The sequence below is a fragment of the Pleuronectes platessa genome, chromosome 17 (genome assembly GCF_947347685.1).
Source record: "Pleuronectes platessa chromosome 17, fPlePla1.1, whole genome shotgun sequence".
Lineage (NCBI taxonomy): Eukaryota > Metazoa > Chordata > Actinopteri > Pleuronectiformes > Pleuronectidae > Pleuronectes > Pleuronectes platessa.
The window spans coordinates 22100820-22243363 of NC_070642.1; the positions used below are offsets into that span (position 1 = coordinate 22100820).

At 44.6% G+C, this 142544-nt stretch overlaps 8 protein-coding genes across 17 annotated transcripts in view; 4 read left to right on the top strand and 4 right to left on the bottom strand.

Moving 5' to 3' along the window:
• Window positions 1-3744: 3744 nt before the first annotated feature.
• pex3 (peroxisomal biogenesis factor 3) lies at window positions 3745-8807 on the bottom strand. Its single transcript, XM_053445114.1, has 12 exons — window positions 8588-8807; window positions 7601-7732; window positions 7405-7486; window positions 7088-7131; window positions 6843-6964; window positions 6600-6666; window positions 6449-6503; window positions 6162-6300; window positions 6021-6091; window positions 5817-5939; window positions 5594-5690; window positions 3745-4853 (listed from the first exon to the last, which is right to left on the bottom strand). Exons 1-12 carry the CDS (start codon window positions 8658-8660, stop codon window positions 4770-4772), a joined length of 1089 nt encoding a protein of 362 aa, XP_053301089.1. The 5' UTR covers window positions 8661-8807; the 3' UTR covers window positions 3745-4769.
• A 3114-nt stretch (window positions 8808-11921) lies between these two features.
• On the top strand, window positions 11922-14120 carry LOC128459868 (uncharacterized). Its single transcript, XM_053444793.1, has 7 exons — window positions 11922-12154; window positions 12215-12595; window positions 12764-12998; window positions 13370-13554; window positions 13658-13738; window positions 13871-13912; window positions 13967-14120. The coding sequence occupies exons 1-7, from the start codon at window positions 11922-11924 to the stop codon at window positions 14118-14120; spliced, it is 1311 nt and encodes a 436-aa protein (XP_053300768.1).
• A 4349-nt stretch (window positions 14121-18469) lies between these two features.
• Window positions 18470-20581, top strand: LOC128459869 (serine/arginine repetitive matrix protein 1-like). The gene is made up of 6 exons (XM_053444795.1): window positions 18470-18702; window positions 18763-19143; window positions 19312-19546; window positions 19723-19892; window positions 19996-20076; window positions 20209-20581. Exons 1-6 carry the CDS (start codon window positions 18470-18472, stop codon window positions 20579-20581), a joined length of 1473 nt encoding a protein of 490 aa, XP_053300770.1.
• A 2033-nt stretch (window positions 20582-22614) lies between these two features.
• On the top strand, window positions 22615-24626 carry adat2 (adenosine deaminase tRNA specific 2). Its single transcript, XM_053445115.1, has 6 exons — window positions 22615-22857; window positions 23366-23470; window positions 23594-23744; window positions 23819-23925; window positions 24007-24079; window positions 24331-24626. Exons 1-6 carry the CDS (start codon window positions 22771-22773, stop codon window positions 24357-24359), a joined length of 552 nt encoding a protein of 183 aa, XP_053301090.1. The 5' UTR covers window positions 22615-22770; the 3' UTR covers window positions 24360-24626.
• Window positions 24627-26302: 1676 nt separating this feature from the next.
• aig1 (androgen-induced 1 (H. sapiens)) lies at window positions 26303-35145 on the bottom strand. The gene is made up of 6 exons (XM_053445116.1): window positions 34883-35145; window positions 32539-32694; window positions 30222-30323; window positions 27181-27296; window positions 26920-27086; window positions 26303-26756 (listed from the first exon to the last, which is right to left on the bottom strand). Exons 1-6 carry the CDS (start codon window positions 35021-35023, stop codon window positions 26737-26739), a joined length of 702 nt encoding a protein of 233 aa, XP_053301091.1. The 5' UTR covers window positions 35024-35145; the 3' UTR covers window positions 26303-26736.
• An 8226-nt stretch (window positions 35146-43371) lies between these two features.
• hivep2a (HIVEP zinc finger 2a) lies at window positions 43372-115583 on the top strand. 10 transcript variants are annotated; one of them, XM_053444747.1, is made up of 18 exons: window positions 43372-43882; window positions 50624-50679; window positions 65966-66019; window positions 78912-78986; window positions 98933-98991; window positions 99084-100421; window positions 100681-102563; window positions 102819-103082; window positions 103322-103490; window positions 103586-103670; window positions 103812-105534; window positions 105625-105782; window positions 108576-108751; window positions 109233-109334; window positions 111051-111918; window positions 112072-112162; window positions 112884-112997; window positions 113183-115583. In XM_053444747.1, the coding sequence occupies exons 6-18, from the start codon at window positions 99437-99439 to the stop codon at window positions 113888-113890; spliced, it is 7326 nt and encodes a 2441-aa protein (XP_053300722.1). In that variant the 5' UTR covers window positions 43372-43882; window positions 50624-50679; window positions 65966-66019; window positions 78912-78986; window positions 98933-98991; window positions 99084-99436; the 3' UTR covers window positions 113891-115583. The 10 variants fall into 10 exon arrangements, with proteins under 10 accessions (XP_053300722.1, XP_053300723.1, XP_053300724.1 ...); XM_053444748.1 differs by having other exon boundaries at window positions 98936-98991; XM_053444749.1 differs by lacking the exons at window positions 43372-43882; window positions 50624-50679 and adding an exon at window positions 54660-54837.
• A 10436-nt stretch (window positions 115584-126019) lies between these two features.
• Window positions 126020-128661, bottom strand: LOC128460192 (transcription factor E2F6). The gene is made up of 8 exons (XM_053445265.1): window positions 128440-128661; window positions 128158-128342; window positions 127992-128026; window positions 127683-127869; window positions 127396-127551; window positions 127144-127258; window positions 126925-127054; window positions 126020-126592 (listed from the first exon to the last, which is right to left on the bottom strand). The coding sequence occupies exons 2-8, from the start codon at window positions 128325-128327 to the stop codon at window positions 126549-126551; spliced, it is 837 nt and encodes a 278-aa protein (XP_053301240.1). The 5' UTR covers window positions 128328-128342; window positions 128440-128661; the 3' UTR covers window positions 126020-126548.
• Window positions 128662-132211: 3550 nt separating this feature from the next.
• myt1la (myelin transcription factor 1-like, a) overlaps window positions 132212-142544 on the bottom strand; it is a 25763-nt gene continuing 15430 nt past the window's right edge. The window contains exons 6-17 of the mRNA XM_053444796.1: window positions 142380-142544; window positions 141036-141260; window positions 137041-137192; window positions 136768-136836; window positions 136588-136650; window positions 136397-136480; window positions 135077-135298; window positions 134720-134811; window positions 134434-134537; window positions 134208-134351; window positions 133410-133472; window positions 132212-132352 (exon numbers count right to left, since the gene is read on the bottom strand). The exon at window positions 142380-142544 is cut by the window's right edge and continues 122 nt beyond it. Coding sequence (XP_053300771.1) covers window positions 132212-132352; window positions 133410-133472; window positions 134208-134351; window positions 134434-134537; window positions 134720-134811; window positions 135077-135298; window positions 136397-136480; window positions 136588-136650; window positions 136768-136836; window positions 137041-137192; window positions 141036-141260; window positions 142380-142544 — 1524 coding nt within the window. The remainder of the gene's footprint in view (window positions 132353-133409; window positions 133473-134207; window positions 134352-134433; window positions 134538-134719; window positions 134812-135076; window positions 135299-136396; window positions 136481-136587; window positions 136651-136767; window positions 136837-137040; window positions 137193-141035; window positions 141261-142379) is intronic.

Below are 142544 nucleotides of genomic sequence, written 5' to 3' on the forward strand. Positions count from 1 at the left end.
TGACATCTACTGATTTATCATAACTTTATTATTAACTTTTTCATGTTTATTGGTTTTCTCAGTACTTCTTGACAGGTTTTTTTTGTCATTTTACTGCTGCAGACACAAATATACACAAATAGCAATATACAAATATACAAATATTTAAAAAAGAAGAGAAATTTAAACGTATATGAGGAAATATTTACTTTAAATATATTCTATTTAATGGTCATTATTAGCTTTAGGGTATTATCCCTCCATCCCTCCCCCTCTGGTCCAATCCGCTCGCTCAGGTGAGCCGATGACATCACCCCCCGATCAGCAGTGTGACCTCACTCTGTGTCATCATGAATTCCTAACGAGGGATCTCACGTCGTCCAATCAGTAGAGGCCTGGATAATCGGGTAACGAGGCCTGACCGCGACCAGCCAATCAGGTCGCAGCACACAGATTAGGGCCTGTAGTGGCTCAGGGGAAATCAATAATGTAGACACACACACGCACACACACACACACACACACACACGGATACCCTGTCTCTACTACTACTACCAAAGATGAAAGAGAAGGACACAAGTGAGAAATAATAGAAGATGATGTCAGTGTTTTTTTCCCATGATTCATTGCAAGCAGCTGTGAGTCACCAGCGATGTAAACTGGGTGTAATGGGTTATGTTTTCACTTGGGTTTGTTTGTCTGATATTAAAACCTATTGGACTGATCCCCAGGAAACCTGGTGGAGGGAAGGAACTCATGACATTTGGTTGCAGATCTAGATCAGGGGGATCTGGATCAGGGGGATCTGGATCAGGGGGATCTGGTTCAGGAGGATCTGGTTCAGGAGGATCTGGATCCAGGGGCTGGATGAGAACAATCAGACATGTTCAGAGAACTGATGTTTCCGAGTCTGTGTGATTTGGTAAATTAAAAAAACAGATCTGGTGAATTTTAACGTGGTATCATTCTGAGACTCGGTGGAGGACTCTGGATCGAAAGAGTCAAACTGGACGTATTCAGTTCCTTCCCGACAGTGGGATGAACTTGACCAGTCAGAATTTGATGGTTCCGTCTCCAGTTAAATCATCAACACGAGTCGATTTGTCAAAATCATGGCGCCTGTTTCTTTCTCATTGCTTCTGCTTGAAATGAGAAAACACAGTGAAAGAGAAGCCAGGACACGATTCAAAGCCAGATCTGGTCCCAACACAGAGAAATAAGGCAATAACTACTGTTATACAAGTAATAATAATAACTACTGTTATACAAGTAATAATAATGATCATAATAATTATAATAGCACCTTTCAAACCACAGGAGCAAACAGCCTCACAAGATACAAATGAAGAATTCAAGTCAAATCCTGGTGAAGATGTGCTGATGGTGTCAAACTGGAACCAGCAGCAGAGTTTTGACCTGAAACACGATTTCAAGAAGCTGATGTCACCGATGATTCTGGAAAGAAACTGAGGGAAAGTTCCGAGCGCTGAGTCGTGACATAGATCACGTACCATAACTATTCAAACACCTGATGCCAGCTCAGAGGTCACATGACCTGTGGCTCAGCAGGTTTCACCGAGAGGAATCGGAGCGGCTGATTGGACGTGACACCGACACCACACAGGAGCCGGTTCTTCACGGTTCTGTGTTGGATTCTAAACTTCACGTGAAGAGGAGGGAGGTGAAGACGCTCGGGGACAGAACCTGTCCTGTGATGTCTCCAGAGGCTCAGACGTGAGCAGCCTCACGCAGCCGGCTGGGGGGGGGGGGGGGGGGGGGGTTTCCTGCTCTGTGCCACAGATGATCAGTGGAGCAAGAACAAACAGCACAGAGGGATTCAAACTGTGACTCGCAGTCATATTCTGCAGGGAGAGCCGGACCTGTTTGTGCTGAACGTGACTCTGTGACTCACCGTGACTCAACAAACTGAGACTTGTCTTAGTGGCACAAAGCCTCCGTTCTGCCGCTCGCCATGACTCGGCATGTTTTCGTGAGGCTGCGTTCTATTTCAGGACGAGAACGGGCTTTGGTCAGCGAGCGGGTCACAAGGTCGTGAGGCTGCAGCTGAGGAAACTCAGACACATGTTTGTTACCCATCGGACTGACAATGAGTGAGTGTGTGTGTGTGTCTGTGAGTGTGTGTGCTCGTTAGACCTTGGTGATGATAGTTTTGACCTTTGACCTTGACCACACAAATCATATCAGTTCATCTGTGATTGACAGATTCACCTTCACTCGTCCTTATAAGGTAAAATATCTGATGCGGTCACATGAGAGGATGAAGTCATCTTCTGAGTCACTAGGAAGAAAGTGAATGTCATCATGTATCCAAGCGCACGCACACGCACACACACACACACACACACACGCACACGCACACGCACACACACACACACACACACGGTTTCATTTAAAATTGTAAATTTAAAATTCCTGAACTAATAAACGTGTCCTTGTGTTCTTGTGTTTCTTTCCTCTGAGCAGCTGCGTTGACCTTTGTGCGCTCGTGTGCAACTTCTCTTTTGTGTTTCTCTCTTCGTGCTGATTGTGTTGTGCGTCGTCTTTTTCCACTGTTTGCTCTTCTTGCAGCTTTTTGGTTCTGATAAGATGTTTTTTTCCAGCGACTTCGCCTTCGAGGCGGCGCTGAGGACGACTCGTCACCACAAACACGACTGAAGGTGAAATCTGACCAAGGTCTGAGGTGAAGTAACACAAACACACAGAATCAGCTAAATGAAGCCTCGTGTTCCCAAACTGGGGAAAAGGCTGGAAATCTAATTTTAAAGTTTTAAAATCTTGCAAAAAGGTTTCATGGGCTGATAAATGTCAAATTTGCGTTTGAGTTTTCCTTCTTCAGAACTGCAGCTTTTCTTTTCACAGTGTTTTTCCGAACACAGATTCAGATTTGTCCTTAAGATGAACCGAACCTTCATCCTCCTCAGAATCGAACCTTGAGTCAGTGACTCATGAGAATGAGCCGTTCCGGTGTTTCCCCTTTTTCAACCGGTGTAGTCAAATATTAAGTTTCACAGCAGACATATTTCGAAATGGTCGACTAAAGTTCAAAGGATTTGGAAACCTGTGAACTTTGAATTTTGTTTTTAATGTCACAGCCTTGCCTTAACTGCAGCCAGCCACCAGGGGGCGATACACTTTTTGGCTTCACTTTTCACATCATATATCTTAATTTACAGTTTGTGGATTCCTTTAAAGAAACGTGCAAAGACAAAAGGAAACACGCTCAGTGTTTACGAGATCACACTTAAATCAAGCTGATTTATTTTTCTCTTTAATCATTTTCTACAAACATACAGTTCCGCTGTCGTTCACGCGTCACTGACGACAGACATCGTTTTACATTCTCACCGGTTTGTTAACTAACCCAGGGACCAGGAAGTTGGGGGGGGGGGGGGGGGGGGGGAGTCCCACCAGGCAGCAACGCTCCAACAATCAGTTATTTTCTTTCAAACTACTTCCTGCTTCACGAGGATGAAGGTTTGTTTATCGGAGGATTTTCACAGACGGGAGTTTTGTTGTTGAACAGAACTGAGGGTGAACGAGTTCCTGATGTGAAGCTGAGTCAGTTAGTGACAAGAAGAGTCTGTGGGGGAACATTTCACTATAATAATGATATCAATAATAATAAAAATATTAATAATAATGATGCTCGCTCCTACCAAACAAGCTGTTACAGTTTTAGGGATAAAACCAGGAGCGGATAACAACACTGTTGAGAATAGAATCACAAAAACATTTTAATTTAAGTTAATTTGATTATTTTATTTTTTAAATATAATGAATTTCCTTCTATGAATTGACAGGATGAGTTTTCACAGTAGCAGAGGAAGAGTGACACCTGCTGGTCAAACTACAGAAACATGGGATTTTCTGAAATCATGTTATTGTATCTTTTCTTTATGCACATTATTTAATATTAATGTTCTTTTATTTTGTTTAACTTCGCAGCAGAAGAGGTGACTCATGTGCAACGATGCAAACAGAGCTGAGAGTCACTGAGGGTCGTGCACCTCGGGCTCTGTTCACATATTTTGTGTTTAATCATGTTAACTTTATGAAATATTAAATTTGAATTGAATCACTGGCACTTCAAAGTGATCAAGTTGTAAAATCTGCTGAACAAGGACGGAGCTGCTGCAGATTTCTTTAAACACCGTGACGAAAAAAATTCAAAGCAAAAAGTCCAGATTAAAAAGCCTGAATATCACCACATCCCTTTACCACCTTATGGAAATTAAAAATAGAAAAACGCAACACATTGTAAACCCTTCAGATCTGGACACACAGCGAGGGCGTCGACCGAACCGCCGGAGACGGGAAATCACAGCTGATAGAACAAAAAGGGGAAATCATCTCAAACCTGTGATTAACTAATTAAACCGAAGTTGATCCGTGACGACTTGTTTGGAAAACGTGGCGTTCGGCTCGTAATGGAAACGTCTCATCCTTCCCGCCTTTCAGGGTCGATTAGAACATGACACTACCTGGTTATTCAAGACTCTTAAATTCCCAAGATGCATTGCTTTATCCAGGGGTTGATCACCCGGGAAGGTTCCTCCTCCTCCACCAGTTCAATGATCCGTCACGGAATGGTTCCCAGAGCAGACGCTCCAACAGAGTCAGATGCTGGAGCGATGGCGAGGAGGAAACCGTCTCACAGAGAGGAGGGAGGGGCAACAAGTCCACGACTCATCTTCATCTTATATCTCTGATATTGACCACACTCTACTCCTCCTCCTCGTCCTCCTCCTCCTCATGATTGGTCCATGGTGTTATTTCTGCAGCTCCTCCTGAGTGCTGAAGGCGTCGTAGACGTTGGCGGCAAACTCCTTCACCTGGTCGTTGAGCAGCAGCTCCTGCAGGCGTCAGACAGGAAGTTAGAGACAGACAGGAAGTTAGAGTGAGACAGGAAGTTAGAGACAGATGTTTATTCTGCTTTATATCGTTTTCATTATTGTTTCGTCTGCCAATTATTCATGGTTTGATCTAAAACAAAGAAAAACTCGACGTGACGACAAAGCTTCTCCTTCGAATTCTTATTAATCCACGTCCAGTCCACGAACATGGAGGAGGCCGGGCTCATGAACTATACTTCATACAGCCACCAGGGGATAAGATAAGATAAGATGCATTTATTCGTCCCAAACACATGCACAGTCATGCAAAGGCACACTCATGCAGGTAGGGAAATTTAATCTCTGCTTTTGACCCATCTGGTGCAGGACACACAGAGCAGTGAGCAGCCGCTTACGGCGCTCGGGGAGCAGATGTTGGGGGAGTAAGGTGCCTTGCTCAGGGGCACTAGACAGGGTAGGGAGACTCTTGGATTTTTGGACAGATCAATCCAGGTTCGTCTTTTGTTGTTTCTCCGTGGAGTCGAACCAGAGACGAACCAGAGACCTTCTCTGCCCATAGTCCAAGTTTCTGCCACTAGACCACCGCCATGATGCAGATGTTTGGGCTTCACTTTTGGAGAAGTGACCACAGTCTATGGCTCAATCTGATCTAAACTACTCGTTGTAGCTCAACTTGAAACGAAGCATCAACAGATGAAAGTGTCTCGTTCTAAAGACAGAACGAGGACGTGGGACTCTACCTGGACAAAGTGACTGGGAGTTTCACTGCAGATGGTGTTGATCTGACCGTTGATGATGGGGATGATCTTCGCCAGCGGCAGACTGACTGCAGACAGACTGGACACACACACACATAGAGAGACATGTTGACATCAAACATCTTGAATAAAGGAATAATCTGTACGTGTATTAATATGAAACTGGGACAAACTGTCCAGTGGGTGTGTCCTTCAACCAGCTCACCTATCAGAAGCGGCGCTGGAGGAGCAGTCACCAGGAGGCGGGCGGAAGAACTCCGCCAGGTTGTCGAGGAGGCGAGAGAAACCCCGGTTGAGACAGGCGTTCAGGACGGTGGTGAAGTCCGGACTGTGGACACACAACACATCTCACTCACAAAGTTCACGAGGACAAATACGTTCAAGTTGAAATGAGGACGAGGGCGTTCACCTGTCCAACATGTCTCTGGTCTCGTTCAGCAGTCTGATGGTCATCAAGTCGGTCTCTGTCAGTCCACACGCCTGGAGGGACGAGAGCGTTAGCTACAGACACTGAGCAGCAGCTCTACAGACACTGTGACTCTGTTCTCACCTGGTCCGCGAGCGTGTCCTCGTCGTCAGACAGCATGTACCAGGACAGAGAGCGCTCGGACCCGGCCTCCACCTCCGCTCGAATCCAACTCAGCTGCTGCTCCAGCTCCAGCAGAGACATGCTGTGCTTCAGAGACAAGCTGGGGGGGGCACACACGTGGGTTACAAAGGAATAGGTCAGAGTGAAAGGACAAACGTTCTAACAACTGCTGCTGGTGAGGAGACATGAGAATCCTCTGTGGACACAAGGACAGTGAGAATACTTGTTAGGTCCAGAAACTCACTCACCCCCCCAGTGAGTTCTGCACCGCTTTCTTCACCAGCGTCATCAACTCTGCCAAACCTACCAGGGACAGGGACAGAGACAGAGACAGAGGAGGATTAATACCATGTTACTCTCTCATGTGATCTCATGTGATCTCATGTGATGGTTTGTTACCGTCTCCCAGCAGATGCTGGATACTGGACAGGTACTGCTGCTGAATGTCTGGAGGAGCGAGTGGTGTCTGGAAGAAAAGCACAGAACACAAACGTGAATAAGGTTCTGAGACTCATCATCAGAGATGGAACTCAGGGTCATCAGCAGTTTCTGAATAATCCTCAGCGGAGGTTTAGCGTGAGCAGCAGAGCTCTCAGCTCTGTGTGAGAGAGGAGATCATGAAACGCTCCTCAGGTTCCTCACCGTTCCGTTCTTCCCCACAGAGTTGTCCAGGTACAGATATCCACCGATGATGTTCAGCTGGACTCTCAGGAGAACCACCAGCATGCAGGTGCTGTACACGGCAACAACGGTGCGAGTGAAACCTGAAGAAAACAAAACGATGTCAGATCCTGAATCTCAAGACACAAACTAAAAAGGTTAAATCAGGAAATCCTTCCCTTAAAGTAAGTGATGGAATTATTGACAACTGAATATTAATGACTTACTGATGATCTTTAAATCTTCCCAGATCTCCAGTTTGTTGGCCGGTCTGTGACGTGATGAGGAAGAAAGAGGAAAACACACCATGAGAAACACAAACTCCTGAGAATCTCCAGTTTCCAGACTTCCTGCCTGAAACAGCTCATGTGAAATAATGTAAAACTTCCACGTGGATGTTTAGTTCCATTAAAATCATCTAAAAGTACATTCAGTGACATGAATGTAAAAATATTGATTATTGGAACAAATCTGTGTTGAATTGTGAACATGCAAATTAAAGACAGTTAGAAATCCTTGATTTGACAGTAAGAGCTCTTCTCACTTGGTCTTGAGTAGTGAAGTGAGACTTTCTGAGTTGAGTTGAATGACGATGGCTTCTTTCAGTGGAGGGAGCATGGACAGCACTGTGACACACACACACACACACACACACACAATAAATGACACACACAATAAAATCAAACGTTGTGATTTCTGAGATGTCATTGCTCTGGAGGACCCGTGTGTAACGTGTTTACCCGTCATGTTGCACGTCCTCTGGTTGCTCTCGAAGTGGAACTGCCTCCTGGCCTGAGCGATGTAGTCCATCGCCTCCTTCTCCTGGAGCGCCATGATCTTCTTCTGGGCATATTTACCCAAGAGGTAGACCCCTGGTGGTCGGAAACAAACAGGAAGTCACAATTATCACCTTGACGAGGTTCAGCATGTATTGATGAAGTGTTATTGTTGTTGTGTTGTTCTGTTGTGTTATAACACGTCTTTTAACACCTCAACCTTCACTCAGGAGCACAAATCTTTAAACTATTCATAAACAACAAAGTGACATTTGTAGAAGAGAACAAAACATGTGACCTAATGGGGAAAGACAGAATCAATGTTTTAGAATAGAATCTGTAAACTTCACATGTTTTAGTCTTATGATTAAATTCTTATGATCAGAGACTGAATCACTTTAATTCATCAGAAATCAATGAATCTTCGACGCTTCATTAACTATTCCACTTTTTATTGTTGACAGTTAAAAACGCATTAAAACAAATCAGGCTAACATGCTAACCCTTAGCATCCATGAGAGCTGAGCTCACGCGTGGAATCTTCAGAACCAAACCTCGTTCAGTTTTCTGGACATTTAAAGAAGCTGTTCTCAGATCAAAACCTCAAACAGAAGGTGAATCAACCGGTTTGTGGAATCGTTGAAATTCGTTTTTTAAAACCACATTACACTATGTTAGTTTTGTTGACATGTGACTTCTGTCGTGAGGTTTTAACACAGATTAGAACAAGTGGAATAAACACGATGTTGTGACAGAGAACTGAAGATCTGCAGCCGAATGGAGGAAAACACGAGACGAATTGATCACAACAGCATCTTCAGTTTATAAGTGATCTTAATTTGTATTTAAAGTGACCTCCGGTGTTTCTAGAGAGGAGAGAACTTTGTTTGGATATATAAGTGAACGGAGTCTGGCGCCCCGGGTGCTAGCACAGCAGCTAACAGCGGTTACCTCCAGCGACAGCTCCGGTGAAAAGGAATTTCTTTTTGTGACGTTTGATAAAATTCCAGGCTGAAGAAAACATCCTGGCAGAGACTCACGGACCGGAACTGCGGGAACTCTGCGTCCTTTTCCGAACTTCCTACGAACTATCTGACGGACATGTTCGCCGAGTTTCGCTAGTTAGCATCTGCTACATGCTAGCTGTCAAAAGAAACAGGATGACGCAGATTCCGGTTGGACATTTCAGAATAAAATTGGTACGTTGCCACTCATGATGGGTTTAACTGAAATGTTTGTCCCCAAATTCCTCATCAAACCATAAATAACCATTATATAAATATAAATAAGTGTTAGTGTTCAACAAGTAACAATTTACAAGCATTTTAAAATAAAGTACTTCAAATTCTTCTTTCTTTTCTGCAACTGAATCTAAATAAAGTCTGAATGTGAACATGGATTAACTGCAGTGAAAGAAGAAGTAACAGGAGTAAACAGCTGTTTAACATAGTGAGTTACTATCATACATATCAGTCAGTAAAATTAATATTAAAAAAATGTAGTTTTACAGAGGTATCTGTACAATTATCATTAAATCTTTAAACCTTTTTTCTAACTAAAATACCATCGATATTAATGTTGATTAATAATCAATGCTGCTAAAAACTTTAATCTGGATGATGTTTTCCTACACGTGGCATCTATTGCACTTTTGTCCGTCCTGGGAGGGGGATCCTGTTAAAAGGGTTTTTTGTAGTTTGTCCTTACTCTTGCTGAGGGTTAAGGACAGAGGATGTCACACCATGTTAAAGCCCTATGAGACGAATTATAATTTGTGAATATGGGCTATACAAATAAAATTTGATTGATTGACTGATGATTGATTATAAACTAGGGCTACGTTGTAGCACTGGCGGGCCCGAGCACCCGCACGTTGAAGCCTGTTGCGGTCGGTGGAGAGAGCGATCGATGACCAAGCCCACGTCTCCGCGTTGCAAGCGTTTTGAGCACTGCAGCAAGGATTAAGATTAAGATTAAGATGCATTTATTTGTCCCAAACACATGCACAGACATGCACAGGCACACTCATGCAATTGTAAGGAAATTTAAACTCTGCTTTTAACCCATCTGGTGCAGGATACACAGAGCAGTGAGCGACCATGTACAGCGCACGGGGAGCAGATTTTGGGGGAGTAAGGTGCCTTGCTCAGGGGCACTAGACATGGTAGGGAGAATCCTCTTGGATTTTTGGACAGATCAATCCAGGTTCGTCTTTTTGTTGTTTCTCTGTGGAGTCGAACCAGAGACCAACCAGAGACCTTTTCTGCCCATAGTCCAAGTTTCTGCCACTAGTCCATTGCCTTTCGCGATAAACGCTTCACTTCCTGTGTCCGTCACACAATTTCGATCCTTGCCAGCCTATTACTCATTACGGTCCACGCTATCAAATAGGGAACATTTTATGTAAAGCGAATGACGACTGCAAAACAAAGCTTACTTCCTGTTCCTGTGGCGCCATCACTATTATTACGCACAGAAATATAGATCTGTTCAAGTAGGCACTCTGATGTAGCGCTAGCTGTGTCAATTGAACAATGTTTCCACAACTTAATTTTCACACTGATCAGTAGGTGGCGTTATGACCTTTAACTAATATTAATATATGGAGCGGTTCAGATCAGGATTGTGATCATAGGTTGTTAGTTCAGAGCCGATTAGATAATGCAAAGTGGATTAACAAAGTACTTCCTGTTTCATGGCGAATCAGTAGGTGGCGCTATGACACTGAGGAAATATTGACACATAGAGCTGTTCAGGCTTGGACTCTGATCAGGTGACAGAGGTTTGATAGTAATAGGACAATGCACAGTGGAGTAATGAAAACATCGTGTCCTTTGGCGAAGGATGATCCTTCGCCGCACCTCAATGTTTACATGGTTTGAGGAAATGTCACAATTATGACCATCAACCAATGACTTGACTGAGCTCTTCTGAGCTGTATATTGTAAAGCAACCAGGAGCAGTTTATCAAAGTATAAAACATGTCACTTCCTGTAGCCACCAGGGGGCGCTGTGATTTAAAGTCCTAATTTCTGTGTAGATGTCATCAGGCCGGGACTCTTGTCTTACATGTCTAGTTTGGACTCGATTGGACCTTGTATGTCTGAGATTTTTTAAATCATTTTTTATCTCCATCTTATTGTGATGACACTCATCGGAATTTGAAGTTGTTCTGAATAAAGCCCTGTGATAAGTAATTCAAAGTACAAATGTGGAATAAGGCCAAAAGGACCACTAAAGCTAAAATGGCGGGCTTCCTGTCAATTTTTTCTTATTGCTCCTAGAGACTTTTTTTCATGTCACGATAGACGCTGTTGAGCCATTTTGCCACACCCATTTCAAATTACTCCAGAATACATACATTTTTACCACTTCCTAATTTTCTGCAAAGTTTGGTAAGAAGTTCAGCATGTTAAAGCCCTCAAAAAGCCAATTCACTTTAATAATAATAATAGTAATAATAATAATAATAATAATAATAATCCTTACAATTTCAATAGGGCCTCTCACCATTCAGTGCTCGGGCCCTAATAATATAATAATAACTTCAGAATCATTGTAATTAATACCCATTATGTGTGTGAAAACTGCAAACGATTCCTCATATGTTGGCTGATAATAACCAATTTGAAAACTACTTGTATACAGAAAAGATGTATATTATACACCATTTACTGTTTATTAAAGTTGAAAATATATATCACATTTCTTTGTCATAAGGGTTTGATAACATGATCTTGTATATCGTCACCCTCTTAAAATAATGGCCCAGGTCAATTTTTCAGGTTTTTAAGAAAACACAAAATAATTAACCAAATATTGAATATATGATATTTATTAATAATTTCACTCAAAAAGGTTATGACAATTGATGACATACTAGTAACAATGTCTGTCAATTATGTAACATAATAGGTATTTCTGTGTTTGACCTTGAGTTTCTGGATGATCTTTGATCACACCTTCAAAGGACTCATCAAAGGATGGGGTAAAGTCTTGATAGCTTATGACATCCTTGGATTGTCTGTGATCACAAGGACTCATCAGAGGATTGGGTATTATCTGGATCGCTTTTGACATCTTTGGATGGTCTTTGATCACACCTTCACAATACACACTCTATACCCTATATTTTAAAGGAAAGGATTTAGCAAAGGAATGCCTATAGTCTCAATTGGTAGTGTCTAACAGTTTAGACATGAATTTTACTGAATCAGGTGACTGGAGAAAACCCACTGGCCATATTGCTTTTACAATGCCTTCTTCAGTGATACCTCAGCATTCAATGTCTCGATCCAAATCTCCAATGAGATCTCGAAAGAGACCCAGATCTCCAAGCAGATCCACATCTCCATCGACATCCCAATCTCCAAAGAGGAGAGTCAAGCGTCAAAAGATGACACCAAAGTCTCCAATGAGATCCAGATCGCCAAGGAGATCCAAATCTCCAATGATATCCACATCTCCAATGAGATCCAGATCGCTAAAGAGGAGAGTCAAAACTCCAGAGAAAGCAAAGTCTCAGAGGATATCCAAATCTCCAATGAGAACCAGCTCTCAAATGAGCTCTCCAAGGAGATCCAAATCTCCAATGAGATCTCGAAAGAGACCCAGATCTCCAAGCAGATCCATATCTCCATCGATATCCCAATCTCCAAAGAGGAGAGTCAAGCGTCAAAAGATGACACCAAAGTCTCCAATGAGATCCAGATCGCCAAGGAGATCCAAATCTCCGATGAGAACCAGATCTCAAATGAGATCTCCAAGGAGATCCAAGTCTCCAATGATATCCAGATCTCCAAAGATGAGAGCAAAGTCTCCACTGAGATCCAGATCGCCAAGAAGATCCAAATCTCCAATGAGATCTCGAAAGAGACCCAGATCTCCAAGCAGATCCAAATCTCCATCGATATCCCAATCTCCAAAGAGGAGAGTCAAGCGTCAAAAGATGACACCAAAGTCTCCAATGAGATCCAGATCGCCAAGGAGATCCAAATCTCCAATGATATCCACATCTCCAATGAGATCCAGATCGCTAAAGAGGAGAGTCAAAACTCCAGGGAGAGCAAAGTCTCAGAGGATATCCAAATCTCCAATGAGAACCAGCTCTCAAATGAGCTCTCCAAGGAGATCCAAATCTCCAATGAGATCTCGAAAGAGACCCAGATCTCCAAGCAGATCCATATCTCCATCGATATCCCAATCTCCAAAGAGGAGAGTCAAGCGTCAAAAGATGACACCAAAGTCTCCAATGAGATCCAGATCGCCAAGGAGATCCAAATCTCCGATGAGAACCAGATCTCAAATGAGATCTCCAAGGAGATCCAAGTCTCCAATGATATCCAGATCTCCAAAGATGAGAGCAAAGTCTCCACTGAGATCCAGATCGCCAAGAAGATCCAAATCTCCAATGAGATCTCGAAAGAGACCCAGATCTCCAAGCAGATCCATATCTCCATCGATATCCCAATCTCCAAAGAGGAGAGTCAAGCGTCAAAAGATGACACCAAAGTCTCCAATGAGATCCATATCGCCAAGAAGATCCAAATCTCCAATGAGAACCAGCTCTCAAATGAGCTCTCCAAGGAGATCCAAATCTCCAATGAGATCTCGTAAGAGACCCAGATCTCCAAGCAGATCCAAATCTCCATCGATATCCAGATCTCCAAAGAGGGGAGTCCAGCGTCCAAAGATGACACCAAAGTCTCCAATGAGATCCAGATCGCCAAGTAGATCCAAATCTCCAATGAGAACCAGATCTCAAATGAGATCTCCAAGGAGATCCAAGTCTCCAATGATATCCAGATCTCCAAAGATGAGAGCAAAGTCTCCACTGAGATCCAGATCGCCAAGAAGATCCAAATCGCCAAGGAGATCCAAATCTCCAATGAGATCTCGAAAGAGACCCAGTTCTCCAAGCAGATCCAAATCTCCATCGATATCCAGATCTCCAAAGAGGAGAGTCAAAACTCCAATGAGATCCAGATCGCCAAGGAGATCCAAATCTCCAATGTTATCCAGATCTCCAAAGATGAGAGCAAAGTCTCCAAGGAGATCCAGATCGCTAAAGAGGAGAGTCAAAACTCCAAAGACGAGAGCAAAGTCTCAGAGGATATCCAAATCTCCAATGAGAACCAGATCTCAAATGAGATCTCCAAGGAGATCCAAATCTCCAATGAGATCTCGTAAGAGACCCAGATCTCCAAGCAGATCCAAATCTCCATCGATATCCAGATCTCCAAAGAGGGGAGTCCAGCGTCCAAAGATGACAGCAAAGTCTCGGATGAGATCCAGATCGCCAAGGAGATCCAAATCTCCAATGATATCTAGATCTCCTAAGAGGAGAGTCAAAACTCCAAAGACGAGAGCTAAGTCTCCAATGAGATCACATTCTTCTAGGAGATCCAAATCTCCAATGAGATCTCGAAAGAGACCCAGATCTCCAAAGATGAGAGCAAAGTCTCCAAAGATGAGAGCTGATTGAAGCACTTCCCACTGAGGTTTTACAGCAGCAGGAGAGTCAGAATGAGGAAGACTAAAGAGAACAAACACATGAGCAGACGCAGCTCTAGCACGCGCTCTCAATATGTTATAGTTTTTGTTCTATTTTATAACTTGGATTTATTATCATCCTGACATTTGCTTTAAACTTGGAAGAAGAGTGGAAATAGGTTCATGGGGCTTGAAGACGGCGCTCTGGGACTTTAAAAAAACTCCACTTTGTTTATCTTTTATCTTTTAAAGCAGACTTTATCATTGACTGATCATAAAAAATAAATAAATTGTCTTCGTGAAATAATGATTGTCTACTGTCCTTGTTGAAGAGAAACCTTAAAAAATGTCAATGATCAGGAGGAGAATATATAAAGGTTCTTTTATTCAATTAGGTTTAGTCCAAAGGTTGTAACCTCCGAGATTGTGACTAATAAATGAAGCAAAAAATGCAAAATACATGACAATTGCAATGCGTAAATGCTATTAATTATATCAATCAATCGAAAATTAGTCCATTGATCCAATCAGAGCGGGCAGGTAACATTAGACCACGCCTCCTGCAGCGACAGCACTCAGTGGTGAGAAAGTAATAAGCAAATGTGTTTTTTTTAGTTAAGTCGATTTATTGTCGATTTATTTGTACTTTTGCTTTTGCAAAATGTTATAGTTCTTCCCCCAAAAGTGTTGGCAGCAATTACATTTCAACTTAACTCTGTGACTAGATAATAATATATGTTAACTGCTGCAGCCAAAGTTTAACTGTAATATTTTGTCTTTACATTAAATCCACGTCTTGAGCTCCTGTTGCAGGTTCCAGTGTTTCTCTAGAACTCGACTCCTCATCCTTTGACTGACAGGGACACTACAAACACAGAGACACCGAGAGGGAAGAGACAGATTGAAAGAGAGTGATGGTCCTGTGTGTCGGAAGTGTGAGATTCAACTGTCAGCATGTATGCTGTATGAAATTAATGGTCAAGATGGAATAGAAGGTGTTTCCTTCTCAATTCAATCACCGCAAATCACTGAATCATCACATATTGATCCATCTGTGGGATGCGAGTGCGAAACCCAAAGAAAAAAGGAAATTTGTATTATTAACGGTTAGTCACATTAATATCAACTGAAACATTTAAATTCATTATCGAAATTAAATTTTTATTGACACATAGAGCTGTTCAGGCTTGGACTCTGATCAGGTGACAGAGGTTTGATAGTAATAGGATAATGCACAGTGGAGTTATGAAAACATCGTGTCCTTTGGCGAAGGATGATCCTTCGCCGCATCTCAATGTTTACATGGTTTGAGGAAATGTCACAATTATGACCATCAACCAATGACTTGACTGAGCTCTTCTGAGCTGTATATTGTAAAGCAACCAGGAGCAGTTTATCAAAGTATAAAACATGTCACTTCCTGTAGCCACCAGGGGGCGCTGTGATTTAAAGTCCTAATTTCTGTGTAGATGTCATCAGGCCGGGACTCTTGTCTTACATGTCTAGTTTGGACTCGATTGGACCTTGTACAGTGCCTTGCATAAGTATTCACCCCCCTTGGACTTTTTCCCATTATGTACTGTTACTAACTGGAATTCAAATAGACTTAAATAAACTTTTTCCCGTTTGATCAACAAAATATGCATAGTACTTTGGAGGTGCAAAATAAATTTTATTGTGACACAAACAATAATGAGAACAAAAAAGTTGACATCTGTTGGGTGCATACGTATTCACCCCCCTGTGTCAATACTTGGTAGAACCCCCTTTCGCTGCAATTACAGCTGCAAGTCTTTTGGGGTATGTCTCTACCAGCTTTGCACATCTAGAGATGGAAAGGTTTGTCCATTCTTCTTGGCAAAAAAGATGAAGCTCAGTCAGATTGGATGGAGACCGTCTGTGAACCGCAATCTTCAAGTCTTGCCATAGATTCTCTATTGGATTGAGGTCTGGGCTTTGACGGGCCATTTTAAGACATTAACATTCTTTAATCCAAACCATTCCTTTGTAGCTCTGGCTGTATGTTTAGGGTCATTGTCCTGCTGGAAGATGAACCTCCGCCCCAGTCTCAAGTCTTTTGCAGACTGCATCAGATTTTCTTCAAGGATTTCCCTGTATTTGGCTCCATCCATCTTTCCCTCTATTCTGAGCAGTTTCCCTGTAACTGCTGAAGAGAAGCATCCCCACAGCATGATGCTACCACCACCATGTTTCACTGTTGGGATGGTGTGCTCAGGGTGATGGGCAGTGTTGGGTTTTCGCCACACATAGCGTTTTGCATTGAGGCCAAAAAGTTCAATTTTGGTCTCATCTGACCAGAGCACCTTCTTCCACATGTTTGCTGTGTCTCCCACATGGCTTCTGGCAAACTCCAAATGGGATTTTTTATGGATCCCTTTCAACAATGGCTTTCTTCTTGCCACTCTTCCATAAAGGCCAGATTTGTGGAGTAGACGACTAATAGTTGTCCTGTGGACAGATTCTCCCACCTCAGCTGTGGATCTCTGCAACTCCTCCAGAGTAACCATGGGCCTCCTGGTTGCTTCTCTGATTAATTTTCTCCTTGTCCGACTCTTCAGTTTGGGTGGACGGCCTCCTCTTGGTAGGTTTGCGGTTGTGCCATATTCTTTCCATTTTCTTATGATGGATTTTATGGTGCTCAGAGAGATGTTCAGAGCTCTGGATATTTTTTTATAACCTAACCCTGCTTCATATTTCTCCACAACTTTATCCCTGACCTGTTTGGTGAGCTCCTTGGTCTTCATGATGCTGTTTGTTCAGTAATGATCTCCAACAAACTCTGAGTCCGTCACAGAACAGGTATATTTATACTGAGATTAAATTGCAGACAGGTGGACCCTATTTACTAATTATGTGACTTGCAAATGTGACTTGTGAATGCAATTGGTCGCACCAGATCTTTCTTAGGGGTTTCACAGTAAAGGGGGTGAATACATATGCACTCAACACTTTTCAGATTTTTATTTGTAAATAATTGTGAAATCCATGTAATATTTCCCCCCACTTCCAAATGATGCACTATTTTGTGTTGGTCCATTACATAAACTCACGATGAAATAAATTTTAATCTGTGGTTATACCATGACAAAATGTAGAAAAGTCCAAAGGGGGTGAATACTTATGTAAGGCACTGTATGTCTGAGATTTTTTAAATCATTTTTTATCTCCATCTTATTGTGATGACACTCATCGGAATTTGAAGTTGTTCTGAATAAAGCCCTGTGATAAGTAATTCAAAGTACAAATGTGGAATAAGGCCAAAAGGACCACTAAAGCTAAAATGGCGGGCTTCCTGTCAATTTTTTCTTATTGCTCCTAGAGACTTTTTTTCATGTCACGATAGACGCTGTTGAGCCATTTTGCCACACCCATTTCAAATTACTCCAGAATACATACATTTTTACCACTTCCTAATTTTCTGCAAAGTTTGGTAAGAAGTTCAGCATGTTAAAGCCCTCAAAAAGCCAATTCACTTTAATAATAATAATAGTAATAATAATAATAATAATAATAATAATCCTTACAATTTCAATAGGGCCTCTCACCATTCAGTGCTCGGGCCCTAATAATATAATAATAACTTCAGAATCATTGTAATTAATACCCATTATGTGTGTGTAAACTGCAAACGATTCCTCATATGTTGGCTGATAACAACCAATTTGAAAACTACTTGTATACAGAAAAGATGTATATTATACACCATTTACTGTTTATTAAAGTTGAAAATATATATCACATTTCTTTGTCATAAGGGTTTGATAACATGATCTTGTATATCGTCACCCTCTTAAAATAATGGCCCAGGTCAATTTTTCAGGTTTTTAAGAAAACACAAAATAATTAACCAAATATTGAATATATGATATTTATTAATAATTTCACTCAAAAAGGTTATGACAATTGATGACATACTAGTAACAATGTCTGTCAATTATGTAACATAATAGGTATTTCTGTGTTTGACCTTGAGTATCTGGATGATCTTTGATCACACCTTCAAAGGACTCATCAAAGGATGGGGTAAAGTCTTGATAGCTTATGACATCCTTGGATTGTCTGTGATCACAAGGACTCATCAGAGGATTGGGTATTATCTGGATCGCTTTTGACATCTTTGGATGGTCTTTGATCACACCTTCACAATACACACTCTATACCCTATATTTTAAAGGAAAGGATTTAGCAAAGGAATGCCTATAGTCTCAATTGGTAGTGTCTAACAGTTTAGACATGAATTTTACTGAATCAGTTGACTGGAGAAAACCCACTGGCCATATTGCTTTTACAATGCCTTCTTCAGTGATACCTCAGCATTCAATGTCTCGATCCAAATCTCCAATGAGATCTCGAAAGAGACCCAGATCTCCAAGCAGATCCACATCTCCATCGACATCCCAATCTCCAAAGAGGAGAGTCAAGCGTCAAAAGATGACACCAAAGTCTCCAATGAGATCCAGATCGCCAAGGAGATCCAAATCTCCAATGATATCCACATCTCCAATGAGATCCAGGTCGCTAAAGAGGAGAGTCAAAACTCCAGAGAAAGCAAAGTCTCAGAGGATATCCAAATCTCCAATGAGAACCAGCTCTCAAATGAGCTCTCCAAGGAGATCCAAATCTCCAATGAGATCTCGAAAGAGACCCAGATCTCCAAGCAGATCCATATCTCCATCGATATCCCAATCTCCAAAGAGGAGAGTCAAGCGTCAAAAGATGACACCAAAGTCTCCAATGAGATCCAGATCGCCAAGGAGATCCAAATCTCCGATGAGAACCAGATCTCAAATGAGATCTCCAAGGAGATCCAAGTCTCCAATGATATCCAGATCTCCAAAGATGAGAGCAAAGTCTCCACTGAGATCCAGATCGCCAAGAAGATCCAAATCTCCAATGAGATCTCGAAAGAGACCCAGATCTCCAAGCAGATCCAAATCTCCATCGATATCCCAATCTCCAAAGAGGAGAGTCAAGCGTCAAAAGATGACACCAAAGTCTCCAATGAGATCCAGATCGCCAAGGAGATCCAAATCTCCAATGATATCCACATCTCCAATGAGATCCAGATCGCTAAAGAGGAGAGTCAAAACTCCAGAGAGAGCAAAGTCTCAGAGGATATCCAAATCTCCAATGAGAACCAGCTCTCAAATGAGCTCTCCAAGGAGATCCAAATCTCCAATGAGATCTCGAAAGAGACCCAGATCTCCAAGCAGATCCATATCTCCATCGATATCCCAATCTCCAAAGAGGAGAGTCAAGCGTCAAAAGATGACACCAAAGTCTCCAATGAGATCCAGATCGCCAAGGAGATCCAAATCTCCAATGAGAACCAGATCTCAAATGAGATCTCCAAGGAGATCCAAGTCTCCAATGATATCCAGATCTCCAAAGATGAGAGCAAAGTCTCCACTGAGATCCAGATCGCCAAGAAGATCCAAATCTCCAATGAGATCTCATAAGAGACCCAGATCTCCAAGCAGATCCATATCTCCATCGATATCCCAATCTCCAAAGAGGAGAGTCAAGCGTCAAAAGATGACACCAAAGTCTCCAATGAGATCCAGATCGCCAAGGAGATCCAAATCTCCAATGAGAACCAGATCTCAAATGAGATCTCCAAGGAGATCCAAGTCTCCAATGATATCCAGATCTCCAAAGATGAGAGCAAAGTCTCCACTGAGATCCAGATCGCCAAGAAGATCCAAATCTCCAATGAGATCTCGAAAGAGACCCATTTCTCCAAGCAGATCCAAATCTCCATCGATATCCCAATCTCCAAAGAGAAGAGTCAAGACTCCAATGAGATCCAGATCGCCAAGGAGATCCAAATCTCCAATGTTATCCAGATCTCCAAAGATGAGAGCAAAGTCTCCAAGGAGATCCAGATCGCTAAAGAGGAGAGTCAAAACTCCAAAGACGAGAGCAAAGTCTCAGAGGATATCCAAATCTCCAATGAGAACCAGCTCTCAAATGAGCTCTCCAAGGAGATCCAAATCTCCAATGAGATCTCGTAAGAGACCCAGATCTCCAAGCAGATCCAAATCTCCATCGATATCCAGATCTCCAAAGAGGGGAGTCCAGCGTCCAAAGATGACACCAAAGTCTCCAATGAGATCCAGATCGCCAAGTAGATCCAAATCTCCAATGAGAACCAGATCTCAAATGAGATCTCCAAGGAGATCCAAGTCTCCAATGATATCCAGATCTCCAAAGATGAGAGCAAAGTCTCCACTGAGATCCAGATCGCCAAGAAGATCCAAATCTCCAATGATATCTAGATCTCCTAAGAGGAGAGTCAAAACTCCAAAGACGAGAGCTAAGTCTCCAATGAGATCACATTCTTCTAGGAGATCCAAATCTCCAATGAGATCTCGAAAGAGACCCAGATCTCCAAAGATGAGAGCAAAGTCTCCAAAGATGAGAGCTGATTGAAGCACTTCCCACTGAGGTTTTACAGCAGCAGGAGAGTCAGAATGAGGAAGACTAAAGAGAACAAACACATGAGCAGACGCAGCTCTAGCACGCGCTCTCAATATGTTATAGTTTTTGTTCTATTTTATAACTTGGATTTATTATCATCCTGACATTTGCTTTAAACTTGGAAGAAGAGTGGAAATAGGTTCATGGGGCTTGAAGACGGCGCTCTGGGACTTTAAAAAAACTCCACTTTGTTTATCTTTTATCTTTTAAAGCAGACTTTATCATTGACTGATCATAATAAATAAATAAATTGTCTTCGTGAAATAATGATTGTCTACTGTCCTTGTTGCAGAGAAACCTTAAAAAATGTCAATGATCAGGAGGAGAATATATAAAGGTTCTTTTATTCAATTAGGTTTAGTCCAAAGGTTGTAACCTCCGAGATTGTGACTAATAAATGAAGCAAAAAATGCAAAATACATGACAATTGCAATGCGTAAATGCTATTAATTATATCAATCAATCGAAAATTAGTCCATTGATCCAATCAGAGCGGGCAGGTAACATTAGACCACGCCTCCTGCAGCGACAGCACTCAGTGGTGAGAAAGTAATAAGCAAATGTGTTTTTTTTAGTTAAGTCGATTTATTGTCGATTTATTTGTACTTTTGCTTTTGCAAAATGTTCAAGTTCTTCCCCCAAAAGTGTTGGCAGCAATTACATTTCAACTTAACTCTGTGACTAGATAATAATATATGTTAACTGCTGCAGCCAAAGTTTAACTGTAATATTTTGTCTTTACATTAAATCCACGTCTTGAGCTCCTGTTGCAGGTTCCAGTGTTTCTCTAGAACTCGACTCCTCATCCTTTGACTGACAGGGACACTACAAACACAGAGACACCGAGAGGGAAGAGACAGATTGAAAGAGAGTGATGGTCCTGTGTGTCGGAAGTGTGAGATTCAACTGTCAGCATGTATGCTGTATGAAATTAATGGTCAAGATGGAATAGAAGGTGTTTCCTTCTCAATTCAATCACCGCAAATCACTGAATCATATCACATATTGATCCACCTGTGGGGTGCGAGTGCGAAACCCAAAGAAAAAAGGAAATTTGTATTATTAACGGTTAGTCACATTAATATCAACTGAAACATTTAAATTCATTATCGAAATTAAATTTTTATTTTATTCTTAAAATCGCCTATGCTTTGCTTTTTAAATCAAGATTCATGAATGAATGAAGAACTGAGAACCCCATCTTACAATGTTAAAGTAAGAGAATAAAAAATCCTGCATTTGTATCTTCCTGACTCAGAAATCCCTCCACCAGGTTTCATATTAATCTGTTGTGTAGTTTTTGTGTAATCTTGTAAACAAACTAATAACACGAACCAGCAGGGGGATCAGATAGAACCTCTGTTCAAACCATCACACGTGCATTTGTCGAGTTTCCACAAACAACTTGATGTTAAATCTACTCACACGGCAACGGAAGTCCTAAACATCTAAATTTTAGAACATCTGGGACCACGCAAATATATATATTTAATTTAAACCAGTTCAGTGTTAAGACAAACTGGTAATAATTCCTGAAACACAGCCAACGTAATGACATTGGTAATTAATGATGCTCTCTCCTCTAGTCTTGATCCGATATCACTGTTTATTTATTCATATATATTCATTCCCCACAGGTCTACTGGTAATCTGTGTTTCAAACCATCAACAGAAGTCACGTGACGTCTGAGAGTCTTCACGATGGTGACGGAGATCTCGGAGGTCGGAGGTCGGAATACGTCAATTTTCACCACTTTTTAATTTACTGCAAACTTTTAAAACTTTTTGTACACGTTGAAAAACGCTCAGAATCATCCTTACAATTTCAACAGGGCCTCCCACCGGAGGTGCTCGGGCCCTAATAAACGTGTGAACTTGAAGTGTCACTGAGTTGTGCTTTTATTTTATAGGAATTATTCTCTCACTTCCTGTTGTCATCTAATATCGAGGATCGACTGCTCATGTCTGAAGACGGAAGTGGTACATCCAATATTATCTTCCCCCTCCTGCGCGGTCACTGTGCTGCTCGTGAGCTACAACGTGTTTTCATTTTACTCAAGTAAAGAATATTAGTTGTAGTAACAGTTGCAGTATTAGTTCTAGTATTAGAAGTATTAGTACATGTAGTAGTATCTGTTGCCATGGGAACGCAGACAGGAAGTGAAGCTGAGGCTTTTTATCCGAGTGATGAAGAAATTGAGAAGTGGATGATCAACGCGTTCAAGATGGTGCGTACTAATAATGATTAATTGATCAATAATCAATTAATATTCAGACGTTTTCAATATCAGACATCAACGAAAAGTACACTTTCAATTACAGTTATTATTCTCGAAGGTTTTTTCTTTTATCTGAGTGAGAACAAGATATTTAAAACAACATGTTTATGAACAAAGTGTTGATCAGTGTTAATGTGTTTGACTCGAGGAGCCTCAACGACAGCCAATCAGAAACCTGGACTCTGCTTTTAGAAGAAGTTTGTAAACACTTAAATATATCATAACAATAGTAATAATGATAACTTTGATAATACAGAACTTTTCACAATCTAAATTACAAAGTGCTTTTCAAGGGCAGCAGAATAAAACAGCCACAGGTCCGGAGCTGAGTTCTGTTCAGAGTCATCACATGATCTCTGAGTCAGGGAGGTGAAGCAGCTGTAACAATATTCATGATGAAATTAAAATACTCCAGAGAAGGTAAAGACCTGACGGCTCCATGTTTGTGTTGCTTCAGGCCAGAGACGCTCTGGAGAACGGAGAAGTTCCTGTGGGATGTCTCCTGGTCCACGAGGACCAGGTGGTCGGGAGAGGACGCAACGAGGTCAACCAGAGCAAGAACGTAGGGACAATGTAGAGCGGGTTCTTTTTACTGTACAAGAGTTTGTTTATGTTGTAGCTAACATGTGATTATGTGTGTGTGTCTGTGTCTGTGTGTGTGTGTGTGGGGGGGGGGGGTTCCCAGGCGACGCGTCACGCAGAGATGGTCGCTCTGGACCAGCTCCTGGACTGGTGTCGCCAGAGCAGCCTGGACGTGAAGAGCGTGTGCGAGCGGACGGCGTTGTACGTCACCGTGGAGCCGTGCATCATGTGTGCGTCGGCCCTGCGCCTGCTCAGTATCCTCCCTGTGTGTGTCTGTGTGTGAGAGAGTGAGTGTGTGTGTGTGTGTTGTTCCTTCACCGTGTGTTAGATATCCCTGTGGTCGTGTACGGCTGCAGCAACGAGAGGTTCGGAGGCTGCGGCTCGGTTCTGGACGTCTCCTCCGCAAACTTACCTCAAACTGGGACCACGTTCAAGGTGTGTGTCTGTGTGTGTGTGTGTGTGTGTGTGTCTGTGTGTAGTGTGTTGTGTAAGTAACTGTGTATCTTGTGTGTTCAGTGTGTCTCAGGTCACAGAGCAGAAGAAGCTGTTGAAATGTTGAAGACTTTCTACAAACAGGAAAATCCAAACGGTGATTAGAACTTCTTCTTCTTCTTCTTCTTCTTCTTCTTCTTCTTCTTTTACTTCTCTCTTTTGTATTATCTGTTCAGAAATACTTAATTTCTCTTCCCTCCGTTATTTAGCTATTCTTTCTTTACCATTTTCTGTCGTTCTTTTTTTACTTTTCCTACATCAGCTTTACTTTATTCACCTTTTCTATAATTGCTCTGTTTGAATTTTCTTCTATTTCTTTAACAGTCTTTTACTTTCTGTCTGTTTCAGCTCCAAAACCTAAACCCAGGAAGGACTGAGGTGCTTTTCAGACACAGGAGTTGTAGATTTTCTTGTATTTTACTTTTTATAAATCTTTGTAATTTAATTAAATTGTTTTATAAATAATGATGTTTGTTTTGCTGCCTGTCAGTCAATCTGCCTGCAGGGGGCGCTGTAGGTCAACTAACCACACGTTGTCCAAGTCAGAAATAAAACTCATAAATCTGAATGTGTAAAATATCAGAAACTAAAACTGTGTCGAACACGGGATTAAAACAAAAATATAAAAATGATCAAATTAAAAATCTATGTGTGTGTTTGTATTTTTCACACACGGTCTAATGGTTGACGTTTCTCTTTCGCTTCTTTTCTTTCAATTTACTTTATTACATTTTCCTTCCTGTATCCTATCCTCCTTCATCCATTCCTCCCTTTTCTTTTCCTCTCTCGTTTCCTCCCTCCCTTCCTTCCTATAATGCCTCCTCATGATTGTGTCCCTCCCTCTTTTCTTCACCTCCTCGTCTCTCCTCCATCGTTTCTTCATGCTTTGTTCTTTCAGTTTCACACCATGTCTTTTTTCCTTCCCTCCTTCCTTCCCTTCTTTTACAATTTCAAAAAATTGATCAATTTCCCATCAGTCGCTTCTTCTTCAGAACATTTCACATTAAATTGTTTAGAGATGTTTTGTTCTTTTTTTATTTGATGTGATTATTAATCTGGAACACGTGTTAGCGTCCGGCTCCTTGTTAGCATGTAGATCTATGTTAATAGATTCAGAGCCGAAGATTCCTGAACGTTTGAATGTGTCACCTCAGAGCCGACGTGTTAATGAAGAGACCACACACACACACACACACACACACACACAGACACACACGCTCTCTCTCACACAGAAACACACTCACACACAGAGACACACACACAGACACACACTTACACACAGAGACACCCACGCTCTATCTCACACAGACACACAGGGGTGCAGAGTCAGTTGCTGAGTGCTAATGAACAGGCTGTGTTGTGTCAGACTCTTGTTTCAAAACTGACAGCGAGAGGAGCCGAAGACTCACACACACACACGCAGACAGACACACACAAACACACACACACAATCCAACACTTTGTAAAAAGCTGTGTAATATCATCCGATTTCATCTTCTGTAAACGAGAGAGAACAACTGGGCCAGAATTATTTTTTTACTTTCATTTATAAAAAAAAATCTACTGGTATCCAAAAAAGAAAAAGACATCTGGTGAAAACGTTCAGCTTCACGTCTCAGATCATTACTGAAGGAGAAATGTAGAAAACCAGTAGATTCTGGTTTCACTGGTCTATTGTGTCAAAACTCGCCTCATGAAGTAGCTGGATTAATTTGTAGATATTTGTTATTGTTTGTCAGGAGATAAAGATCTTTAGTGTTTACAACGCTGTCTGTGGGGACCACCTCCAAGGTCACTGGTCAACAGACCAACAACTTGAATCATCTCTGATGACCAGCAGGGGGCGACTCCCCTGGTGGTTTCTCTAGAAGTCTGACAAATGATTCTTCTTTATTGTCACTTCTGGTTACATAAAACCAAGATGGCGACGGACTAGAAAGTCAAACAGCAGCTCACGTCCCTTCTCTAGAGACATGAGCTTTAATTGAACACCGCGGGACCAATTAGAGCCAATTAGTCTGTAAGTGGACTCGTTACAAGGTGATGTCGAACATCCAGGAGAGGTTTACTGTGATGACCTTTGATGACGCTTCAAGATAAACATCCAGAGCAGCTTCCACCTGCTGCTCGTGTGTCTGTCTGTGTGTGTGTGTGTGTGTGTGTTTTCGGTCTAATCTCTGCTGATTGGTCAAAGTCCAACAACACTCGCTCACAAGCTGAATCATTTCTACTTTGTCAGACTTTGCTTTGATGTATTTAAACCCGACTCACTCGGGGGTTCGAACCCGACTCACACGACAGACTTCACTCAGAATCAGCAGATTTTGAACCAAACTTTATTAACTCACATGAAATGACTGAGGATGAATAATGAAGTTCGACACATTCTGGATGTTCAGTGGCTTCATTGTAGCTTATGATGGGATTTATTCACATTGTTTAATAGTTCGTACCAGAAGATGACGTGTGTGTGTGTGTGTGTGTGTGTGTGTGTGTGTGTAGTACATGAGTCATGGAGATGTTCAGTCCTTCACAAAACAATAATCAAATGCAAAACCAAACCAGAAAAGATGGAGCTTCATCGCTTTTTACATTTAACAAATTTGTTTCTGTCTTTTCTTTTTATGGTTGTTGACATGGATACAGTTCAAAGATGTAATGGTCACTTCCACCTCCTGAGAGGTCGCTTGTTTTCTTTCTTGGTCTGTCCTGGACGGGTGGAGCACGACTCGTCCTCTCCGGTCCGCGAGAGGATCACTCACCTTTGACCTTTACTGAGAGGAGGACGGAGGAGAGAGAGGAGAGTGAACACGTGGAGCAGCTTTCTGATTCATGAATCTTATTTCTACAGCAGAGTGAAAGTCGGTGTGTAGTTCATTCATAGTTCTGTGTTGTGTGTAGTACTTGTGTGTTTCTGATGCAGTGTGTGTTGTGTACCTGTGTGTGACTGGTCCCAGATGTAGCTGTTGAGGATTTCTCCGAGGACGTAGAAGATACAAATCACCGAGGTCATGACGCTGAAGAAGACGACTCGGGCGAGCGGAGCGATGCGTTCCAGCACCGGGTAAACCCACACCCCCGTCACCTGGTGCACCCAGCAGGTCCTGGACGGGCGGAGTACAATCAGGATGAATTAACTATCCCTGGTATTTAATCACTGATGGTTTAACAGGTTTTTAAAGGGGAAGCATTTGGTACCAGAGGATGTATCCGATGCCGAAGCAGCAAACTGCGGCCAAGCCCCAAAGCCTCCTGGGATACCGATGCTTGGTGGTCCGCATCTCGATGATGATGAAGGGAAGAACGGTCGTGTGCTGAGAGGGAGACGGAGGGACAGAGAGAAGAGAAAGAAAATATAGATCCTCAAAATCTAAATAAATACGTCAATCTCAGCATCACCTTCACGTGATACTGTCTTTGTCCACTGGGGGGCACTCACACTCAAAGACAGACGTGATTGTCTCTGCAGAGTCGAGACCTCTTACCTCATTTGCACTGCGGAGGAGCACAGCTGTGTGTGTGTGTGTGTGTGTGTGTGTGTGTGTGTGTGTGTGTGTGTTGAAGTGAGAAAACAAGGACTGGGATGTTGCAGGTGTGAAGTGGTTCAGTTTGATGCTGTGAGACTCAGTTTGACTCGGAGCTGCTTGTTAAACACAAGTTTCAATCTTTACAAAAGATGATTTTAAACTATTTCATCGCATTTCTTCAAGTGGCAGTTTTGTCATTTCAACTTTATGAAGTTCATTTTGTGAATCCTGCTCATTTAATTAACTAAAGCACCGGATGTATTTGGGGGAGGATACCAGTGTGATTGACAGCTAGTACCGTCCAATGGGTGCAGGCGCCAGGTGTAGGTGGGCGTGCACTGCCCGCTAGCTCTCAGGCAGGCTCCGCCCCTCCAAATATGGTTCTCAAATCTTTGGTCTAAACTTTGTGTCAGAAGAATCACATTTTGAAAAATGGATTCCGCATGAAATCCTGTGAATGTTAAAGAAAACAGCCTCAAACCGTGTTCACCACAGGAAGTGACCAGAGCGTCACGACTTTACTTTGACCCGTCAAGTTCCAAGAGGCCGAGCTCCGAGGGAGCAGACTAACATCAGGAGGAAATCGCTCTCTCTCTCTCTCCCGGGGTCTTAAATTATAGGTTTACCTCCCATCACACACACACATACACACACAGACACACACGCACACACACACACAAACACACAGTTGTACCCAGGGTGCCTCAGTGGAATTCCAGTCTCGTGTTTAAGTTTAGTCTCTTTTGAGAGGAGTCGCCTCTCGTAAATAATACTCCTTCTATTCTCTGTGTCCCTCTCTCTCTATTATTATATCTAGGTCTCTCTTTCTCTGTCTCTCTCTCTCTCAGTGGTTTTTGTGGTCTCGCTCGAGAACACATCGTTCTGCCTCTGTGGAAACCCCCCCCCCCCACCTCCACAAACAGCAGTGGTTGGATCCTCTGGTCTGGGGCTAAAAACAGGACAAACCATTTCACACAGAGAGGCACAGCAGGGGGCCGGCGGGGGTCACATGGCCGAGGGCAGGGTCACGGGGTCGAACAACCTCCACGGTCACGACTGATGGGATGAAGATGCACTGGGACTGACCTGAGAGCAGTGGGTTCTGATCCAAAAGTCAAATTAAAGACAACGAGCTGGAGAAAGTGAGTTAAAACTTATCGGCTACTTCAGTGCGTGATGTTGAGGGGCTCTTAAGCAAGGCAGCACTTGTCTCACAGCCGGTTTCAAACCCAGAACGCAAGACTTATCAGTGAAAGCTAAATATATAAAACCTGGAGAATGTGCAGCAGCTATCATCCAATCAAATCAAAGGATCCCCTCCATCACTCAGAGTGACAGCACGAGAGGTCAAACTGTCTGGACCCTGGTTTCTGGAACTCTCTCTGGATTTCCATCTCAAACCCTCGAGATCAGATCACATTTATCATTAAGTCTGAATCTTCTGCTGCCGATCGAGCTAAGATGTTAAACTTCATCTGAAACTCAAGAAACTGAAGCTGCAGCCGTTTGGTGGAAACCGAGAATCAGTCGAGCAGCAACAAGTCTGCAGTTAATCTTCCTCTTGTTCTGTCGATGATGACTCCGCTGGCGAAGCTGCTGAACTCGTTATTAAAATCATCGTCTTCTTCTCGACATCACTCGACCCCTCCCTCCTCCGAGGGGAATGGCTTCATGGTTGCCGTGGAGGCCGGGGTAAATAAACAACAGTGATACCAGGGAACAACGCACAATATTTACAAGCGTTGGACGCACACACAGAAACAAAATATGTAACACATTCACAAGCTTCCGCACGTTTCTGTCTCTCTCCCACACACACACACACACGCAAATTATGTTACACTTGCACAAACTTCCTCAGAATTTCAGTCTCTCACACACACACAGACACACAGACACACACACAGACACACACAGATTAAAAACACGGCCGTTGGTGATGTTCTGGTTGTTTTGGTCCTTGGCGACGGTGCCTTAGCAACCACTCAGCTATTACATCAGCTCCTGGAGAAGAGACATCGAACAGACACACACACACACACACGCCGCCTTTGTGTCTTTTTTTCATCTGAGAGTTGTGTTATGGGAACACACAACCGTCGTCACCTCGTGCTGCTCCCGCTCTGAGGACAGCGCTCTGGCAGAGGGAAGCTTCAGGACATGATTTTGCATATTGCAGACGCAGCTCTGGAACGATGTCAGATTGTCGTGCAGCTTGATTTGAAAACACAACACACACACACACACGCGCACACACACGCACACACACACACGCACGGGGCTGTTATCAGCTAAATATGAGATTAAACCTGCTTCCTCCAGACGGCCAATCAAAGCCAACGCTCCATTAGAGTTCAGACGTTTCCCGGCACCAGTGTTGATCCTGATCTGTCGACTGCTCTACAGAGTTTATGATTCACTGATACGAGTTATGATCCGAGGACGTCACGTGCAGATTCTACAATATAGATCTAGAGCTGCGACCTGAGTCTCTTAATGCATGATCCCAGATTTCCTCCTAATGATTCACACTATGTCCTGCTGCATTCTCACATGTGCTCATTCAGACGTTATCCAGAGGTTTTACAGAGCAGCTGACTCTGACTCTGTCGCTCTGAGCTGCAGCTCCTCTGGATCATTTTAGGAGAATATCCAGAGGTCAGAACTGGTCTGAGAGCAGCTCTGTGGCGCGGTGCAGAGCGATCCACTCACCATGCCGTGGTTGAGCCACTGAGGGATGAAGTTGTCCAGTAGTTTGGGGTAGACCAGCTCCCTGTCGTACAGGTAGAGGCTCCAGAACGTAAAGACCACGAACTAAAGAGAGAGAGAGAAACAATTCACATCTGTTGGAAAAACACAGAGAGGAAGTAACAGCATCGTTCAGTCAATGATAAGAAATACTTCTAAAACCCGTCCCTCACAGTATTACCTCAGAAGATTACTCACAAACTACAGAACCCCATGAAACTGGGTTTTTCTATAACGCGTAATACAACCGGTCGTGTTGATGCAACAAAGCCGAGTGAAATTGGAGGAACTGGAAACTCTCCAGAGGAAGTTTTGCGTACGATGTTTTATTTACGAGACTAAATGAAACTGTGTTCCGTTCCCTCTGCACTGTGGTGGTGGTTCAGTGGTTGGACAACAGGAACTGGGCGGCTGCCACATCAGGTGAGACTGTGGCGTTAGAAACAGCTCACAGGACTGAATGTGTGTTCTATGGTCGACTTCCACGAGAAGCTGGGACTTTAAAGAAAGAGACAAACCACTGGAAGAAGAACAGAAAAGTCTACAAAGCCAGAAATGCTGATTGGATGATAAACATTTCTCCAGTTCCCCCCAAAAAAAACAATCATCGAATTGTGTTTTCAGCCCCCGGGTCTGGATCCAGAGCATCCTGATGGTGAAGCATCATCTGTCCCACGTGTCCTGAACGCACCATAAGCCAACGGACCTGTGGTCTAATGTATCTGCAGCTTGGACCCGGGCCAGACCATGTTCTGCAGGACGGGGGTGGAATTACCTGACCGTCATCTGGGTTCCAGCTCGAGGCATCTGAACCAACCTCCCCCCCCCCCCCCCATCATGGTACCCTGACCGGCAAGTTCTCTGCTTTCAACACACACACACACTCCATTTTCCATACTGCGGTGGAAAGTACACGTACATGCACAAACACAACACATGAGATAAACCTACATTCCATCCATGTGTACAGCACACACACACACACACACACCAGCCGGACTGGGTTTCCAGACATTAGCTGTGATGATAATCATGTCTTTTGTGCTGTGTGTAAACTGAACTCTGTGCCCAACTCACGGCACCATGCCAGCTGACTGCCTCTATAGGCGTGTGTGTGTGTGTCTGTGTGTGTTGTTGCGATCTGACTGGCACTAAGGTTGCTTGGGGCTGTTATCTACCAACTGTGTGTGTGATACGTGTCTGTGGGTGTGAAGTATGCATATTCATGAGTGTGTGTGTGTGTGTTATGTGTACAAACTGAAGATGTGTGTGTGTGTGTGCGTCAGCTCGGGGAACTTTGCCAACTGAACTCCTCACAGAACTGAAATGAACTCGACAATCGTTTCATTAGCGAGACACAAAAAACTCGTCTTCTAGCAGTTGTTGCACATTTAAGTGTTTTGGGGGCGGAGCTTTGACCAGAGGGTGGATGGGAGGGGGGGGGGGGGTTATCAGTTGCATATATCAACGTGTTGCCTGCTCCTAGAAATTTCTCCAGGATTTACAGATCCTAGTTTTAAAATCCGTCCGGAGATGGACACAGCAAAGGTTGTCTCTTTACACCTGGTTTAATACAACACGTCCTGAATGTGTCTCCTGTGATTGGACGTCTCTTTCTGTTCCCGAGGACCAGATGATGAGGCTTTCACCCAGTTTGAGTTAAAAGATGTGTCCAATCAAAAATGTTTGTGTGTCTGTGTGAGTCTGCACGAGCGAGGGACCTGAGCTGTCCAATTGTGATCGGATCACTCGAGACGGACGCTAATATCAGTGGACTCCAAGAGACGCCCGGTTCTATCTCTTGGCCCGTCTCCCAGTAAGACCAGTGTGTTGTGTGCTGAAGAAGTCGTGCTCTTTACCCAGAGGCGTCCTGATCTGCTGTTAATCATTAAACAGGTTTGTCTCGCCAACGTCCACATGAGGGGACATTTAAAACCGACAGAGGACAAGGATTCTAGAACCGGAAAACTAACGTTAAGGCCATTTGACACTAAACATCATCATGGTTAAGAGATTCTAGCTGCTGTCACTTCCCTTCAGAGAGAACAGGGGGGGAGAGGGGGCAGAGAGAGAGAGAGAGAGAGAGAGAGAGAGAGAGAGAGCGAGAGAGAGAGAGAGAGAGAGAGAGATGATTATACTGCAAACACATTTCCCGAGCCTTTGATTCCTGCAAGCCAGGCTTTTCCTTCCCCAGGCTGTTCTGTGTGTGTCTGTGTGTGTTTTGTGTGTCTGTGTGTGTTTTGTGTGTGTGTGTGTTTTTTGTGTGTATCCATCCGCTCACCGCTCCGACAGGGAAGGCCAGCACGGCCATCATCCAGTCCCTCAGGCCAATCAGCTTCCTCAGCTGGCGCTCCTGCTCCCTGCTGTCGCCTCCCTTAGTCAGCAGACTGGACACATCGATCAGGACGCACAGGCCGAAGAACACGGCCTGGATCACCTGCGGGGGGGGGGGGGGGCGCAGAGGGAGGCAGCTCAGCGGGGGCCTTTAACAGCTGCTCACAGCACTTTCACATGACACACACTTAAGAGACGGACAGGAGGAGGAGGAGGAAAGAGCTTAGAAGGTAAAAATGTTCAGAGGAGGACGAGAGACATTAAAGCACAAACTGCAGCGCCGTTAAAAAGCCTGAGTCTCACTTCATGAAGCAGCTTCTTTTCTTTTTAAGTCAACTTTCTGTTGGTTAATGTGTTTTTTGCAGAGTCATCAGATCCTGGACGTCCACATTAACTGGACTGTGGAGAGACACCAGTGCTTCCATCTCCATCTCTGTGTTAATGAAACTCTCCCATCAGGATGTTCACAGTGACAGATCTGACCTGATGCACACACCCGACTCTCCTCCCCCCTGCTCCTCCTCCCCCTGCTCCTCCTCCCCCCTGCTCCTCCTCCCTGCTCCTCCTCCCCCTGTGGGAGGATCTGGTGTCACCCGGTGGGCGAGGGCATGGTGGGACGTCCGGGGCATCGCATGCCACTTCAAATCCAGTTAGATGTGTGTGTGTGTATCAACATTATGATGATTTGTGTGTGTCTGTGTTGCCTCTTTGATGACCTAGATCCGTTTTAACAAATCTAAGGCTGCTACCACGGCTAATGTAGCTTCTCTGCTACATCGATTAATGACTTTCTATGAGAATTTGGCTTTCATCTCCCAAAACCACACACACTGAACGCACAACTATTTGTCCAATGGATCTAAAGCATGTCTGTGTTTCAATATGCAGGTTTCATGTTGCACAGATGCGAACACACACACACACACACACAGTGATTAAGATCCAGATGTTGAAGTGGTGTGTGTTTCCTGGCTGCTGGTGTGTACAGGTCATTAAAAGCACAGTTAACCGGGGGGAGAGGTCTAATGTGGAAAATATGACACGGCTATTTCTCACACACACACACACACACTCACACACTCACACACTCACACACTCAAACAGACCGGACCTCAAACACCGCTAAAAAAAACTATAATAACATGTATTTGCATTTTGGACTATTATCAATCAGTATTTTAGAGTCAGTTGAAAACATTTTTGTCGAGGTAACTGACCAAACACAACTGACGCCCTGTTTTTTTTTACTTCAAATCAAACTGTCCTCTGACGTCTGTCCTCTAACATCTGTCCTCTAACATCTGTCCAGCCTGTCTCGGCTCGTGTTGTGCGACACTGAGGCTGATGTGTGGACGGTCTGTGACTGAACAGCCTCTTTGTGAGCGCTCGTACACAAACATTGTTCAGTATGAATGGAGGCTGTGTGCGTTTGTGTCTTCTTCTAATTCGAGCCGGTCATCACAGCGTCCTGAAGTCCGTAATTCAATCTGGACGCCAAGTTCTCTGTCCTGTGAAAGAAGGTCCCACTGAAGGTAGTTCCATAAATACGTGAGGTTCAGTAAATAGTGTGATTGAGGACGGAAAGTTATTATTTATAAAACGCAGATTGTTTATTTCCCCCATCGCAAAGGGGAGGAGTTAATTTCAGCCATAATGTTTTAACCATCCCAGGTAGACTCCCCCCCCCCACACAGAGCGACGACACACTGAAACAACGTCCAAATGATCACAACTGTGTGTTAAAAGAAACACAATTTATTTGTGAGGTCACGGAGAAGCACGAGACTACCCACAATCCCCAGGAGTACTGGCTCTAATTGGTGGAGCTCCCTGGCACTGGGATCCTGTGGTTTATGGTTTGTGTAGTTTCTTCAGTCACGTGATAACAGTCAGGTACTTTTGTCATTTTTCCAAATTGATTTTGAAATGTTCTATAGTTATGATTCATCCAGCTGTTCTAATTGTGGGTGTACGCGCGGCGCGCTCCCGCTCAGGGGGGGAACCATGTTCCTGCAGACACGTTTCTCTTTCTCCACCAGTTCCGGGTTTTCACGCCGCGCTGAGCTCACCGATGAATCCCGGTGGAGGCTCCGTTACCGACCCCACTCACGGTCTACCGTTAATGTAACCACCCCCCTCATTCACTCAAACACCGGAGCGGTGACGGCAGGGGACCGGAAGTTAAGAGCACTCGTTTAAACCTGACGCTCCCCCCCACACACACCCCCACGGCCCCGGGCTCCACGGAGCTAGCTGGCCGCCCGAGGCTAACCTCACGCGGCTTCTCTCACCAGGTCGATGAAGGTCAGGAACTTCCAGCTGCCTCCGTAGGTCTGGTGCGCGGGCATGTCCAGCGCCTTGTAGTGGCACAGGATGGAGAAGTAGGACAGGAGGATGGCGACCCGGAGCACCTGCGAGGGGATCAGCGCCATGACGCCGGCGGACAGTGGCTGGTTCCCGGTGTAGCTTCGCCTCTCCTCCCGCCACCTGTGTGACGGTTCAACCGGATTCCAGCCGCGGTGTCTCCGCTGCTCCGTCCGACCCCCGCTTCCTGTTGTGGTGATGAAGAGGAGGAGGATGATGATGATGTAAGGGGGCGGAGCAGGGGGGGGGGGGCGATTCTCCAAGCTCCAGGTTCCAACATTAATCAGATTAAAACCAGATTCATTAAACCAAGTTATATTTATACTCAGAATGGAGTGTTCAATCAATTAGTCACACACATTATTTGTATTGTCCATATTTCACAAATCACTATTTGTCTCATTGGATTTGAAGGGATGGTTCACTGAACATGTAAATTCATTATCTCCTCACCAATATGATGGGGGGGGGGGTCTAATCCAATACAGTTAAAGTACATGTTGACCTATCCTTAAAACATAGACATAAACAACAGAAGAAAACATAAGAGAGTAGTCATATTGTATATTCAAGCAATCAGGTTGTAATCTCAATCCACGATCAGCTGCCGCCACCATTTTAATATCGGGGCCAAAGAACCCTGGGATGAAGATGAGGGCAGCTGTAATGATAGATGTCACGATAAAGGTATTTCCAATAATAGAAGTATAAGACAGTAGTCATATTGTATATCCCAGCAATCAGGTTGTAATCTCAATCATTCTCTTGATTCACGATGTGGCCGCAGCCCTGATCCTGGATCTGGTGAGGAAGTCACATCGGTTTGATGACACCTTAATGAAATCTGACCTTATTATTATTATACCACATTGTTTAGAAATGTAGGCGTCTTAATTGCATTTTAACTTCCTGTTTGGTTTTTGAAAGTGTTTTGTGACATCGCTGTACGAGGTAAGAGTTCTAGGTTTTGCAAAATGTTTAAGAAAATATATATATGTTTTTTTACCTCATAAAATAACTGATCTGCAAACTAAGCAGCCGTTTAAAATGAGGTGAATTGAGTCGAGGGAACTGAGACACAAGCGCTGACGGATTTTATCACATCCAGAAAAAATCAGCGAGCGAAGAAAGGTGATGCTGTTGCCATGGGGACGCAAGTGTCTCGCACTGTTCCTGCAATTAACAGGTTTATGGAAAGATATGAAAAGATATGAAAAGATATGAAAAGATGGACACAGACACACACACGTCTGTCAACATGACGGAGTGTGTCCCTCACATGTCTCAAGGTGTTTACACACGGGGCGGCTGCAGGGATCAAACCTGAGTCACTTTATTTATGAATATGTTTTTTAAAGCATTTAACAATAATAATTTATTAAATGAACCTAAAGATAGTGAATTCTGTCCATTGCTGCAGCTCCTCTCTTCAGCCTCTGTCCCGTCTGCTTCACTTCAGAATCTCAATAATATCACATTTATTTCTCGTATGATTTTTAATAACTGTGATCTGCCTTCATCACCACTTTCAGACTTTCACTAAATTCTGAAATCATCCACCAGAGTCCCAGTGAAGCTCCAGGACACAGGAAGCTCAGCCTCGTCAACACCAGCCCACAGCGTCCTGGTGATTAGAACCAGTGAAACCAACAGGGCCTGTTTTGTTTGGTTCCTGCACGAGTTCTAACCAGTACAAATTAATTCAATCACATGAGGGATCTCTCTGCGAAGACCCTGGACCACAGCTTGGAGCTCCTCTTCCTCTTCCCGGCATGGAAGTGGTGCAGCAGCTCTACCATCTGGTGAGGAGCAGTGGTCAGACTGGTCGGATGGAGATGGCTGAACAATCTATTTTGGTAAATCTCCAGCGTGAGCGGCTCCTTTTTCTTCTCCAGACAAATCAAAGACCAAACAAGTTCTCGTCCTCTTTGGTTTGAGGTTTGGTTCCAGAAACCAAATCTTCATTTGTTGATGGAAACATTAATTTCACTTCTAGCATTTAATCGTTCAACCGGCCATCGTCCATGTTTATAAAGATGGACGCCATTACAGCTCACAAAAGCCCCCTGGTGGCTGGCTGCAGTATATCATTAACTCATTGTTAGCAGATGGAAAATGTAAAATACACTTTAAATGAATGTTTGTCAAAGATGGTTTCTGTCATTGGATAAGTGAGAATAGCCTGTTGGCCATATGAGGGGGGGTTTCAAACCCTCAACCCCCATAGATCCAAGAGAATGTGTGAGTGTGTGTGTGTGTGAGAAAAGTTTCCATTTGTGGAAACAAGCCTCTACCAGGATGTCAGTTTCCCACTTCATAAAGACACACACACACACACACACACACACACACACACACACACACACACACACACACACACTGCCAGCTCTGTGGGGTCTCTGTGGCAGCAACACATTTCCTCCTCCTCCTCCTCCTCCTCCTCCTCCTCTTCGTCTCCCTTCTTTCTTCTCCACAATTTTCCATGATGGAAACTGTGCAGACACAGACACAAAGTAGCTGGAGACCTGTAATTATACAGATTACCCAGCATCATGATTACAATTATACTTTATATAAACATGTATATTGTGATTTTAACATTTAAATATTGAAAGAGGAAATTATCAATCAAACTATGTCCTTTTATCCTTTTAAACATCTGCTTTCACCAGAACACAAAAGTAAGTCAATTAAATGTTATTTTTCTTGCTTAAAAATAAAATGTGATTGAATGTGATATATGTTATCAGAAACCTGCTATAAGAAACATCTATTAATCATATCAGGACTATTTCTGTTGAATAAACATTTCACAGGTTCCTTAAAAAACTGCTGAGAAATGTTTCGGTGTGATAGTGGATGAACCAACTTTTTCACTCTTTACGCAACACAACTTGTTGTTGATTTGTCAGCAGGATTACACAAAAACTACTGCGCACATTTCCATGAAGCTTAGTGGAAGGAGGAGACAAGAACGAAGTCATGGAATCTGCACAAAGCTGGTCATGATATGAAGTGTCAGTACTGATGCTGAGCAGTAGGGGGCAGAGTTTAGCCCCTAAACAACCTGAGCGTTAACAAGATTGTGTGTTTGTGTGTGTGTGTGTGTGTGTGTGTGTGTGTGTGTGTGTGTGTGTGTGTGTGTGTGTGTGTGCGCGCGTCCGTGTATGCACATGTTTTCTTTCACTCCTTCGAACTGTCTCCTCTCTCTCTCTCACTTTCTCAATCAATCCCCCCCCCAACACACACACCACACACACACACACACACACACGCACACACACACACACACACACACACACACACACACACACACACACACCCCTGAAGATGTAACTGTTATCTCTCAGGTAGTTTGACCTTTATCCTGGAACCTTTATGTAACAGTTGTGCCACACCTCGACACACTGATAACAGCATGTGTGTGTGTGTGTGTGTACGTGTGTGTTAGAATGACACAGTGTCAGTGATTAATGCTGCAGAAAGTGAATCAAAGACCAGGAGATGGAAAGATACACAATCTTGTGTGTGTTTAACAAAAAAAGTGTGTGTCAGATGAACACAAATTGCTCACTTGTCAATCTGTGGTAACTGGGAGTGGTAGCAATGGGGAGCGGTGTGTGTAGTTGTGTGTGTGTGTGTGTGTGTTAGTGTGTGTCTGTGTGTGTGGGTGTGTGTGTGTGTCTGTATGACTAAGCATTAGTAATCAGTCAGCTGTCACAGAAGTGCTTTGTCTTGCAGAGCGTTACAGTTCGACTCTGGGACAAGAGCCCGAGGCCACCGCTCGGCTGTTTGTGTGTACATATGCATGTGTGTGTGTGTGTACATATGCATGTGTGTGTGTGTGTGTGTGTCAACCTCTCTGATGTAATGGATTATTCCTAACTTCCCGTAGCCACTGAGCAGGTTCCTTGTTCATGGTTGTTTTTCTTTAACACCAGTGCAGAGTGTGAACAGAGGGTTCGGGCTCCAGTGACACGTGACTCACATCGTGGGATTGCGACCCAGCTCGTTACTTCACCCTGAGAGGATTGGCTCCAAACTCACCTCTGTGTCACAGAGGGGTCGCTGCGTGCTAATGCTAAGCAGCATAATTTAACTATGAGTCATCCATGTGATGACCTCAGTCTCCTCAAGGCTTCACAAGTCAGTGATATGTATGTGGCAGGATTATCGGTGTGTGTGTTTCTCAGTCCTCGTGTGTAGTAATTGTGTAGAAGTGTCTGCAAATGTATGCTGAGAATTATGAATGCATACAGGAATCTGCAGATGTATATAAACGTGTTGAGATTTGTGGACGTTTGGACAAACCTTCCAATGTGGACATTGAGGGTTGAAAAGTGAAAAGGTACGACTCCGAGAGCAAAACAGATTTTAAGAGACGCACTTTCAGGTTCTGAATACACATTATGAATCTGATCCTGCCCATATGGATTCAGATATAGTTAGATAACTACCCCCACCTACACACACACACACACACACACACACAATGAGTTTGGACACAAAAACTAAATGCATGTCAGGTCGGAGCTGAACTCAGGTCTAAAGAAAGAGCCTGAAAGTATCAATAAAGTGACTGTCAATGAAAAGTGAATCAAACCACTGTAATATTATTGATCCATTTTAAGCTTTGCATATTTTTTTTCCCTCCTGTTCTTATTTTTCAATCCATAAAGATGCTTCAATGCTGAAAACGTGCAGAAATGACATTTACGTATAGAGAAGAAATTTAAGGAACTCCACAAAGTGAAACTGACTCCAGAGCAGCTCTCACATCTACTTCATCAAAATGACAACTGGCCTGATAACACATTATTTATGTTATGAGTCATCTGAAGACATCTGCTAATAGAATCGCTTTGTGCGGGAATCTCTTTTCAGAGTTTGACGACTGAGCAGCTCCGTGCACAGCTCCTGTCAGAAGAGAGCTGCGACCTGCACCCCCCCCCCGCGGCCGGGCTCCGTATGGAAATCATATTCAGATTCAGATTCAGATTCAGATGCATTAGAATCTGCAGCTCCCTGTCGCCATGGTGCTGTGTTGCCACGGTATCGCCATGGGGACACGGAGGTCACCGGTGATGAGATCACGTCTCGATGGCAGACACACAAACACACACACAAACACACACACACACACACACACACAAACACACACAGACACATACACACACACACACACACACACACAAACACACACGTCAAGGATAAGTAGGTCTTTCATTGAGAAGTGTTGCTGCTGGAGGTCAGTGATCTGAACACTCAACTACCTATCTCTCTCTCTCTCTCTCTCTCTCTATCTCTATCTATCTCTGTCTATCTCTATCAATCCCTATCTATGTCTATCTCTCTATATCTCTCTCTCTCTATCTCTGTATATCTCTATCTATCTATCTCTATGTCTATCTATCTTTTCTATCTCTATCTATCTCTGTCTATCTCTATCTATCTATCTCTATCTCTATCTATCTTTTCTATCTCTATCTATCTCTATCTCTATCAATCCCTATCTATGTCTATCTATCTCTATCTCTCTCTCTATGTCTATCTATCTCTGTCTATCTCTATCTATCTCTCTATCTATCTCTCTCTATCTCTCTCTATCTCTCTCTATCTATCTCTATCTCTGTCTCTATGTCTATCTATCTCTGTCTATCTCTATCTATATCTCTATCTATCTCTCTCTATCTCTCTCTATCTCTCTCTATCTATCTCTATCTCTATGTCTATCTATCTCTATCTATCTCTATCTATCTCTATCTATCTCTATCTCTATGTCTATCTATCTCTATCTATCTCTATCTATCTCTCTCTATCTATCTCTGTCTATCTCTATCTATATCTCTATCTATCTCTATCTATCTCTCTCTATCTCTCTCTATATATTTCTATCTCTATCTATCTCTATCTATCTCTGTCTATCTCTGTCTATCTTTGTCATTCTCTATCTCTCTCTATCTATCTCTATCTATATCTCTATCTCTCTCTCTCTCTCTATCTATCTCTATCTATATCTCTATCTCTATCTATCTCTATCTCTATCTATCTCTATCTCTATCTATATCTCTATCTATCTCTCTCTATCTCTATCTATCTCTATCTATATCTCTATCTATCTCTCTCTATCTCTATCTATCTCTCTATATCTCTATATCTATATCTCTATCTATCTATCTCTATCTTTCTCTCTCTCTCTCTATCTCTATCTATTAATACATCCCTCTCTGTCCATCCTTTCATCCCAAGGTAACATGTGACATTCCTCAAATACCAGTCACTACCTGGCCTGAGCTTCCATGAACTTTGTTGATTGCTTTCCTTGTTCCACTGAACTGTTTCCACCGGTCAGAGAAACACTTGTTGGAGAAAACAACAACAGTTTCACCACAGACCATTTCAATGAAATGTTTAATATCAGCTCCAGTTCCCCGTGCAGAGCCTGGAGGAGCCGTTTGATGCACATGTCATCATCTGGATGCAAAGTGCAGTCAGGGGCCAGGGAGAGAAACACTAACGCACTCCGCTGCACAACTTGGAAACAAACCAAGTAGCAGGAAAAACTTTCTCTGGCTCGAGGCCTGGACCAGCGATTTTCATTCCACTGAATCGGTGCCATCTCAGAGTTCAGCTCTTCTAACACATCCACACACGATCTTATCTCAGAGAAGACTCCAGCAGAAGAATGTCAACATGTGTGGAGCCAGACAGGTTGGAAGGTTCCTCGCTCTGACTGGACTCAGGGAACACGACAGAATCTACAGCACAAGCTCCTGAAATACACTGAATGTGTAAATGTATTTATTTACTTCAATCATTTCCACTCTGGTGTCTGAGCTGGTGAGAAGGAGCAGACTGGACTGAGCTTGTATTCCCTGTTTTATTCCAGATTATCAAACTACTGTTCTTTCCTTATTTTGTTCAGACTTTCCTGAAGAAGTTTGGCGTCGACCCTTCTCACCAACAGCTCTGAGATCAGCTCGTCTTTCCAAGTTGACGTCTTCTGCTTGTTCGGCTCATTATTCTCATCCTGTGATATTTGTGTTCCTCCAGTTCATCGTCCATCTGCAGCTCACTCTGACCTTTCATTTCTTCTTCATGACAAAGACATTCTAGTTTGAGTTCAGTTGGTGTTTTAGATGAAGCCTGAGGGTGAAAGTGAAGATTCAGTCACAGAAGGTGTCTCTAACTGCACCCCCCCCCCCCCCCCCCCTCTGTCCCTCTCACCTCAAATAACCTCTCTGCCCTCAGTGGACATCCAGACAATTACTGGACCATTAAGTGTGATTATCTGTTCCCAGGTACAATGGGAGCTGTCTGAGTTTCGGCTGTGCAAATGTCCGACCGGTTTCTCATCACACTGGAGGCTTGTGTCAGAATCTGCTGGCTGCACTTCACATATCAGACCGTTTGATTTGCCGCCTGCCCGAGGGAATCAAACCTGCGATGCCTCAGGTGCAAGTGGCTTTGTGTCCAGTCACTTTTTAAACCTGTCGAACCGGCTCCGAGGAGGAGAAACGACCTCATCAAGCCTGATTTCATTTATTAGCAGCGTGGACTGGACGTGTTTTACAGATGAAGTGAATCAGCTGGAGTGGGCGTGTCCCACGAATACCGAGGATCCACTTAAAAATGTGTCAGGATAAAGGAAACAGAAATAAATAAATGGTCTGGAAACATATTTCACATATTTGTCTTTAACCACCCACTTCTCCTCCAGAGGGAAACTGGCCCGTGGAGAACTTCAGCTTCTCCTCTGAAGAAGCATCAGGAGGTTTCCGGGTCAAACTCGTACCTGGAGGCCACACACAGGAAGTGGAGGGTGAGACGAGGGGTCTTTAGCTGGTTGCAATATGCACCTTCACCACTAGGAGCCACTATATCACACACACAGAACATATAAGCCGAAATAAAGCGGTTAGGCGTTTAATGGGTTAATAATGTTGTGTGCACGTTATCCTGGAGATATTATTATTTAACTTACTCACAAAAGTAACGATAATAACGATGAGGATTATTAATAATAGTAAAGAGAGTTGGATTTGTATTAGTAATATTTATTCATATATGATTTCAAGCTCGTTTCATGCTGCAAACTGCACGTGAATGTGTTCAGTTCCGGTCTTAACGCCTGGAGCTGAGAGGAGAGACAGACAGGCAGCGAGACGTGCAGGCCTCCAGACAGTCAGACAGACAGTCAGACAGACAGGTCGCTCCAGAGGTGACCGGGGAATCCTGCTCTCTGTGAGCTGCAGACAGATCCTCCTCCTCGGCCACTGCTCCTCCTCCCCTCCCCTCCCTCTGCCCTGGTTGCGCGCTGGGGGATCCGACGACGTCACAAACGCGCGCACACACACACACACACACACACACACACACACACGCCCTCTCTCTCTCTCTCTCGCTCTCTCTCTCTCTCTCTCTCTCTCCCTCTCTCTCTCTCTCTCTCACCCTCTCTCTGTCTCTCTCGCTCTCTCTCCTCGCTCTGCCACTCCGTCTCTCTCCCTCTCCTCTCTGCTGCTATTCTGGGAAGTGGCGCTTGGAATAACCCCCGTGTGCGCATGAGTGTGTGTGTGCGTGTGTGTGTGTCTCCTGATTTCACCCTCTCACACACGCACACATGCACACTCACAACACAGCGAGACGCACACACTGACTGTCTGTCTGCAGCGGCGGAGCTCCGGCGGCACCGATCCGGTCGGAAAGGATTCCTTCCATTTTTACGCGCAACTTTTCCTCCGCCTGAGCCGCGACGCTTCCTCCCGCCGCCCCGCGACTCTTGTGGATTTCTAACCGCCGTGTCCTCGCCTCTGGGCGGACGACCCGCGAGGTGTCAAGCCCGGACTCGGATCTCCTGTCACCGGGTTGGCTTGTTGTCATTTTCGCCCGGAGACGGAGGCGCGCAGCCGGAGCGCAGCAGCCTGAAGGTAAGCGCAGCGGAGCCGGACACATTCTCTCACATTTCACTGTGACAGCGAGCTGCTCCGCGCCGTGACGCACATTCCGGGCTGTTTCCACGGCTCTGGATCTGTTCGTTTAGCTTATAAGGGCACGGCCGTGCACGGGGAATACCCCGGGCACGCATCGCATTGCATGCAGATTACCCGGGTTGCGTAATATCCTGAGGAATTTGCAGTAGCCTGCGCGGCCAGGGTGGCTGCAAGGCCGGGGGGGAGAGAGGGAGGGAGCCGGGCGGCTGGAGGCTCTGGAGCCGGGAGAGGTGTGAGGAGGATGAGGGTGTCTGGAAGGTCGTGCGCGCGGGGCAGACGTGCGCGCGCCTCAGAAGTTCACCTGCGAATCTGTGTTGTGTTGCCATGACTCCCTGTGATCTGTGCGCGGCGCGCGGGCTCGTGAGTGGTGACCTTAGCGCACGCGCTCCGGTGTTTCCTGGTTCCGTGTCAGATGGTGGCACAGCCGCGTTTTGTGTTGTTGTCACATTGTGTCACAACACGACAACTGCGTTCATGTTCGTGAAGCCAGCGACTCTATCTCATGTGCGCATCGTTTGATTCCTGTGTGCGTGTGTCCGTGTGTGTGTGTGTGTGTGTGTGTGTGTGTGAGAGAGAGAGAGAAAGAGAGAGAGAGAGAGAGAGAGAGAGAGAGAGAGAGAGAGATAGAGCGAGAGATGGTGGGTGGTGCGCTGGCTGGTTCCGGGAATGTTCCATGACGTGTTGCCGTCTAGAGAGGGGCCCCGGCCGGGGAGACTCCGACACACGACCCGGCCCTGCTCTCTCTCTCTCTCTCTCTCTCTCTCTCTCTCTCTCTCTCTCTCTCTCTCTCTCTCCCTCTCCCTCTCTCCCTCTTTCTGTTTTTCTCTTCCTCCCTCTTTCTCTCTCACTGTTTGTTTTCCTCTCTCTCTCTCCCTTCCTCTCTCTCTCTCTCTCTCTCTCTCTCTCTCTCTCTCTCTCTCTCTCTCTCCCCCTCTCTCGCTCTCTCTCTCTCTCTGCTGCCTTCCTTCTGCTCTCAGAATCTTCCTCCGCTGCACGTCTCTCTCTCTTTCCAGCAGAGATCTGCAGCCTCATCACACCATCACGTCCTGTGTTATTGCGTGTCATAATCCTCGGGTCTCTGTGTGAAGGAAAAGCTCCACTTCTTCCTCCCTGCGCCTCTCAGGCCTCCGGTCAGAGGTCAGAGGTCAAAGTTCAGGGTCGAAACACTGTTACTGCATGAAACAGGCGCTAAAGAGATGCTGCTCAAGGACACTACGGCAGGGTGGAGGCTATGAGGCTAATTTCAAATATGTATTAGCACTGTAAAGATTGTATATATCTAATAACTCCAGGCTGTGGCTCAAATATCTCAAGAACTCATCGGCTTCACACTCGTCTTGTGAGTCGTTAAGAGTCCCGTGAAGTACAGTGTGGAATGTTGTGCGACCAGTGCTCTGTGACGTGACAACTGAGACTCGACAACAAAGGATTCCACCGTTCAGGTTCTATACTGAGTCCAGCTTCACTGCACTGTGAACCAACGGGTGAACTGATCTTTGTGCAACCATCATCACCACAGGTCAAACTAACAGCTAATTCCCATCATGCAGGTTTAAAACAGACACTACACCAGTATTTAGAACCACTAAAAACCAGTGTCTCTGCAGAACAGCTAAGAAACCAGTGAAGTGTGAAAACAACGGCAGATGAATTAATCTGTGTGGAGGTGACGAGGTTATAATCCTGCAGCCGAAGAGACGGAATCTATTCTGCTGTCAGGACACACGCTGGTTGCTGTGCACGTGTGTGTGTGTGTGTGTGTGTGTGTGTGTGTGTGTGTGTGTTTGTGTGTGTGTGTGTGTGTGTGTGTGCATGGAGAGAGGCCGACCTACATACCATCTGTCTCACTGTCACCTCAGATGGCCATCGTTATGTACTGCGTAGGAGCAGGCATACACACACTCACACACACACACACAGACACACACACACACACACATAAACACACACACACACACACACACACACACACACACGGGGTGGACAGGTGTACAGAGGATGTGCATGAAGTGTGAGTTGATTTTCTGCACTGAACATTCAATTAATTTATTAAGTCCTTGTGAGATCTATATGTGTTTGTGTGTGTGTGTGTGTGTGTGTGTTTGTGTGTGTGTGTATATGTGTGTTGTATCATTTGAAACCCTCCGTCTCTCTGTGTTTGTTCGTTCGCTGCAGATGTGATAACTTTGTATTTTGCTGTCAAATAGCAAACACGTCACCGCTGGAGAATTTGAAATGAATACAGATGTACGGTGCTAAGTGATGAAGCGACACAAACACACACACACACACACACACACACACACACACACACACACACACACACACACACACACACACACACACACACAGAGACAAACACACACACACACACACACACAAAATCTCAAACATCCAGTCTGCAGATAGTTTCAGCTGCAAGAACTTGTCTCTCTCTCTCTGGACTGAACTCCTGCATCCGCCAATCTATTCCGATCCGCACCAAATTGAATTGGACTCCGCCCTGATCCATTCTGCATCATTCCATCAGTCGTGTAATCATGTAATCCTGCTAATGAGTAACAGACACACACGCAAAACAGAAACAGTTCCTGATTGGCCGAGGGAATAAGACGGGAGAGAAACTGAAAGATTTGAACATTCAGTGGTAATTGTCAGTTAGGCTTCAGGTGCCTAAACATCTTTGTGGGACTTTGTAATTCTATATTAAGAGTTTCACCTTTTAACCTTTTATTGGACGGAGGGGGCGTGGCTCCACTGTGTGTTGTAGCATCAGTTTGTTATTGTAGCGTAGCTGACGAGTCCGTGTGGATTATTTCTAACAAAGAAAAGATGAATTGTAACAGGACACGGAGCTCAGTGAGTCTCAGGGACGTGAAGGAAGCGACGAATTCAGAGCTTTAAAGAAGGATTTCAAACTTCACACTGAGCTCATCCACTGTGTGTGTCTGTGTGTGTCTCTGTGTGTGTCTGTGTGTGTGTGTGTGTGTGCTATTACCTGAGAGCTGTAGAGGAACCTGAGAGCGCTCTGGTGACCAAGGTCCTGACAGCGACGGCTAAATTATTAAGACACAAACACACACACAGACACACACACACAGACACACACACACACACGTGCAGCCTAATGAGTTGGTTGACTGGCTTCTCCTGCAAATTGCTCCTCTGTGGTTTGGTTCACTTTCCGTCTGGACGTAGTCACCTGGAGGAGAGGAGGAGAAACCCACAATAGAACAACAGTGGAGAAAAGTGGAGGAGGAGGAGGTGAAGGAATGAAGGAAGGAGAGAGAGGAGGGGGGAAGAGGGAGACGAGGGGAGATGGACAGAAATGGAAAAGGGAAAGTGATGGGAGACGAGGGAAGAGGAGGAGAGGGACAGAGTTAGAGAGATCACGAGAGGAAAGAAGCTAAAAAGAACAAAATGCAAAAGGAGGAGAAGGAAGGAAACAGGAGGAGAGGAAAGGAAAAAGAAGCAAGGCCGAGGAAACGAGCGGATAAGAAAGGAGAGGAGACGAGACGAGAAAAGAAATCAAGAATAAATTGAAGGAGATGAGAACCCAGACTAAACAAAAGAAAAAGGAAGGATGGAAGAGGAAAGGACAAGGAGAGGGTAGGAAATGAGATAGCGAGAGAGGAGGAAAGGAAACAAGTAGATAAAAGACAAGAGGAAGCTGATGGTGAATCAGTTTGTTGTCGTCATAAAACTCTGTCTCTACAACAGAGGACATCTTTTACCTGTCATTACTCAAAGGGACAGGCTGTCAGGTGTGTGTGTGGATGTATGTGTGTGTGTGTGTTTGTGTTTGTGTGTGTGGATATTTAAACGAACAAGGAGATGATGGAGAGATGGAGGTAGCAAGAGAGAGAGAGAGAGAGAGACCTTTACCCAAAGTAGCCCTCTTTGTCATGTGCTTGTAATTAGTCCCACTTCATTAATGCATCAGAGAGTCGAGCTAAATCAATGTTTTGTGAACGTACAGCAGCCCCCCCCCCCCCCCCCCCTTCCCTGTTTGCTGCCAGTTCCATGTGAGCAGATTGTAAATCACACGTAACTCCACAGTCAACACGCTGAGCGCAGAGGAACTCTCCACGTACAGTGATTTTCCATACGGGGGGGGGGGGGGGGGATATACGTTTGAATCACGCTGCACATCGTGTTGTTGATGATATATCGAAGTTGTAAAAACTCTCCGGCCGGCAGCTCTTCATCAAACTCCTGACACTGTTTATGAAATATTCCAAATATCGTACGCTGCACAAGGAGAAACGCAACGAGCCAATCACGCGGCTCTGACGTGAGTGGAGCCATTAGCACGTCACTAACAGCATTCACAGTAAGAATTGATTGATGCAGTTAAAAATCATTTTGCATCCAGCTGTGAACCCGTGACCTTCTGGGGCAGTTTATCCTCCTGCACTCAGAGTAAGAGCTCGTCTTTAATACCAGGTTCAACTTTCTGTGAAGGTCACGAGAGGCTGTTGATTCACGATGTGCTGATTCTGATTCAACTTATTTGATTTGTGTTAAAATATCCAAATATCCACGTTAGCGACATTAAGCTGCTTCGTAATCCTCCACCATCTCTGCTTGACCTCAACCGAAGAGCTTCTGATGCCCGAACCCCAGATGGGAATCAAACTCTCGGCCTCTGGCGTGACAGTCATGTGCTTCCTACGCCCGTTTTCCACCACGTCCACCTCCTGGCTACGCAGCTGCTCTTAATAAATGTCCAGCTCCATTCACTCAGGAGATAAACGGCCTCTGAGCACGAGCCAGTATCGATATGTAGTGTTCATCAGTTCCTGTAGCTGATCGTGGATCAGTTTGTTTAATCTCATCCACCAGTAACCTTCACAGTTTGATGTGACTCACTTTCAAATCTACAGCCGCTATTCTGTTCCGTGCTCATCAGTCATACGGTGAATTATGCTCTGCCGCCGCGGACATGAAACCAGAAACAGAGAACGTGTAAAATACAAGTTGTAGAGTTTTGAGTTGAATGTGGAACTTTCACTTTCATGATTCGCCTTCTTAACCTGAAGGTAAAACCCGGCTCAGTAAGAATCATAGTAAAACTCTCGACATTTATCTCATGAGCAAAAGGAGAAGTTTGTAATGTGTTTGTTGTAAATCTAAAAAAATATATATAATTGAAAAATAAAGGATTAAGTAGATAAAGTTGACTTAATTCTAAAAATGAGATTTTTGAAATGAGAAAAATTGAAGTACAATATTTTTATTTGATTCCTTATTTTTTCTTCACTGTCTCTTGGTGGTAATAATATCCATAGTTGTCCTTGTACCAAGAAGTTGTTTAAAAGAGTAAATACTAATTCAAAATGAAAGTAAACACACTTTCTGCCCTGGGTTGGTTTTCTCTTCTCTGATTGTGACTGCTATAGATTTAAATTGAGTTATTTGCATATCAGAAAAAAGATAAATAACACTTCAAAAATATCCGGGCTTGAAAGGGAAATCGGATCTCAGCGGGCGAAGCGGAACAGAAACCCCAACGGGCTTTTAAAGCGACGCACCCAGAAGAGAGAAGAGTGACAAGAGCAAAGTGAGAATCCAGATGACTAACGGCTGACAGGACGGATCTGAAACTCCTCGACACGTCTTCAGTTTCATGTTCATCGCTGGATTCATCGAAGGGTTTGAAATGTCAACGCCAGAAATCTGCTAAGGAAACAACAGAGACTTTAGGGAATGAAGGAGCGTTTTCATGATTTCTACACATGAGGCTCGGCCGTCAGGGACATTTCACTAAAAACAATATGCTGAGATCCCATCGTGACCTTTTGACCTTTAAAACTCTGGTAAATCGTATGTTTGTGGACACGTGAGCACTTCACCTTCACCACCAGATTCTGGAAAACTGCCGGGATGAGCTCCTTAGGGCACGAGATCCAACACTGATGTGCCAAGTTCCTTCTGAGGACACGTCCATACTTCAACAACATGTTTTCAAACTGAAACGATCTCTGTCCTCACCGGCCTCTAGGCTCAGTGTCAGTTTTAATCCCCACCCGCACTAACAGGCCTGAAAACACGTATCAAACGACCTCTCATGTGCACGTGCTGATGTAAACAGGAAGGAATACGTGTGTCGCAAATTTCTTGAATAATATCTTGTCTTGTAAACAGCTGTTAACAACAAGCATGAGGTTGTGAGCCGCAGTGTTTGTTTGTTTGTTTTAATATTAGAGTTGATGAGTTCTCTTTAGATCTGGAACCAGGTTGACTTGATATTAGAGTTGATGAGTTCTCTTTAGATTTGGAACCAGGTTGACTTGATATTAGAGTTGATGAGTTCTCTTTAGATGTGGAACCAGGTTGACTTGATATTAGAGTTGATGAGTTCTCTTTAGATCTGGAACCAGGTTGACTTGATATCAGAGTTGATGAGTTCTCTTTAGATTTGGAACCAGGTTGACTTGATATTAGAGTTTATGAGTTCTCTTTAGATTTGGAACCAGGTTGAAATGATATCAGAGTTGATGAGTTCTCTTTAGATCTGGAACCAGGTTGACTTGATATCAGAGTTGATGAGTTCTCTTTAGATTTGGCTCCAGGTTGACATCATATTTTTCTGCACGTGATAATAAAGCCTTTGAATCGTTGTTATGAAGAACTGAACGTCCTCTCTAATGTGTCTTCTGTCTCTGTGTCCTGCAGCGGCTGTGACCAGTGTCGGACTTAATAAACCGGACCAGGTGGCAAAAGTTCACCAGGTAGGATCTGTGTGTGTGTGTGTGTTTGTGTGTCTTTGTGTTTGTGTGTATTTGCAGAAAGCTAAAAACTGTGAAGTGAGAAGAAAAAAGGTTGATAACGGAAAAATTGACACTTTGACACGGAACAGAAAAGAAATCTAAATATAAGAGTGAAAGTGAAACAAGATTAGTAAAGTGAAATATGAAGTCACCTCACATTAATAAGATGAATTCAAACCAATGAGATGAGAGTAGACGAGTGAGACAGGAAGTGAGAGAGCCTGAAAAACAAGGAGAAAATGAAGGCAAAGGACCTTTTGTAATAATAAGCATCATTATGATTTAAAATGGCCGCAGCTTTTGTCATGAGAGCGAGCGAGAGACGAGGAGACGCTCGTTCATTTTACCCAGAATTCCTCTCACCGCCTTTTTTCTCCTGGCTGGTTGTCGGGGCAACCGGCCAGCATCGTTACCGGAGGTGTCGCCGGAGTGAAAATTAAACGCTTCCTTACCCACAATGCACTCTGGTGTCAGACAGACGGGAGGTGTGTAGGTAGAATACATCTGGTGATAGATTTCTAATAAGAAAAGTCTCTTGTTAACCCTGAATCATTTGGTTTTCAGAGCAAAGTGAAAAATATAATTTTTAAAAACAAAGTGTTTCTTTATTTCAACGTGACACATCGCCCCCCCCCCCCCAGTTAGTTAAAAACAAATTATACCAAATTACAAAGGAAAGCTTCTGTGGAGTAAAGACACGAGTGGAGATGGTTTCATGGATTCAAGCAGCGGTTTCTTCACACAAGCTGATGACGACAATAACTTCCACCATCGTCGTCTCTGGTCTCGTGTTTTATTGAGAAATAGACGTCACAAGTTTCAACTTTTTCAAGATTTATGATTCAAAACTTGTATTTTACACTAATGCCATTGATGGGAATGTATCTGCTGCTGTTGTATCACACAAACAAGAATACACGATGCAATACCCAGAAGGACATTTCTGAAAAATGCAAAATACTAGGAAGTAAAATGTGAATTTACTCATTTATCTGTTCTGACATGGATAAAACACGTGATAACAAATGACACTGGCAAACGATCATGGTCGTTAATTTATATCTTCAGGCTGGAAATTAGTTTTGTTGAAGCTCAGCAATGTTTGGTCTCGTTTCATTTTCTAAGCACCAGGAAGGTCAAAGGTCACGAGGCCTCGGCGTCTTCAGACTTTGAGCAAAGGCAAGATAATATCAGAGAGGTGGGAGATTAATGCCACACAGAAGATTAGAAATGAAGTGGAGGGTAGAAGCGTGTGTGTGTGTGTGTGTGTGTGTGTTTGTGTGTGTGTGTGTGTGTGTGTGTGTGTGTGTGTGTGTGTGTGTGTGTGTGTGTGAGAGCGGTGTCACTTCCTCTTCCTGTGCAACCGACGGCTTCGTATCGAGGATGAGATGAACTGTGTCATCCAAACACCCTCTGTCTTCCTCTGTCTCCCCCTCACTCTCACATCAGTCCCACGACTTTGTGTGTGTGTGTGTGTGTGTGTGTGTGAGAGTGTGTGTTTGTGTGTGTGTGTGGTGGAGTCAGACAGTGCACAGAAATAGATCATGCAAAGCAGAGATTACTATCTGCACCTCAGAGCACAGACGTGTGGGTCCATCATCGCCGTTAAAACACACACAGCACGACACATGCACAGGAAGTGCGTCGGTGCCTGCAGACTGTGCACATGCTCTAAGATGCACAGGTTGTGTGTGTGTGTGTGTGTTTGTGTGTTTTATTGGGTTATGAGGACGTAGAATGTGACAAATTTCAACGGCTGCTTCAGAGATAAAACGTTCACGTCCATCTTTTTCTGAGCAATTTCAAATTACACGTTGATAAAAAACTGAATGAAAGAACCAGGAAGTAAAAACTATGAAACATTAGTTGGTAGATTAATGTGGAAAAGATGAGTTTTGATCCAGAGAACATGTGATGACAGTTTTCTCTTCTCAGTGTGTTTCTCTCTTACATTAATGTTTCTCTCTCTGCAAATGAAGTTACAAATTGAAATGAAAATTATCAACCTTTTATTCTCATGAAGATCGTTGTTTTCGTCTCTGAATATTTCATCTGTGTCATCCTCTTGTTCTTGTTGTCGTCTTTGTCGTCTTCATCATTGTCATGTTTGTCTTCTTCATAACAACATTTGTCGTCATCATCTTCTTCTGCTTTTTCTTCATCAACGTCTTCTTTGTAATTGTCTTCTTCTTCGTTGTCTTCTTCTTCGTTGTCTTTGTCTTTTTCTATTCAGTGATATTGATTAATATTTCTGTGTTTGATGTTTCATAATAACTGGGCTGAGATCAGGTGAACGTTGAGACCTCTGCATGAGATTCAAAATCATCAATAATTAAAACAACATTCATGAAACCAATCAGTGAGACTTCAAACCCTCGGTTCTCGTTTATTCAGCTTTTTCCTTTAATTCATCATTAATCTGAATTAAAAAAAACTATGTTACAATGTAACAAGAAAAACAATAATTAGTAACATTAATTTCAAAATAATCGACAGCTTCCAAACAAACAAACAAACAAGAGAGAGATAAATGTTCAAATAGCTGAATAAAAAAAAAAAGGAAAGCAATGAATGAAGTGGAAGAAGATGGAGAGCAAGAGAGAGAGAGAGAGGGAGAGAGAGAGAGAGAGAGAGAGAGAGAGAGAGAGAGAGAGAGAGAGAGGGATGGGAGCCCAAATGGATCCGGACGCCATGGTAACAGAGAGTTGGAACATTAACAAGTGGCCGACACGGAAAAAAAAACCCATTAGTGGACAGTTAGCCAATGAGAAACGCACATGGGTCCCTGTGCTCTGATTGGTCCAAACGCGACCAGGAAGTGACTGAAGCGCTCGCACACACACACGCAAACACACACACACAAACATACACACACACTGCCACACACACACACACACTCACAAACACGCATAGTTCACCTCCTGCCCACCCCCCCCCCCCCCCCCCACACACACACACACACATAATTGAATGTACAAATAAAAAAAAGTAAAATAAAAACTGGTTGGAGGTGAAGTGTATGTTCTGTTGCCATGGTGACCACGGCTTGGTACGATGGATGCAAGCTGTGCCCTTGACAACATCACATGGAGACACACACACACACACACGCACACAGACACACACACGCACACAGACACACACAGGCACAGGGCGAATCATGACCATGTGCATTGTTGAGCAGCTGTGTCCAGATGAATGGCCTTTGGGTGAACATCTTCTCCCTCCTCCCTTTAAATGTGTGTGTGTGTGTGTGTGTCTGTGTGTACAAGTGTGTGTATATGTGTATAGATAACGGAGCTGCAGAATTTGAATAGCGTTATGGGATATGGCTGTTGCCGCGACAACAGCCGTTAGTTTGTTTCCCATTTCCTGCAGGTACCCAGAAGTCCAGTGGCCTCTTTGTTTGTGTATTCAAATGACAGGGAAAGCAGTGTGTGTGTGTGTGTGTGTGTGTGTGTGTGTGTGTGTGTGTGTGTGTGTGTGTGTGTGTGTGTGTCTGTTCCTGTGTGTGTGTGTGTGTGTGTGAGAGAGAGAGAGAAAGAGAGTGTTTTAAGATTCAGATAAGAATAAAGTTTAAGTTTAGGAGTTTTAAAGAGTCAGGGGGCTACAGGGAATGTGTTGTCAAGACAGATGAACGTGTGTGTGTGTGTGTGTGTGTGTGTGTGTGTGTGTGTGAGTGAGTGTGTGTGTGAGTGAGTGAGTGAGTGTGTGCGTGTCAGAGTGAGAGAGTGTGCACAGTGGTGTGTCTAAGGACTGTGCAGCTCAATAAGGAGCTTTGGTTTCACTTCCGCATCGTTCCTCATGCAAATCACGGCTCTGTTGCTTCTGCAGCCTGCAGACTTCCTGTACATGCTCTATATGTGTGTGTGTGTGTGTGTGTGTGTGTGCGTGTAGGTGTGTGTGTGTGTGTATTTGCATTGGTCCATGCTTGTTTAAACCCTGTCAGTGATAAGAAAGCGGCTTCGTGTGTGTCTGTGCTTGTTCATCTGAGTGGATGTGTTTGCGTTTCTGACAGCGTTGTGTGTTCTCCGGTAGTGTGAGTGTTTCAGCTGCTTCTAATTTTGCCACAGTTTCTAAACACAGTCGCACAAACAGCGATAAACCTCAGAAATACACGTGAGTAACACAACCGAGCATCTACAGCCATGCTAGCGTTTCTCTGAGGCCTGCGCTCGTGCTATGAGCTAAAAGCTAACGTCAGCATAATTGATTAATTATAATTTAAACCAAACTTGCCAGAATAATGAAAACGCAAACAAACATCATTGTGACGCCTGAAATGACAGACACCATCTTTAGGAAACATTTCTTTGATATGTGCTTTGATCTTGTTAGCTCGGAGGAGGCGGGGTTTATATGCAGGCAGCCACCAGGGGGCGACCAAGACAATTTAAAGGGAGGATGGAGAAGAAACCACGTGTTTGAATTGAGCCGTCGTCTTCATTCATAAATGTGATCGAGTGTCGGTGAGAGACCGAGCGTCACGTGCGGCTGCAGGTGGACACTCGTTCAGAGAAAGACAGGATGTCTGTGGGAGGAGAGGAGGAGTGATGAATGGAGGGAGGACAAGGTCAAGAGAGGGGAGGAGGGATTGTGATTGGCTGCTGTCGCTTCTCTTTGCTCACCTCTTTGTTCCTCCATCCCTTCGCTCTGTCGTCTTTCCTTTTCATCACTCCTTTCCTCACCCCCACCCATCTGACTGTTTTCTGTCCGTCTCTCTCCTTCCCTTTCATTCCCATCATTCAATCCCTCCTCTCCCTCTATTTCTGTTCTCATCCCTCCATTTTCATTACATCCCCTTATTCTTTGCTTGATTAACGTCTTCTCTTCCTCCATCGTCCACTCTCTTATTTTATCCATCTTTATAGCCCTCATGTCTCGATTCCATCTTTTCTTTTTTATTCCCTTGTTCCTCCTTCCTCCCATTTCCACATGATCTCTCTCTCCCCTCCCTCCTCCTGCACTCATCCACTCCCTCGTGCCCTTCCTCTTCACCTCACTCGCCCCCTCCTGTCATTTCGTGCCCTGGTCTTTTCATCCCTCCCTCCGTCCCTCCGTAATCTCCTCTGCCATGAGGAACAGGTGGCTCGCCTCTGCTGTGCCACTTGGTGGCTTCCTGCCCGAAACAGAGAGAGAGAGAGGGAGAGAGAGAGAGGAGAGAGAGAGAGAGAGAGAGAGAGAGAGAGAGAGAGAGAGAGAGAGAGAGAGAGAGAGAGAGAGGGAGAGAGAGTGTGGCCTGTGTCAGTGCCCTGGCTCTCAGGCTGGTAACATGTGACGGGCGGAAGGAGGAGGAGGAGGAGTGGGAGGAAGAGGAGGAAGAGGAGGAGGAGTGGTCCGAGTGAAGGGTATGATTTTCCACCCTGACAGAGCGACACAGAGCAGCAGGCGCTTCAGTTTCAAGCACTTGTGCCGACGCTCACTTGCACTTAAAGATAAGAGCGACCAAGATATTTCTGAGCCCACAGCGGCGTGACATCACATCCTGTCCTCACACAGGAAATCCACACACTCAAGAGCCTGTGGGGTGTGTGTGGGTGTGTGCGTGTGTGTGTTTGTGTGTATGTGTGTGTGTGTGTGTGTGTGTGTGTGTGTGTGTGTGTGTGTGTGTGTGTGTGTGTGTGTGTGTGTGTGTGTATGTGTGTGTGTGTGTGTGTGTGTGTGTGTGTGTGTGTGTGTGTGTGTGTGATTTAATCCGACAATCAGGCAAATGATCTCAACATCTAATCAAAGAGGAGTCGGCCAAAAATGTCATCAAGAAAAAAAAAATCTTATCAGATAATATCAATAATTATCATGATAAATGTCACATTATCAACTGATTTAAATGTTAAATATGAGCAAATGATATCAGAGTTCTCAGGAAAGTGGCTCCGACCATGATGCAAATATTAGGACTTGATCTCGTTTGTTCTCTGACTTGTTTATGAGGCTGATATTTATGAATGTGCGCAGATCCAAATAAAAATCAGATGAATTTAATGTGGGTTCATGAGGCGACTGTTACATGAAACACATTCTTTCTGAAGGATTTACAGTAAATGATGCCATCAAAAAAAAAAAAAAGTGCATCCCTCCCAAATAACACGTTACAAGTGCTGAGAGCTTCTCCTCTTTTTCAATCACTCTCTTCTCCTGCGCTCTATTTTTATTCTCCTCCTCTAATCTTAATCCCGTGCTGCTGTTTCTAAAATGGACATATTTTTGGGGAAGTGGGGGATTGGGCTCGCTCCTGTAGCCGCTCGGATTAGCCACTGCTACAGCAGCTAGCCATCTCCGCAGCTAACCCCGTATGCATGGCATTAAGACTGATTAGCTCCACGCTAGCTCACTCACTCTAAGGGTATTAGGGCTTAAGAGCTAGCACAGCTGGCTAGCACCTGGCGCCTGTCATACGACAGGGATTAGCACATGCTAACGAAGTCTGCGCCGAGCGCGGCCTCGCGGGCGGAGACTTAGAGGGGAAGTAAATCTGACGTGACCTGAAAACACCACCCCCCCCCCCCACTGAAATGTGTCTTTTTCAGTCGTGAAGTGTGAAGACATGAATATTATACAGATAAGACCTGGATGAAGGAGGGAAAGGTTCTCGTCTAACACCTGCCTTTCAGAAAAGACATTAATCAACATCACGTGACTTTAACATCGGCCTTGAAGCTGAAGAAGAATTCCCAGTGTTCAGTTTCCTACTTTTATTCCAGTCAAAGGATTAAATGTTCATCTGTACGTTTATCTCGTACGTTAAAACCGTCTCAGCTCTCAAATCAAAGTTTCTGCTATTTGGTTTTTCAAGATAAACTCGTTCAAAAAGTTTATACGTAAAAATCATAAAAACATATCCAAGTTTTCACCAGAGGTATATCAAGGTAAATCCCCAAATCACTGAATTTAAAGCCCTAATTCAAAATGTTCCACCGGGCAGACGCTTTAATCTGGATTTAGTTGCAATAGATTCCAACGGCGACTTAGAGACGTGAAATAAATGTCCAAATAAAACTACTTAAGAAAGTTTTCATACGTAGCTTGTTAACGTGACGTGAAGTCCGTCTCCACGTTTGTTTTTATTGTAAAGTCACGTTTGATCATGTGACCTGTGGAGAGTGTGGTGCTGCGTCTCGACCCGTTCGCCTCGCGTACGTTCTCACGACTAAAATATTTAAAGATCGGTTTCATCTGTCAAATCAGTAAAGATTTGAAGATCCTCTAATGCGCAGCAGACTTCATCTTCAGCTTAGTTTGATTTGTGTTTATCTCCTTTCTGGCAAATCAAGGAGGAAAAAACTAAATGATTTAATAAGTGCAGGATTATTAACACAATGTGTAATAATAAATGGATTTTTTTTTCATCTTTTAAATTCTTTATATTCTTCTTTTAAATTCTTTCTCTTTTTACAAAAAGATGATAAGCTGATGTTTTTCCAACATTTTCTTTCTTTTGTTTATTTCATTTGAGGCATCCCTCTCTTTTCTCCTTCTTCTGATCCTCACATGTCAGAGTTAAACTTTTCCCCTCTTTCTTTCATCTCAGTGCTGCTCTCCTTTTTCCCATCCCTCCTTCCATGCCTCCCTCTTCCTCCTCTTCTTCAAAGCTCTGTCTCTGGATTCAATCCTCTCCTCTCTTTCATCCCTCTCTCCTCTCTGTTGTCGTCTCGTCTCCTCCCTGTTTGTCTCCTCTCTGATGTGCCCCTCTCCCTTCTTCTCCTCCTCCTCTCCACTCCTTTTTCTTCTTCTTTCTTTTCTCCTTTTCATCTCTCCTCCTCCCTTTTCTCCTCCCTCTCTTCTCTCCTCTCAATCTCATCTCATAATTTCTTCCTCTCGTTTCTCTCCTCTATTTTTGTCTCGTCTTACATTTTCTCCTCCTCCCCTCTATACCTCCTTTTTGTTACCTCCCATGCACCCATTCCTTTCTTCCCTCTAACCTCCCATCTCCCACTCTTCTCTCTCGCCCTTGTTCATCTATATATCCCTCTATCATCTTGTCGTCCCTCCTCCCAACTCTTCCTCCGCCGTCCTCACATTTCTCAACTTCCTCCCCCTGTCTCCCTCTTTCCAATCTCCTCATCCACTCCCCGATTTCATCCTTTCTTCTTCTCCTCCTTCCCTCTCCTGTGTCATCTCCCCCCCCCTCCTCTCCTCATCTCCTCTTTCATCCCCGTGCACCAAAATAAAATCAAAAAATTCAAAACAGATCCTCCTTTTCCCCTCGGCTGTCAGCTGTGGTCTCTCTTCTCCTTTCAGTCGTTTAAATGATGAGGAACGAGGAGAAATTAAATATATTCCCTGTTTGTTTTGAACTTACCTGTATGTGATGTGTGTTTTCATGCTGTGACAGACACACACACAGACACACACACACTATACTGGTGTCAGTGACAGGATTTGTCTGACGACTGGCTGGTATCAGACCTGTGTGTTAACTGAAGGAGGATCAGAAGCAGCTGTCAGCCGTCTGCCTGTGTGTGTTCTCTCGTTAGTCTTAATGTCATCAGTGAAACTTGCTCCGTGGATCTAATTCCCACTGGATGTTAAAAACCGGCTGCGTTCAGCTGAGGGACAGAAATATCTATGCAAATATATTCAGATAAGTCTAAAAATGTAAATAAGGAGATGTCCCTTCCAAAATCGTGATCGCTGGCATGAAAGTGAAGCACATTATGAGTCCACCTATGGTTTTGTGGACAGAATTGCAAACCAATTTGTAAAATGCCGACAGACGCCAGGTAGAAATGCAAATGATCTTCAATTAGCAGCTTAAAAGGCTTTAAAACCAGTTTGAAAAGGCTTCAAGATGATTATTTTCTTTGTATGTGGACAAATGTTTTCGTGATATAGAAGTTTAGATGAGTTTCAACTGAGCCGTGGAAAATACTTTGACTTGTCAAAGCAGGAAAAGCAGTTTATGCATCACACTCTAAACTTGGAGCTCCAATAACCAAAATCTCTTGAGTTCTTATTGATCCATGGAAATCTGTCCTGTAGTTTTTGCACAATTCTGACTAATAAATCATTTAATATATACTTTTACCTAGAACTTAGTTGTATTTACTTAATTTTGTCAAATTTCAACTTAAAAACAGTGAGTGAAATCCACTATTACAAGTTACACTGACTTGACTAAAACGGTAAATAAATAATATTATTAAGTTGTGTTTGCTTAAGATGTTATTGTTGATGTATTTACTTAATTTTGCTCAATTTGCTTTAACTTCAAAATGGAAATGAACTTGCTCTCTCTTAGCACAACAAGAATAAATTGCAACTAAGTGATTTTATATTTGTATCTGCTCCCAAAATCCATATTGGTCCGGCTCCACCTCCTGCTCCTCCAAATATGGTCACTTCTGCTTTAAGAAAACACAAGATGGCGCTGGACAATCTGTCGAAATGTTGAAAACCGCAGCTCACAAACCAATAAGAGTCACGTTTCTTACCTCTCGTGTTTTAATCATGTCTCTTTGATGAGTCAGAACATTGAAGGTAAAAAGGTTCAACACGGTGCTTCGGAAAAACAAGTCCTCTGCACACACACACACACTTGCAGGTGAAACACACGCTTTGTTCATGCACATGTTCACACACAAAGACGCACATTCACGCAGAGTCAGACACGCTGTACATGAACCCACTCACACTCCCAGTTGGTTTTCTCCCTGCTCACCAAACCCAACACTGTAATTTATCTCCATCTCTCTCTCGGGCCGACCTCAGGCCATTAAAGGTTTCCAGTTCGGTTTGTGGGCAGAAAAGTCGGAGCTGTGGATCCGAGTGTCGGGCTGAGAGGCGGCTGTGTGGTGGCGGATCGCTACGCTATGTGTGTTGTGTTTATGTTGGGGTGTGGGTTTGTTTTGGCAGGGTGTGTGTGTGTGTGTGTGTGTGTCTGTGTGTGCAAGAGAGAGAGAGAGAGTTGAACTTTTGAATGTGACTGAATCTCCTCTCCTCATATCACCTCTTGTTTCCTCTTCTCTCCTTATCTCATCTTCTGATTTCTCCTCCTCTCGTCTCCTCTCGTCTCTTCTCCTCATCTCCTCTACCCTCGTTTCCTCTCCTCGTCTCCTCTCCTCTCAGATGCCTCTCAGGACCAGAGGAGTTATATTTGGCTCTTCTACTCTTCCTCTGTTTCTGTGTTTTACCCCTGCAAAGATGGCTTCATTAGCCACAGACCTCAGCGTGAAACACACTGACACACACACACAAACACACACTAACACACACACGCACATGCACACACACACCGGGCTAGAGGAGGGGATCGAGTCTGTTACATAAGAGTCTCTCTTATATAATTTGATGCATATTTGATCCTGGATGGTGCAGTGGTGATGCAGAAAGCTCTATGTGTGTGTTTGTGTGTTTGTGTGTTTGTGTGTGTAGAGGAGGGGAGCCAGATTTGTACAGCTGGCCTCTCCATGCCCTCCCAAAGCTGTTGCATCACATGGAAATCTAAAGGTGAACGAGGAGTCAAAACTACACTGTGCGTGTGTGTGTGTGTGTGTGTGTGTGTGTGTGTGTGTGAACAAATACTGAATCCAGAAAACATCCTTCTGATATAAAGTCTTATACTTGTTAAACCTGTCTACTTCCCCTTAAGCCTCATCAGTGCACGGCATCAGGAGTGTGCACGTTCAGGGCACGGCACCATGGTGGTTATTTGGAACATGTGATTTTATTAAAGTCACTATTCTCTGAAGACGTGTGTGAATGAGGCTAAAACATTTTCACACCTGGTTTTGATTCAGAGCTTCAGACTCTTCAGTTCAGTCTGAACATCAGGTGTGAACGGTTCCTCGGAGCAGAAGAGGAGTTCTGGTTCTCCAGTTAGACGAGTGGAAGCTGAGCTGGTTAATGTATTTATTCACCGCTCTGTAAAGGGCAGACATGAGAGACTTGTTGTCCTCGAGGTCCCTGGTTCAGATCCCAGCCTGTGGTGGATATGTGGGGCAGCTCCCAGGTGGGAATGTGTGGAATTCCCCCTCAGAGAAACAAAGACTAAATTAACAACAACAACAACAGATTTCCCACGCTGCTTTAATGAAGCTTTCCCGTCATGCTTTAAGTTTTCCTCCGAGTCGGCGTCCTGATGGTAAACAACCTGTTCGGTGTTGTTTTTGCCGGGAAGGGAGGTCTGACTCATCTGCTGACTGCGACTCCTTTATTTGATTGTTTTTTCCTTCTCTTAATTTAATGGAAAAAATAAGAGCTGCAAAAACAACTTAGGGAAAAAACGAGTGAATGCAACAACAAATTAAAACAATGGAAAGTCAGATTTAGCCGAAGGTTCCGTTCATGGATGATGGAAAATGTCAATTCACAGAGGAAATTCATTAAGGGAAAACGAAGGCAGAAAAAAGTTGGTGTATTATTTTATATGAACTTAAACATAGAAGAAATAAAAGAAAACTGTGTTAATGATCTCAAAATGAGACTAAATATGTCATGGGTTGGGTTAATCCTCAGATTTGAGAAACTTGATCCATCAAATTTTTATTAATTTATATTAATTATTGACTTAAATGATTAGTCAATTCTCTTTTGGGCTTTAATTGGGCTTGTTAATTAATTAACTTTCTGTTTCACATCAAATTAACACAATAATCCCAGTACAGATGACTTTATCAGCACTATGAGCAATACACAAGTCATCAATTGTGTATGTACACACTCATTTTGATAGAGTGTGTGTGTGTGTGTGCGTGTGTCTGTCTGTCAGGCTCACACACAGTTAAACGTTGTGTGAATCCAGCCGTGACCTGACCATCAGTTATCACTCGATGACCAGCTCTCCGTGCTATCTGAGCTAATATCCTGCCGCTAACTGGAAAGGCTGCCCTTCTGCTGACATTGGTGTACCCCCCCCCCCCCCCTCCTGCACAGTCACTGCCAGTTAATGAGGTTGTGTAACAGTTAAACTCTTCCCTGCGTTGTTAATATCGATTAGCTCACTCAGTCTGACGTACAACAGACACACACAGGGCGCTGGGCTGCCAGTCCTTCAGCTGGCAGATCAATCAGAGTCTAATGAGATAAACGAGCTCACTAATTAGTTAACGAAGCGCTGGCTGACTGGCTGACACAAACAGAGCCGGGCTGGCAGCTTCTCCTCCTGTCGGCTCGGGGGGGAGAGTTCCTCGACTAAATGATTCTCAATATGATCTTTAGATGCATCATTTTGTGAAACACAATATAACAACAACAATCAAATCAGGAAGTCGTATCATTTTAGATTTGATCAGAGCTGCAGTTATGACTGAATGCTTGATTTGATGAAGTTCTGCATCGACTGTGGTTCTGCTGCAGATTTCATGTTTTCCAGCAGAAAACACTGATGTTGATCTTAACGTTTTTATCGTCCCTTAACCCTTTAAGACCTGAGAATTAGAACTCTGTGTTAAACCTCAGCAAAGTTTGAACACATCACTTAAAACATGAGGCTTTTCTGAACAACAGATAGAATTAACAATGTTTAACAACATTTTAATTTCTCAGCCGAATGAAACACAAAATAAAGAAACGGTCCATATTCTTCTTTCTTATTATTTTCTAATAAGTTTTTCAGCAAATCACGATGTATTTCATTAGTCACATGTTCTGGAAATGATGACATTGCGGATGTTTGCGTCTCTTCCGGCTCTAAAGGGAGAGACGCCTCCGGTCTAATTGGATTAATGAAGCTTATTTAGATCATTGATTAGTGTTTTTATAGTTATCGTTACGACAGATTCTCCTGTGACACGTCTCGCTCTTCTGTGGCAGCACACATTCAATCCTGGTTACCTCAAAGAAAACTGTTATTAAAACACAGATGTAGATATTTACTTTCTACCTCAGAGTTCATTGAGATGATGGGTGCCTCTCTCCTGTCTGTGTATTTACTTTTGAATGAGCACTGTAGCTTAGCATAAACACAAAACAGGCTTCATCCAATCAGCTTCTTTGAAACTCACAGATTTGTTCTTTATGGTTCCAGAAGAAGCTTCCTACTGTTCCACTTATTAAAGTACAGTAGTTTTCGAGAAATTCTTTGCAGCGCGAGTTGTTAATAATAGTTGGTGAGCGTAGATTTGAACATTGGTCTATTTGTAGGTGTGACAGCACCAGACTAGTATCAATAACTCAGCAGTGAAGTAGTTGTCAGGTGTATTTATTTCATTCTGGGCAGAGCTGAGTTAAGTGTCGGACTGTAACCATCCCGTCAGCACAGTCCTGACCCAAATATGTCACTACCCTGGTATAATAGAGCGGCTCCGTCCAGGTTGGACCGCTCCTGGTAAGTTGTAAATCTTGCTCCTGGATCTCCAGACAGATTCAAATGAGAAAAAAGCTTCTTTTCCTGATTTCCACACGGATCTTCGTCTCTTTCTCAGGTGGACGAAGGCACATGAATGATGAACGGGCGCACATGACGCCAAAATTACCTTTTTAAAATTGATAAAAGCAGTTAGACTAGAACTTGCTGGAAAACGCGTCAGGGAAGTGGTGCTGAGTTCGATGCCAGGGTATGTTGGAAAAGATTGGACTCAGATGAGGCTGAAACTGGCTGGTACTTTGAGAAATCCTTCCAGGAACTGATCCGGGCTGGAGAGGATCCTGATTCACTGTGATTCTGAACTAACACTCTCACGTTGGGTAAAGTTATGGACACCAACAGTCATGTGACGCACCATTTTTTCAGCATGTAGTCGGCTCGTGAAACAGTGAAAGCTGATTTAGGCTGGTGGGCTAGTTTGACTCAGTCAGCTGTGATTGACGGCTTTGCCCCCTTAACCCTGACACAGACCTAGTAGCTATGTGTGTGTGTGTTTGTAAGTGTGTGTGTGTGTGTGTGTGTGTGTGTGTGTGTGTGTGTGTGTGTGTGTGTGTGTGTGTGTGTGTGCGCGTACTGGCGTAGTTTGCTAGTGTAACACTAAACTGGATACTCCTGATGTCTCTGGGACCAAAGTTGCTTCCCTGAAACGGACACATAGCTGGATTGTCCTTGGGGACAGCCCCGAACAATTTTAGCTTCGTGGGGCAAGCCTGAACTGGACGACACGCAGAGACAAACAGCTGAGCCGACAGACAGAAATACAAACAGATAGAAAGGGAGACAGGTGGCTGTCACCAAGGTCCAGCCTAACATTAATGTAGAGCCTCCTATTGCTGATAATAATAGATCAATGTTGTATAATCAGAAGATAACTTTACTGTTTTTGAGTAAAATATGCATATTTATACTTTCCAGATTCTCTGTCCTGCTACCCAGAGACGATTATCTGGTCTTTAGAAGTCTTTTCGCTCTAAAGACTTTCTGTCCTCATGTGTCCAGCTGACCTCCATCTCTTTGAGTCTGTATCATTCTCCTTATTATCACAGGCCTACAAATCGCTCCCTAGAAAGAATTCACTCTCTCAAACTCAAAGAGGTTTGTAACACTCGGGTCATTTATTCTGTTCTCTGATGTCGGAGTGTGTTACCGACACTTTTAAACGTCTTATCAAAAAGAAAATCTAATCGAACCTCAGGCCAATTCCAATCCACCTTGAAAGAGTGGTTTTTATTCAGTTGCAAACATCTTTAAATAACCGTGGTAATTATGAAATGTTCCCATGTGGTTCTAAACCACATCATGATGTCTGGGAGAGTCTGAGACTGATGACTAGTGAATTCAATCAAATTTGCTCCAATGAAAATCTGCCGAAATGCTACATACAGTGTTTATGTTGGTGCCCCGTGTGAGGCTGCAGGTGATGAGCCCGATCAACGTAATTAAACTAAATCCAAAAGAAGCTGGTGCCCCTTTTCAAATCGATCTTAATTTTCTGAAGCTGCAGAGATCAGTTTGTGTAAGTTGGCCACTTAACTCCTGACTGTACTCTTGGTCCTTAAGCTTTTTACAATCGATCTTATGTTAAGAACAGTCGTGTGATTTCTAGCAAACAAAACAACTAACAACTGTCACATCCAAGGCCAAGATGTAAATCTTTTTAAATGAGCCATAAATGTACAAATAATAGTAAAAGTGCAAATTACACTTTCTACTCCAGCTACAGATAACAGTTCTTCTTTGAATATGGACAAAATAAAACACAGGGACATTATACAACCTTACAAAAAGCTACAGGGATAGGAATCACTCAATTTAAAAACTAACAAGTTTTTCAAAATTACAATCTTTAAGACAAATACTGTTGAAGCTTTGTTGATGAAAACAGAAGCATGGACACTTGTCTCATAAATGTTTGTCCTGATTCGCTCCTCTCTGTCTCCTCAGGGCTCTGAGTATGGGACCATGTCACAGGTGTTCCTTCCCTGGTCCAGGAATCAGGTATGTGGGATTATTGTGTTGATTTTCTGTGCTCAGTGTCGGGCATAACCTTTGTGTTTTGAGGTTTGGCTCGTTAATTTTAATGAACAGACGTTTGGGGTAAACACTCTACTTTTTGTAATCAGCTGGCTCTGCTGTGTTTTCCACTGAGGGAAGTTTACGGTAACCTTTGAGAGCTGACGTCAGCCACTGTTGTCAGCTGTACCTGCACAGCCAGCTTCTGCTCTGAGTGTGTGTGTGTGTGTGTGTGTGTGTGTGTGTGTGTGTGTGTGTGTGTGTGTGTGTGTGTGTGTGTGTGTGTGTGTGTGTGAGGCTGGCAGGATTGTCTTTAATGAGGGTGAACTTGAGGTATTGTGCTTTGTCTCCGTTCGGCCATGCTGCGAAGGCTGCTGGCATACGGGTGCGTGTTTGTGTGTGCGTGTTTGTGTGTGCGTGTTGCCGTTGTTAAAAGTGGGAAGCCCCCCACATACACTGCAAGACTTCTAATAACGAGCAGCGCCTTTTCAAGTAAGTCGAGTCAAGTGTGTGTCTGCGTGTGCGAGTGTATTACCCCCAGGGGGCGACAGGTGCCTCGGGCAACATGACACCCTGTAGAGTGACATGCTGAGCGAGAGAGAGAGAGAGAGAGAGAGAGGGTGTGAAGTGATGGGTGAGGATGAGGAAAGAGGGTGAAGGGATAGAGGAAGAACTGAAGAGAGATAAAACTTAAGGAAATGAGATGGTCACAAGGTTTTGCTCTCGCTTCCACTTCATCCCAAAGGTCCTGGATGGGTTCAGGCCTGAGCTCTGTATCATCCACACCAAACTCCTACTGCCATTTCTTTACTTGATTTAAATGGGCCACTGCCAAACCATGAAAAGGGGACAGGTGTGTGTCCACATACTTTGGCCATGTTGTATAAAGACACAGATAGAGATGGAGGCAGATGAAGAGGAAGAGGAAGAGAGAGACCGGGAAGCAGAGATAGTTTTCACTGCTGGAGTCAGGGACAGCTGGCCTGTGTGTGTGTGTGTGTGTCTGTGTGTGTTAGCATGGCTTGGTTGCGTAACACTCGACTGGATCCCCCCCTGTGGCTTAGGGGCTAAAGTGGTCCTGCTCCCTTTCTCTCACTCGATCCGCTCAAACGAAAGCTTTATTGACTTTGATAAAACATTTGAACAGTGTCAAATAAAAGTAAACAACAAAGAAGAGAATCAACGTTCAGCTGAGAAGATACAAAATATGAGCTGCAGCTGCTGTGAAATAAAACACGAAGAAAACTAATTCTAAACTATTGAATCTTTTAGTTTTTGTGCGAGTGAGTGTCTCAGGCGTTTTTCATAGCACGCTGTTTCCCATGATGCTTTGCTGCAGGGAAACTCTGCTGTGGAAAGAACAACTCTTGCATTTTCTCTGCTTCACTTAAGATACTGGCTGCTCTCTGTTGTCTATAGAGGTGTGTGTGTGTGTGTGTGTGTCTGTGTGTGTTCATTTGTTCGTTTGTTCATTATTTTATGAGTAAGCTTGCAGGCATGCAACGAAGTGTGTGTGTTGCCATGCATTTTAAATCTTGTTATGCTTGTGGGTGTGTGTGTATGTCTGTGTGCGTTCGAATATGTGTTTTTATATGTCTGTGTGTGTGTAACGCTCCACATGTTGGCACTCGCAGGCTTTCTCGGCTGTTTGCATGCAGGTATGTGTACGTGCATGTAAATTAATGTCTGTACAAGTTCTTGTGTTTGCTTATCAGTGAACTGGCGACTGGTTTCTCTGGAATCAGAAAACTTTAGTTTTGAATGTTCTGCAGAATGAGTGGGAAGGAAACGACGTGTTGAGACTATAAAACTGTCGGATGACGAAAATACCCAAGAACTTATTTAGATCCCACGCAAAAATTCAGCCTTTGCATGATACTTGCAGGTTAGTGCACAACTTCAGCCGGAACTATGAGGTCTCACTATCTGCGTGGGTGGTAAAAACTTTATGGATGACAGCATGAGCGAGAATGAGCCAAATAGGGCTTCAAATAGCGCGGCACAAAATTATACAAAGTAGCATGCTGACTTCTCATTGGCTAAATCCACCCGCGACTGGCTGCTGGATATCAAAAGTGTTTAAACAACTGTTGCTGGTTGGTGTTTCCAGCTGGATCACTGTTAGGCCTCTCCCTCATGGGAACAACTGGACCTGAGCTTCAGGATCTGGTCAGGAACCACCAGACTGAACGAGAGAGATGAGAGGGAGAAAGAAAATAAATCACACAGAAAGAGGAATTTAAAGAGTGAAACAGACACTGATCGGTGTTTACAATAAACAAGGAAAGGAGGAACGGAGAGGAAGATATAGGACTAAAGAAGAAAGAGTGATACCTAGAGAGAAAAAAGTAAAAGACACAGAAACAAAAGACAAAGAAGTAAACCACATTTAAAGAGACAGAAAGTGAAACGGCAGAGAGACAAAGACTGAGACGGAGCCCGGCTGGAGATAAGGAAGAGACGCTCCGAGTCATATTTAATCATCAAATATTAATCCAATAAAGATGGAATACAGGAAATTAATATTCCCCATTAACAGAGAAGAAGACAAGTGAGTGTAGTGGTTCGTAGCAGCTACCGAAGACAAACGTCCTCCATTCAGAGCTTCACGTTCTCTCTCAGGATCCAAACCTGCAGCTCGACACTCGACGTGTTCAGATCTGAAGTCAGTTTGTTTAAATCCACAAACCATAGTTTCCTTGTTTCTGAGCTGGTTGCACTGGTCGGGGAAAAGAGGGTGTGGCTTAACGACCATGCCAACGTAAATGACGCGTGGAAGTACGTGGTCGATCGTTACACCGTTTGAAATGAACACATCTTCTTTCCTTATATAAATGCAGCAGAGATTATTGTTTATAAGTTTTCACTTTCCTGCTGAGGTGATGTGAACATGACGCGACAACATTAGATAACAAGCGCTGTCAGAGCGGCAGCTGCCGAGCGTTAGCACTGTTTCATCTGGTTGAAACCACCGTGTGCTTCAGGCTCTGGATCCATTTCACATTGACAGTTTTTCTTCCTTCCATCATCCCTCTCTTCCTCCTCTCTTTTCTCCCTCGCTCCGCCCTCATGCTGAGTGATCCTAACAAGGCGGATTATATATTTTCAGACTGAGAGCAATCCAGATATGATCAAGTATTTATGTAAGCTGCACTCTCACTGCTCAGATACATGCAGAGCCTTGGACTCAACAGCTGTTTCGTAACCAGCAGTGTGTGTGTGTGTGTGTGTGTGTTTGTGTGTGTGGACATTAATGAATCTGTGTTGTGTGATAGCAGAAAGTCAACACAGAAAGCTCTGGAGCTGCAGTTAATGCTGAGGAGAGAACAGACATATATTTGGCCTCCTCACACGATATGTCCCTCCTCCTCCGATTGGCCCTATCTTCAAAGCCCCGCCCCCAAAACACAAGACTCGATCGCTAACGTCTCATTATCGACAGCCAATCATTTTAATGAGTCTGAGTGACATTGTTCGTGTTTATTAAAGTTCTGCGAGGACGGAACATTTTATTTTCTTCTTTTGTAAATGTAAATATACATCTCTTGTATCCATTGTTTATTCTTTAATAGATAGTTCATAGATATAGATTCATATCGGTTGATATTCTCCGCCAATCGAAGGCATCGATTAAAAATACTTTTTCTTCTGAAGTTAAACAGTAGAGGAAGTATTTATAACCGCAGGCTGCACGTGTACATAATTTATGATACTGTGTATATGTGAGTACGGACATACATAATACATAGTGTATACATCAGAGTTTAACCAGGCACAAGCTGCATAGCAATGAGGTTTGCAAACACACAGACACACACGCACACACACACACACACACACACACACACACAGTGGGTGTACAGACACAGGAGTCATTTCTAAGTCTGTATAAGCGTCTCCTCCTGCTCCTGTGTGATCACATCCCTGCTCAGAGGTGGAAGAAGCATTAACATCATTTACTGAAAAATATTCAATATCAATAATGAAGCTGCACAAATTAACACACACTCATAGAAATCAATGATAATTAAATGTTTTGGGCTCTTCTCTGACTCCACATCCTTCAAACAAGTATCATGGAAATCCGTCCTCTCACCTATACTGTACATAAATGTGTAGTTTGAATATTACCATTATTTGTGTTGTCATACGTGAAGCGAGAGAACTAAAGTGTTCTAACGGAGATAAACACTGTGAACTATGATATATGTACAAAAACATGCAGTAGTGTTGAGAAGCTTTCTCACGTCTCAGTGCACGTGTGAATTATAAGTTTTCCCCTTAACTGTGTAGTGTAAACAGTATATATATGTACAGTATAAGTGTGTGTTTGTGTATGTGTGTGTATGAGTCCTTGCAGAAGTGCCGTGTGTGTTGTCCCGGCACCTCCCCCCCAGCCGGGGCCCCTCCATCTATTTCTGGCTCTGCGTCATGCCTGGGCTTTACTCCTGTGGCAAGAGGAGTGTTTCTCTAGGGCTCCCACTCTGCTACACACACACACACACACACACACACACACAAGCACCTTCCGTCAGACACACAAGCACCTTCCGTCAGACACACACACTCACACACACACAGGGCTGTCTGCCTGGTGAACAAGTGAGCACACTCAGATGTAAACACAGAGTGGAGGACGGACGGAGGAGCGGATGGGTGGATGAATGGGAGGCTGCTGACGGACTGGACATCATGGGAGTTCAAACTTGAGTGTGTGTACGTGTGTTTGTGTGTCTGTGTGTGTGCGACACAGTAAAACAGAGAGTGTGAAAGTGTGTGTGCGAGGGTCGGCCGGTAGAAAACGGAGAAATGCTTTCGGTGACAGAGAGAGAGAGAGAGAGAGAGAGAGCTGGCCAGGTTGGTTCACAGTCTATCTATCTATCTATCTATCTATCTATCTATCTCTCTATCTGTCTATCTATCTATCTGTCTATCTATCTATCTATCCATCTATCTATCTATCTATCTTTCTATCTATCTATCTATCTATCTATCTATCTATCTATCCATCTATCTATCTATCTATCTTTCTATCTATCTATCTATCTATCTATCTATCTATCTATCTATCTATCTATCTATCCATCTATCTATCTATCTATCTTTCTATCTATCTATCTTTCTATCTATCTATCTATCTATCTATCTATCTATCTATCTATCTATCTGTATCTGTGTCTTCTTCCTCTCTTTCTGTTCCTCAGTCTGTACAGGGGGGGGCTCTTCTGTATGTGTGTGTGTGTGTGTGTGTGTGTGTATGTGTATGTGTGTGTGCGTGTGTGTGTGTGTGTGTGTGTGTGTGTGTGTGTGTGTGTGTAGTTTGTTGCAACCAGGCAGGGGGGATGTCCTCGTCTGCTGTTGTCCTGGCAATGCAGCAGCCGTGAGTGACAGTGTGTGGTTAATCGTGTGTGTGTGTGTGTGTGTGTGTGTGTGTGTGTGTGTGTGTGTGACAAGGGTGACAGCGATATGAACCACTTCATTATCTATCTATCATTCTATCTATCCATCCATCCATCTATCTATCTATCTATCTATCTATCTATCTATCTATCTCTCCTAGGGCACTGTGTTAATGGACACACTCACAAACACACACTGGACAGCTGACTGTCTCACACAGTGGTGTCAGTTCCCTCCATTAACCGAGGGGTGACACACACACACACACACACACACACACAGAGTGATTTACAAGAAAACAGGTTGAACTCAGTGTGAGTGTGTGTTTGTGTTTATGTTTCATGTCTCCCTCGCTGCTGGGACCTTCCTTGCATAACAAGTTACTCTAGTATACACACACACACACACACAGACACACACACACACACACACACACACACACACACACACACACACACACAGTTGCGATTACAGCGACCTTGGGAGAATTTTCTCGTCTTGTTTTTCTTCCGGTTTTTACGTTGTTTATTCTTCTTCTTTTTTTAAATTTCTTTCAGCTCTTCTTTACTTTTGCTTTTTCATTTGATTCCTTCTCTTTTTCTTGTATTTTCCTTCACCTCCATCCCCCCTTTCCTCTCGTCTTTGCTTCCTCTCCTGTGGTTCTCCTCACATCTTTCTACTTTGTCTCTCTCATCACTTTTGAGCCTTAGAAAGACTTTTATTTTGAAAACTATACTTTCTCCTTGATTGCCCTCCCACTTAATTTCCTCTTGTCATTCAATCATCCATCACCTCTGACCTTTTATCTTTATGCTTTATTATAAGACTCTTGTTGGAACTGTGGATTCTGTGACAGACGGAGAGAAAGAGAGACGGTGGAAAAAATGCAGCCGTCTGTGAGGTTCTCTGGAAAAAGACTGAGAGACAGTTCTGTAAACACTGTCGATGGAAAAGACAAATAAAGTGACACACAGACACAAACATGAGACAGGCCGTCATGCAGACCGACACAGAGAGAGGAAGTCAGGCAGAGAGACAAGTCAAACTTCAGATGGACAAGTACCAAATGTGGAAAAAGATCTAGAGACAGAAATATGAGCAGAGAGACAGACAGAGAAATAGAAAATAGATAAACAGAAAGACATCCAGACAAGAGATGAGACTGATAGAGAAACAAGGAGTCTGACAGACGAGTGGACGGACAGATGGACAGAGGACAGAGAAGAGGACGTTTAGACAGACAGACAGACGGAGACAGACAGTCCCTGCAGTCGTCCCTGAGAGAAGCGTAGGAAGTCCTGCTGGTCGGCCAAGTGTGTTAAACCATTTTTCCATTCACAAATTCTCAGACAGTGAAGTGTGCTGCTTCTGCCCCTGGTATGCGCACGTGTGTGTTTGCCGTGCACGTGTGTGTGTGTGTGTTTACGTGCACGGGCTGTGTGTGATGCTCTGGAGTCGGCTGAGATGTGTCTCAGACCTCGGTCCATCTCCAGAGACGCGGCTAAACAACCGGATTCCTTTGGACCGCGATGAATTACATGTCATGTGTTTTATCTTCATTAGCTGCAGCTGCTAACGCACAAATCACGACAACTCACGACAAAGACATAAACAACAACATGTTTCTTTGTCTCCATCTTGACTGGAGGTCAAAGGTCAAGGTCAGTGTGATGTCACAAATCATGTGACCGTAACTCACAGATTTATTCACCAGACGTGACAAAATGCACTGAAGAAATGTGAATGAATCTTTTAGTTGTTTGGACAAAGTGTGAAGCAACATTAGTTTTTATGTTTCATGTGATTCACGTCTAAAACTCTAAAACTTTATATTAATCCTTCTTTTTCTACCAAAGAGCAGCTCAGTGTTTTTCCTGTTTTTGTCATTTGTTTACATAATATGCAAACAAATAATTTCAATACTGTTTGCAATGCAGACTGAAGAAACTTCCCCCCCCCCCCCCACACACTGAACATCAGACAGTGTCCCTGTTGTGTCACTGAGGTGAAGTCCGGTCAGTTACAAATGAAACTGTGTCAGTATGTAAATCAGCTCGTAAGCAGTCGGCCACCAGGAAGCACGTTGTGTTATGATCAATGTTCATAACACTAGTTTCATGTTTTTAAAGATTGTCAGTAAGTCAAGGTTCCTCTGAGAGTCTCGGTCAGTCAGTTGCTTTGTCGGTTGGTTTGTTGGTCGGTTGCAAATCCAGGAAGATTTTTTTAAATCTCTTTCCTAAAGATTGCAAGAAGTTTGCAGTTTGTCTTTCTTGGCATTTTCACTGACTTCTTAAAGATCTTCTTCACATGTTGAGGGAACTGAAATCTGAATTCAGTTTTTCCTTTTTTTTGAATATTCCGCTGATGTTCAGGTTTGATCGTTTTAATTTGGTGTCAGGGCTATAAGTTCATTTCATTTTCTGGATAAATTCTGTCTTATCAGATTTTCTTATAGACGTGAAAGATATTTAATCAAGAGTTTAAAACACTCACTTGGATTTGATTATTTGATATAACGTCAGTCGCTCTGTCAAAATCTGCATTTTGCATCGTTTGTTTGTTTTTTTCTTCCTCTTTGACACGTATCCAACTTTCCATCTGACCTACATTACTGAACACAAGCTTCCGCTGTCTTTAACACACACACACACACAAGCACACACACACACACACACACACACACACACACACACACACACACACACACACACCTGAGGAGGACAGGTGGCTGTATCGCCTTGACGTCCATTTTTCTCTACATTCATCTCTTGCTCTCGCTGCAGGTATAAGCCCCTTTTACCTTCTGTGCTACACACGCTGCCAGGACCTCACACACACACAGACACACACATACACACACACACACACACACACACACACACACACACACACACACACACACAAACACACACACACACACACACACACAGCAGGTAGTGGCAGCATATCATAGCCTCTGGTCGCCTGGCAAACAGAGCTTCATGATGGAGTGATGACAGAAGAGGAAGAGATGCATATGGAGGGAGGGAGGAAAGAAGGAGGGATGAAACAGAATGGAAGGAGGGAAAGAGTAAAGTGAAGAGGGGACGGTGGAGGTAAAGAATGAGAGATGGGATTAAAAGAGCGATCAAAGACTAATGAAGCGACGGAGGAGGAGAGGAAAAGGGCAGAGGAGTTATGGGAAGCGAAGGAGGCAGAGAATGAAGGGATGACCGGGAATGGGAGTGAGTGATAAGAAGGAGTCACGGACGGAGTGATAGAGGGAGAAACAGATGGAAGGTGACGAGACGGAAGGGAGAGACGTAACCGGAGCGATGGAGGAAGAAATGAAAACACGATGTGGAGAGAGAGAAGTGAAATAAGGAGCAGATGGACGAGTGGATGAATCGGAGAGAGAGAGAGAGTGATAGAGGCAGAAATGGAGGGATGATGACGTGAGGGTAAAAGTGACTGAAGAATTGAGGAGTGAAGGAGCTACAGATGAAGGGAGGGCAGGAAGATGGAGTGATAGAAAGTAAAGAAATACTTATTATCATAATTTCCTCATATCATAGAAAATGTTTTCACTTAAATCTGACGGGACATTTTTTACAGTGTGAGAAATGTGTGAGTGATGAAGAGGAGAAAACGGCAGATGAAAGGATGATGGGAGATGAAAGTAAAGTTGAGCGAAGGAACAAAGGTTAGAAGAAGAGGAGCAGAAAGCAGAGGGATGAGAAGAAGAGGAATTGTTTCTTATCACATTAGGATAAAATATGTTTCACTCCTCTTTTCTCCGACATTCCTCATCCATTCCTCGCATGTTGACTCCATTATTAATCTTTTCTGTTTTGCTCTCGCTCGTCTCCTCCTCTCATCTTTGTCTCTCCCTCTCTCCCATTCGTCTTCCCCTCTTCCTGCTCCTTTTTATTTCCTTGGAGCTATTCTACACTTTCTTATTCCACCTCACTCCTTTTCCCGCTCTCTTGACTTTCGGCTCTGCTCTTTTCTTATCCCTTCATCTGAATCCAGCTGTAACTGCCCCGGCACGTTGCAGCAACATGTTCAGACACTGCAGACGCTCCTTCCTCCTCTGGCTCGTCCTCCTCGTCCTCCTCTTCCTCCTCTTCCTCCTCTGGCTCGTCCTCCTCCTCTTCCTCCTCTTCCTCCTCTGGCTCGTCGGCCTCCTCTTCCTCACTCGGCAAAACCTGAGGAACACGGCAAAGAGGCCGGCCGCCGAGCAGACATGGAAACTTAGAGGAGCTAACGGTTTTCCTTCTGCCAAACCTTCTCTGTCTCTCTGTCTGCTCTATCCAACCTCAGTGTGTGAGTGTGTGTGTGTTCAAGTGCACGAGTCTGTGTGTGTGTGTGTGTGTGTGTGTGTCTGTGTGTGTGGGGTTGGAATGTGGAGGCTTGTAAGTCACCTCTGATTTTCCGCTCCCGCTGGGACACATCCCATTATCAGTTTTATATGAAACTAGGAAATTCCTTTGCGGTCTGTGTGTGTGTGTGTGTATGTGTGTGTGTGTGTGTGTGTGTGTGTGTGTGTTTGTCCGTGCGTGCGTGTGAAGTCTAAAGAGGCAAAGCTACATGTGTTCAAGTGTGTGTTTGTGTCAGGTGGGAGGCTATTTGTGCGTGTGTGTGTGTGTGTGTGTGTGTGCGTGTGTGTGTGTGTGTGTGTGTTGTCGAGCTTCATAATGAGCAGCTTAACAGTGGAATAAAAACTGCTCCTCCTCCTCTTCGCTGCCTCACGACCATAAAACTCCCAAAATGCCACTCTGACATTTTTCCGTCTGAGGAAGTCGACTGGAAGTTATTTGGTTGTTTAGAAACTTTTGCGTCAGTTGACTCTTTTGGTTTGAAGAAGTTTGTTGGTTTTCAATAAGTGTGTGAATATTTTTATGTATATTTTTTATTTGCTCTCCAGTTTTGTTTCAATCCATTTCATGCACAAACTGTGTGTGTATCCTGAAAGTGAAGCCAAAGCATCTGGATCTCCCCCTGGTGGCCGGCTGCAGTATAGGTCATAAAGCCTCGCCTCCTCCATGTTAGCAGATGGGACACGAACCAAACAAAAGAAAAAGTAACTGATGGTTTCACGAGGATTATGAAACCGTCACATGACATGAGATTGTTACTGAACTGATTTGTTGATAAAAGAATCAATCTGATTATGATGATTGTATCAATGGGACAGATTCAAAGTGAGTGTGAGTCTTTCTCTGGAAACTGGTTTCTTGAGCCTGTCAGTGGTGGAGCTGCAGTGTTTCTATGGGAGGTGTTTGGTGGTGTGTTGGTTTCCTGGGATCCAGCTGGAAGCAGCAGAGGAGATACAGGAGCAGGAGCAGGACGAGTCGTCCACGGGTTCACTGCAGGAGAGGGAAAGAGAAAAGGGAAGAGATGAGAATAGAATCCCAGTTCTCCCACAGCCGGAGGCCGTTTGACTTCCCAGGCGTCAGTGAACGGAAAATCAACAGAGGAATATTCCACAAGTCTTTGTTTCCCGGCTCGGCCTCGTGTGTCTCCGCTGCACCTTGATCTCTGCGTCTCGTGGAAAGACGAGAGAAATGTGATCAGCAGGAATTAATCACATGATCACATGGTTTTAATGGTTTGTGTGAAGGGCGAGCGAGGGATCAGGAGGAGAGAGACAGGAGCTGATTCAGGTTTTAGATTCGTGGACAGAGATGGTTCACGAGGATCGTTAATATGTCCCACAGGAAAATCTGTTTACTCTCGTTTAACAAAGATTTTTCCTTTTGTTCAATAAGTTTTGGTTTGAACTGTGAAGATTTTCACAAACTTTACAATCGTCTCAGCTGATAAATCAGGAAAATAAATAGCAAATGAATCCATAATGAAATAATAATTATTGAATACTCATATAACAGACTTTTAAATAGTGTGTCACATGTTGACAATACAAATACTCTGCATGTTACGATCATTACAAAATTACATCTGCACACAAAGTAAAAAATAAGATTTGACAATAAAAACTTACCATAGTACTTATTCTACTTGAATATACATATTTAAGTTAACTCCTTATGGAGTATTTAATACTCTAAATGAAGCTCATGTGATTTTATGTGAAAGTCAATTAAGTATGGGAAGAGCTTATTGAGTTTTCTTTAAATTATTAATAGATGAAATCGATTCACGACAATAAATCATGAGCTTCAACAGCAGCCCTCACCTTGTAGGTCAAAGGTCAGCTGACTGAGAAGAGATGTTTCCTCCTGATGATGAAATGATTTTCACACGATGATGATGATCAGCAGCTTCCAGGTTCTGATCACTGAGCAGAACTGACTCAGAACTGACTCAGAACTGACTCACATGAAACATGACGAGGAGCGAAGCATGATCAGGTTGTTGGAATAAACCAATTCAAAAGTGGGGCATCGCGGAACAGCTGTGCGACTTTATTTTCCTCTTAGGAAAACAAACACACACAGACACACACACACACACACACACACACACACACACACACACACACACACTGTTTTGACAGACATGAAACAGAAAAACAGGGTCATAGTTTTTCCAGACCAGAGCAAAAGGACGACTCGGGGAAAAATCTGATCTCAAAACAGTCGTCCCTCTGTGTGTGCGTGTGTGTGTGTGTGTGTGCGTTTGTGTGTGTGTGTGTGTGCGTTTGTGTGTGTGTGTGTGTGTGTATGTGTGTTTGTGTTTGTGTGCGCGTGTGTGTGTACGATTTCGATGCTTTGAAGGAACTTTCCTGCTTGTGAGTTTTCTCTCTCTCTCTCTCTCTCTCGCTCTCTCTCTCTCTCTCCCCTTTGTCTCTCACCCTCATTCTCTTCCTCTCTCTCTCTTTCTCTTTCCACTCTGCCTCTCTTTTCATTGTCCTCTCCTCCTTCATTCTCTCTCTCTTCCTTCCCCTCTCTGTCTATCCACCACTCCGCTCCTTCTCTTCCACTGTTTGTCTCACCCCTTTTTTCTTTTCTCCCCCTTCTCCCTCCCATCTCTCTTTTGCCTCCTCTCTTCCCTTCTTATATCTCTCTGTTCCTCCTTCCTCCTCTACTTCCACTCCCCCTTCTGTCCCATCTCTCTTTTCCACCTCCTCCCTTCTCCTCCCATTTCTATTGCTCTCTACCTTTCTCGCCCTCCCTCTGTTTTACCGCTTCCCTCTCTCTTTTCTTCTCATTAAGGAAACACTTATTGTGTTTCTCCTCGTGTGTGTGTGTGTGTGTGTGTGTGTGTGTGTGTGTGTGTGTGTGTGTGTGTGTGTGTGTGTGTGTGTGTGTGTAAAATGTGAGGATGAGGGGGAGGGTTCTGTATCACACCCCCAGTGACCACTTCCTCCACCACATCCTGTTCATTTCCTGTTGCGATAGTGACTGTGCTTCCTCAGAAACACACACACACACACAGACACACACACAAAACAATTGTTGTGGAGAGTAAAGTACCAGTAAATCATAAAGTACTTGATTAAATGTACTCTCTCTCTCTCTCATGTTTTTTGCAGGACGGCCTCGTGAGTCCACATCCAGGGACTCGGGACTCCGGCTGAAAATCCACCTGAGCACGTGCAGACCTGCAGGTAAGCTGCCCCCCCCATCTGCTCCAGTTCCAGATCAAGCTGTGGAGCTGCTGGTCCCAGTTCAGACGCTGTTGTTGAATATGTAGAAATCAGGTCACTGGGGTGTTTAACCTCATTGTGGGTCCTAACCTGCAGAATGTGTAGTTATTGTCTTTTTGTTGCTGTTGGTGGTGAACCGGTATTTTCAGTGTATTTCTGGTGGAGTTTCTGATTTGGCTTCTTGTTGTCACAGGATGTGTTGTTGTACTTGTCGGTTTCCCTGCTGTGGTGCACCCGCTCACACAGGCGTCCCCGGTGCTGTAGTTCATCACCAGCAGGTTTTCAGAGTCGTGTCTCGAGGACGACTGCAGCCTCCAGGATTCTGTAAAGAGAATTCCTTTAATCGCTGTAGTTACTGCAGGAGAGGACAGAATTTCAATGTGACCACAGCCACAAATGGAGCAAGAATACAGCTGTAAAACAGACACACACACACACACACACACACACACACACATTCCAGGGAACTAAATCACCATCAGGCCATGTGAGCAACTCTGATGATTCTGGTTTGACGCAGACTTTGTGGTTTTGGGACAAAAAAAGTTGTTAGAAAGTTGTAACTGAATTAAGTACGTGCCCTAAAACACACACACACACACACACTCACACACACACACAGACACACAGTGATACAAACGAGTGGTACGAGCCAAAATATAAAAAGATATCAAGAAAAACTGATTAGGGCAGCAGTAAATTTTGCAACAAGAAGATGCATCATGTGGAAGTTTGAGTTTGTGATGATGTCCTAGTGCAGCATGATAACACACACACACACACACACACACACACACACACACACACACACACAGACACACACACCCTGGCATTCAGCAGCCTGCTGTGTGCCAAGGTTACGAAATAATTTGCCTGCACTCGCCTTTCAACACAATTCTTGTTTGCTGCTTTGCCTCCATTCAAGCCGAGACACGACTCGCAGGAGATAAAAATAGAACCTTGCTGACCCCCCCCCCACCTCTCTCTCTCACTATCTCTCTCTCTCTCTCTCTCTCTCTCTCTCTCTCTCTCTCTCTCTCTCTCTCTCTCTCTCTCTCTCAATCCCCCCCCCCTCTCTCTCTCCAGTCTGATATTGATGCAGCTGTCTCGCTCCACTTGGGTAACGCTCGTGCACTCACTCAGTTTGGGGGCTGAGGCTTCGAGGATTTTTACCCCCCCCCCCCCCCCCCCCCCCCCCCCGGTGGGAAATGTGTCTTTTATCAACACAACCCAGGCTCACAACGAGCTGCATGTTCATAAACACAGGATCAAATGAAACAATAGACAGAAATTATCGACCAGTGAAATGAGCTGGTTTTCTGCCCCTGAACGAGTGTGAAACTGGTTGAAGTGGCTCAAATTACAAATCACCACAGTGTTTTCTAAACAGCAGAATGAGTCTGGGTCAAACGAGAACCTGAATTATTGTGCACGCTCTCGATTGACAGCGACTCCTCCTCCTGCCCGGTGCATCATCGGTGAAAAATCCCCCCCCCCCCCCCCCCCCTGTGCACGGCAGCGACGCAAAGTGGAAATACATGTTTGCATGCGGAGCGAAGCAGGAAACGCACGCCACGCACACAGGTGGCAAACAGCTGGGGTGGTAACTTCAAACTGGCTGCGAGCTTTGGAAATAATAACTCATTGAACAGCAGCAGATTGTTGTGCAGACGGCTGCTGTCGGTCGAAGCTCGGGAGAAACTGACAGAGATGAAAACGACTGTGTGAAAACTGCTGTGTGAGCTTTTTACAGGACGACACTTCAGTCTGCTAACTCCAGAAATCTGTGTCCAGAGCTCGTCTACAGGTGCATGTTCATGATTAATAAGATTCAATGAAAGTAGAGTCTTCAGTCACGATCGAGATTATTATACTTTTTTACAACTTGTGACGTGTGTAACAAAACAATTTTCTTCTACAAAACTTATAAAGATCTGATGTAGTTATATTCAGATTTCACTTCTGAACGTTTGATGTCACATCTGCTATAATGCATGGAACAATATAATACAAACTTATAATTACAGTTTTTATTTTATTCGTGATACAACCTGACATGTGCTTTATCTCCAAGAGGCTAAAAGTCACATTAGCATCTGTTGAAGTTTGCACGTTAACCAACAAGCCTCAGATCCACTGGTGCATCTCTTTACTTTCAGAGAGCAGAAAGATTAACCTTTGGTGTAGCTTACACACACACACACACACAAACACACACACACACACTCACACACACACCAAATCGGTCAAACATGATGTAATCAACTTCTGTTTTCTGTGGTAACGATGAGGAGGGAGTTTTCCTTGTGGTTTGTGTCTGTGATTTGGATCCTGACCCACACGGTGGAGAAGTCTCTTCTTCAGATCCACACGGTGGAGAAGTCTCTTCTTCAGACCCACACGGTGGAGAAGTCTCTTCTTCAGATCCACACGGTGGAGAAGTCTCTTCTTCAGATCCACACGGTGGAGAAGTCTCTTCTTCAGACCCACACGGTGGAGAAGTCTCTTCTTCAGATCCACACGGTGGAGAAGTCTCTTCTTCAGATCCACACGGTGGAGAAGTCTCTTCTTCAGATCCACACGGTGGAGAAGTCTCTTCTTCATGTTGTGACCAAACGTCTCAGGTCAGGACGTCGTTGTTGATCTGTTGTTTGCGGAGGTGATGAACTTTGACCCTTAACTTCCCGTTATCAGCCTATTGTGACGATTCCTGACGTAAAGGAAACAATCTCTTATTTCACAAGTTTCAAATGATCCGAAACGAAACTCTCAGGTTTCACGTCATCTTGTGATCCGGTCCCGGGTTTAGATTTAACTTCTGTTATTGCACGCTGGTGAAAACAGCCATGCAGCTGAGGCAGGATCCTGGCAGGAGACCTTCATCTTCATCATCATTACCTCCGAGCCTGGACTCCAGAGATGTATATGGTTTCAGCATCAGCATGTAGTAATCATAATTTTATACCACTAATATCACTTTGGCTTTGTGGTTTGCACAACAGCAGAAAATAACGTTTCTGAATGTGCATTTCACTTTTTCCATGAGGTAACGCACAAATCTGTAAACACAGCGGGTAGTTATTCTACTTTAAACATATTTGTGGACATTTTTAGAGAGTGAGGGCTTCTGGGAGTTAACCTGGCGTGACTTGGTTTGAGCGTTTGGCTAAAGGTTGAGTTGAGGTATGAATACACAACGGCCACACAGCTGCAAAACTATTTGTTTCTCCCTCTGTCCATTCTCCGTCTCGCATTTTGTGTGCTTTTATTTTGAAATCTGAGATTCTTGAAAAGTACTTATATTTTCTGAGTGTGTGTGTTTGCTCTCCGCTCTCACTCGACTCGGTTTCATTCAAACATCCATCACTGGCACGACTGTCACTGCTGTGTTGCCAAAGCCATAAAACGCATAACAATTTGGAACTGGTATGTGTGTGTCTGTGTGTCTGTGTGCGTGTGTGTATTTCCCATCAGCCCTGGTCATCTTCACCCAACCCTTTCCCAGAATCCACCGCTGACTCACTTGAAACAAATCACGAGTCAGCTGTTTGACTTCAAAAATGTATGCAGACAAAAGAGAGAGAGAGCTCCCTTGTGTAATTAAAACAAACACAACGTCCTGTGCCGTGCAGCCACAGCTGGTCACACCTGTCGAGCGCACACCTGCACAACTGGAAAGACAACAATCTCAACTTTCTTGCTTTTGTGTTAGTTACGTTTTGTGTAGAACGAAAAGAGAAGATGTGGCGTAAAGTTCCCTGAAGAAAAAAACCTAGGTTACAACATTTTATTGGGGAAAATCCTCCCGCATATAAAAAAGAGGTTTTTCAAGGCTCCTCTGGACGACACCTGAAACAGGAAGTGACCGGCAGCGTCGCACAACATCACAACCATCAACACTCAGCGTGTGTAAAACCCCAGATTCCAGCACATAGACACACCCTGACGTCAGGACGCCGGGTCACATGGTTTTGATCCGGTCTGGTGGACGATGGCGGTTTGTTTTTGTGATGCAACGCGTCAGGATCCAACAGGAGTGTCTTGTTTCTGTGGTTTGTGGTTTTTCTGTCGGTGACTTGAATCTCAATGAGTCTCTGTCGTGGATCATAACTCAGAATCAACATCTCACAGAAACCTGATTGTTCACCTCCGACCATGAGTCCACGGCTCACTACTGGTTCCATGTCGGGCTCGTCCGGTTCACATGTGGAAGTGTAGAATCTGTCACCTCAGTATTGATCAGTTTAATCTCCATAAACAGATTTCACATGTGAATATTCTGAATCTGTAGGAAGGGACAGGAGTTTGGTGACGGAAGCTTCTGGAGAAATAACGACACTGAACACATCGAGTGAAGTGCGTCGGCTTTTTAATTCATCTGTGTGAGTCTGTGTGTTTACAATCACAAACCACAGCTCCCAACCAGTTATTATCAGTGTCAGTGGTTTTCTTTATGACACAGTGAAGGATGACAGTGACTCTCATATTGTTCATATCGAATCTGAACAATTTGTTCTTATTGAATCTGTTTGAACGCCCACGAGGTTCGGTGCAACTTTCACAGTCTCCGAGCGTCTCGCACACGGTGTCCAGAGCAGCGACTCTTTAACAGATGATTGTGTGTGTTTGTGTGTGTGTGTGTGTTGTAAATAACACACACTGTGACGTTGTTGGGGGGGGGGGGGGGGGGGGGGGGGGTATGGACAGCTACAGGTGTCAAAAGCTGCTCATTGCCATGGAGACAAACTGCCGCTCACGCATCAGCTTCTCGGGAAGCGGGGGGGCTTCGGCGTCATGCTGTGTCATCTCACCCCCCCCCAAACCACACACAGACACACACACATACACACTTAAAGGCCTGACCATGCAGATGCCAACATTGGAGCCCTGAAGGTTCAGCACACAGCTTCACCATCGCAAACACAAACAAACACAAACAACAACAGGTGAATTACTCCAGATGTTTTTTATTATAATACATACACATTTGGCCCTTTGCTGTAGAATATGTAATCTGTGGCTAAATTTGCGAAACAGGACTGGAAACTAGAAGCTGCTTTTTTAATCTGCGGCTAAATTCTGAAGTGTTTTCTTTATTAATATAATAATTAACATTTAAACTGGAAGCATTTCAGAGGTGCAGACTGGCAGTTCTTCTTGGAGAGTTCAGAAGTTGAACTGATCACATGTCATGAACTCTGCTTTCCTGTGTGAAGCTTGTATTTACTTCCTCTTCCTCGGGCCCTGAATGCAGCATCACTACTGTGAGAACTCAGTTTCCCAGAATGCCGAGTCGTGAACGACAGAATCCTGGAGGTGAGAGGAGGGAGCGTCATCCTTCCATCTGGTGTCAGGAGGTCATTGTGTGTGTGTGTGTGAGTCTGTGTGTGTGTGTGTGTCTGTGTGTGTCTGTGTGTGTTTCATGGCATGTGTTTCCCATCTGGTTCCACCCAGTCCCTCAACACTGACTTCATTCTAACCTCTTTCCCTCGTCCTTCTTTCTTTATCGTTCATCGTCTTATTGTTTCCCTCTCTCTCTTCATCTCTCTCTCTCTTCATCTCTCTCTCTCTCTCTCTCTTCATCTCTCCCTCTCTGGACTCCGGCTTCCTCCCTCCATCCTCCCATCCTCCACTCTCCTCGCGGTAACACAACACCTTGACCTCGTGCTCGTTCCAGTGTTTGTGTTCGACGCTCTGATGTCATCGCCCCAAACTTTCCCCGGCGAGATACCTCATCCATGGCGTCATCCTCCCTCCCTCTCTCCTTTCTCTCCTCTTTCCTGTCGTCCTCCCTCCCTCTCTCCTTTCTCTCCTCTTTCCTGTCATCCTCACTCCCTCTCTCCTTTCTCTCCTCTTTCCTGTCATCCTCCCTCCCTCTCTCCTTTCTCTCCTCTTTCCTGTCGTTCTGCATCCTGAATTCCTGAAGATAAGCATCAACATGTAATCTAATCTAATTATAAGCCTCAAAATCCCATTTGTTTTACGATTAAGGGAAATTTGCAAATGAAGGAGAAAGGGAGGGGGGGGGGGGTGAGATCATTTCATTTGTTTCCGATTTCATGCCTCGAGTTTGCACCGCCGGTTTCACAGGTTTTGTTTCTCCTCACACGCGTGTAGCCTGAGTCGTCCTCACACGTGTTGCCAGAGGATTCCTGACACGGTGAGGAGGAGGAACTGGAAACAAGTGGAATGAGCTCACTCTGTTGGCGGAGGCCTCGCCTGCAGGAAGAGGAACCAGCAGATCTGAAGGAAATCACTGCAGCGAATCACCGTGATTCGTGTTTTGTAAACTTCCAAACTTTACCCGGCGAGAAGATGAATCACCCGAAGGTCCCCGGCAGATCGGTCCAGGGCTCGAGGGACACGGGGCTTCGTGCTAACACTTCATCAGGACACGTCGAGGGACAGGAATCGTCCCAGATGATCATGTTGGAGGAGGAGTGAGACCTTTCAGCAGCTCCAGCTCATAAAGGAGGATTTGAGTTTCTATAAACTTATTTTTATCGTTTTTGGCCACAAAACCAAACATTTTACTTAAAAAAAACAAAACAATATGAAATTTACAATGAGATGGTCCGTGAACCAACGATTCATCATCTTTCAGAACCTGTCAGGTGACGTCCTGCAGGTTGTAACATCCAGATTTTCCCGGTACAGGAGGTCGAGCGGTGTGTTGTGACCCTTCGGGATTCAAACATCTTCACGTGTTCGCAGGTCAGAGGTCGGTAGCGTACGAGCAGCACTCGGAGGCAGCATCACTCTTCTCCTGTGTCTCTTGTCTCCCTGAGCTCTATCATTCTTCCCATTCAGCTTCCTGCCCTATAAATATTTGAGCAGCCCCATTAGGGAGTGAGGTAATCTCCACACACACTGGCGGCGGCTGCCATCAAGGCGTAGTTCAGATCCTAATAGTCCTGTCGGAGCGCCGGGCCCCGGAGCTAACGGGCTAATTAAGAGCGAAACAGGTTTAACAAGTTTAGACTGTTCATTAAGGCAGAAACCTGATTAATTAACGGTCGGGGGGGAGAGCTCGTTAACGAGTCGTCTGATTAATTAAAACCCGCAGACGACAGAAAAGTGTAACTTGCAAAATGGGAGGAAAGGTGAGGGATGATCACCGCCACGGGAAAGAGGGGAAGGAGAGAGAAGAGGAAAAGAGAAGGGAGAAAGGAGGAGAGATGGATGTAGAGAAGTGGGCAGAGGAGAAGAAGGAAGCAGAGAAATGAAAGAGAGGGAGCGAGAGGTGGTGGAGGTCAAGACATTAAAACAAAGGAGGATTGTAGAGAGAAAGACAAAGGCTTGAAACACACACACACACACACGTATACACACACACACACACGTATACACACACACATATACACACACACACACACACAGTGTTGAATGACGGTTCTTTGTGTGTGACGATGCGGAGGCCGAGTCATGTGATCGTTTCCCTCACTCCACATGTCACATGACGATGTGACTTTGAGAAAAAAAAACGTGAAAAGAACAAATATAATTTTTTGGGTTTCCTCTGGATATTTTTTATAGCGCTTTGTGTTTTGTTACCCGACAACATGAGGTGAAGGTGACGAACAAATCAAGCGCACCTTCTCTTCATAGATGGAGCCAGTGGTCCATGAGGAGCAGAGAGGATCATGGGAGGAGCGCCGGCTGTGGAGGAGGAGCAGGTGCTGCTGACAGCGCCTTCATCTGTTCCTATGGCGTCCCCCCCCCCCCCCACGAGTGTGTGTCCTCACAGATAGAGAGCAGTGTGAGTGTGGGTGTGTGCGTGTACATTTGTTTGTGTGTTTGATGATTTTATTGATGAATAAACTGGTACTCAGCTGATTTCCATGGATCTGGACACTGAGAGACACGAGCTGCTTTCAGTTCTTCAGTTCTTCATGAATCTCTACGCCCGGCCTCCTGCTGCTCTACAGGCTCCGCCCCCCTCGCCTGGACGTTCCCCACATGTTCCTGTTGTCCTGAGTCTGGACTGAGCTTCACATGTTGTGTTGGAGTTGAGATTGTTGGTTGTGAGGCTTTGTCTCCTCGAAATTGTGCAATTGCAACTGAGAGTGCAGCAGCAAATACACTATGTATGAAAAGTAGATAAAGTTGTGTATCCACGTGATGAGGACGTGTTGATAAGAGATCACAAGTCAGATGTGTTGATAATTATCAGCAAACGTTTAGTTTCTGCTCAGATATCTGATCCCACTGCACAACAACCACTTGAAGATGAAACCATGATTATTATTCTCATTGTGGTTGAACTCTCACTTAGAGGAAGATCATATTCTGGTTTCTATCAGGAGAACGTTCACAGTGCGGTGCCGTGTTTCCTTCAGAGCATTTCATGAACATTTCAAACTATTGCATTAGATAAAAAAGTTCTCTTCTCTACTGAAGCTTGTTTGCTCTGACGACATAAATGTGTTTTACATTAAAGAAGCTGAATTTAAACAGAGAAGGAAATTACAGGAGCGAGATGCAAATCAGCAGCAAGTACTGCTGCAGGAAATGGAACAGGAACATTGTGTATGTGCAGGTGTAGTGTACGAGTCACACACACAGACACACACAGACACACACACAGAAGGAGAGAGAGAACACACACCTCCTACATACCTGCTGCTATCGGATGTGAGAGAACGGCGATTAGCTCTGTGTGGCGTGGGTGGACAGTCCGTGTGTGTGTTAGTGTGTGTGTGTGTGTGTGTTAGTGTGAGTAACGGGTGTTGGGGACAGTATTCATTGAACCACCCGCCCCCATTGTGTCGAGAATAAACTACACAGACACACACACTGTGCATTTCACTGCTTGTAGATGAGGAGCCAGGAGCGAAGATGTTAGACTTCATCTAAATTCAGTTTCAGTCTTTTTCCACTTTCGTCTTTTCTCTATTTACTCAATAATGACTTTGTGCACAACTTCTGAATTTCTCATAGATACACTACATCGAAAAAGACCAACAAATTGTGACGACACGTTGCATAAAGAAATGTCCGCTCTTCCCCCTGAGCCACAGACGTCCAAACACCAGACGTGTGCGTCAGCCTTTTGTTCTCGCTCTAATATCACAATGGAAAACTTTTCATAATGAACTCGGCGCTCGTCGGTTGAATGAAAAGGAGTTGACGGAGGAGACGGAGGCGGCTGCAACCAAACTCTTCCTCTGAGAGCTTTTACAGGATGACACACACTGGTTCCACAGATGAAACATGTTTTATTACACTCTATAATGGGCGCCCCCCCCGGTGCCCGGCAGCAGAAGCACTGGTTATTCTGCTGTTTTCCGTCGAACCCTCCTGACATTAATACTGGTACCACAGGCCTTAATTGGATCCTGTTTGGGTTGTGAAGTCTGTAAGTGAAAGTCTTGGTAATTACCCCCCCCCCCCTCCCCCCCCTACATGCTACATGTGAGTTATCTTATCGCTGCTGCTCCGAGGCTCAAACTGCACATTTCTGATGCAACTCCGTGAAAATATGTCCTCCAGGAAAACTTGGGTGTGGAGAGGAAAACTAACTCAGCGTTATGGTGCCGCTAAAACCTGCCTGCAGGGTTTTTATTAACGATGGAGGGAGGAGAGGAGAGGAGGAGAGGAGGAGAGGAGGAGAGGAGAGGAGAGAAGAGATTCCAAAGAAGTTTTCGGGAAACGGGAAAGCATGAATGAAAAAGAGGGAATGGAAAAGGAGGCGCACAGACGAGTAAAGGAGACAACCAGAGGAGGAAAGAGTGGAAAAGGAGGCAAGAGAACAAAGGAGACGAGGCAACAAGGAAAGCAGGAGAAACGAGGGGAGGCGAGCTGGGAAGAGGGATGCAGATGAAAGAAAAACAGCTTATGTAAGTGTGATGATGCCTGTAAACACACACACACACACACACACACACACACAAACACACACACACACACACACACACACACACACCTATATACCAGGAATAGTCTGGTGCCCTGACTTTGACTCAAACTTTCGGAGGAGCTGCTGGAAGCTCCCACTCGAGTGCATCTTTCATTCAAAGACTCCAGAATCTGTAAAAACACAAACTCCATTGTGCACAAAGCTAAATCAGGATGAATGCATGAAGAAGCTCTTATAATGGCCGCCAGTGTGTGAGGTTTTTCAGTTTGCGTCACAAACGTCTCTGCGGCCGCAGCCAGAGGCATCGGATCTAAATTTATATCAACCGGGAAAGAGAAGAGACTGTTGTGGTCACGACTCCGGGTCAGAACCGGATCTGTGGAGGAACAAGGACGCGTCTGATGAACTTCTGTTTGTTAATGTTAGTGACACACTGCCCCAGTGTCTGCTGGAGGTCTGCAGGAGACTGAGACCCGAACCCGGAGCAGGTCTGAGACCCAGACACACAACTTAGTCCTGAACGCACAACAGGTCTGAAACCAACACGCACGACTGAGACCTGAACCCACAACAGGTCTGAGACCCAGACAAACAACTGAGACCTGAACGCACAACAGGTCTGAAACCAACACGCACGACTGAGACCTGAACCCACAACAGGTCTGAGACCCAGACAAACAACTGAGACCTGAACCCACAACAGGTCTGACACTCAGACAAAAAAACTGAGACCCGAACCCGGAGCAGGTCTGAGACCCAGACACACAACTGAGACCTGGACCCACAACAGGTCTGAGACCCAGACACACAACTGATATTTTGTTTCTGACTAAACTGAAAAGTCTGAAGATCTGAAACAAACAAGGTGTGAAAGAATCCTCACCATTATATGTCAGGTATTGTTTTGCTCAAGGGCACTTCAGCTCTAAACCTATTCCTCAACAGCCAGTAAAATACCTCATAGGAAGGGGGGGGGGGGGGGGGGGCAACCCTGGAACGCTCCTTAAAGAATTTAATTACAACTTGTCCAGCTCAGAAAACCTCGAAAGCCGTTTTCAGACGTGATCTACTGTTAGAACCCGGAGGAGGATCTTCTGCTGCGTTCACACATCGACTCCTTCTCCTGGATTTCACAGACACCAGGAGGTCAGGTGGATGGAGGTCCACATGCGCCTCCTCATCCGGAGGAGCGACACAGTTCAGTGTTCGTCTGGGAGCAGCTCCATAGAGGAGAACTTCTCCTGCAGAACCGAAAACCATCCGCTAAACAAACCCCTCTCCTCCTTCCTCTGTCCATCGTGCTTCCTGGTGTATTTTGCAAACTGTTGTGGAAAATGTAATGAAGCCACACACACACACACACACACACACACACACACACACACACACACACACACACACACACACACACTCACACACACACACAGGGCTAACTCAGTAATAGTTTCAAGGCTGGCTCAACGGCCCTGTGGAAAATATGACCGCCTTCTCTTTTCCACTGGCAATTTACACCAACAGGACGCCTGTTTTTCCCCTCCTTACCTCCTCACCCCCTCCCCTCTGTTTCTTTTACTCCCTCTCTCTCCCTCTCTCTCCCTCTCTCTCCCTCTCCCTCTCTCTCCCTCTCTCTCCCTCTCTCTCTCATTCCCTCTCTCTCCCTCTCGCTCTCATTCCCTCTCTCTCCATCTTTTCCTCTGTCTCTTTCAGCTTTCTTGGTTAAATGGAAACATGTTGCTCAAACAGCCACAGCTGCAGAAGAACGGCTGTTTTGGAAAAGAAAACTCTGAACGTACAGTGTGTGTACAGTGTGTGTGTACAGTGTGTGTACTGTGTGTGTACAGTGTGTGTGCCGTATGTAAGAGTGTGTGCCAAGAGACACAACATTGAACATGGAATTCTTTTACAGTCTGAGTTGGCGCTGGGTCACATCACGTTTCCCATGTTACTGTAACTGCATTGTGTGTGTGTGAGTATGTGTGTGTGTGTGTGTGTGTTTGTGTGTGTATGTGTGTGTGTGTGTGTGACACTGGAACGAATAGATATATAAAGAAAGAACATGAATGAAAGAGTCGACTAAATAATATCAGAAGTTGGTCCATTTAGACTCAAGATTCAAGATGTGTATCTGCCTCATGATTTATAATAATAAAGAACAAGCAGATGAAAAGTATTTGCAGGGAAACCCATGAAAGAAAATCAAGTTAGTAATAAAAGAGAAGCAATTAAGACAGAATGGATTAATAAAATACAATAATAAAATATGAGTAAACTAAGAAGAGAGAGAGATTATGAGTCTTTTATTATTTTTAAGCTCAAATGTAATTTCATGTCCTTAAATTTGCTGCTTTTCTTTGTCAAATATGAGGATTAAAAAAGTTTTTCACTCTTTGTTGGACAAAACACAAACATTGAAATCGTCCCTATTGTTGTTTTTTATTCTTTAATCAAAGAAATTATGAAAACATTCTTTAGCTGCAGCTTCACTCAGGAAGATCTTTTCATTCAACAGCTGCTGAACCAACTTTGTGGTTTTGTAAACTGTCGTTTGACGATTGACCTGAATTCTTACAATAAATTGTTGTTTCTGACTTTAGCTGAAAAGTTATGATTTTTTGAAGCTGTAAATTTGACCAGATTTGAAGAAATAAAAGAGAAATTATTGTTGTTTCTGTTCAAACAGCTGATTTGGAGAATGATTCATTTTCTTTCAGTAGTTTTGCAGAAACTGATTCATCTGTTTTGACTCCGTCCTGGCTTCAAGCTGCCGTCACTGAAACTCAACACTTCCCCTCAGACGTGTCACAATTAAAGTCTTCCTGAAGAAACAAGGGAGTAAATCCCCGATGAGCTGGTGTGAGCACACAGGAAGTGTCGACTCTGCGTTAACAGCACGAAGCGTACGAGAGAACCACAAACATCACAGACTCGCCCGAGGAGCGATAGTTAGAGTTTGTGCACTTGCTGAATTGTATACTCACCAAAGAAAAGATCAATTAAACATAAATATATTGTTGTTTTTTTAGACGCTGTAGATTTGTGTGTCGTATAAAGTTGTAACTGATCCCAGTCGTCCCTGTGGTTTCACTCAGTTGTTTGAACGGGAAGTTTTGTGTTGTTAAAAACCCGCTTGTGAGCCCGAGAGGTAAAAACATCAACAAACAAATAAACTCCGACTTTTCATCCACGATATTTATTCTCCACATTAAAACTCTTTTCTCTCTCAGAGCAGCCAAAGTTTAAAGTGAGTTTAAAAGTCATATTTCTTTCTTTATCAGTTTTTCTGTGTTTTCCTGGAGCTTTTATTGACCAATTAAACTCCGCCCTCGATTGTAACACAAACTTTCTTTTCTTTCAAACCAAACTCGTTGCTTCGGTTTGCTGCAGAGGGTTTTTAGCTCGTCAGCAGTTTCTTCAGCAGTTTCTCTTTTCTTTGGAAACCACACGTTATATTCTAAAAGCACATCCACAGATTACCTATGGAAGCCTGAGGGGGACAGTTGCTGCATCAGTGCGTGACAGAAGTGAAACACGAAGCTGCTTCTTCTCTGCACCGTGTTCAACGCATCATCTTCTATTTCCTTTTTATTTAATGTCAACTTGTGAAAAAGGTTTTTTCACATGTTGCATAAAGTTTTGACTTCTTTCACTTTCACATTCTGACGATCGTCCTGTTTTTAATTTTTAATTTGTGCAGTTTGACTTTTACCTTCCTGTAACTTTCCAGTGTCTGCTCCTCGTCTGGGAGTTTTAATATGCAAACTTAACTTGGAGATGAAGTAACTTTATTTGTGAATGATCCCAAAGTTTGATCCCGTCTCCGTCACAGAGCGGCTCTGTGGAAGTTGTGCGTCCGTTGTGTAACTGTGGATTTTATAACAGCAATTCTACAGCAGCAGCAGCAGAACTGTAACCTTGGCTCTTCAACAACTTCCTCCTCCCACGCACACGCACACGCACACACACGCACACGCACACACGCACTCATCCTGTCTCAGCAAAGCCGCCTGTGCTGCCACCTCCCACACACATACCCTATTGAGGGCACACACACACACACTCACACACACACACACACACACACACACACACACACACATTCTAACAGAAATATCCAGTAGCAGTAATTGACTTCCTACCTGCTGTAAATCACTGTCTACAAGCTGTCTGCTGTGTGTGCGCGTGTGTGTGTGTGTGTGCGTGTGTGTGTGTGTGTGTGTGTGTGTGTGTGTGTGTGTGTGTACAGTTGAAGTACTCTTGATTCATCTCTGTGGCTCCAGGATTTCATTCCACCACGTTCTGGAGAGCCTCTTCTCTCCGGCTCCTCAGATCGGCGGTGATGCGTCGGCTCAGCATTTGATTGACAGCTCCAAATTAAAACAAAACATGGCGGCGTCAGTCGAGTCGGGGGACGGCTCGAGCGATGATGCTTCTGCTCTGAGACTTGAAATAATGAGTTTTATGTGATGATGATTGTTATTTCATCGATGGACGTGTTTCTATTTCAGATATATATCAACAATTCGTATATTATTAGTTGGACATTTCTCCTCCTTTGTTATATTATGTTTAACTCCTCATTTAAAAAAGGACATCTTGAGAAACGTCTGTCTCGGAGGTAGTTGTCCAGATTGTGTGTTTGTCCTTCTCGAGCCTGGAGGCCGTGTTTGAATCCACGAGAGCAGAAAATAGAGCAGAATTCAGAAAAGAGTCTCTCACCGATTTTAAACCGAGCTCCACCCACACATGTGACCCGCAGGTGTTTGTTTCTCCGGAGGTTGTTAAAGACTCTTTGTGGGACATGTAGGAAGCGAGAGGCAGGAACAGAACCGGAGGAACAGAGACGGTTCGATTCCCCTGCTGTGTGAACGCTGCTGAAGTGTCAATAAAGACCCGTTCGGAGGGAATCGCACCTGACACTGGAACGCTGGGGTTCCCTGGAGAACCTTTGCTTTTTACAGGTAGAACCACATGTCTGTAAAAAGAACCTCCTCAGGCTCGTGGAGTTGCCCTCGTGTCTTGCTGGGAGTTTCCTGGTTTAAACCACAACCTCCTGCTGCTGCGGTCGCTCCAGCTCCGGTGCCTTGCTCAAGGGCAGAGTCGGTGAACAGCGCCGATGTTTCTAATTTCCAGCCGACACACTTCAAACGTGACTTTTTAATCTGGGAGCACAGAGGTGTGTTAAACTCGTACCTGGCCTGAAGTGAGAGGGCAGGTACTGAAACACAAACTGCTGAGCAAGTGCTTTTTGATTTATTAAACTTCTGGCCGGCGCTGAGATTGGCCCCGAGTTTTATTTGGCCTGGCGCAGAGACGCTCTTAAAATGTTTTAACTCTGCTGAAGCTGGGGCCTCAACACACACACACACACACACAGACGCACAAACACACACACACTGGTATGTTTTTACCCACAAAATAAAAGGGAGGTCTTTTTATTTTCCTCAGATAAAACCGTTTTTCCCGTCAAACCTCTTTACGCCTCTCAACCGGATTCTAACCTCGGTTTCACTATTTGTTTTCTAGTTTCACATGTTGTGTGTTGATGCTGGTTTGTGCGTCTCCTGATCCCATTTGAACGTGTGTCCTTTTCTACAAGAAACTTAAAAGTGAGTTCACAGATAAGTTACAAGTGAGGATTTGGTTTGAGCAACAAAATCAACACAAAATGTCAAACAGTCACAGAATCTGATGAACTAAAGTCAGACCTGCTGATACCAGACACACACAAACACACACACACACACACACACACACACAAACACACACTCGGTCCAGGTAAAACAAGGGTAGTGTGTTAATGAAGGTCCAGTGGAGGCCAGTGGAGGCCGAACCAAGTCGAACACACCGCCAGCTTCTCTCTCCCTCTCTCTCTCTCTCTCTCTCTCTCTCTCTCTCTCTCTCTCTCTCTCTCTCTCTCTCTCTCTCTCGTCCTCTCTCTCTCTCATCCTGTCTCTCTCTCTCTCTCTCTCTCTCTCTCTCTCTCTCTCTCTCTCTATCTCTGTATAAAGTGGTTAATCACTGAATGGAAACCATTAGTAACATGTTTAAATAATTTACACAGCGTCTGACGACCCAAAGCAGCAGAATACTTCTTCTTCCACTCAGAAATATGAACCCCACCTTTGTGTGTGTGTGTGTGTGTGTGTGTGTGTGTGTAATCCATGCATACATGGTAATTGCTATACATAAACCTTTATGTGTGTGTGTGTGATGAAGATGTAGGTAAAACCTGTTACTGTCTGTGTGTCCACGGGCTCCTGAAGCCTCCAGTTGTGTAGTCGTTGTGTAGTCTTCACTCTCTTCATGTGCTTTGAGATGTGTCAGATTTATGTGTTTGGAGTGTTTAAACAACACCTCTTTACCATAACACATCTCCCCCATGACACTGCTCCACCTTCTCTCCGTCAGGCTACACTCACTTCCTCATTTGTGTTGTTGTTTCCTCTCCTGTGTCCTTCTTGTCTTTCTCTCCTTTGTCATCTTTTGTTTTCTCGTGTTCTCGTGTTCTCGTTTCCTCTGCCGCTCGGTATCCTCGAAAGTATCATTACACCCAAACACAGTCGTTCTGTGTTCTGCTCATGGTTTTATTCATAAGCAGAAAATGCTGCATTTGTGAAAGAGAGACACGACACACACACATAGACTCACACAGACACACACACACACGCACAAAGATACATTCTCTCTGTTTTTGTGTCGCAGGAATTCCAACCATTCCTGTTGGTATGTGGCACCCCGGCTCGCCAATTTAAGAATAACTAACAACCACACACCCACACACACAAACACACACACGCACACACACACACACACACACACACACACACACACACACACACTGTACCAGAAGCCAGCTCTGCCCTCGTTGGGTCTTTCACTGAAAGGCTTTTCCTTTGCATATCTGAACAGGACACTGTAGGAGAGAGGAATGATTGTCGAGTGTGTGTTTAATGAATGCATAATAACCATGTTGTGAAACACACACACACACACACACACACACACACACACACACGCTATCAATGAGAGAGAAGGGGATTTGCTCAAATATTGATCTATTATCTCATCGTTTGGCAACATAATTCCCGAACGTGTTTCCAGTGAAGCTGGAGGAATGATGAGGGAGAGAGCCTCCTACACACTTCATACAGCACTACACACACACACACACACACACACACACACACACACACACACACACACACACAGCCCTCTGAGTGCATGATTAATGCCCACACAGAGTATTCGTACCTCCAGGGTTTGGGTACATGTGTCCTGGTACATACCTGTGTAAATCACATCATCACTGTTGAACATCTGTAAACATCTCTGAGGAACATCTGGGACACTGAGGCGTGTGTGAATGTGTCGAGGGACAGGTGCTTTGGAACGGCCGCCACAGCAAACCACCACTAAGTGAAAGACAAACACTTACTTAATTTAGTTTTCAGGAAAGAATATTTCCTTTATTGTTTGTCCAGCACCAGGGAATCGTGAATTGTTGTAGATGTTTGTTTCGTCCACCTGCGTCTCAGAAAACCCACCAATGTGAACGCGGTGCCTCCTCGGGTTGTTTCTAATGCAATCACTCTTGTGTAACGCTGTTTTCTTGGGATTAGATAACTGCAGATACGTGATAGTGACACACACACACAACAGAGAACAAACTTAGCTCAGGTCTGCTGGTGTCAGTGGGAGTCGAGCTTCACCTCTATCTGTTTCCACGTCTGTGGAAGTCGAGCTGATCTCTGCTCCCGTACGTTAGGTAACTCGGGTTATTTCAAACATCCTCATACATCAGAGTGTGTGAGTGTTTGTGTGCTTCACTATATTTACTTCTGAGTGCAGCCTCTGAATGCTGCTTGTTTCTGACCTACCTACAACTTGGGTGTCTCGTCATGCCCTCTGCCGCCCCCCCCCTTCCCATACACACCCGCTTCCTACGCTAGCACACAGAAACATCGCCGGTAGCTGCGTCTCACCTACGCACAGGAACTGGGGCAGGTTGTGTCGGTGCGCGTATGAATAAAGATTTATGTAAGCCATTCACCGCAAGCTCCCACTCACTCTGCGGACCATTCAACACTTTCATTATGAAACCAGTCACTTTACATAAGACTACACTGGAGTTTAACCTGTAATTATCTGCTTTAAGGTCCAACTCGCTCAACTCATTGCAGGATTATGATGTTGTGTGATTCAGGAAGTCAGATATATGGACGTGTGTGTGTTTGTGTGTGTTTGATATCATCCATCCATTGGTGGCACAAGAGGCTCAAAATCAACCGTGTGCAAAAACCATAACTTACACAAACCTGAACCCTTTTTAACACTTCACATGTCTGTAATCAAGGAAAAGAACCCAAACCAGTATGCCCGCTAGGTGAGGGTCAGGTTGGGTTCGTTTTCTCACAGAACCAGTGTGGTTGTGGTTTTATGTTCCGCCTGTAACTTCCCTTTTCTTCTTCTGGGATGATGTGAAACCTGGCGTTAAGCAAAGCTGAAGTAAAAACACTCAACTGAGAATCATGGGACTTTCAAGTGATTAAAAAGTAGCTGTTGACATTAATCTAACTTAGATTCACTCTGGACTCATCCCGGCCTCGTGCTGATCTTCATCCCGGCTTCTGCACCACAGCTTGTTTCCTCATGAGGACACATGAGCCACGACTCCCTGATACCGAAGGATCCAAGCACGTTATTGAATCACTTCTGTGTTTGAAAGCTGCCTTGACTTTGTTTTGGCACCAACTTCACCTCCAGGTCATCACCGCAGGTTGTCTTCATGCAGTTATGTCAGCTGACCCTCCGACCAGCCAATCAGCATCATGCTGAGTTTGATTCTCGAACTGGAAACCCATTGTTTCTAACAGACTCCTCTGGGTTTCATTCCACATTCTTGCACTCTCGACACCATGGAAAATATAGAAATGTGACCCAGGTCTGAGATAATCATTGTGGTCTGTTTGTGAGTGTGTATGAGTGTGTGTGTGTGTGTGTGTGGGGGGGGGGGGGGGGATGCTAAAAAACACACAAGCTCAAAGTTAGCGTTCCTGCTGCTAAGAATACAGCATGTTTTCCTCAACCGCTATTTATAGATCGCACGTTGGGCCCCTAGACACACGCGTCACTGAGCCCTGCTTACCAGCACTGTGGCTACATTGTGTGTGTGTGTGTGTGTGTGTGTGAGAGTGTGTTTGTATGGGGGTGTGTGTGTGTGTCGCAATCAGAATGCCAGGGAGGTTGTTTAAACACTGAGATGAGGAAATACAAAACCAAAACTGCAACTTCAGCAGGTGTTTGTGTGTGTGTGTGTGTGTGTGTTTGTGTGTGTGTGTGCTTGCGTGTGTGTGTGCTTGCGTGTGTGCGCTTTTGATTTCAGGTGTTGGTGTGGTAAAGAAACGTTAAACAACGGAAACACACACTGCATCTGCTGCAGTGTTCGCAGTGCAGTTGCAATACTTTCAAGTACTCTATGAAGTGTGTGTTTCTTTGTGTGTGTGTGTGTGTGTGTGTGTTTGTGTGTGTGTGTGTGTGTGTATGTGTAACGGAGTGCACACCAAGTTATATAGAACTCTGACACCCAGAGAGGAAGGAAAGGTGCTCGCAGTGATGACTGCTCTTCGACTTGGCCTTTTCAGACGCCTACACACATTATGACACTCACACGTCACTTCCACATGACTATTTATAAGCCTTTGTGTCTTTTTAGGAACAGCGTGGGTTTGCTTTGCGTTGGTGACTCACTGAGTGGAGGGAGGAGGGAGGCAGGAGGGAGGGAGGGGGGAGGCGGGAGGAATAGACGGAAAAGGCAACGAGCGCAGATAGATTCCAGTGTGAAGGAACTAACTGAGCAATCAATGACATTTACATTCACACAACTTCTCGGTGTGTTGTCGTGTGTGGTCGTGTGTTGCTCTTAACGACCCGGATGTATCATGTTATTGTAAATGACTTAAAAATATAAGGCGATCTTTTACTGTGCCATCACTGGATTTGATGGATAATTAACTAAACTAGTTATCTCTCTTTCTCTTTTGTGTTTCAGCAGGTTTCTGAAAAGTGAATGAAGCAGCAGGAAGACAAAGCACCTTTATCTAAAGAAAGGTTTGTGTTTATGCTTTGATGATATTGTGTTTGATTTACACTGTTCGTCTCCAAAACTCCTCAAATATGTCTCTTTTTTCTATCTTCTCCAGATCACTCAAGGATCCTTCTGCCTTTCGATGAGCTGGACAGAAAAACAGCGCACAACAACATTGGGCGGTTTACAAAATGGCCAAAAGAGAGAAATATTTCTGATGTTATCCACCAAACCTCCATTTAAATGTCCACTTCCTGATTCCTGTTTCCAGCCTGGCTCCACAATCACTCTATCGAGGCAATGGATGGGTCCTTTCTGTTTCTGTGAACTTGTCGGCACCCCTCACAGATTAAGCTATCATGACTGGTAGATTGGGGAACTGGTAACCCTCCAGTATCCGCCCTCCCAACTCCCCCACCATCCCCTCTCTTCCCCCCTCTTCTCACCAATAGAAGAGCTTCATGAAAAATGGAGGCACGTGAATCAGCTGCCATTGGGCACAAATCCTCAAGTAAGGAAGCAGGGAAGGAGAAGGTGCCTCTGCAAAGGAAGTGGGTGTCGGAGCCCTCTGCAACAACCAAACGAAGCACTTTTGCTGACCAAGAGTCAAAACACCGTGAGAGTTTGCCGTGTGGTGCCACCGGGGGATCAGCGCCTCAGCAGAAGTACGCAATCACAGGGAATTCTGGAAAGCTGATATCTGGACCTTCTGCACTTGGAGCTATTGGAGGCCCATCATCTCAAGACCCCCAAGGACCCTTTGGTCAGAGATTCCCAAGGGGATACCCCTACCAATTGGAACAGCCATACCCTCAGCACCCCCAAACTGAGCGTTTCCTCTCAGGAGCCAAACCTCAACCTGGCCTAGAGCCACATGCCTGGCCGTTTGCCGGGCAGTTGCCCTCAGATGACCTTTACCCCGTAGGACATCCGGGACATACTCACCCTCATGGGGCTGGGAGGTTTCCCCGACAGAAATCTCCCAGTCTACCCAGCTCTTTTGGACAGTATTCTCAGTCAGGCACTGAGCCTGGAGAGGAGGGGTACAGCAAAAAAGAGCAGAAGCCGAAAAAGCCTGGTAAGTACATATGTCACTACTGTGGTCGAGCCTGCGCCAAGCCCAGTGTCCTAAAGAAGCACATCCGCTCACATACTGGAGAAAGGCCATATCCATGTGTACCCTGTGGCTTTTCCTTCAAAACGAAGAGCAACCTTTACAAGCATCGCAAGTCCCATGCTCATGCCATCAAGGCTGGACTCGTACCATTTTCCGAGCTAGCTGTGGCCCGTAGTGGGGACATGGACCAGGCATCGCCAGTGGATGAGGCCGAGGTTCACTCAGACGGAGAGCAGAGCACCGACACAGACGAGGAAGGCGTGGAGGGCTCCACCATGCTGATGGACAAAGACAGACCCATCCCACAGATCTCCTTTGAGGCTGACAAGAGTACAGGTAATCCTCCATCAATCAAGACAATTTTCTCAGAGATATTTAGCAGGTATCACTATATATCACTGTTTGAGTGAAATCAACGTACAATCAAGTATTTTTGATGCTTCAGTTTTGCTCAATATGGACATTTCTTTGTATGACTTAGTAAACCAGTGACTTCAGCTTAGCGCATTCATTTGCTGAGGTGTCTGTTAATCAATCCTTACCTTGTATGTTTTACTTTATTCTCTGTCATGCTCCACTCTTTCTAACTGCACAGGTGGTGTGGAACCAGCTTATGCAGACTCGGCTGAAGAGCTGCCTTTGGGATCTATTAAAGTGCCTATCCTCATTGTTCCCAAGTCTGGGGGAGTCCCTTCCACAGGCATGGAGTGCCCACCCTTTCAGGACATCAAGGGGTCCCATCACATGTTGGGATCACAGGTTGGCGGAAGAGCGCATTCTCTGGACGACTCCCCCAGCATCAAACAACTTTTGGCCGAGAGGCTGGCGGAGAAGAAGGGGCAGGACGCTGACTGTGCCATGTCCCAGTCCCTCAACCTCCTCAGTCCTCACAGCAAGGGCAGCACAGACTCGGGCTACTTTTCCCGCTCTGAGAGTGCAGAGCAGCAGATCAGCCCTCCAAATTCTAATGTCAAGACGTACGAAGAGATTATGTTTGGTCGGACTTGGTACTACCGACCCAACTCCAGATCCAGGCAGTCCATCCCAGTGGGCATGGCAGGGGCAGACCCAGCCAGCCTGGCTAGTTTAAAACAATCTGGTGCTATTCTGGAGATGGGGAAGATAGCTGAGGATCAAATCTGTTTCAGAGGGGATGTAGGGATCTCTGGAGATCCCAAGCAGTATCCAACAGGACCTTGTCAAAGCAGTACAGGCCTATTGGAGCCTCCATCTGATTCTGGGCCCCTAATTAGGAGTAACTCTATGCCAACTTCTTCACCTCCTAACCTCAGTGTCCCACCAGGTATTCGGGGCAGCCACTCCTTCGATGAGATGATGTCCCCAGATGATGTGTTTTACCCACAAGGGCTTCGCAGACTCCAAAGACAGGCTGCATTTGAACATTCAGCCGCTGAAGCCCATGTAGGAGAGGCTGAGGGCTACGGACACTTGCCCAAGAATTTAGCTTCATCTCTGGGTATGAAGATTGGTGAGCGCAGCACAGGACTCCCAGAGCACATTGCCTATAGCCCATATGGTACTAAAGTTAGCATGTCAGAAATAGCCACAAGAAAAAGGAGGAAAGAGACGAGTGTTGGGGATGAGGAGGACAGCCCTGGACATTGTGACAGTAGCTGTAGTGGCTCAGTGGAGATGTTAGGGGACTATGAGTTTAAGCAAAGTAGTTTTGATAGGTCGAGAGCCCCTCCAATAGGAAAGGGCTCTCTCAGTGCTCACAGCCAATCAGATAGCTTTGACACCTGTGCCAGCATGTGCTCTGAGGACATTGCATTGTTTACTGAGTCTGAGTGCAGGAAGGCAGCTGGGAATGTCATATCAGTCATCCAACACACCAACTCCCTCAGCCGGCCAAATTCCTTTGAGAAGTCAGAGTCCTTTGAGCATCCAGGATATCAGTCTTCAGAGAAAGGTCCACCCAGCCAGTACTCTGAACAGTCGGACACAGACATCTATGAAGATGCTCTTAGTCCTGAATCTGCCCTACTGCCAGAGAGCATGGAGCAGCAGCTGCAGAGTGACAGTGACCTGGCCTCCCTTTCATCGTCATCAGCTGCAGCCTCCCCTGGTCAGCCTTACCACATCCCACACAAACTGGTCCGACAACCCAACATCCAAGTTCCTGAGATCAGGGTGACAGAGGAGCCAGACAAACCTGAGAAAGACCCAGAAGCTCCAATGACCAAGGAGCCAGATAAGCAGCTGCAGCATGTGGAGGAGTTTCAGCTGCCACAGAGGAGCGACACTCTCTCCCAGATGCCATCAGAGAAGCTCCCACCCAAGAAGAAGCGTCTGCGTCTGGCGGACATGGAGCACTCGTCTGGGGAATCGAGCTTTGAGTCAACTTGCACCAGCCTTTCTCGCAGCCCCAGTCAGGAGAGCAACCTATCCCACTCCTCTTCCTTCTCCATTTCCTTTGACCGAGAGGAAGGCCTCAAGTCTGTTTCACCCGTCAAACAGGTACCTTGTTATATGTTTAGTATTTTAACTATATGAACTAACTTTCCAGCAGTTTTAGTACAGTTTTTTATGGCATGCTTTACTTGCGCTGCTCCCACCATGTTTATGGTACATAATCATTACTTTTACATACTTTTAATGAATCGATGACTCCATGACTATGTTGTACTTTGGCACTTGTAAAAGATGCATGTTTCCAAAAGGTCACAGAAAATGGGAAGAGTTCTGAATTTTTTTCTTTGTGATTTTCTGAAGCAGGATGACTCGTTGGCCCCCAGTGGTGGAGCTAAGCAGTCTGAGTTCCTGACAGTTCCCGGCAGTGGTCATTCCAGCCACCACCAGCAGAGGGAGATGAGGAGGTCTTCGTCGGAGCAGGCACCATGCACACTGCCCACGGAGTTGCCTGAAATGCGCAGCAAGTCCTTTGACTATGGAAGCTTGTCGACCTCCAGACAGGGAGAGCTATACTCCAGTGCCTCTGCAATGAAGGAACGCCGGCGTGGATATCTGGTCCGACAGGTAGCATAAACATTTCATGCTATTTGGATTATTGTTCTTATATATGAGCATAAAGGAAACAGTGGAGTATGGCCACTATACACTAATACTACTCTTTTCTTATATAATACACATACATAATATAATACAATAATAATAATAATAATATCAATGTGACTGCACTTACTTTGTCTTACACACATAGTATCATTACTTTTCATTTCAACTGACACACTACTTTTTTCACCCACATTTGACAGGCGTCACTGAGTGTTTATCCAGAGTCAGTTGCTCAGGAGCCAGGCGGCACAGAGATGTTGATCAAGCAGGAGAGTTTGGAACATGTGGCTTGGTCCGGACCACCAGGATCCCCCCACAGCAACCCTGATGTAGCCAGCAGGACCAAGAGAGTGTGCAGTAGCACCGGTGGTAAGCTTTCATCTCTTATTATCTATTAAAGCTGATTATTTAAAATACTTTTGGGATTATTTCTTAATTTTTCCATTTGTATGTTTTATTCCCAGGTATGGGATCTCACCAACACCACCAGCATCTCCTCCAGCAGAGTATCAGTGAGGACAGCCTGCAGGATGAGCCACTCTATGGAAGGTAAGAGTTCAGTTGTGAAAGAATGAACAAAATCCATCAACCCTTTCAACAATTTCCAGGACTACAACTGGTTCAATTAGTACAATTTTGTTCGCTATATTTAGCATAACACTAGAATATTCCACCTTTTCTTCCTAATAGGTCTCAACAGCATCGTCTGCATGCCCAGGGCTCGTCATCTGAAGGAGAACCTCCAGGTCATGAGGTCATGAACAAGGAAGTGATGCAGCAGTACCAGAGTGGCCCCCCCTTCCTCTCCTTCCAGCAACCAGGTCACTACTGGTCTCAGGAGGCCGGACAGATGCCAAGACAGCTGCCGGCCCAGCAGCAACTCCCAAAACTCCACATCAGATCACCAGGCAGCCTCGCTGGACACCCACAACACAAACACGCACCAGCCCACTCCCTGCAGCAAATCCATGATCAACAGTTACACGATGGAAAAGCAGAAAACGCTAGCTCTCCAATGTACCCCACCTCCTTCTCATCCCGAAACTCTCCTCTGTCCCAGCAACAGCAAAGCTTTGGCTCGCTGTCCTCTAAGTTCTCCCTGCCCAGCTCCACCACCACCTCCATGCTTCTGCAGCAGATCCACCCTGTGTTTGCAACCCAGAACCTGGGATCACAGGCCTCACTGCCCAGTATGATGGTTCCTGTACGGCTCCAAACCCATATGCCATCATTTGGTAGTGTTATGTACACAAGTGTTAGTCAGCTGGTAGCTAGCAGTTCGGGCTGTGCTGACTACAGAAGCATGTCTCCCCCGGTTGGTGTTGCGAGCACCGGCAAACCACCAGGAGGAATTGGAGGAGGTTTCGACCTGTCACACTTCCTGGGAAAGACCGAAGGCTCAACGCTGTGCTATCCTCCCTGGAAGGTTCCCGATTCTCTGCCGGAGCAAAGGCTAAACACAGGGATACCACTCTCACTAACATCAGGCACCATTTCCACCACAGACGCCTCGGGGTCAGGCATCGGCGGCAGCAAGCGCATGCTCTCCCCTACCAGCTCTCTGGAGCTCTTCTTCAAGACTAAGCAGCAGAAAAGAGTGAAAGAGGAGAGGATGTACGGACAGATTGTAAAGGAGATGAGCGCTGTGGAGCTGAGTGGATCTGAGAACAGCAGTACAGCTGATAAAGGGAAGTGCGCAGGTCTGCAAGCCCGTCTGAAGAGTGATGGCTCCATGGATGACTCTGAAAGGATGTCGTCTTCCCCACCAAGCGACTACCCTTTTGCCACAAAGATTTCCATTCCCGTCCGTTCCTCTGCCCCCCACCTCCCTGATGTTCCCCGAGCTGAGAGCTTCACCCCTCCTCTCCAGATTGTCACGGACCGATCAGGTGGCCGAGACTCCCCAGAGGAACTTGATGTGGATGATTCAGCTCCAGAGCCCAACTTTAGCACCCAGTCTATGGTGTCTTCAAATGCAGAAGAAGATGGTGACAACAAAAAGCCAGGTGCATCCAGTAAAACCCCGGTCGGCTTGCTGGTAAAGCTCGCTTCCAAACAAAGTGCAGGATTATCCGGAACAGTGGGCCAGACGCTGCTACTCACAGACATGGCTGATGTCCAGCAGTATTTCCAGTTCCCTAGCCTGCGCACTACGAGCAAAGTTAGCTGGTGTTTCCTGAAATACACCAAACCCAACAGCACCCCGGCCGCCTTGCGAGGGTCTGTCTACAGTACATGGTGTGTGAACTCCTACAATCCCAATCCTCTGAACCTCAGCACCAAGGCTGCACTGGCCCTGCTGAGGTCCAAGCAGAAGAGGAACACAGATTGGGTTTACACAACATCAGCCATGTCTCCACCCAGCTCTGGAAAACTGGTGTCGTCTGTGGCCTGGAAGCTGAGGTTTGATCAGGTGAATAGAAGCTTAGAGAAAACAACACAGAGACACACAAGTGAGAAAAACCCTTTTCCTTTACACTCCTCTCGCTCCTTTTCTCTGCAGTTGAAACCAGAGCTGATGCCCGTTGATGTCTGTAACTTTGGGAGGAAAATGAAAGGAGTGGTGTCGTGGGACCGATCGAAGGAGGAGCAGGTGGAGAAGGAGGTGTCAGCCAAACAGTCCGCCAGCGAACCCTCCCGGATCAAGATCTTCGAAGGCGGGTATGTTCAATATCAGACATTTTTATTTAAGGTTCAAATGCTGAATCGTCGTTGTCCATGTTAAAGACGAAGTGGAGGTTATGTTTTCACCCCGGTCCCTTAGCCTGTTGGTTTCCAACTAAAAGTACAGGATGAACCTGGCGATGGAAGTTTCTGTTGAGGCTCCGAGAAGAACCCATCAACCCTGGATCTGTCTTTAACATTGTGATGATGTTTCTTGACATTTAATTCATGGACCCTGATGAAAACAATCATTCATGTTCCGGAAACTAATATCTATGAGTGTGTGCAGCTGGATTGAATCTAGGTGGAGGTTTAAGTGACATTCTACTTAAAAAAAAATTCTCAATATCTTAAAAGGAGCTTCAGTGACATCTGGTGCACAGAAGGAATCTTCTTCAGGAATAACTGCTCAGATTTTGACAGTGATTGAAATCTGACATTTTTAAGATTACGAGGTGAAACCGTAGATTCCAAACCCCACAGGTACTTTACTGAGTCAATCAATCAACACCATGATTAAAGTTAAGTCTGAATGAGACGGCAGACAAGAAGTTTTCCCTCTTTCTTATTTTTTTTAGCAGCTAGTTTAATCTTTTATAGAAAGATTTGTATCCAGAACTCATCACTGCAGGTTAACCAGGTTCTTCACCAGGGTACTTTTAGAATTTAACATTAAAACAAGAGTAGAACAGTAATAAGCAAATAGATCCAGGTTATAACAAGGTTATAAGGTTAGAATGAAGTTTCAATCCATAACTGCAATTTAACATTTAATTAGCTTTTTGACTGATTAGTCTGAGGATCATTATTATCATTTACATTAGTATATAGTTGAAACCTTTTCAAGTCAACCTGAATATGAGCAGTCTCCTTTGATTGTGATTTTATTAAAATCACACAAATCTTATGTTTTTCTGAAGAAGTCTCATGAATTTGTTCTTAAATGTTCATTAAGTGGTAAAAAACAAAATGGAACAGACACACACACAGAGACACAAACAGACACACACACACGCACACACACACACACACACACACACAAACACACACACACACACACACACACACACACACACACACACACACACACACACAGGCGTTATTAAATGCAGCAGTGAAGTAATTCTCTTTTGTCCCCGAAGGACATTTTTGAAGCATAAATGGATAAAAGCATACAAACAGGAAAACACACACATACACTTACATAAACATGATGCACAGTAGTAGTAAACACATACACACACAAACACACACACACTAAAGCTCATTAACAAACACACGACAGGATTAAAATCTCTTCAGATGACAGAAATCCATAAAGGAGAAGTTTTGGCAGAGAAATCAAATCCATTACCGGCCTTGAAAGAATCGGTAAGAGAATCTGCTTCATGATCTTACCGTGTGCTGTGAGCGAAACGGGAATAAAACCAAATAATCATCATCATAATTCATTTTCATAACTGGCCGCAGCTGTGTAAACGTCTCGACTGGTTCAGAGGCATTTCCCAGTCGGCCGTGCAGCTGATGCTGGCGGATTGTTTGAAGTACCTGATATTCCACCTCCTCCAACACGAGGCCCTGAACTCACCTTCTCCTGCTCCAGCCGCTGCAGACAGGACAGGAAACGACACAACTCACCAGCCGTTTTCACCATTTCACCACAAAGGAAATATCCCTTTTTTCTCCCAGCATAAAAAAGAACAAAACAAAACCTCAATGTGAAGCTTCTGCGGCGGGAAACAGAGAATATGCAGCCGGGGTCTGACTGGTGGTCGCTGGTAATTTCCCTCCGTGACAGACAGACTCGTGCAGATGTGCAGAGATGCCGCTGCCAAGTGTCGGCTGATGGTCTGACCGTGAATCTCTGTTTTTAAAGTCCTGTCAAAGAATCAGTGGGACTGGAAGGAAGCACAGAGGTGGAATTCTGCTCTTTTATTTTGAAACTCCTTGAAGGAGACATTAATGAAATGTTTACATCCTCTAATGTTCAGCAAACATCACTTGCCTCAGACAGTCACATCATCTGCATATAAACGAGTTGATAAGTAGGAATATGAGAAAACTCATCCTCGTTATTTCTTTCCTCTCTGACTCTCGGGAGGAAACGTGTTAATCTGTTCTTCTCACTTCTCCTTGTTTGTCTCATCCTGCAGCCGACGACTCGTGTGAACTCGAGCAGCTTCACACTTCACAACACGTTTAAGAGACGCACAACTTTCATCTCAGGGCGTTTCCTGTCGTATCCTCTCTCTTCCTCTTTAGCGTCTCCTTGCTGCTCGTTAACTCTCGATGTGTCTCGCAGCTCGTTGTCAACATGGACGTGTTTGATCCGGATCGATGTCTCGGCTGCGTCTCCGTCTGAGGCGGCTGCAGCCGAGCACAGAGAAAACCTGAGTTCAGCCTTTTAGAGCAGAACCTGTGTGTCAGCAAGTGTCTGAGTCCCAGAGCGTGACTGTGAACCTGTACCAGCTGCAGGGCGGCTGACCTCTGACCTCTGACCCAGAGGATGAGGATCTCTCTCTCTCTCTCTCTCTCTCTCTCTCTCTCTCTCTCTCTCTCTCTCTCTCTCTCTCTTTCTAACACCTTTAGGGAGAGAATAAAATCTGATGATTTAGGAGATAAATCCCAACCTGCTCTAGAGGAGCTGGCGACTGTTTGTTGTAGAATTCCGTGTCGTTGTTTTTGTGTAGTCGTGCTGATTAATCACACAAACAAAGCAACACACGGACGAAGCAGAAACCAAAACCTGAAAATCACATTTCTCTCATAACTCTCTGTTTTTTCTTCCAGCTACAAGTCCAACGAGGACTATGTTTACGTCCGTGGTCGCGGCCGAGGGAAGTACATCTGTGAGGAATGTGGAATCCGCTGCAAGAAGCCGAGCATGTTGAAGAAACACATCCGCACGCACACGGACGTCCGGCCCTACGTCTGCAAGTTCTGCAACTTCGCCTTCAAAACGAAAGGTAGGGCTGCAGTCACCATCTCATATCCAGGACCATGACTTTTACATTCCCCTCAGGAAATTAAAATGATCCATCATCTCATAAATTTGCCCTGAAACTTTCTTTTGAACAAGACTAATCACGCTTTTGAGGAATAGCATCTTTATGAAGATATTTTTAGTGGAAAAAACTCATTATCAAGGTTTTAATTGAAGAATAAAATCCCAAAATATAGAAGTGAGTGGTGAATAAAACATGGTGGTCGGACGGGAGCCTCCATCATATCAGTATCATATCATTAAATCACATGATGAAGAAATTATGTGTGATTTGTTAATTGTTATTTTTTGTGGATGCTTTTGATTTTGTTCTACGGCTTCTACAAAATGTCCATTTCAGCCTCTGACACTCTCGTCACTCAAGAGTCATTAAAGTGTGTGTGTGTGTGTCTAACGTGTGTGTGTGTCTAACGTGTGTGTGTGTCTAATGTGTGTGTTTGTAGGAAACCTGACGAAGCACATGAAGTCAAAGGCTCATATGAAAAAGTGTCTGGAGTTGGGAGTGTCCATGTCGTCGGTTGAGGACGCAGAAGGGGACGATGGAGGTAAACACACACACAGACACACACACAGACACACACAGACACACACTCACACACACACACACACTCCGGGAGCTGCAGCCTCCAGACTTCGCTCCGTGCGGTCGCACCGGGACAGGAAGTGAAATGGAAAGTGGAGCTCAACACTCGTGTCAAGCACTCGACTCATAAGCAGCTTTAGAGAGAAAAGTCTGAACATCACTCTGCCTCTCTTATTATCCAGCGTTTAAAGATTTCCATGAACATCTCCAAGGAACAATTTGTGAAGCCACACATTTATTTTCCATCCAGACACAGAGAGGAGTGTTTGCCGTTCACCCCCCCCGACACAGCAGGAGGCTCCCGGAGTCCAGGATCCCATTAATCAGCTGATATGGAAATAATCTGAAAATTATTACTGGGGAAGATGTTGTGGGCTCAGAGGGATGAACGAGATTTCCCATGAAATATTCACAAATAATAAATTCTCCTGGCAGGAGTTGGCCTGGGGGGGGTGAGGAGAGGAGGGGGGGGGTTCTGTTTCCAATTAATCTTCAGATGACTTGATAACGAGGCTGCAGACGAGTGGGAGTCATTTCATTTAGAGTTTTCATCAGGATTAACGACAGTCTGGTGATTCTCTTACCGTCAATTAATACCAATAAAATGACAATAAATCATCTCTGATTGTTTTCATCAGATTTCATTCGGTGTAAAGTTCTCGAGGTTCTGTGAGAAGACGTTTGAATAAAGTTCATGATCCTCAAACGGCTGGAGGAGTGAATTTAAAATAAGAAGCAAACTGAGTGTTTTTCGGTTTAGTTTCCAGACGAGTCCTCGGCTCAGGGTCAGTTTGTATCTTTGACTTTTTGTGTTCAGAGAAACAAACAAACAAATTATGATGTTTTCAGACGAGCAGCTTTGTTTTATTTCCAGACTGAAGTCGTTCGGCTGCCAAAGCAAACGTTCGGCTGGAGCTTTATCAGCTTTGACTTTTTATTGTTGGAGAGAAAATGTGGTTTTATTTCACGTCTTAATTTCTTCTCCTTTCTCTTCTTCCTCCTCTTCTTCTTTCTCTCTCTTGCTTTCTCTAATTTTTCCGTTTCCTTTTCTTCTGCTGTCTCCTGTTTCTTTTTCTTCATCCATCACATTCCCTGCTGTCTCTTATTCCTCCTCTTCCTCTCCTCTTACTTTTTCCTGATTCTTCTTCTCCCTCCCCCATTAAATTCCTCTACATTCTTTCTCCCCTCTTCTTTTTCTCATCCATCACTCTTTTATATCCCTCCTCTTCCTCCCCTCATTATTCTACGTTTTCATTTCTCACTGTTTTATTCTTCTCTTTTCTCCTCTTCCTTTGGTCTCTTCTTCCTCCTCCTCTTCTTCTTCTCTTCTCTCCTCTCCTCTTCCTTTGGTCTCTTCTTTCTCCTCCTCTTCTTCTTCTCTCCTCTTCATTTGGTCTCTTCTTCCTCCTCCTCTTCTTCCCCTCATTATTCTACGTTTTCATTTCTCACTGTTTTATTCTTCTCTTTTCTCCTCTTCCTTTGATCTCTTCTACCTCCTCCTCTTCTTCTTCTCTCTCCTCTTCCTTTGGTCTCTTCTTTCTCCTCCTCTTCTTCTTCTCTCCTCTTCATTTGGTCTCTTCTTCCTCCTCCTCTTCTTCTTCTCTCCTCTCCTCTTCCTTTGGTCTCTTCCTCCTCCTCTTCTTCTTCTTCTTCTCTTTCCCTCCTCGTCGTCTCGTAGATGTCGGAGATGAAGGTCAGAGGTCAGAGAAGATGTCCAGAGGCGTAATGGCCGACCACCAGTTCTCGGATGCAGACGACTCGGACGGAGGGGAGGACGACGGTGATGACGATGAAGACGATGAAGAGGACGACTACGATGGCGACTCCACTCCGAAGACTCGCTCGCGCTCCACCAGCCCGCAGCCGTACGGCCTCCCCCCCCTGTCCATCAGCGCCATGGCCGCCTCCCACCCGTCTCCTCACCTGTCTCCTCACTCTGCGTCCGACCTCCTGGGTCACGTCAACAAGCCGCCGCTGTTTGGTTACTTCACCACGGTGCCCAGCATCCAGATCACCTCACAGGCTCCGCCCAGCGACCCGGCGGCGAGGGAGCGTGGTCACGAGTACCAGCACGGCCTGCAGAGGTCACTGGGGAGCCGGCTGCTGGTTCCACCCGGCTCCTCGATGGATGAAGACTTGGCCTTCCACTCCCCGGACCTCTCCTCCTCCTCCTCCCGCCTGTCCTCACCCGGGCTGGACCACTCCGGCTGCCCGTCCCCCATCTCCCCTTCCTCCTCGCCCTCAGCCCGCCGGTACCTCTCCCCACGTCGGGACCTCTCGCCCCGTCCCAGACACCTCTCGCCCCGGAGGGACGTCTCCCCTCTGAGACACATCTCCCCCAAGAGAGACCTGGGGGCGGCGGGCGGGTACCGGAGGGACCTGTCCCCCAGGAGGGGACACCTCTCACTGCTCTCCCCTCTCTCTCGACCCACGTCTCCGGCAGGAAGAGACTACAAGCGTGACCTCTCACCCCGAGGTCGCCACAGGGGGGTGCTCCGGCCTCTGTCCCCTCGCAGAGGACTCCACCAGCACCTCCACCCCCAAAGGTGAGGACCACCTGACTGAATAAACACTGGTTACCATAATCTGATATATCTGATCAACTTTCTGTAGTTATCTCTTATCGTATTTCATTCCTGTAAAGTTTATCAAACAGATATTAATTGTTGTGATTATGTGTGTTCACCTTTGACCTGCAGCCAGCAGGGCGGAGCCAGGAGCCTGAGGCCGCCGGGTCAGGGAGAGTTCGTTTCTCTGGGACGTCGCAGGACCAGCACAGAAATGGAGACGGTGAGAATCATTTTACTGGTTTGGTTCTCTATCTCCCAGTTCACTTCTTAACTGGGATTTTCTAAACTTCGTGACAATGAGTCGCGGCGTCGAGGCCGAAAACCTGAAGTAGAAATGATGAAGAGAATAAAAGCAGCTGTCGCACAAAGTGAAGAGAAGAGAAGCGTCTGGCAGCCGGAGCAGAAACATTCAGGGAGGACGAGGGAAAAGAGAGAGAGAGAGAGAGAGAGAGTGAAGGGATGAGTGAAGATGGGGCTGCTGGGTTCTGGTGGTAATGGGATCTTGGCCGGCGGTGGTGTGGTTAATAACACGGCTGTTTTTCTTCTTAAGAGCTCCACTTCAAACTCTGGCTTCTGCTGCGGCTGCCGACTTTAAACAACTGATTATCGTCTGTTCTTCAAATAATAAATTCATGTTTTAAAAACCTTTTCTCAGACTCGAGAATTTTCGACTGAAGCTTCGTGCTTCTCATTTGTTTTTCCACCGACACCCCCGACCACACGTTTCTGCTCCTGCTCATCCAGACTCATTTTCATATTTGTTTTCTCATCACGAAGCGTCAAATGTGTTTTTATTAAAACTAGAACTGAGCGTGTGTAATTATTTTTTTGAAAAATGAGTCTGAGGTTTCTTCAAAGTTTTCTTTGGACGAATCGACTTATTCAATCAGATCTGCTTCTTCAGTTTGTTTCACTGCTTCTCGTGTTTCTCGTGTTTCCAGGAACTTCGTCCAGACTCACCTTCACTGGGGGGGGGGCAGCGGCAGACCAGTAACCAGTCCAGTCCGCCTCACCAAGTCCTGTTCAGTCACCTGCCTCTTCATTCTCAACTCCAGGTGACTTACTTTTATCACATGGATTTTATTTATCTAGTACAATTCATTTAAGCTTTTTATTGTACTTCACTCACTATTGTAGATTCTGTGTTTCTAATATAATATTTTACATATTTAATGTGTGTGTGTTTGTGTGTGTCTTTTTACCTTCACTGGATTCTTGAACGTTCACATTGTGATTCCAGGTGCGTTCTCCCTACCCGATGATCCCCATCGGCGGCATCCAGATGGTACGATCCGTCCACCCGTCCGTCTCCACCCCCCTCGCTCAGCAGGGGGCGCCGCGCCTGACGGTGCAGAAGAGCACGTCAGAGGACTCCACCACCAGCGAGCCTGCCCCCCCACATTTCATCTCCTTCATCGAGAGGGGAGGAGGGGGAGGAGAGTGGGTGAGGGAGTCGTCGGGACCTCACCCGTCCTCGCGGGAGAGGCACGGCGGGGGGGTGAGGCCGGAGCAGGAGGAGGGCGTCCAGACGTGCACCAACGCCATCGCCTCCCTCTGCATCGACGCCGAGGAGCCTGCGGACAGAGGACTGAGGGTGGATGAAGGTAAAGATGGAGGCCGAGCTCCTCCCTCCTCCTCCTCCTCCTCCTCCTCCTCCTCCCCTTCTGCAGCGTCACCTGACTCCCACCTTCAGCAGCGCCGCTCGCCCTCCGCCTCCAGGTCGCCTCCCTCTCCTCACCCCTCACCCTCTCCCCCTGGGACTCAGCACTTTAGCGGCCTGGAGCTCCGGCCTCCCCACGCGTCACTCCCCTCCTCCCCCCACTCCTCCACCTCCTCTCCTCACCCTCACAGCCCTGGGGTCGACGCCCTCCAGCCTCCGACGGCGTCCAAACCTCCGCGGCCGGACGGCGAGGTGGAAAGCACAAAGAGGAGCAGAGACGTGTCGTAGAGCTGCAGAGGAAGAAGGAGGAGAGGAGGAGGAGGAGGTGCTGTGGATTGCTTTTTTGTTTTGGGGATAATAGGAAGGGATGAAGTGCAACAGAGAGAGAAATGACCTTTGCACACTTTACACACACATTTCTTCTTGTTCAACACACACACAAACACACACACACACACACTCTCTTGCTCTCTCTCTCTCAGATACATACGAAGAACATGAATGAACTTCTGCAGCATGCTGTTCACATGTCTGTTCTAACCGGGGCCTGCTATCGGACACTTTCTTATTTAAAGAGGATTTCAAACGGTTTCCCGCTCGACTGGGAGAGGAGAGTGAGAGAGGAGGAGAGGAGAGTGAGAGCGGAGGAGAGTGAGAGCGGAGGAGAGTGAGAGAGGAGGAAGGAGGAAGGAGTCGGGTTAGAATCGGTACGTCAGAAACAAAAGACTGGACAGCTACGTGTGCCTTTTCTTTCAACCTTTTTTTGTTGCTTATATTCTGATAAGCAAACGAAGCAGGAAGGTAAATGTAAATACAATAATATCAGCTTTGTAATAAATGCAAACTCCTCCTCCTCCTCCTCCTCCTCCTCCTCCTCCTCCTCCTCCTCCTCCTCCTCCTCCTCCTCCTCTGTCTGTCTGTCTCTCTCTCTCTCTCTCTTTTTGGACACCTTAAAAAGTCTGGACTAGCGATGTGAAGTTATGGATATTACTATTACGTACGGTTGCACTAAAACATATTTTTATATGAGTGAAATTTTAAAAAAAATGGCTTTTTTGTGTACAGCGGCAATTCTATATAATACTATTTATTATTGTTACCATGTTTCATAAATTGTAAATTTTTTCTTAAATGTCGTGGATGCCTTTTTCTATGTAAAGCATGGGGTTTTTTGCTATCGCTGACATTAGGGCGAGGATATATAAACACTGTACTATGGCTTTATATGTTAGACCTATTTATATACGTCTAAGTGAGCACCCTCTGCTTGGAGGTATATACACATAGAAGTAAGATGAATATTTATCCAGCATATGAATACATACAGAATATTGAGTCTCTCTCTCTCTCTCTCTCTCTCTCTCTCTCGCTCTCTCGCTCTCTCTCGCTCTCTCTCTCTGCACTTATCATATAGAATGACATTCACATTAAGGTTATGTATTTATGAGCTTGTACATTTTTCTCTGCTGCTCTTCTCTCGTCTCTGGTTGTGATTTATTTTTTGTTTTAAAACTTTTTTTTCTGTGGTTTTATTTCTTCTGTTTCTTTTTTTATTTGCGAGGCTCAGACTCAGCATTAAGTGAATGAACATGCCTTCTTGCACCGTGGCATTCTGCTCCTCCTCCTCCTCCTCTTTCTTCTCCTCCTCCTCTTCCTCCTCTTCCTCTTCCTCCTCTGCCTCCTCTTCCTCTTCCTCCCTCGACACCAGCCGCTGAACGGCTCCCCTCTCCGTCACGGGACTTTTGCTTGAATGAAAACAGTTTTTTTTAAAGGGGGAAACATTCCAGTCGAGTCGAAACCCCGAAGACAAACTTCTATTTCTCATCGTGTCTGAACTCTTCACATCTGGAGACAAACACATTCAGCCAACTCTCTGACAAATGCACCTTATATTTCTAAAGACAAGCTCCATGATCTTTTTTATTTTGCAGCAAACTTTCATTAAAAATCGAAGGTGAATTGTTCTGAACCCTCAAAAAGCTTCACAGTCATCGGGTCTTTGTGAGTTTCCCCTCCTCCGCTCCTTCTTTTCATTTTGTAGCTAAGCAATATTTAGCCGAGCTCTGCTCACCAGCAGGGAGAGTATTTGTTGCAAGGCAGGGGGAGAGGGTGGAGGAGGAAGAGGAGGAGGAGGAGGTGGAGGAGGTGGGGGTGTGGTCCTGGTGGAGTCGGGCAGGTGCAATGTGAGTGTGTGTCTCTGTTTTCTGTATCGGTGTGTACTCGACCAGTATATCCTCTTATTCTTACCACTCTTTTCTATTTGGATCCTCCCTCTGTTATATACACTTATCATGACGACAACAATGTCTTTAAAAAAAGTCTGTTTCTCTCTTTCAAGAATATCAAAGCACAAGTCATTGTATAGAAATGACGACAATACAATACAAAAAAGGACAAAAAAAAGGTAAATGTGCATATAAAAGGGTAACGTGTGTGATGGTGTTCCGTGGAATTAATACAAATATCATGTATGACCCCAGTCGACAAGGAATCGCAGTAGAAGTGGAAAAAATGGATTGTTGTTTTCAAATAAATATAAATACAGTAATTTATCTGTCTGTGATTTATTTCTTCACTGGAAACAAGATGGCGGCGCACGGACGCAGCTGATCTGAGAATTTCATTTTATCATCTCGTACAATTACAATCAAGACTTGATTTTATTTGATTATATAAATAATCAGGATTTAATCTTTAAAACACCTTAAATCAATATGATAACTTTAATTTACCGTTTATATGTGTTAAATACATATTAATACGAAGATACTACTTTATATAGACTTTATAAATCCCATGCAGAGGAAATTCAATTTGACAAATCAGCACAAAGGGAAATATAGTAAGAAATTAATAACATTCAAAATATAAATATTATATATAATACGATAAAGAACAATTCCACTAACAAACACACGGAAGTAGATGGATCGATACGTTAAATACGTTCACACATTAATACAAACTGTGATTCTTTCATATTTGTGTCTCGATTGTTTCTTCTTATCAAAATAAAATAAAACTAAAGCAATAATTATGCAATTAAATGAAAATCAAATACAAAATTATTGATTGCCTTTACTGACGGTGTAAGTTATTATTAGAGAACACTTATATTTGCAGTATCTTTTGTAGAATTGTAAGTATAATTCCTAAAAACCATAATATTTGATTTCTTCCTTGTTTCTTGTGGGTGTGGTTTTCATATAAAACATATCTGTTGTATTGTGTGTTCATGTTGTGTGAAGTGAAGCTGCAGTGGTAACGAGTCAGTCGCAGCTTCAGACGTGTTTTCTGTGAAAAGCCTCTTTCTTCCCGGGTTTGAAGGAGGTCAGTGAATCAGTCGTCAGCACATATGACTCTGACTGTCCCGGCTCCTGTCTCCCTCTCATTTCTAATTTTAATGTACTCCCTGTCATTAGCCATGTCCCACATATGTCTACCTGTCTACTTCTTTCTCTGTGTTTGCTTTCTTTCCGTTTTGACACAACTGGGTTGGTGTCATCTTCCATTTGCTCTGCCAGTCTGTCCTCCCGGCGGTGAGCCCCTCGGCCTTCTGGGAGACGCTGATCAAGCGAGTTATTTCTGGTGCTGATTAGTGTTCGGAGGAATCACTTTCATCACAGGTGTGTGAGGTGTGTGTGTAGTTTTCATGGTTCAGTGCTGCGAGCATATGGAAGTCTCCCCTGAGACGTGTGTGTGTTTATGTGTGTGTTTGTGTGTGTGTGTATCTTTGCCTTTGAGCCTGTTCTTCTATGTGTGTACTCTTGAGCATAACTTTTAGAGTATGCAGACTGTACCTGAACATTTTTTGGTTTTCAGGAAAAACAAGCACCTGTCAATCAATCAATCAGGAAGTTACTCATCTGTAAATCATTATTTATATATAAGAGACTCGACCAGAAGAGACTCGACCAGAAGAGACTTGACAAGAAGAGACTCGACCAGAAGAGACTCGACCAGAAGAGACTTGACAAGAAGAGACTCGACCAGAAAAGACTCGACCAGAAGAGACTCGACCAGAAGAGACTCGACCAGAAGAGACTCGACCAGAATAGACTTGACCAGAAGAGACTCGACCAGAAGAGACTCGACAAGAAGAGACTCGACAAGAGGAGACTCGACCAGAAGAGACTGGACCAGAAGAGACTCGACCGGAAGAGACTCGACCGGAAGAGACTGGACCAGAAGAGACTGGACCAGAAGAGACTGGACCAGAAGAGACTCGACAAGAAGAGACTGGACCAGAAGAGACTGGACCAGAAGAGACTCGATCAGAAGAGACTCGACCAGAAGAGACTCGACCAGAAGAGACTCGACCAGAAGAGACTGGACCAGAAGAGACTCGACCAGAAGAGACTCGACCAGAAGAGACTCGACCAGAAGAGACTCGACCAGAAGAGACTCGACAAGAAGAGACTGGACCAGAAGAGACTGGACCAGAAGAGACTCGATCAGAAGAGACTCGACCAGAAGAGACTCGACCAGAAGAGACTGGACCAGAAGAGACTGGACCAGAAGAGACTGGACCAGAAGAGACTCGACCAGAAGAGACTCGACCAGAAGAGACTCGACCAGAAGAGACTCGACAAGAAGAGACTCGACCAGAAGAGACTCGACCAGAAGAGACTGGACCAGAAGAGACTGGACCGGAAGAGACTCGACAAGAAGAGACTCGACCAGAAGAGACTCTACCAGAAGAGACTGGACCGGAAGAGACTCGACAAGAAGAGACTCGACCGGAAGAGACTTGACCGGAAGAGACTCGACCAGAAGAGACTCGACAAGAAGAGACTCGACCGGAAGAGACTCGACCGGAAGAGACTCGACCAGAAGAGACTCGACCAGAAGAGACTGGACCGGAAGAGACTGGACCGAAGAGACTCGACCAGAAGAGACTCGACCGGACGAGACTCGACCGGAAGAGACTCGACCAGAAGAGACTCGACCGGAAGAGACTCGACCGGACGAGACTCGACCGGAAGAGACTCGACCAGAAGAGACTCGACAAGAAGAGACTTGACCGGAAGAGACTCGACCGGAAGAGACTCGACCAGAAGAGACTGGACCAGAAGAGACTGGACCAGAAGAGACTCGACAAGAAGAGACTTGACCGGAAGAGACTCGACCGGAAGAGACTCGACCAGAAGAGACTGGACCAGAAGAGACTGGACCAGAAGAGACTCGACCAGAAGAGACTCGACCAGAAGAGACTCTACAAGAAGAGACTCGACAAGAAGAGACTCGACCAGAAGAGACTCGACCAGCAGAGACTCGACAAGAAGAGACTCGACCAGAAGAGACTCGACCAGAAGAGACTCGACCAGCAGAGACTCGACCAGCAGAGACTCGACTAGAAGAGACTCTACAAGAAGAGACTCGACAAGAAGAGACTCGACCAGAAGAGACTCGACCAGCAGAGACTCGACCAGAAGAGACTCAACAAGAAGAGACTCGACCAGAAGAGACTGGACCAGAAGAGACTCGACCGGAAGAGACTCGACCGGAAGAGACTCGACCAGAAGAGACTCGACAAGAAGAGACTTGACCGGAAGAGACTCGACCGGAAGAGACTCGACCAGAAGAGACTGGACCAGAAGAGACTGGACCAGAAGAGACTCGACCAGAAGAGACTCGACCAGAAGAGACTCTACAAGAAGAGACTCGACAAGAAGAGACTCGACCAGAAGAGACTCGACCAGCAGAGACTCGACAAGAAGAGACTCGACCAGAAGAGACTCGACCAGAAGAGACTCGACCAGAAGAGACTCGACCAGAAGAGACTCGACCAGAAGAGACTCGACCAGAAGAGACTCGACCAGAAGAGACTGGACCAGAAGAGACTGGACCAGAAGAGACTCGACCAGAAGAGACTCGACCGGACGAGACTCGACCGGAAGAGACTCGACCAGAAGAGACTCGACAAGAAGAGACTCGACCAGAAGAGACTGGACCAGAAGAGACTGGACCAGAAGAGACTCGACCAGAAGAGACTCGACCAGCAGAGACTCGACAAGAAGAGACTCGACCAGAAGAGACTCGACCAGAAGAGACTCTACAAGAAGAGACTCGACAAGAAGAGACTCGACCAGAAGAGACTCGACCAGCAGAGACTCGACCAGAAGAGACTCAACAAGAAGAGACTCGACCAGAAGAGACTCGACCGGAAGAGACTCAACAAGAAGAGACTCGACCAGAAGAGACTCGACCAGAAGAGACTCGACCAGAAGAGACTCAACAAGAAGAGACTCGACCAGAAGAGACTCGACCAGAAGAGACTCGACAGGAAGAGACTCGACAAGAAGAGACTCGACCAGAAGAGACTCGACCAGAAGAGACTGGACCAGAAGAGACTCGACTCGACGTTTACTGCAGCAGGAATCACCAACTCCAAAAAATATCTTCCCTGCTGGTTGTGTTTTCACATTCCTTATCTCACACACACACACACACACACACACACACACACACACACACACACTCAGACCATCGTGTCTCATGAAACAACCACTAATTGTGTCAGGGACGTCGCTCAGCGTATCATTTCCCGACTGGGAGCGATTTGACGATCTCACGCGACGGCCGCGGCGCTGTCGGAGGCGTGAGGCCGCCGGGGGCAGGACAGAGGCATGCTGGGTAAAAACAGCTCTCATTTCAAGTTGTGTGTCGCCCAAATCGACTTGTTTACACGACTTAATGGTTAGTAGCAAACTGGCTGTGGTGGGACTCCCCGTGTTTGTGTGTGTATGTGTGTGTGTGTGTCTGTGTGTGTGTGTGTGTGTGTGTGTGTGTGTGTGTGTGTGTGTGTGTGTGTGGAGGGGAACACCACATTTAACTGCTGTTCCCGGCTGTAATTAACACTTTAGAGACTTTTCTGGCTCCATTTAGAAAATGTCATTCTGCACATTCTGCATTTAACTAAAAACTGTTGCACTTTCATATCCAGCTGTTTACTCAGAGATGATCTGAGATCAGTTTCCTTCCTGTTACTGGACCTGTGAGCATCGAGTACTGATCTGATACCAGTGCATAAAGACAAAGGACTTATAGAACGTATCTTAATAACTTGAATCTACTGTTAAAAAACAATCAAGCATTTAAACTTTCATTTAAAAAACTCATGAGCTATTCACGAAAATGTTTTCAGACAAATCTCTCCTGGGAGGTTCTATATCCAAAAGGTCAAAGGTCAAGTCGATCGTGGGGTCACACTCAGGAAACAGGTCGAGTGGAAGTTTCCTGTTTGTGTCTTTCTCTTTTTATTGAGCCGCTGGGACACGTGTTGGATCTGATTCTCCAGCAGACGTGGAATCTATTCAGGCTTCTTCACTTGTTCTCAGATTATGAATTCGAGGTGAAACCACGTTTTCCCGACGCTCCGGCTGAACGAGGCCGAATAGAAATATGACTCAATTAAATCCACAGGTGTCCTCGCTGGAGACGGACCACTTGTTTGTCCCGCTTAGCAACCGTAACCGGGGCGAGCGGGACAAAGGCTCAGTTTGGCCTGAAAGTGGTTCAGTCTGCCCCCCCCCCCCCCCCCCCCCCCCCCGACCGAGCCCGAGCGTTCGATGCCGGCTCGTCCGCCCACGCAGCAGAAGGTCCCAGACGATCCTTCACTCTGCTGCTGGAGAGAAGAACCAGTTCAGACACAGAGCGACGAGTCAGCTGAGCGACACACACACTGTGAGGTGTGTGTCTGATGTGAGGAATGAGTGTGTGTGACAAAGGAACACACAGACACACACAGAGCCATGGGTGGTCTGTGTGTGTGTGTGTGTACTGGTACAGATGTATTTGTGAGGACCATATCGAGCTACAACCTGCAGACTGGGGACATTTGGACTGGTCCTCTCTTTGTGACCCACTTGAACGGACTGTTTGAGGGTTAAGACCTGGTCTAGGGTCAGATTCAGGTTTAGTTCGAGTTCAGGTGAGAGACCAGGGAGTGTTTTGTGTTAACGAGTGTCCACACTAAGACACATGAACAAACGTGTGTGTGTGTGTCATGGAGGCATCTGTTCATTGGAATAAACAAGTTTCCATATTTAGCAGCCAGGAAAAAAGAGGTGCAATTAGTGTGTGTGTGTGTGTCTGTCTGTGTGTCTGTGTGTGTGTGTGTGTGTGTGTCCAAATGGAAAGTGAGATAGCTCAATTTGTTGTTTTTTTTATGGGAGATGCCAGCAGGAACATTTCTAAAATTAGAGGAGGTCAGAACCTGAGAAGAGAAGCAGGAACAAAGACGAGGAAGAAGCAGAATTCAGACGACTTGTATAATATTTAACGTTTAATGACAGTTTACGTCCTCGTCTGTCCACAATCATTTTACACATGTGATGCAAACTATGGGTTCAGAAATCAGTTTTTATTGTATTTGTTTGAATCCTCTTCACGTGACAAAGACCCAGTTTGAGGCGTTTTTTAAATATATTAACAATTTGAATTATTATGAGTTATTGTGTCGTGAGGTCAAAGCGACTTCTGACCTTTAGTGAACCAAAATCATATCTGTTCTTATTTTGATCCCAATTTGAAGAAAGTTCCCTCAAAACCAAATCCAGAGACGTGTTCAGGTTTATTTGTAAAAATCCAACCGACCTTTGACCTTTGACCTTTCAACCTCCAACCACGTCAGCCTCGTCTGTCCAGAATCACTTCAGGGACGAAAATCCAATAAAGTTCTACTTTCCTTGAAGGCGTATGAATTATTGATGTCAGTGTTGTAGGGGGGCAGCGACCTTTGACCTTCCAAACACTCAATATCATATATATATATATTGTTTAAGTTAATCTGATATAAATCTTTCTGTTATCTGGAAACAGCTGATTCGGGCTGATCTTCTATAATCTGTAAAAAAGAGAAGATAGAATAAAAGTCTTTATTCTTATGTAGAAATAGAACAACAGAAGAGCAGAGTCAAGGTGAAGAGGAGGAGGACAGAGGACGAAGGACAAGAGGAGAAGAAATCTTAAATTGTTAAAGGAGGATAAAAGATGAGAGACATAGGAAAGTGGATAAACTGCAAAAATCTTCCTCCTGTTGTTTCCAAAATGAAACCGAAGATTAAGAGGAAACGAAAGAAGAAGAATGGAAACTCCACGTTAATATTAACTGGAGACAAAAAGAAGAAGAGAGGAGGAGACGTTTTCTGTCCATTACGATTTTAATAAGGAAAAAGAGAGAGATGAGAAAAAAAGAGAGGAGAGGAGCTGAGCACAGTTGCACACTGCCCCCTGTTGGCTGACGGAGGTAGTGCACACACAGATGTGGTCGTTCGGGAAGAAATGACAAATGTTTTCCTTCCTTTTCCTGGAAGAGCTTCAAGAAACATGGAGGAGAGAAGACGCCTGAGTCACAGGAAGTAGAACCTTCACTCCACCAGGACCAGCAGCAACTGGGAACTGCTGATTGGGTGTGTGTGTGTGTGTGTGTGTGTGTGTGTGTGTGTGTGTGTGTGTGTGTGTGTGTGTGTGTGTGTGTGTGTGTGTGTGTGTGTGTGTGTGTGTGTGTGTATCCAACCAGAACCAGATGTGGGCACAGATAAATTGTTTGCTGGTTGTTTACTGGAACGCCCGACTTGTTTGTGGCGGTAGTTAGAGGCTAATGCATGTGACCCCCCCCACCACCACCACCACATACACACACACACACACACACACACACACACACACACACACTTTAGTTGACCAGCAGTTCCAGATGTGTTTGAATGATCTTGTGTCATTAAAGGACCAACCCTCACTTTTCCAGACGACCCCTAGTGGCCGGAGGCAGCATGTTTTCTGGTTGTTCGCATGAACGTCACATTCTTGTAAACACGATATGTCAAAAACACCTTAAAGGGAATTTCTACAAATTCACTGATAAACAGATTTGACAGAAATCTTTTAATTCAGAAGTTTGAATCATTAAAAACGATAAACTCCTGTTGTAGGTTTTCATAATTAACCCTCCTGGTTCTCTCTAGATTCATTTTTTAGTTTTGATATAGACTGGCAGAAACGATATGACGCTACTGGAGAAAGAAGCACTTGTAATAAAGGTCTATGTAACATATTCCAGTATTTTCCTGAAGTGAGCGTCTGTAACTTATAGAGAATAAAACTGAAACACCCGTTTTCATTCAGAAAAGAAGTTGAATCAAGTTCATTTGTGTGAATCACATGTTGAGATCACCAACACACTTCTGTCTCTTGCTTCACAAAACAACGTGTGAGGACGTTTGTGTAGTTTTATGTCCCTCGTTAAGCTGCAGAAAGACAAATTTCAGAATGTGCGTCGGCTGCAGAGATGGAGGCTGACGGAGGATCTGCTGACGGAGGATCTGCTGACGGAGGAGAAGCAGCAGGATGCAGGTCGAGGCTCGTTGGGAGGATCCTCCCTCTGGGTCTCCTCACCGCCTGCACCTGCCGCCCTGCACGGCCATATGTCTTCTCGGTCTATTTACAGATTCTGGCTGAACAAACAGAAACACTCGCTTGTTTGTTTGCTCTTTTTTCTGAAAGGCCGGTTTGAAAATGCAACTGGGAGGAAATCTGCTGAGCTGCTCTTTAGTCAAACCGGCTAATTGGACCTCAGCTTGTGAATGCAGCTCTGGTTTGGAGCCAGAGTCTCAGATGTGAACATGAATGGTTCCTGATTTACCTCCAAACTAAAAGTGCATCTTTCTGTGACGTGGGAAGGACGACCTGTGTCTCTCGGTCTGTCCATGTGGGCGTCCTCCAGTTGGCAGCGTCCCCTCGTCCAGGCTGTTCATCACAGTCGAGAGGAAACGGTGCCAGTTCAGAGTCACGGCCAAAAACACACTCGCTTCAAAACATCTGAAGCTTGAGCTCTATTTAAAGCTCTGAGGGACATGTGGTCACCGATCAGAGCTCCGTGAAGACGACGGCTCTAGATGTGTCTCCTCCCGTTAAAACATTCAGTTTAAAGTTAAGTGGAAATGAGGCAATATTGTAATTTTATTTATGATTTTCTTTAGATATTGTGTTCATGAGATGTACTGCCCCCTAGAGCCAAAAAACACCGATTCACCTCTTTTTTTGTTTTTAAAACAGGCCGAGACGTCATGATTGACAGCTCACACTGACTCCTGATTGGTCGAGCACAAGTAAAGGGCTTTGTCTTTGTACAACAGCAGGAAGAGTCGTCCATCTTTATTCACAGTCTGTGGAAGAACTGGAAAACCTCCTTTTTTTAATTTTGTGTTTAAACTGTAAAGTCCAGTTAGTTTTCACCTTCAGCAGCAGATGAACTGGACGTCACTGGTTTGGATTTATGATCCTGACAATAAACACAAGTGCTGTCAATCAGGACAACCTGTGTGTGTCTGTGTGTGTGCACAGTTTAAATTGATGAGGTCTTAAATCTTTCAACTCTACAAGCACACAAACACATACACACACTACAAGGCTATAAAACTAACCTGTTTATGATCCAACATATCCCGTCTTGCAGACATAGGCTAAATTGTTTGTGTGTTTGTGTGTGTGTGTGTGTGTGTGTCTGTGTTGTGTGTCAGGTTAAGTTGAGGACATTTTGAGATGTTTTAGTTTTGTCCCTCAGTGAATTATCATACATTTTAATGATTCAAGTTTCAATTTGGTTTAAAAGTGTAAAATTTAGAAATTTTCTTGTAACATAATAAACACAATAAAATATTGACATTAAACCAAAACCTCACATAGAAATAAATACCTCAAACATATCCATAATAGATACCACATTATTAATATTGAATTATGAATAAATACAGGTTAACATTAATAGATCCACATTTGTCTTGTTTTCTCATGACTGAAACTCAGTGACTGTAAACAGGCTCAAACCAACAGGAAGACACTTTGTCCCCGTGGTACATGGACGTCTGTCCTTTGTCCCCCCCTCCGGCCAAGTGTCCCGACACGTTGTCAAAACCCAGGAACTGAGGAAACTCTGTAAAACTACAGATTGAGAAAGAGCAGGTTTGTTTTTCTGTAATTACAGGATTTTTTAAAAGGAGGCTCTGTTTTGCTCGGTTGTGTTACTTCAACCGGTTCATAAATAACTTTGTGTGTCTGGTTAGTCGACTGGAACAAGAACAGTCGCACACTGTTAACAGACAAACAGGACTCTTCTGTCTCTTTAGGCCTTTTCAGATCAGGAATATTATTTTCCTAAAGATGGAAACTCTGAGTTTTCTGTAAGAATCTGACTGAGTTTATCAAAACCACTTGTTGTTCATTAGGATGCAGTGATGCAGCCTGTCCACTGGGTGGTGCTGTGGTAGAGCGATCAGATACGAGACAACTTGCTCAGTCAAGTTTTATAAATTCAGTTTGTGGATTTGAACGATTTGACTCGTACAGTAAACGTTGTGTGAGCAGGTGTCAGAGTCGTTTCCACAGAGAAGCTGAACTGAGACTGAAGACCATCGGTTCCACGTTGTAGTTTTATTAGTGTTGATATCTGTGTCACGGAGAAGGACGACAACACACACACAAACTACACACACTCCACATGATGACACAACAGTTCCCTTTAAATAAAACGCTCATTTTAAAGTGCGACAGCAGAAACATCGAGTGAACGTAAACAGTTAAAACCTTTAAAGTATTTAAGAGCGAGTTCATTAAGACTTTTTAAAAACCAACACTCAAGACGATCTCTTATTATCAGAAAGGTTCATTTCACTGATTCCAGGTCTGATTTGGATATAAAATGTTTTCTCAACTCAAACAAAACACAAAGACAAAGGATTCTTCAGCAGATTTCAGTCGATTATTCAAAGTATAATAGAAATATAAAAACTGATCTGTGTAGAACTCAGAACACGGAGCAGGATCATGTCTCCGTGTTGGAACCACGTGTGAACTCTGATGTTGGTCAGTGTCTGTCAGAGGAACACACGTCCAGCTGACACCTGCACACGTTCATATCAGGAGGACACCTGGCGCCCCCTGGTGGTCAGCTGGTTGCTCTCCGCACGGCACTCTGTGGACTGTGAGACTCTGACACAACAACACAAGATGTGTGAGGTGAGTTAAAGTGTCTGTGAGTTAATAAAGCACTAAACAGATCTGGGATCAGACTTCACACTTAACGAGTTAATCATCCCGTGATCACCTGATAACAAAGGTTCATTATCTCAGGATGTTTATGTCTTACTATATTATAATAATAATATCTCCTCGTTAACAGGTTTTAAACTTAACTCAAAAAATATATAAACTAGTAAATTTTCATGTTTTGTCTTTTACAGAATTTTCGGTTCAAAGTCATATTTCAGCCTGAAATGAATCATGTTGTTGTGTTGTTGTTGTTGTTGTTGTTGTTTTTCTACCTGTGTGCAGGTCGGTCGTTGTCACTCGACTTTCCTCCAGCGTGATGAAGCTGACGCTCTTTCCTCCGGTCACGTCACTGGTCAGCACCATGATGGGCGCCGCCCCCTTCAGATGGACTCGGATGCTGTCCTGCAACACACACACACACACAGACACACACACAGTCAACTTGCTGATGCTGCCGTTTCCCAGGACGTGTTGTGTCTCGACTGGTTCACCTCTGACGGAGCTGGAACGCTCAGCGTGGTTTCATCCGGAGCTTTGACCACGAGCACCGTCTGCTCCTGGAAGACTCGGAGTCGACTGAGGTCGCCGAGCGTCACGTACGCCATCGTGCAGCCGGCGTTAAAGAAAACCACAACGTCTGAAATCTACTGGTTTGTTCACTGGTTTGTTCACTGGTTTGAAAACAACGTGTCTCCAGTTGCCTTTGGAAAGAATAAAGACTTTAATCTGATGAGGAAGGATATGGTGAACTCTCCTGGTCGTCCGTCATGATGAAGAGCTGCTGGCTGCAGCTCTTGATGAGCGAGTCCAGCGTCTCCTCCACCACCTTCAGGTTCTCCATCTCCCTCTGGAGCTTCTGCTGGGTCCTCGACAGGAAGCTGCTGACGGGACTTCCTCCTCTGAGCAGACAAGGAAACATTCATACATCAGAGTTTCCTGGAGTCCGAGGATCAGTGTGAAGAACATGTCTCAGGACGTGACCTCATACAGCTGAGGAACATCATCTGGACGTGACTTCCTGTTCACTCACATCCACTTGACCACGTGGGTGGAGCGCCTCTCGACCAGCTGGACGCTCTGCAGGATGCTGGTGATGTCGTTGACGCGCTGCAGGTGGGGACGCAGACTCGTCCTCACCTGCCGGAGGTCCAGCACGCCGTCAGGAACCGTCAGGAACATCTGGAGGAACCGCTGCGTCACCTTCTCCACCGACCAGCCTGAGGAACCCACCAGGGAGTCAGAGAGGAAGCAGAACTTCTCCACCTGTGTAACCTCTGTCCCAGAAGCTGAGAGTCTAAAACCAGACGTTAATACCAAACCTCAGTGAAATGAAACGCACGTTGTTTGCTTCTTCGTCTCTGATTCATTCTGACGCTGGAGAGAAAGAGAAGAGGAGACATCTTCATCACCTTCTGCAGCAGCTCTCACTGCTCGGGAACAAGGCCACGACATAAGAGAAGAATCCACCAGGTTTTACACTGAAGCAGAGATTTGTCTCTTTTTACCTCGTCCTCCATCTCTTGTCCTCTGAGTCCCGGAGCTGAACCCCCCCGACCTGCTGCAGTGGACCCAGAGGAGGAGGAGGAGTCTCGTGTCCACCTTCATCTGTGTCCCACTGCTCCTCTTCCTCAGACTCTACTCCCCAGGGGCTGGCCACGCCCACAGAGGATGACATCACGCTCAGATCACACTGGGGATGAGTGAGATAAATATTTATATTCACACACACACACACACACACACACACACACACACACACACACACAGACAAACACAAAGACACACACCTTGACTCTCTCCGGGTCCGTCGGTAGTTTGAAGAACTTCTTCGGTGGTTTAAAAAGCCGAGCCGGGCCGAACAGGGCCGAACTGGGCCGAGCTAACGACACATCCCCGCAGCTGGAAACCAGTCTACGCTGTTTATTGACGCTGTGGTTGTAACAGAACCAGTTTCTGAAACCAGCGCGTCTGCAGGTCCGAGGTGTCGCGAGGGTTGTTTCTTTTTCCTGTTGTTGTGAGACAGGTGTGAGAAGCAGTTGTGACGGTGCGTAGCGCCCCCTGCTGTGTGGAGGTGGTAGTGCAGCCAGACAGAAAGAAGTGAATTACAGTTTTTCTACAGGAAGAGAAATGTTTATATGTCTATAATATTACACTGCATATATATGTAGTTATTATTGTATGTGAATTATATTCATAGACATCTAGATTAAATTAAATTATATTACGTTAGTTATTTTATTAGTTGATATTATATATTCATTATTGGTAGATAGATAGATAGATAGATAGATAGATAGATATATACATAGATAGATAAATGGATACATACAGGGATAGATAGATAGATAGATAGATAGATAGATAGATTCATACATACATAGATAGATAAATGGATACATACAGGGATAGATAGATAGATAGATAGATAGATAGATTCATACATACATAGATAGATAAATGGATACATAGAGGGATAGATAGATAGATTGATAGATTGATAAATAGATAGATAGATAGATAGATAAATAGATAGATAGATAGATAGATAGATAGATTCATACATACATAGATAGATACATACATACATACATACATACATACATACATACATACATAGATAAATGGATACATAGAGGGATAGATAGATAGATAGATAGATAGATTGATAGATAAATAGATAGATAGATAGCCCCACCACTTTATTTTGTGAGGTAAGGTAGTTTTCTTTTATATATCTATGTATGTATGTTTTTTTAATTCCATTTGTCTTTATACTTCTTCCTTATCGTCAGGAAACAGCCGTGATCAGTGTTGCAACACAAGATTTATTCAGAGCAAGAGATGCCAACACCAGCATGATAAAAACTGTACGAACTTCACAAGTCAAATTAAAATATCACGTAGCAACTCGTGACCTTAAACATACAGCAGAAATATCAACAGAACTCATGCCTCGTGGTAAGAAAACTGTCGCTGAAAGTTTGCGAGTGACAGAGAAGAAGGGCGAAAGGAAATAAAAATGAACGTCGTATAAAAACCCCTTTTCAACGCACGGCTGAAAAGAAACATTTTCAATTAACTGATGATTTCACAAATATTCATATGGATTTTTCTTTTGCATTCTAGCATGTTACATGTTAGTGCTGAAGTTCTCTATGTAAATAGGTACAGTTTAGCTTTTACATCTGATATTACAATATCTAGTCTACTGACTTGTCTTTAAGTGGCAGAATTGTGCTTTAACTCCCGTTTCCTCTTGTTATCAGTAAGAATAACTGACCAAATGAAAAGAAAAAAGCTGTCAGTCTATCTAATGCAGGAAGTTCACTGGCAGGAAGCTGCAGACACAAAGCTTTGGACACAGATGTGAAGTCAGTGAATGAGGCTTTGCAGTGAAACGTCTTTAAAACAACAAGTTTAAAGGAAAACTCCCCCTGGTCACAGATCCATGTTTGAGTCGTCTGAAGATCATCAAACATCAGGTTTTAAAGTTCAGGTTTAAGATTCTTTATTTCTCACTTCAACTTTTTCCCATGTCTCATGTTTTATCTACTGGAACTCTTATTTAGATTTATGAGCTAATTTATACAGATTACACCAAAACTACAAAAAGACATTTGGTTTATTTAAGTGTGGGATCATTGCTGCAGGTCTTTGTTTTGGTTCATTAACTTCAACAAGGACAAGAATAGAAATTGTGACTTTTACAACCTTTTCTAGAGGATTTGGAAATTCTGTCTCCTTCTTTTCAACCCTGTTGACTTGTTATATAAAGAATCTGCATAAAATAAGAAGAGAAAGAGATTAATGTTCCACTTTGACGGCAGGAAATCATCATTTCTGATATTTAAGAAGAAACCCTCATCATCTGTTTTGTTTTTTCTGTTAAAGAATCCAGATGTGCTGAGTCCTCTGGCAGGAGGAGGTGACCATGGGGCCAGAGGGGGAGTTTTCCTTTCACCAACAAATCAACTCGTAGAATTTTGCTCCCGGTTTCTTTCAAACAGGATCTCCAGCACAAAGTCTTGTCACAGTTTCCACAAACTCGCTGTACAGTTTCTGCTTCTTTCACCACGTGATAATACTTTTGACAAACTCCAGTAAAGTGCATGCATGATCGACGGTGTTCAGAAAACAGACTCCACCAGTCCCGTGATTCCAGACTCAAGGTCGTCTTAAGGCCGATTCAGATCAAATACTCGGTCGTTAAAATCAGTGCACAGACGTTACGACTGCTGGCTCTAGTTTTCATTCATCTTTCAATAAAAATCAAAGATCAACTTTTAGAAAATAATAAAAAAACACTGCTTGGTCATCATGTTGTCTGGCATCATGTCCCATTGTGGCTCAGACAATAAGATGCATGATTGGAAAGACGTCTTCTACAGGATGAGGACAATGTACAATTACGGATGGGGACGTTTGACCCTGTAAGTCCAGCGCAGCCGTCAGCCTCTAGAAAGAAAAATCATATCTACAAATCCCTTTCTCCTCTTGATCCACAATAAAAACATCAAAACATGGAAACAGAGGTGTCCCTGTGCAAAGTCGAACATGACAGAACCAAAGTCCTTTCACCCGCGTCAGATTCCTACAACATGATTGTAGTAAAAGGTTTTTACAAAACGCAATACATTTATAGTTAGTAAAAAGATCTATCAGCTCTTTGCTAGTTTTATTTATAAGAAATTGCATATACCCAAACATTTTTTCATATAGATTGCATCCCATATCTAAACAAAACGATTTAATATTATCATACCAATATTGCTGAGACGTCGTCCTATTAGCTATAGTCAAGGTTAATGACTAACATAAATTCAGAATGGCAGATTGTCTCCTACGTTTTCTGTAGCCATTGGTTTTTTTTTTTCCCACTTCGCTCGTGAACAAAGAAAAGCGACAGAAGAGGACGATCATAAAAAGAAAGAAACAAGCCACTCCGGAGGGGATGAGGGGATTTGCACCAGTAAGTTTCCGTGTCATGATGTTTGAAATCTTCTTGGTTCTTCTCGTCATTTTTAAGCTAAAGATTTACAGTAATGTTAGTGTGCATACGGTCCGCTTGTCCACCGTGACGAAAACCAAGGAATCAACTTCCGTTCAAACGAGCGCCGGCTCTGCAGCTCGTGGGAAAAGACTTTTCTAGAATGATTGTTCCCCCTCGCCGCTCCGCCCCCCCGCTCAACCCGTGACGCCCGGTTCTTCGATGTATGTAAATCGCATGAAAAGAAGAAATGATTCAAGCTTACAATAAATAAATACATATACACTAAAATGTGCATACATTAGCAGCTATAAACAGTACATCACATTATATTAGGTCATATGAAAATGTACAAAACGTGAATGTTTGTTTAAAACGTTGTTTTTCAAAGCAAGGCAACAACAATAAACAAAATAATAGAAAAAAAGAGAGATACCCATGGAGTCGAGAGCATAACAGCAGAAGAAATAAAAGAACTGGGGTAAATTACAGCAGCAAAAAACAATTCCCCTTTTTTGACTTTTTTTTCTCGTTGTTTTTGCTTTGCATTTGTTATCGTGGCCTCGGTCAGGTTAGACCTGGATGCCCTGCACGGCCTGTTTAATGTTCTCCAGCAGCGCCTTGTTCTCCGGGCTCTGGAACTGGTCCTGGTGGGTGTACATGTCTGTCAGTGTACTCACATAAGTGTCAAAGTTCTGTTCATTCATCGGCTCCTGTGAGGGAGGAGAAAGCCGTGAGACATCGGACGGACCAGCAGAGACACACATGGGGACATTGTCTGTGTGAAGCATTGTGGGAAAGGTTTGGAAAACAGGCGGAAAGCAGGGGGGGGGGGGGACATCATCGGGGAAACAAGGCTCGATTACACAGACTCACTGGAATACTCCACTCTGAATATATATATATATATATATATATCCTACTCGTGTATGTGTACTTCAGCCTGTGAAGGTCAAACTCTGAACCATGCAAACTCAGGAGAGGGATGGTTCGCTGATGAGTAGATGAAGAGTTAATGTTTCACACGTGGAGACAAAATCAAGATGTGGAAAACTAACGGCTGATTAATGTGCAAATGCAAAGACATAACTAATGGTTTCCACTATGAACAAACCCAGTGGGATCTCAGTGGCTCAAGTATTCAAATGGGAGACGGAGCAGTTCTGGCTCCAGAGTTTCACTGTTGAGTTAAAGCTTGATTACAAAGCATGTGGCGTCCCTCAGGGCTCGAGTCTAGGCCCACTTCTGTTTTGCTTGTATCGGCTTCTCAGCCTGGTTTGCATACAAATTATGAGAGTTCTACATCTCACTGTTTACATCCAGATGTTGATTGTCTTATATGTAGTGAGGGGGGGGGGGGGATACGAGTCCAGAGTCTGGTGTGGTGGACGTGTGGCGTCACTGAATACTCACATTAATTAAATTTAAATATTCTGATTCCAGAGCAGCTCCGTCTCCAGTTTTAAAAATCTGAATCTACTCTTAATTAACTAATTTCCTTTTACAGTTGTATCATTAAATCTTGTAAATTATTAGTAATTAATTGTGTTTTTGACAAATGAGCTAAAAACACATCTGATGTTATTTGTCAGTAACTTTTCTCTGGTAATTTAGTTACAGTTACTCACAGTTACACGCTTGTGTATTTCAGTATAAAGTTGTGATGTGTGGACGACAGAGGAGTTGTAGGAGGTGTGTGTGTGGGGGGGGGGGGGGGGTGACAGTGCAGAAGAGAAGGATAATTGGATAAAGGGTAAATGGATCTCTTACTCTGGGAGGCATCTGTAAACAGCAGTTATGCTTTACTGGAGCCTCTTTCTGTGGCGGCGGTCTCTACAGGAGAGGGTGTACAGAGAAGGGAATTAGAGCGCTAGACTCAAGGTGGCGCTCACGAGGCTTCATGGACGACACCGAGAGGAAACACACACAACGTCCGCACAACAAGTGCTTCTCCCTCCGGCTCTGTTGGCGCCTAACGCTTAAGATGATCTGCTAATGTGTCTAAAATAAAAAAGCAATGAGAAGCCGTTTTACGTTTTATGTTTTCACTTTACGTAAAAACGTTGTATATTTTCTTAAATCGTAAAGATTGAATTCCTTGTTGAGACTGGAGGGCGGACAGGAAGCAGAGAGTTATCGAGCTACTCTGGTTCTTATCCAATTAGCCCGAGTCTTCTTTCTACACTGAGAGAACCTGACGTCACCGGAACTGAACCAGTTCCTCTACGTGAAACTCTGTGAGGCGGCGCACAGCACAGAAGAAGCACAGCATGGACTGCTGGGAGGAAGAGGAGGTGGCAAACAGAAAGAAGCAGATGAAGAAAAGAACCTGGAGACGACTGTTTACATCGTGAGCAGGTGAGAGATCAGATGTTCCACAAAACATCTCAGTGTCTAAAACACACTCAATATAAAACACACAAACATCCCTCAAAGCTACAAACACTTTACTCTACTTTGAAGACACAAATCTTTAGAACTTGAGTTGCTTTAGTTTAAAAAGAGGTAAGAACAGATAGTGTGTGTTCTACTTGAATCTCCCTCTGGTTCCTCTGGTTCCTCTCTTACCATCTGTGGCAGCTGGATGTTGGCTAAGCTGTTGATGAGCGACTGGCTGAGGTTGGCGAGCTCGTGCAGCAGCGAGTCGTTCTGCTGCTCGATCACCTTGTTCTCCTCCTCCATGGACTTCAGGTTGGTCTCCATGGTGGTGATCTACCAGGAAGTCAAAGAGGTTATGAGCCGACTTGTGTATTTGTGTTCGTGCTTCAAACATCTCGCACAGGAGTCGTCTTACTTGTGTCCTCAGATCGATCATGTCTGACTCCACTTGATTGTTGGACTCGCTCAGATCTTTGATTTCTTCATCCAGCTGTTTGATATCTTCATCGTTTTCGATGCCTGGAACGAGTTTTACGCAAATTATCTTTTTCTGAACCACAGTGAGGTGACTTCACTTCATCTCAGCATGACTAACAACAACCATCGGACATCGTGAGGTGACATGTGAAGTAGTTTTTTAATTTGTTTGAGTGTGAATGAGTTTCAGTCATTAGACGTCTGGTGTTTTCCGGTGCTCTGACCTTTGCTTGCTCTTTGTTTGATTGTCAGCATCTCCACGCCGCTCATCCGGGCCTTCTTCATGGCCGAGGTGGCCCGGGGACAACCGGAGAGACTGGCAGAGAACAAACACGCACATTGATTAAACGTTGCCTGTGAAGGATGACGTGTCTGCAGAGAGTCTAAAGCACTAATTGATTTCCAACAAAGTGAAACCAAAAGCTGAAAGCGGGACAAAAGGTTAAAATATTTGCAGCATGATTAGGAAACTGGATGAGGAGTAAAAGCCCATTCGGTCCATTTCTTATTGATTTTTATGTGATTTAGCCTTAAAATTAGATTTAAAAATTGATTGTAAAAACCTGAAATGGGAAGCCCACCTCCGATGTGTCAGGAAGCTCCCGCTGACGTGTCCCGAGCCGTCGCAGCCCGGGGTCGGGCAGGTCATCCCGTCCGTCTTCCCCGACTTCCAGACAAACTGCGAGCCGTTGACGTAGCTGTCCTTCTGCCTCTTTGCCGCCAGGGGGCAGCCTGACGCACTGCGGTGAGAGGCGTACTTCCCCGTCACGTGACCCTGCCCGTCACAGCCCGGGACCGGACACCTGGGGGGGGGGGGGGGGGGGACACACACAGAGGGGTCGTCTGCGTTAGGTTGGTCCAGCTAGCTCTGTGATTGGTGGATCAGCTGATTATTAGAAGCTTCTGAAAGATGATGTCATAGGGAATATAGGGAATGTTAATAAAGATGGACGACATGACAGCTCCACCACAATGAAGCCAAAACATCTTGATCCCCCCCCTGGTGGCCGGCTGTGGTATCACTCATCTACGATATAACTGATAAGTTTGGTTTTCATTAGTTGTTTGATGATATAAAAAAGGGCAGAGACTGACTCCTGAGCTACCCCCCACCCCTCCTCCCCCTCCTCCCCCTCCTCCCCCCTCCTCCCCCTCCTCCCCCCTCCCCCCCTCCTCGCCCTGCAGACGACACCAGTTCAGCTCCCAGTCTCTCTCCTCTGCCTCCTGCATCCCAGTCGCCCTCCGCGGTGACATTTGTGCTGATGAGTCGACCGGTGGCTCAGGTTTTGGTTTAATTAGGATTCCTCTGTTAATGACGACAGCAGACGGAACAGAAGTGGCGGCAGCAGCTGCAGACCCACACCAGCTGAACTTTAGACCAGTCACAAGGTCGTACTGGTTTAACATTATGGCTTCGCTTTAACGCAAATGTCAAACGCTCACTTAGTTGTAACCTTTGCAGGTCTCGGCCCGTGGGGAGCAGGAGGTGAAGTGAAGGACTGACCAGAACTCCTCGAAAATATTCTCTCCTAAAGTTGGAAAGGTCGCGAACGCAGGCGGCGTGTTGAGAGCGAGCAGACGGATGAGTCTGACAAACATCTGGAAAGTGATTCTAGAAACATCTGTTTAGAAAACCTGGAAACTGAGTTAAAGACAAAACTCGGACGGATTCAAAGGTCAGGAATCAGGATTCACTCAAATTAACTTTATCACACTCGTGAGGAGACATTTTGTTCTTTGTGTGTTTTCACACCTTGTTGGGTTCAGAGCTTCAGACTCTTCAGTTCAGTCTGAACCTGAACATCAGGTGTGAACGGTTCCTCAGACCAGCAGAGGAGTTCTGGGTCTGGATCAAACTGAACCAGGTTCTGATGGTCTACAGAGGGAAACAGGAACCTTACTTGATTGGCTCCTGGTCGTCCTTGTCCTCTTTGCTGTGGACGATTTTGATGCCGCTCTTCTTGGCTCGTGGACAACCGGACAGACTGCGGGACAAGAGGACACATTTAAAAAGACGTGCACACTGACGTTGTGTGTGTGTGTGTGTCTCATGTGTAACTGCCGTGGTTTTTTCGAGGTTTAGTTTCTGTACCTCCTGTGGGAGGCGTAGTTTCCAGTGATGTGTCCAGATCCGTCACAACCGGGGGTCGGACACCTGAGACACAAACACAACGACGCAACAACTTTGTTATGAAGTGATGTTGCTGTGACTTCAAACATCAGTAACACAACTGTGGCCTCGAACTGACACCGGGATGGTTTGTGGACTCACCTGAGCTCCTGTGAGTTGGGCGACATCATCCCGCGGATGTTCTTGTCGGCCAGCTGACAGCTCGACAACCTGCAGGAGGGAAAGAGACGCACAAAACAACAACAACCTGTGGTGTGAAGTAGGAATATGAAATTAATTCTGTGGTGAATTATTCAAAGAGATTCTGGACCGAGAGTCGGTTTGTTACCTCAGTCGAGGAGGTTATATTTTCACCCCTGACTGTGCGTGTCTGTGTGTGTGTGTGTGTGAGTGTGTGTGTGTGTGTGTTCTTACGTGATGAGCTCCTTCTTGCCCTCCTTGCAGGGCGGGTACTTGTGGTGCTTGGGGCTGGGCATGGTCACCTCGGCCGGGTAGCGCTGCTCGTCCAGCAGCTCCTGGAACGGGTCCAGCTCGTCGCCCTGGTGCAGGGACGAGAAGAAGGCCGACTACAGCGAGTCACTACACAATCCACCATCACACGTGTACACAAGTAAGTACACAACTTCAAATAACACATTCCACCACTTTTTGAGATTAAAAGACCCGACTATACTCGTAACCACTGATTTACAAACATGAACATCTTCTTCCAGTTTTACATGAACACAAACCGTGGAGGAGGAAGATAAAAAACACACAAAGAAAGGAGAAAAGAACCGTTTAGACAAACACAACAATGAAATGATCACACATTGTGTATAGAACTGTTAAATATCTGTAACTGACTCAATAAAGAGCAGTTTTCTTTTCTCCTCTTTTATGTTTCCATCTTTTTTATCCTCGTGGGATCAGCTCATCATCTTTTTCCCTTTTTCCTCCTAATGACGTTTTTGATTCAGTTTCTTTTCCTCACAACTGAACATTAAGTTTTGTGGTAATTTTTAATTGAACAGTGTCAAAAATGCTGCTTATTATCTTTTAGGGAACACATATGATAAATACTATTAATCCTAAAGCCTGAATGTTTGTATGAAAACACAATAACAGCCAAATATATAAACATTTAAATATATTTTGACAGAAATGTCTGCATTGTTTATTCAGTCAAATGAAAGTTTTGATATATAATTTTAACTCTCCAGTGTTTTCCTGAATTTACTCGGGGTTCTTTTATTTCTACTGTTAATGTTACTGTTAATATTATCATTGATGCACGACCTTCTGTATTTTAACCATTTGTTTTCCTGTTGTACATTATGATATCAGCAGGGGTCCAGTCTTCTTTCATTTAAGTACTTTTTAAAATATAAATCAGGTTCTGGACAGAACCCTTGAGCTGGAGTTCTTCTTGTTGCCGGATGATTGAGAGGTCGAGGTTCTTCTCCCATGAATCATGAGCACAATCAGCTGAAGGGCAGAGCAGACCTGTTCCCTTTATCTCCTCCTGCAGAGCGTCTGAGGATAGGAGCGCCGCAGTCTGCTCTGTAGTCCACACATCACACCTCCTCTGTCGGGAGCACAACTTGTTCCCATCAGCCAACGGGCTCCGGCCTCCTCCTCCTCCTCCTCCTCCTCCTCCTCCTCCTCCTCCTCCGCAGCGTTGTGCTTCATTAACGAACACAATTACTCTCCTGATTAAAACCTTTCACTCCGACGCTCTAAACCCAAATGTAGCAATTTGCTGCGTGGATTGCTCTGAGTGATATCAGGCCTGCGAGGACCTGGAGCGTGCAGAGGAGCTCCTGTGTTGTACTCGTGTATTAGAGGCGTCGCAGGGCTGCAGAGTGCGAGCGGACGCAGTTCTGCTTCTGTGCACAGGGGGGCGCACTGAGCCTGCAGGAGAGGAACCTGCATCCTGTACAGCTACCAGGGTTATTCCCTCATCAGCTCATCACACTGATTAAACACCAGGTTTGGAAAATGCTGCAATTTAACATATTATAAAACCTCATTATAATTTTTATTTTAGCTTCGAATGCTCTTAAATATAATAAATCCACACATTTCTAAAACAAAGAGATATAACGTTGATTAGCCGACACATTATCTATAATCCATGAAGAAGTTTTTCACATTTTAAATAAATATTTAAGAGCATGTTTTACTTTCCTTCTGCTTGTCTTGATATGAAAAACAAAGGTTCTAATAGTTATTTGATATTTATCAACTATTAAATAAAAATGGAGGAAAAAACTTAATTTACAAATTAAATAGATTTTTTCTTTCAGGAACCTTTTAAAGAAATGATAAAGAATGTTGATCTAACTGCAGAATTCACAAATGTTTCCAAAGAATCCAAACTAACGTCTGAACCTAAACTTAAATATAGAAATCAAATCATAAACTCCACCTCTGCATTTATCAAAGGTGCAAACAACAATTAAGATGATTTATTCACTTTCCCTGCAGCTTCATTGTCAACAAGAGTCATATTTAGTTTTATTATTTTATCTTTCAGCAGCAGAATCTCACTTTACTTTTCAATTTAAACTATATATATAATAAAGATATGCCTTTGATTTCACGTGTTAATTGGAACGTTTCTAAAAACATAAATTAGATTAACATATTTTCACTGAATATATCACTGAGGTAAATTAGCAGTAAACTTTTTAAGCTTCGTTCCTGTTTCTGAACCCAGACTCACACACTTCACAGTAAAGACGTGTAACTTATAAATGCATCTCAAGGGCGTTCATGTCTAAAGAATTTTCCAAATGTGAACATAATAAGTTTGATAAGAGTCAGATCTGATGAGGATGAGATTCACGTTGTTCGATTTTTGCTCAGGAAGCTTTAATCATCTTTTTTATCCTGGAGAATAAAGCGAGCTCTTCTTCTACAGCAGATTTATTTTGTTTGCATTATTGAGCATGTGTCTGTATTTGGAGGCTTCAGGGTGAGAAGGACCAACGCCAGCTTTTGGCAGGAAGCCGTCGCTCTGTTGCCGTTTTCCTGCCTCTGCTTGGCGAGGACGTTCATACGCACCTACTACACTTTAACTTACAAACTCTGATGTATGTAAAGTGATGCAAAAATTATGCGCAGCAGCAGCAGCCAGCAGAACGCCCACAGTGCTCCTCTGATGTGCAGCAGGAGACGAGCTCCAGCCTCCAAACCACGACCATCTTCTAAATCTACACACTTTCACACAAACTCCATGTTCCTTAAATCTCTCAATTTAATGCTTCAACCACACGCAGCATAATAACCGGACAGGCTGCTCCCATGTACGTTAAATTAAGTGGTTAAAGCCCCCGACCATCACTGGGACGTGGAGTTTCACTTTGGCCCAGAACAGATTCAGATTTTGGTCCTAAAGTAACTTATCCACTGATCGTCACTTTAATCTCTGCATAAAAAAAGAGCTAAATGAGTCTGTGATCTGCGTCTGCATCACTGAACCCGTGAACCGAGCTCGTGGAGAAATTACCTCCAAAAATCCATTAATTTGTCTCAGTGTATATGAGGCCATTAATCTGCAGAACGGCTCTGAACAGAAACGCTGCTGCGGAGTCTTCTCTCTTAAAAAGCAGATTATAAACCCTCAACTATAGGCTGTAAAAGACTCTTAACATTTACTGCAAACTCTTAACTCTACAGTCGTCTGCTGTGTTGATACCTCGACCCAGAAGCTGCGATGACTCATCATCAGGGTCCGAACCACCGGAGCAGAGCAGCAACACTTAGCATTAATTCTGTGTTTTCAAACTAAAACCATCTCCGTCCACACCAGCGTTTTGGCTCCGTATCAGTTTTAATAATAAAAAGTCGTGTGGATGTAACTTTCGCTTTCATGCATCTCCTGCTGGGAATGAGCTGGAATCGTTTCTGTCTCGGGTCAAGTTTAAAAGTGACTTCTAGTTTATATCTGAAACTTTTTATAACATCTTGACCAGGACTCTGTGGCAGAAGAGGAAGTGTATCTGACTGGGACCGTCCTGGTTAAATAGAAATAATAGTAATAAAAAATGTGCTTTAGTAAATTTGGAAATGTGAACTGTAAATTAAAACCAGAAGATTTTTTAAATAAACCAATAAATGAAGCTTTGTAAACTTCCTCCACCGATTCGGTGAATGTTTTAAAATCTCAATAGTGTCGACTCACTTATAAACCAAAGACTTTTATAAACTCTTAACTTCATCTTTAGTTTAAATACTTCACTGTTTATCTACTTCACTTAGAGTCTCATATATCCAGAGCTCTCTCAGCGTCAGCCCTGAGGAACGGAGGTGGAACATTTCCTGAGTTTCATCATTAAAATGAGAGATTCCCTCAAAGGAAACCCGTGTGTGAGGTGTGTAGTTTGTGTTTGTGCTGTGCAGAGTGACGCGGGTCTTCCTGGTACCTCTTTGTGGTCCTGCTCCTCTCCCAGGCGTTTGATCTTGGTGTAGTCCACGGGCAGGTCCCAGCAGTCGGCCTCGCTCAGCTGGTAGCAGCGGCTGCTGAGCAGCGCCTGCCGCTGGGGCGACATGGGCTCCAGGGGCGTGAGCACCGTGCCGCTGCCCTCGGGGCCGCCGGGCTGCCCCCCCACGTCCACTGCCCCCCCGTCGTCCATGTCGTCCACCGGACTCTGAAGAGGACACAAGGAGACAAGTCTGAGGACCACAGCGGGAAACACAGGAGTAAAAAGTAGTAAGTGACAGTTCTGAGGTTTTAAATAACGTTGGTCTCAGTTCTTTAATAATCAGAATCAGACGGTTGCAGTGGTTGAGTCTCATGACAATATTAATAATAAACTTGAGTCTGTTGCTCTGTATTAAAACTGTTGGACTCACACGTCACGGGTTTAAAATAAAGACTTTTTGTCTCTTACATGAGTGAAATATTTTATAACTGTGGATCCTACAATTCCCATAATCCTTAGAGGTTTAGGGACTTTTCAAACTCCAAACTGCTGAAAAGTTTTTCAATTTAAAAAGTGTCTGATCCCGTCTGAGACCTTCTGACCTCACCAGGGTGAGGTCAGACGTCAGGGTGTTGGCCCCGCCTACATCCACCTGTGCTCCGCCTCATCTACCTGTGCTCCGCCTCCATTTACCTGTGCCCCGCCTCCATCTACCTGTGCCCCGCCTCCATCTACCTGTGCCCCGCCTCCATCTACCTATGCTCCGCCTCCATCTACCCGTGCTCCTCCTCCATTTACCTGTGCCCCGCCTCCATCTACCTGTGCCCCGCCTCCATCTACCAGTGCCCCGCCTCCATCTACCTATGCTCCGCCTCCATCTACCCGTGCTCCTCCTCCATTTACCTGTGCCCCGCCTCCATCTACCTGTGCCCCGCCTCCATCTACCCGTGCTCCGCCTCCATCTACCTGTGCTCCGCCTCCATCTACCTGTGCTCCACCTCCATCTACCTGTGCTCCGCCTCCATCTACTTGTGCTCCACCTCCATCTACCCGTGCCCCGCCTCCATCTACTCGTGCCCCGCCTCCATCTACCCGTGCTCCGCCTCCATCTACCCGTGCCCCGCCTCCATCTACCTGTGCCCCGCCTCCATCTACCTGTGCTCCGCCTCCATCTACCTGTGCCCCGCCTCCATCTGCCTGTGCCCCGCCTCCATCTACCTGTGCTCCGCCTCCATCTACCTGTGCCCCGCCTCTATCAACCTGTGCTGCGCCTCCATCTACCCGTGCTCCTCCTCCATATACCTGTGCTCCACCTCCATCTACCAGTGCTCCGCCTCCATCTACCTGTGTCATCAGGTCCTGTTGTTTCCCTCCTAGCACGTGCGGCAGCTCGCGACACCTGGTGGACAGGTTGAGGATTGCCGTGGCCGCCATGTGGGCCGCCTCCATGTCGTGGGTGTAGTCGAAGCTGCTCTTGCTGCAGGTGCTGCTGGCGCTGCTTCCTCCTCC

Coding starts and splice junctions, on each gene's coding strand:
- pex3 (XM_053445114.1), bottom strand. CDS start 8,660: ATGTTTTCTTCAGCCTGGAATTTTATCAAACGTCACAAAAAGAAATTC. Junction 6,301..6,448: donor GTGCAGAACTCACTGGGGGG/GTGAGTGAGTTT, acceptor TGCCCCCCCCAG/CTTGTCTCTGAAGCACAGCA. Junction 5,940..6,020: donor ACCAGAGACATGTTGGACAG/GTGAACGCCCTC, acceptor GTGTGTCCACAG/TCCGGACTTCACCACCGTCC.
- LOC128459868 (XM_053444793.1), top strand. CDS start 11,922: ATGTCTCGATCCAAATCTCCAATGAGATCTCGAAAGAGACCCAGATCT. Junction 12,596..12,763: donor CGTCAAAAGATGACACCAAA/GTCTCCAATGAG, acceptor GAGCTCTCCAAG/GAGATCCAAATCTCCAATGA. Junction 12,999..13,369: donor CCAGATCTCCAAAGATGAGA/GCAAAGTCTCCA, acceptor ATCGCCAAGTAG/ATCCAAATCTCCAATGAGAA.
- LOC128459869 (XM_053444795.1), top strand. CDS start 18,470: ATGTCTCGATCCAAATCTCCAATGAGATCTCGAAAGAGACCCAGATCT. Junction 19,893..19,995: donor AAAGAGACCCATTTCTCCAA/GCAGATCCAAAT, acceptor AATGTTATCCAG/ATCTCCAAAGATGAGAGCAA. Junction 20,077..20,208: donor ACTCCAAAGACGAGAGCAAA/GTCTCAGAGGAT, acceptor ATCGATATCCAG/ATCTCCAAAGAGGGGAGTCC.
- adat2 (XM_053445115.1), top strand. CDS start 22,771: ATGGGAACGCAGACAGGAAGTGAAGCTGAGGCTTTTTATCCGAGTGAT. Junction 23,471..23,593: donor AGGTCAACCAGAGCAAGAAC/GTAGGGACAATG, acceptor GGGGGTTCCCAG/GCGACGCGTCACGCAGAGAT. Junction 23,745..23,818: donor GTCGGCCCTGCGCCTGCTCA/GTATCCTCCCTG, acceptor ACCGTGTGTTAG/ATATCCCTGTGGTCGTGTAC.
- aig1 (XM_053445116.1), bottom strand. CDS start 35,023: ATGGCGCTGATCCCCTCGCAGGTGCTCCGGGTCGCCATCCTCCTGTCC. Junction 32,695..34,882: donor TCCTGACCTTCATCGACCTG/GTGAGAGAAGCC, acceptor CCCCCCCCGCAG/GTGATCCAGGCCGTGTTCTT. Junction 26,757..26,919: donor CTGGGACCAGTCACACACAG/GTACACAACACA, acceptor TCCTCCTCTCAG/TAAAGGTCAAAGGTGAGTGA.
- hivep2a (XM_053444747.1), top strand. CDS start 99,437: ATGGAGGCACGTGAATCAGCTGCCATTGGGCACAAATCCTCAAGTAAG. Junction 102,564..102,818: donor CTGTTTCACCCGTCAAACAG/GTACCTTGTTAT, acceptor GATTTTCTGAAG/CAGGATGACTCGTTGGCCCC. Junction 112,163..112,883: donor CCAGCACAGAAATGGAGACG/GTGAGAATCATT, acceptor TCGTGTTTCCAG/GAACTTCGTCCAGACTCACC.
- LOC128460192 (XM_053445265.1), bottom strand. CDS start 128,327: ATGTCATCCTCTGTGGGCGTGGCCAGCCCCTGGGGAGTAGAGTCTGAG. Junction 127,259..127,395: donor GACGACCAGGAGAGTTCACC/ATATCCTTCCTC, acceptor CGCCGGCTGCAC/GATGGCGTACGTGACGCTCG. Junction 126,593..126,924: donor AACGACCGACCTGCACACAG/GTAGAAAAACAA, acceptor TTGTTGTGTCAG/AGTCTCACAGTCCACAGAGT.